This window comes from Oppia nitens, unplaced genomic scaffold, assembly GCF_028296485.1.
Source record: "Oppia nitens isolate AA-2021 unplaced genomic scaffold, nextdenovo-longstitch-racon4-pilon3 scaffold17_pilon_pilon_pilon, whole genome shotgun sequence".
Classification (NCBI taxonomy): domain Eukaryota; kingdom Metazoa; phylum Arthropoda; class Arachnida; order Sarcoptiformes; family Oppiidae; genus Oppia; species Oppia nitens.
In genome coordinates this window covers 367,108-509,948 of record NW_026533196.1, presented here as the reverse complement: position 1 = coordinate 509,948, position 142,841 = coordinate 367,108, and the positions used below count along the sequence as shown (strand labels likewise).

At 26.5% G+C, this 142,841-nt stretch overlaps 24 protein-coding genes across 38 annotated transcripts in view; 13 read left to right on the top strand and 11 right to left on the bottom strand.

Annotated features, from left to right (window-relative positions):
- Positions 1-3,838, top strand: part of LOC128965396 (putative uncharacterized protein DDB_G0282133) — a 6,875-nt gene extending 3,037 nt beyond the window's left edge. For 2 of the 5 annotated variants that reach the window (XM_054312082.1, XM_054312087.1), the window contains 4 exons: positions 399-632; positions 692-1,413; positions 1,485-3,273; positions 3,348-3,838. In XM_054312082.1, coding sequence (XP_054168057.1) covers positions 399-632; positions 692-1,413; positions 1,485-3,273; positions 3,348-3,481 — 2,879 coding nt within the window. In that variant the 3' untranslated portion in view covers positions 3,482-3,838. The remainder of the gene's footprint in view (positions 1-398; positions 633-691; positions 1,414-1,484; positions 3,274-3,347) is intronic. The other 3 variants (XM_054312083.1, XM_054312084.1, XM_054312086.1) reach the window with 3 other exon arrangements.
- A 2,194-nt stretch (positions 3,839-6,032) lies between these two features.
- On the bottom strand, positions 6,033-10,266 carry LOC128965486 (tumor necrosis factor receptor superfamily member 5-like). The gene is made up of 5 exons (XM_054312193.1): positions 9,892-10,266; positions 8,615-8,740; positions 8,477-8,521; positions 6,115-6,386; positions 6,033-6,041 (listed from the first exon to the last, which is right to left on the bottom strand). Exons 1-5 carry the CDS (start codon positions 9,941-9,943, stop codon positions 6,033-6,035), a joined length of 504 nt encoding a protein of 167 aa, XP_054168168.1. The 5' UTR covers positions 9,944-10,266.
- Positions 10,267-12,656: 2,390 nt separating this feature from the next.
- LOC128965485 (threonylcarbamoyl-AMP synthase-like) lies at positions 12,657-13,711 on the bottom strand. Its single transcript, XM_054312192.1, has 2 exons — positions 13,001-13,711; positions 12,657-12,750 (listed from the first exon to the last, which is right to left on the bottom strand). Exons 1-2 carry the CDS (start codon positions 13,552-13,554, stop codon positions 12,657-12,659), a joined length of 648 nt encoding a protein of 215 aa, XP_054168167.1. The 5' UTR covers positions 13,555-13,711.
- Positions 13,712-13,865: 154 nt separating this feature from the next.
- Positions 13,866-15,460, top strand: LOC128965657 (E3 ubiquitin-protein ligase NRDP1-like). 2 transcript variants are annotated; one of them, XM_054312396.1, is made up of 6 exons: positions 13,866-14,108; positions 14,186-14,220; positions 14,286-14,371; positions 14,424-14,465; positions 14,539-14,796; positions 14,863-15,460. In XM_054312396.1, exons 2-6 carry the CDS (start codon positions 14,217-14,219, stop codon positions 15,400-15,402), a joined length of 930 nt encoding a protein of 309 aa, XP_054168371.1. In that variant the 5' UTR covers positions 13,866-14,108; positions 14,186-14,216; the 3' UTR covers positions 15,403-15,460. The 2 variants fall into 2 exon arrangements, with proteins under 2 accessions (XP_054168371.1, XP_054168372.1); XM_054312397.1 differs by having other exon boundaries at positions 13,866-14,220.
- A 2,985-nt stretch (positions 15,461-18,445) lies between these two features.
- Positions 18,446-22,795, top strand: LOC128965661 (probable serine/threonine-protein kinase ndrD). The gene is made up of 4 exons (XM_054312404.1): positions 18,446-18,765; positions 19,157-20,808; positions 20,882-21,011; positions 21,294-22,795. The coding sequence occupies exons 2-4, from the start codon at positions 19,157-19,159 to the stop codon at positions 22,440-22,442; spliced, it is 2,931 nt and encodes a 976-aa protein (XP_054168379.1). The 5' UTR covers positions 18,446-18,765; the 3' UTR covers positions 22,443-22,795.
- Positions 22,796-24,320: 1,525 nt separating this feature from the next.
- Positions 24,321-29,983, top strand: LOC128965363 (histone-lysine N-methyltransferase SETD2-like). Its single transcript, XM_054312039.1, has 10 exons — positions 24,321-24,736; positions 24,813-25,564; positions 25,626-25,754; positions 25,824-25,875; positions 25,951-26,027; positions 26,094-26,295; positions 26,371-26,468; positions 26,541-26,703; positions 27,064-29,610; positions 29,677-29,983. Exons 1-10 carry the CDS (start codon positions 24,512-24,514, stop codon positions 29,881-29,883), a joined length of 4,452 nt encoding a protein of 1,483 aa, XP_054168014.1. The 5' UTR covers positions 24,321-24,511; the 3' UTR covers positions 29,884-29,983.
- Positions 29,984-30,306: 323 nt separating this feature from the next.
- On the top strand, positions 30,307-38,773 carry LOC128965292 (dnaJ homolog subfamily C member 13-like). Its single transcript, XM_054311942.1, has 5 exons — positions 30,307-30,502; positions 30,566-32,015; positions 33,319-37,977; positions 38,044-38,608; positions 38,694-38,773. The coding sequence occupies exons 1-5, from the start codon at positions 30,420-30,422 to the stop codon at positions 38,771-38,773; spliced, it is 6,837 nt and encodes a 2,278-aa protein (XP_054167917.1). The 5' UTR covers positions 30,307-30,419.
- Positions 38,774-47,624: 8,851 nt separating this feature from the next.
- Positions 47,625-48,417, top strand: LOC128965659 (uncharacterized protein C16orf52 homolog A-like). The gene is made up of 3 exons (XM_054312401.1): positions 47,625-48,141; positions 48,207-48,250; positions 48,321-48,417. The coding sequence occupies exons 1-3, from the start codon at positions 47,731-47,733 to the stop codon at positions 48,367-48,369; spliced, it is 504 nt and encodes a 167-aa protein (XP_054168376.1). The 5' UTR covers positions 47,625-47,730; the 3' UTR covers positions 48,370-48,417.
- Positions 48,418-54,870: 6,453 nt separating this feature from the next.
- On the top strand, positions 54,871-70,610 carry LOC128965484 (dipeptidyl aminopeptidase-like protein 6). The gene is made up of 21 exons (XM_054312191.1): positions 54,871-54,933; positions 57,847-57,961; positions 59,770-59,868; positions 61,247-61,281; positions 61,455-61,512; positions 61,656-61,678; positions 61,763-61,792; positions 61,851-62,233; positions 62,309-62,435; positions 63,041-63,196; positions 63,276-63,543; positions 63,608-63,652; positions 63,770-63,865; positions 63,938-64,013; positions 68,663-68,726; positions 68,818-68,878; positions 68,957-69,075; positions 69,371-69,485; positions 69,554-69,685; positions 69,782-69,855; positions 70,445-70,610. Exons 1-21 carry the CDS (start codon positions 54,877-54,879, stop codon positions 70,589-70,591), a joined length of 2,280 nt encoding a protein of 759 aa, XP_054168166.1. The 5' UTR covers positions 54,871-54,876; the 3' UTR covers positions 70,592-70,610.
- A 1,606-nt stretch (positions 70,611-72,216) lies between these two features.
- On the top strand, positions 72,217-73,360 carry LOC128965644 (ATP synthase mitochondrial F1 complex assembly factor 2-like). The gene is made up of 2 exons (XM_054312382.1): positions 72,217-72,478; positions 72,559-73,360. Exons 1-2 carry the CDS (start codon positions 72,370-72,372, stop codon positions 73,326-73,328), a joined length of 879 nt encoding a protein of 292 aa, XP_054168357.1. The 5' UTR covers positions 72,217-72,369; the 3' UTR covers positions 73,329-73,360.
- Positions 73,361-73,529: 169 nt separating this feature from the next.
- Positions 73,530-75,071, bottom strand: LOC128965643 (cyclin-Y-like protein 1). The gene is made up of 6 exons (XM_054312381.1): positions 74,662-75,071; positions 74,570-74,592; positions 74,324-74,512; positions 73,975-74,255; positions 73,720-73,882; positions 73,530-73,653 (listed from the first exon to the last, which is right to left on the bottom strand). Exons 1-6 carry the CDS (start codon positions 75,044-75,046, stop codon positions 73,537-73,539), a joined length of 1,158 nt encoding a protein of 385 aa, XP_054168356.1. The 5' UTR covers positions 75,047-75,071; the 3' UTR covers positions 73,530-73,536.
- A 735-nt stretch (positions 75,072-75,806) lies between these two features.
- On the top strand, positions 75,807-76,974 carry LOC128965483 (distal membrane-arm assembly complex protein 2-like). Its single transcript, XM_054312190.1, has 4 exons — positions 75,807-76,266; positions 76,331-76,390; positions 76,443-76,529; positions 76,610-76,974. Exons 1-4 carry the CDS (start codon positions 75,807-75,809, stop codon positions 76,930-76,932), a joined length of 930 nt encoding a protein of 309 aa, XP_054168165.1. The 3' UTR covers positions 76,933-76,974.
- On the bottom strand, positions 76,973-78,248 carry LOC128965592 (uridine diphosphate glucose pyrophosphatase NUDT14-like). Of its 2 annotated transcripts, none has more exons than XM_054312306.1 (7): positions 78,032-78,248; positions 77,916-77,959; positions 77,656-77,855; positions 77,466-77,532; positions 77,311-77,391; positions 77,187-77,246; positions 76,973-77,114 (listed from the first exon to the last, which is right to left on the bottom strand). In XM_054312306.1, the coding sequence occupies exons 1-7, from the start codon at positions 78,134-78,136 to the stop codon at positions 76,988-76,990; spliced, it is 684 nt and encodes a 227-aa protein (XP_054168281.1). In that variant the 5' UTR covers positions 78,137-78,248; the 3' UTR covers positions 76,973-76,987. The 2 variants fall into 2 exon arrangements, with proteins under 2 accessions (XP_054168281.1, XP_054168280.1); XM_054312305.1 differs by having other exon boundaries at positions 77,638-77,855; positions 78,032-78,239.
- Positions 78,249-78,327: 79 nt separating this feature from the next.
- On the top strand, positions 78,328-79,557 carry LOC128965593 (uncharacterized). Its single transcript, XM_054312307.1, has 3 exons — positions 78,328-78,643; positions 78,713-78,989; positions 79,051-79,557. Exons 1-3 carry the CDS (start codon positions 78,447-78,449, stop codon positions 79,216-79,218), a joined length of 642 nt encoding a protein of 213 aa, XP_054168282.1. The 5' UTR covers positions 78,328-78,446; the 3' UTR covers positions 79,219-79,557.
- Positions 79,558-81,649: 2,092 nt separating this feature from the next.
- LOC128965611 (TGF-beta receptor type-1-like) lies at positions 81,650-90,068 on the bottom strand. Of its 2 annotated transcripts, XM_054312336.1 has the most exons (8): positions 89,366-90,066; positions 89,091-89,208; positions 88,233-88,390; positions 82,993-83,232; positions 82,697-82,927; positions 82,187-82,636; positions 81,984-82,114; positions 81,650-81,923 (listed from the first exon to the last, which is right to left on the bottom strand). In XM_054312336.1, the coding sequence occupies exons 1-8, from the start codon at positions 89,457-89,459 to the stop codon at positions 81,798-81,800; spliced, it is 1,548 nt and encodes a 515-aa protein (XP_054168311.1). In that variant the 5' UTR covers positions 89,460-90,066; the 3' UTR covers positions 81,650-81,797. The 2 variants fall into 2 exon arrangements, with proteins under 2 accessions (XP_054168311.1, XP_054168310.1); XM_054312335.1 differs by having other exon boundaries at positions 82,187-82,927; positions 89,366-90,068.
- A 1,378-nt stretch (positions 90,069-91,446) lies between these two features.
- Positions 91,447-94,324, bottom strand: LOC128965301 (WW domain-containing adapter protein with coiled-coil homolog). 2 transcript variants are annotated; one of them, XM_054311957.1, is made up of 5 exons: positions 94,126-94,324; positions 93,835-93,871; positions 91,989-93,578; positions 91,792-91,919; positions 91,447-91,724 (listed from the first exon to the last, which is right to left on the bottom strand). In XM_054311957.1, the coding sequence occupies exons 1-5, from the start codon at positions 94,191-94,193 to the stop codon at positions 91,643-91,645; spliced, it is 1,905 nt and encodes a 634-aa protein (XP_054167932.1). In that variant the 5' UTR covers positions 94,194-94,324; the 3' UTR covers positions 91,447-91,642. The 2 variants fall into 2 exon arrangements, with proteins under 2 accessions (XP_054167932.1, XP_054167933.1); XM_054311958.1 differs by lacking the exons at positions 93,835-93,871; positions 94,126-94,324 and adding an exon at positions 93,663-93,828.
- Positions 94,325-95,107: 783 nt separating this feature from the next.
- On the top strand, positions 95,108-97,278 carry LOC128965371 (MAGUK p55 subfamily member 7-like). The gene is made up of 3 exons (XM_054312051.1): positions 95,108-95,286; positions 95,345-95,472; positions 95,535-97,278. The coding sequence occupies exons 1-3, from the start codon at positions 95,244-95,246 to the stop codon at positions 97,137-97,139; spliced, it is 1,776 nt and encodes a 591-aa protein (XP_054168026.1). The 5' UTR covers positions 95,108-95,243; the 3' UTR covers positions 97,140-97,278.
- Positions 97,279-97,438: 160 nt separating this feature from the next.
- On the bottom strand, positions 97,439-103,108 carry LOC128965482 (vacuolar protein sorting-associated protein 8 homolog). The gene is made up of 14 exons (XM_054312188.1): positions 102,914-103,108; positions 102,778-102,849; positions 102,376-102,721; positions 102,095-102,297; positions 101,902-102,008; positions 101,657-101,825; positions 101,471-101,593; positions 100,092-101,410; positions 99,861-100,020; positions 99,650-99,786; positions 99,497-99,581; positions 98,988-99,434; positions 97,645-98,526; positions 97,439-97,569 (listed from the first exon to the last, which is right to left on the bottom strand). Exons 1-14 carry the CDS (start codon positions 102,947-102,949, stop codon positions 97,453-97,455), a joined length of 4,203 nt encoding a protein of 1,400 aa, XP_054168163.1. The 5' UTR covers positions 102,950-103,108; the 3' UTR covers positions 97,439-97,452.
- A 616-nt stretch (positions 103,109-103,724) lies between these two features.
- On the bottom strand, positions 103,725-105,421 carry LOC128965603 (probable Bax inhibitor 1). The gene is made up of 7 exons (XM_054312324.1): positions 105,183-105,421; positions 105,008-105,116; positions 104,826-104,946; positions 104,541-104,767; positions 104,091-104,191; positions 103,943-104,012; positions 103,725-103,875 (listed from the first exon to the last, which is right to left on the bottom strand). Exons 1-7 carry the CDS (start codon positions 105,224-105,226, stop codon positions 103,846-103,848), a joined length of 702 nt encoding a protein of 233 aa, XP_054168299.1. The 5' UTR covers positions 105,227-105,421; the 3' UTR covers positions 103,725-103,845.
- Positions 105,422-105,803: 382 nt separating this feature from the next.
- On the top strand, positions 105,804-108,108 carry LOC128965602 (2',5'-phosphodiesterase 12-like). Its single transcript, XM_054312323.1, has 4 exons — positions 105,804-106,299; positions 106,352-107,358; positions 107,426-107,546; positions 107,783-108,108. Exons 1-4 carry the CDS (start codon positions 105,993-105,995, stop codon positions 108,046-108,048), a joined length of 1,701 nt encoding a protein of 566 aa, XP_054168298.1. The 5' UTR covers positions 105,804-105,992; the 3' UTR covers positions 108,049-108,108.
- An 18-nt stretch (positions 108,109-108,126) lies between these two features.
- LOC128965481 (ribonuclease P protein subunit p20-like) lies at positions 108,127-108,635 on the bottom strand. Its single transcript, XM_054312187.1, has one exon. The coding sequence runs from the start codon at positions 108,544-108,546 to the stop codon at positions 108,127-108,129; it is 420 nt and encodes a 139-aa protein (XP_054168162.1). The 5' UTR covers positions 108,547-108,635.
- Positions 108,636-109,201: 566 nt separating this feature from the next.
- LOC128965600 (specificity protein transcription factor 3-like) lies at positions 109,202-113,500 on the bottom strand. Of its 7 annotated transcripts, XM_054312319.1 has the most exons (7): positions 113,337-113,500; positions 112,040-112,220; positions 110,635-111,510; positions 110,477-110,578; positions 110,267-110,408; positions 109,571-110,209; positions 109,202-109,506 (listed from the first exon to the last, which is right to left on the bottom strand). In XM_054312319.1, exons 2-7 carry the CDS (start codon positions 112,097-112,099, stop codon positions 109,277-109,279), a joined length of 2,049 nt encoding a protein of 682 aa, XP_054168294.1. In that variant the 5' UTR covers positions 112,100-112,220; positions 113,337-113,500; the 3' UTR covers positions 109,202-109,276. The 7 variants fall into 7 exon arrangements, with proteins under 7 accessions (XP_054168294.1, XP_054168291.1, XP_054168296.1 ...); XM_054312316.1 differs by having other exon boundaries at positions 109,571-110,408; XM_054312321.1 differs by having other exon boundaries at positions 109,571-110,408; positions 110,635-111,207.
- A 2,413-nt stretch (positions 113,501-115,913) lies between these two features.
- Positions 115,914-124,761, bottom strand: LOC128965380 (obg-like ATPase 1). Its single transcript, XM_054312064.1, has 12 exons — positions 124,482-124,761; positions 124,329-124,411; positions 123,298-123,358; positions 120,504-120,631; positions 119,105-119,277; positions 118,970-119,047; positions 118,808-118,905; positions 118,299-118,439; positions 116,496-116,544; positions 116,343-116,390; positions 116,160-116,282; positions 115,914-116,085 (listed from the first exon to the last, which is right to left on the bottom strand). The coding sequence occupies exons 1-12, from the start codon at positions 124,580-124,582 to the stop codon at positions 115,978-115,980; spliced, it is 1,191 nt and encodes a 396-aa protein (XP_054168039.1). The 5' UTR covers positions 124,583-124,761; the 3' UTR covers positions 115,914-115,977.
- Positions 124,762-140,654: 15,893 nt separating this feature from the next.
- LOC128965621 (transcription factor Sp9-like) overlaps positions 140,655-142,841 on the top strand; it is a 9,349-nt gene continuing 7,162 nt past the window's right edge. Inside the window, exon 1 of the mRNA XM_054312353.1 lies at positions 140,655-141,040. Within this exon, the coding sequence (XP_054168328.1) occupies positions 141,008-141,040 (33 nt within the window). The 5' untranslated portion in view covers positions 140,655-141,007. The remainder of the gene's footprint in view (positions 141,041-142,841) is intronic.

Below are 142,841 nucleotides of genomic sequence, written 5' to 3'. Positions count from 1 at the left end.
GAAATCAACACATAAATTAAGTTATTATTTAATATTAATTAATATTTTTTATGTAATTAATTCTATGATTAAATATAATATCCGGATATTAGATGGGCGTCGATGGCAACAGTAGTTTGCGTTGATATTATAAAATATGAGCAAATTATAGCATTTTTATAATTTTAAATTAATTGTTTTTAAAAAATAATATTAGTTTTGATAATTTATTTGAAAATATAATTATTAATAAATAATATTTTATGATTTGATATTACGTCATAAGTTGTTATTGTGTTTGTTATTGCATTGAATTATCATTTCATAGAAATTGATTGATTGTCACATAAAACATTTGATTTGATATTTGATTGCAATTGAGTTAACAACTGAATTGTTGTCTTTTATTTGTCAAACAGTAGATAATGTGTTGGAAAGTGAACTGAAGATCAGCAATAAAAAGGATAACATAAGCACTCATACTTCAGGCCAAAAATCGATGCCAATGTTAACCAATCGGTCGAATGAAGACAAGAATCCAGTGATGATCACAAACGTGACGAACAAAACCAATGAATGTTTGGCCAACAAGACTACCGATGAATCATCAGATAAGACCAAACCAGACAAATCTATTCGTAAGTTAATTAATGGTATAATCTTTTATATTCTGATATATTTTAATTATAGTAATTATTTTCTTTGTTCAAAGAAACTAATCCAATGTCGAAAAAATCTGAAGAAGACTTACGACGAGCACTTCAGCAGCAGTTGGAGTATTATTTTTCGCGAGAAAATCTTTCTCGAGACACATATTTGATATCACAGATGGATTCGGATCAATACGTCTCGATAGCAATTGTAGCCAACTTTGAACTAATCAAACGTTTGACTGATGACAAGCAATTAGTTGTCGATGTGTTAAGACAGTCGCCATCAGTACAAGTGGACGATTTGGGAGAGAAAGTGAGACCACTTCACAAAAGATGTGTACTTATTCTCAGGGAAATACCGGAGTTCACTGTAGCCAAAGATATCGAGAATTTATTTAATGGTGAGAATTGTCCGAAGTTTGTCTGCTGTGAGTTTGCACACAATCAGAGCTGGTATGTGACCTTCGAGAATGATGAAGACGCACAAAGAGCTTATCGATATATTCGTGAAGAAATTAAAGTATTTCCAAAGACAGGCAAACCAATTATGGCACGAATTAAAGCCAAACCCATAGTTCACTCGGTTTCAAATAACTTTAAACAGAATGGATTCCGCCCACCAATTGTCGGTCCAACTGTTAGTTCAGCAAATAATAGCATAAATAGCATATCAAATACAAATACAAATACCGAGACTTGTTTCACTCCAACCCCACAGCCAACTACCGGTATATCTCAGCCCAACTTTACTACTACTTATCAAAACGTGCCTACAGTCAGAGTATGTGTCCACTGAATTAATATACAATATATATAATTGTATTAATATTGTATTATTATTTAATTGAATAGCAGATATATCCCCCATTTTATCCACCATCAATGCTTCAGACATGGACTCCAAGTACACCATCTGCTTGTTATGATTTGAGTACAGTATTTGTGGCCAATGGTTTGGCTCCGCACACATACGGTCCCCACTCAACTGTCCATAACATTTACGCATCAAAGAACTCCATACGAAATAATCAAATCAAATCTCAAGCTAATAGTCGAAAGCATTTTCATATCAACACTAATAATAACAATAGTAATTCGGGTTTGACTAACATTACCGCTAATATCAATAGTATTATTAATAATATTAATAACAATAATCATTATGTGACAAATGGCAGTCCCGGTTCAGCTACAGCTGTAACCAATAGTTCAACCAAAGGATCAATTGTTGGCTCTGAAGTTATTGCAAATAATACACATTTTAATAATTACAAACACTACTATACAAAAACATTGCAACCAATGAGTTATAACGACAATTGCAACTCTTCAAGTGTTTCACCTAATGGTGCTGTCGATGGTATTGTGCTAACAAATACATTATCTCCAAAACATGAAGGATTAGCTCAAAATTGCAACTCTTGTTCTACAAAACCACAGATGAATTTAAATAATAATAATTATAATGAAAGTCGAGTTGACAATCGATGCAACTCACCGACGGTTAATAACTTGACGGCTCAGAAGAGTCGCGATAATAGAAATCGAGTGCGAAAAGTACGTAAAGAAGACAATGAAAATGCAAGTAATTCTAGTGATAGTTTAAGTGCTCCTAAACCTGATGTTACCACTAAAATAATGACCAATACTTCACACACCGAGCCTTTCGATCTAAAGGCCACTTCTTTTCCTCCTTTACCCAGTTCTGCAAATAACCGCTCAAACGATAATACTAATGACAATGAGGAGAGTGTAGGTAAGTGTTCCTCTTTGGCAGATGTGGTAAAGGGAACCATCAAACATAAGAGTGACAAAAATGACACGAATAACATCAAAATTGAGTCAAATGTGTCTAATAGCTCAATGAATGCAACAAATGCTGTAAATAATATAAGCAATGGATTGATTGGTCCAAAGTCACCAAAAGACATGAAAGCAAATAGTTGTGAATATGATGTTATTAGTAATGAAGACAACCTGAGCTGCAATAATGAAGAAGTGTCTCAAACCAGAAGAAATTCAAATTCGAGTCTTAATTCAAGTATATGTAGTAATGTGATCCAAACTAGTCATGACTTGGATCACAGCTATAGTAATATAATTCCTGCCAAAAGTCTAAATACTTGTACTTTAGAGTCGGATTTGGGATCTGATTTGATTTCATCTGAAGTGATTGAGGGGAATCAATCAAAAGATAAGTCATACCTTTCCTCTACGATGTCGACCCCAACTAAGTTCAACGGCACTAACGATTCGCTTTCCATAAACTCTGATTGTTTTGATGATAATAGAGTACATTCCAGTGCACAACACACTCAACCCAGTTCTCCAAATGGTTTCTCCAATAAGAGTTTGTGTGAAATAATTGAATGCAATGGAAATGATGATCAAATACATGACTACAACTCATTAAATGATAATAATAGCGATGATAACGGAGACTCACTTCATGTCTCTATTAAACGTCTCACTTATTCACAAATAGCTCAGCGCTCGGCAAAAGATAAACTCAATCAAAACGAAGAGCGAAATACATTATATGTTATTCCAAAGGATAAAGAATCGATTTCATCAATCAATTCATTGACTTCTTCGCGATCATCAATTCATATGACATCCAACTCAAGTCGCCCTAAACTCAGTTAGTTTTCATATATCTATATACTGTATAACTATTTATTTTATTGATATTTTAATTTATCCACATTTATATAGAGACTGGAATTGAATTAAAGGACAGCTTTCTAGAGAATGGCACCAATAGATTACTCCATCGAAACAAAGATATTCGTCACTCATTTGATGTCCACGAAAGAAATGACAGATCCATTGCTTCGAAAGTCAAATAAATGGTGTCTTTATTTGTTGAGTTGATTTGTCGACATTTGTTGAATTAGGTTTATTTTTATCTAAAACTTTTCATTATTAAAAGTATGAATTATTTGAAAAATTGACTGTTAAGGTCTGGTATTAAACTTTAAATTGAGCCAAACAAACATGTTTTCACTTAAATATACATATTATTGAACAAAATTATGGATTTGTTTGTGTTATTTTCACCCATAATTATAAACAAACATTCATTTAAATAAGTATAAGAGTCTAATAAACAACAAATTTACATATATTTAAATTAATGATCTAACTTATACTCTTAAAGTATTGTTTTTAATTATTTATTGGTTTTATTATTTATTTTATTTTTGGGGTGCAATTGGTTTTGAAACTTAGCTTTACTTAAATTTTTTTCTCTACAATTTAATATAATTATTATAATTAAAATGAAGTGTTAATAAACTAATAGATTTAGTGAATGTTTCAATCAATGCATTCGTGGCCTTTGAGTTTGCCTATGCCTAAAACCATTGTTATATTCGGTCTTTTTGGGTATAAATGATTGACATTTTGTGAAAAATACATCATATTATTAATTACTTTATCTGAAACTCATAAAACAAATATTTTCCAAACATTTAAATATTTATTATATATTATCTATATTCTCTAATATACAGAATTCTATATATATATATATATAAATATCATATATCATGATTATTAAGTTACTAAATTATGATATTATAAATTAATTAAAATTTAAGCAACAATTGTCTTTAAAATATCTTTTTGCTTGTTTTGACAATTATTTATAATTATTTTAAATATGCCATAAAATATTTTTTCTTTAATATTATTATTATGTAATTTATTTTTTAAAGAAATGTTAACATTTTTTGTTTGTTTAATTATAATAGTCTATTGACAAACACTGATATGGATAAGCCTTTAACATAAGTTAAATCCCAATAAAAACTTATGTTTTATTTTTAATTATTAAAAGATACATAAATAACACAAAAAAGTGAAATAATTTGTTTTTTACTAAAGGGTAACAAATTTTCCTAATTATAAATTCCTAAAAGGTTTATTTAATTGAAGTGTTTAATTGTTTGTAATATAGGCTAATATTTTTTAATTAATTGGTTTTCATATGATAATAGTGTTAATTTAGTAATCACTTCAACAACAATACATATATATATACTTTATTTATTGTTAAAAAAGTTGTTTAAAAATATATATTTAATTAAACTGAACTCTTGTTATCAGTTGTAAACATGAATTAACACTGAATTGTTATTTGGAAAATATTTTAATTTAAGATAATTTATATCTAAATATATAAATATCTATATCTCATGCATATATGAAACATCTATATATTATTATATAAGAGTGAATCATAATGTGATCAAAGATTATTACAATATATAAATATATAATTAAAGTATAAAATTTGTAAATTATGGTATAAATGGCAAACAAAGTTATTATTGTATTATTACTATTATTAAGATTATATTATGAAAATTAAACAAATGATTCAATATATTGTAATTTTTTTTATGTTTTACATGTATTGATTCGTTAACTACTGCTAAAGGAATATAAAACAAATATGTTATAATTTATAAATATTTATGATATAAAAGATAAAAATACAAAAATATTGTGATAAAAATAAATATTAAATGTGTTGTATTTTGAATGCGAAAAATTTTATGATTTAATTATAATTCAATTATAATTATATTCCATTCAATGATTGCATATATTCTTTATCGATATATTCACTAAAATACAAAAATTTATGGATATATGATATAAGAAAAATAAATAAATCATTTTTCAATCAAATTGTTGTCTTATTTTATTATTTATTTCAAACTATTGTACAAATAAAAAAATAGTATAAATCATTTTATTTACAATAAATACAAAATTCAATTGAATGTCAAAATGTTGCATACAATAGATGGATATACAGTATAATAATAATTAGATATTCATATATAAATCATATGTTCATTTAAATAATAAAAGTAATAAATGTATTAATGTATATAAGACTATCAATAATGTATGTAAAACAATGTAAACAATGTTAATGTCAACTAAATAACATTAATATCTAATAAGGACTGACCCTTAATGACGGATCAATTATAAGAATACAATCAATTCTTCCAATTTTATGAAGTGCTTTAAGTAATAAATTTATGGTTGAATTTTCACATTTACTCCACTCATTGAGGAAATACTGGACACAATTCATGCGTTGACGACCCATAGATTCAAACATTAATATACTTTCATCAGAATATCCTACAATAAAATTATATATTTGTATTAATTTTTGATATAATATTTATATAAATAATAGATATTTATATAAATACCTAATTGTTTGGCCAAACTCTTCCAACTCTGCGATTCTTTGTTGAGATTCTTTTCAAAAGCTCTTCTCGAAAATGTATTCAATTCATTATAACGTTTATCTGATAAAAACAATGTTTTTTTTGGTCATCAAAATACTGTCAGTGATAACAAATAAGTTAATTATAATACCTATAAGACATTTATTTGTTTTTTCATTTGAATATTTATTGTAATTACTAATTGTTTTATTTGTTTTGATTACTGGAATATAATTGTATTGTCTCTGTCTTTGAGAGTGAACTTCTTTATTATAATTGTTGTGATAATTGACCGGATATTTGAAGGTCTGTTGGCTATTAAAGTTTGACTCAGTCTTTACTATTGTTTTGAATCGCAATTGAAATATAATATATACGAATAAAACCAATACAATGGCAATCAAAAGTCCAAAATAAATATATAATGAATTTCCCGTATTTTCAATAAAGTCGTCATCTTTTATGGCATTCAATGAATATTTAAGTTTTCGTTTATCTGTTGAAAATTGGTATTTAATTTATTAATAATATTATTGTAAAAAATCGTTATAAAATTAATATTATAAACTATTATATTATAATTAGACATTTTAAGTATGTTTAAAATTAAATGCAATCTCAATTAGTAAATTTAATTTTATTAAGTTATGTAATAATATTTTTCTGATGAATAAACTACACATTATTATAATAAAGTTAAATAAATTAAAATTATTACAAGTTATAAATTTATCGCTTATAACTTTATAACTTTTAAAATTCAATTAATACTATAAAACTTAATTATAAACCCCTTAAGGATGAAAACCAAAAAGTTTTAAAAATATCGAAATAATTTAATCAAATGTTAAAACCAGAAATACTATAAAATTTATATATAATTTTAGTGATAATTAATAAATAAATTTACAATGATATTACTATGATGAACTTATAATTAAAAATTAAAAATATTCAAACTAATTAATTAATTAATTTTGTTAACTGAAAATACATTAAAACTAAATTTATAATTATAGTCTATTTAATTATGAAGTTTATATACTATATTGATTCAAGATAACCGTTTTATAATATAATCATATTTTATCTAAATAGGATATAAATATTTTTTAAACAATAATGTGTTACCTGGCTACTACTAGTAGTAGTACTGTATATACGGTATATAAGCAATATAAAACAATTTGTACAAATTATATATTATCTTCTCATTATTTATTATATTACTGTATTTATATATTTAATATTTTTAAACAATAAGCTAATTTAAAATGCTAATTAATAAAACAAAAATATAAAATAAATGTAGTTATATTAAAATTGAAATACAGTAAAACTTAATTAATTATAGATTAAGTATAAAAATATGAAATAATAAAAATGATTTTTTAGCCGAAATAGTGAATAGTGTTTTGAAAGTCGGCTTATTTTGCATTAATTGTCAGTAATAATAGTGTTTTTGGCTTAGAGTAAGAGTGAGGTTCAGTTGGATTACACCTATCATTATAATGAAAGCTTAAAATAAGTCTCYTCTCTCTCTCTCTCTCTCTCTCTCTCTCTCTCTCTCTCTCTCTCTCTTTCAATGTATTCCCACTCGACTCTGACAATGCATTCATACAATGTATTGAATGTATATTTCAATGTAAACCTGCTGTGAATTTAAGCATTTTTTAATTCAAGCATTTTCTCCGCCCGTTTCGCACCTCTCAGTCTATCTCTCACTGGATGGGCGTTAGGGATGAGTCGACCAAAAGAGCAAATCTATGACTTGTAACCCATAATTACAGGACTGACTTGACTTTATTCCACTATTTTTTTTATTTAATATACATTACTATTAGTGAGAAAAATAGAGGGAATACAGTGTTGAGGCAAACATTTTTTGAGATACACTCGACTCAGATCAGACTGAAACGCACCGGCAATGCATGCCTTACACTCTTATTATAAGTTATTCTAACACCTGAACTGCCGGTGCGATTGCAAGTGATTGCAAATTACAGTCTGTAATTTGGTGTCGGTTCTGACTTTGCCATTAACTCAATGCCCTGCAGGCGACTCATATACCGACCGGTGCTCAACGTGTATTCACTTCTATCATAATAAGCTCTCTCTCTCTCTCTCTCTCTCTCCAAATGTTTCCTTTTCTTACGGTTTAACTTCTATTCAATGCAATCATAACTTTTTATGACTAAAAATGTTTTCTTTCTTTTTTTAAATTTTAGTTTTTGTTTTTCCAAAAATCTATATAACAAAACATTTCTTGTTATAACAAAATAGTTGATATAGTATTTGGCATTTCATTGATTTTTTTGTTATTACAATATATTAATAATAAATATGTTTGCATTTGGATTTAATTTGGATTTAAAAAATAGCAAAATGCTGTATATTTATTGAGAATACAATTTAACACACTATATATACCGGTATACTGTATATATATAATACTGTATATATATAATACTGTATATATATAATACTGTATATATATACTATATAAATATATGGTATAAAAAATATAATCTAATATTTTTGAGAGAAGTACATGTATTGTAGTAAATGTATGTATATATGACTTACCGATACAAATAGAGTCGTGAACTCCCGAGCATTCTTCAAGCATTACTATTAATATTAAATATAAAAGCATTTAATTAAAGCATTCAATTGTAAACATGTTTTTGATATATTGAAAAACTTATGGCAATTAAGCTATACCTTCATCTGAATTACATTTCGTGCATAAAATACAGCCCAAAGTACCGGTTTGGACACCAGAAAAGGTGCCGGGAGGACACTTTCGGCACACCGTGTTTCGAGCACCCCTACAACTACGCCAAATACCTGTCCATTTAAAACATTAATTAAGAAAAAAGCAAAAAACATAAATTATTTTTACAGCAAATAAATATAAAATTTAGTTTCGCATCTTATTTAAAGACATAAATGTCTATTTGATAGACTAAACGACTATAAACTATCCGATTGTATTGCTATTAAATGAGACATTAATTATAAATTGTAATAATTATAACATAACGCTATATTAGTTGGTCATTAACACTGTTGATAATTAATTTTTGTGATTATTATTTCTTAAATATTCAATTTAACTAAATATTATATAACTTTGAACTTATTTTTTTATAGACAACAATATAAAGTTTATAAATAATATTATTCATACGGCATAATATAATACTATAGTAAAGAATTGTAATATACATTATTGTATGTAAAAATAATATATTATACAGTATTATGTCAATAATAATAATAAAATTCATTATATTTATAAAGAAAATAAATTGTTTAGCACTTGAATGTGATAGCGAGGGCTCAATAAATAGCAGGTGTAGTGTAGTGTTAGCTGAGATATAACATGTAAGCACTATTGCTATCAATAGACAGGCAGTGTGTGACAGGGGATACCTGTAATTAAAGGGAAGTCAGAGAGTGTCGGATGACTTAAACGTTTTATTATTTTGAAAAGATTTGTGCAAAAGTTTATGGTTTTCATTCACAGTGTTATGATATTAGAGGGTCACATGAATTCCTCGAATAGCACATTGAGAGCACTGTTAGGTTAGGGCAGTGCCTGACAGTGACCCTTTGGGACACACTTTCGTTTATTGGACACTAATTTCATATATAGTTGTTTTTATTGGACACCAATTAAACGATTGTCGTGTTTGTTATCACAAAACAAAAACGTTTCCGACAAACAATTAAATTATTAATTTTCACAATAAAACTCTTCAATAAATGACTTATTCGGCGCCAAAACAAATCTAAATATTTGTTTTCATAGCACTGCTAAAAGCTATTAAAAAGTTTGCAATTGCCATAAAATTTCTATATTTAACTATAGTTTAGCATTTCTTTACAACATTATAATTAATATACGGATCTAATTCAGTATTGTAGTATTAAATTTATATATATATTAAAATATTAAATCTCATATATATTTGCTGTAAATATATTATATTTACCCCATCCTGGATCACATGTTGAGCACTGTTTGCACGTGAAATCACTGGCCATAAAATATCCCGAATTACAAACACATTGAGTGTCATGAGTTTCGTTACATTTTTGATCAACTTTTGAGTTTACGGGACAGTTATGCGTGCAGTCAATACATTGATGTCGTCTAATATCCAAATATGACTGACCGAAAGTACAATTTCTTTCAAATGTCAAGTTTTTGGTTTCACTAATTGTTTGAATAAATATTTGACTGGCATTTGAAAAAAGTCTGTTTCGACTTATAATACATTTGAGATCATTGAATGAACAGTTGGTTTGCCGTAAATTTATATCAGAGTTGACATCAGAGTCAAGATTTGATGCGATATTGTCTTCAATACAAATAACACTTTTTATCTAAAAATAAATATATAAAATAATAAGATATTCTTATAATATATTAATATTGGACTTACCATAAAAATACTTAAATATAAATATATTGTTTTTACAAACATTTTAAAAATTAACTTTTATAAATTATTTTATAAATCAAAATTTTCAGTTAGAAATAAATATTTAATTTATATTAAAAATCATGACAAACACATAATACAATAAAAATAAACTTAGATCTCATAAATATAGTAATGAAGTGATCAAATAAATGACATTTTCTTAACTAAATTAGTTATCAAATGTTTTACAAAAATCCCAAATGATTTTATCAGAAAAAAAACTTTTTGCACTCATTTATCTTCAAAGTTATGCTAAAACTCTTAATAAGTAGTGGACTGATGTTTGGTTCAGATGTTTGCCGTTTGTTATTAGTTGTGAATCACAACCTCATATGAGTCTCTCAACTAATGAAAACTGGATTTTGAACCCAACTGTGCTCTCTCTCTCTCTCTTTTCTTTGGTGTAAATACCGGGCGGTAACCACCACTTGCAAAGTTATGCCTACTTTTTACAACTTAAGCTAAACTTTTTTGATGCACCGAAACAACACATGAAAGTGAATCTTATTTGTGATTCAAACGGCAAAAACATAAATGTAATGATAAACGACTGCTTTAAGCAATATTTTAATAGTCAGACAAATATAACACTTTATATCGAAAATATTTTTATGCCTTATCGCTAGTTATTGTTAATTTATTATTTTTATTATGATTTAGTTTATATGAAAGACAATTTTGCCGATATATTTTTACATATTTGTGAATTAACATTTTACCAATAGTTTAAATTAAATTATTAAAAATTGTAATTTTATCGATTGCAATAATACTAAAATTTAGTAGATTTAATAATTTTTAAGATATAATAAATAGATAGTAAGTTAGATTATTCTTGTAATATTGTTTTATTGTATATATACTGCAAAATTTTTTGAATATTTATTATAACATTATTAACATAATTTTTACATTTAAAATAATTAAAAACAATAGTAATTTATTGAATAGGCATATATTATTATTAACTATGTCATTGATGTTTATACTTTATAATGTATTATAAATTACTGTATTATATTAATAATATACTGAATTTCATATTAATTTCTCATTTCTCATTATACTGTACTGTAATATTGATACAGTATATAAAACTAGATACAAAACTATATTATTAACAAAATTAAAATATTATAAATTAATAAATAAAAATCATCTGAAATTTTTTGAAATTTACTTAATTACAAATTAGTAGTCTGATTACCGGTAATACTGTAATTATTATTGATTTTTAGCTAAATGTTTGTTAAAAATAAAGTCATTATAAACTATGATATACAACGGTATATACTGTACAGTAGTGTATTAAATGTTTATAAAATATTAATTTATTAAAATCAATTATGTATACCAGGGTACAAATGTTTGCTAATATCAATCATAAAAATGGGTAATTATTAATGCAAACATAAGTATGAGAATATTTTTTGTGAAATTTTTATTCTACAGTATAATAAAATTACTATAATAATTATACAATTATTGTAGTGAATTATAAAAATATTTTTTTAGTTAATAGTTTAGTTAGCTCTCAAAAAATAATAATCTTATCAACAAATTAAACATCAAATATATAAACAATTATTTATTATATAACACAATGTCTGATACATAGCTATTTATCATTGAAGTGTAAATTTATGATTAGTAATCATAGATTGGAATAATATTTTGAGTAAACAAATTATATTGCGATTAATTAATTATATTTATTGTAAAATTAATTATATTTATTGTAAAATTAATAATAATTATGAATAAATTGATTGAATTTATATTTTTAATAATTATTCTAAACTATTGTCAAAATGATAGCTCAACGATGAAGTATACGATAAGCAGATTATGGGATAACCGAACCATTGCTAGCAATGAGACAATTGATGTTAGTTTTGAATATGTGATCACAGATAACAATAAGCCGAAAGACTTGAAGATTACAATTGAAGCGCCCTTTTATGACAACCCGAAAATACCTGATAATACCTCTGTTGGCTCTATGGATAAGCTTTGGGAGTACGAAGTGGTCGAAGCATTTCTATTGGGATCCGATGATCACTATTTAGAGATCGAGTTTGGTCCGAGAGGACAGTATTTATTGCTTCAATTGCATGGATATCGAAATGTTACTAAATATCCGCTACCATTAAATCATTATTTGGCTACAATTGACGGCAATCAGTGGACAGGTGTCGGAATTATTCCTAACGATTATTTACCGCCCAATTTGTCCAAATTTAACGCCTATGCCATCCACGGAACAGATCCTAACCGCCAATATTTAGCATTATTTCCGACTCCTTTTGGCAAATATCAAGACCCAGACTTTCATCGATTAGAGTATTTCCAAAAGTTTGATCTCTAATAACAAGAATTTATAATTTTATTTAAATTAATTTCATTCAATAAATGTTTTTTTTAGAAAATGATATCAATTATAAATATCATTTGATAATACATTTATAAATAAAATTATTTGAATATAAAATTTCATATTTGTTTGAAATGATATTTATTTTCAAGAATAGAAAGCGTCGATTTGAGAGCACATCCATTGCGGATGATTTTGAAACAGTCTTTGACTGATAAGTCAACAATAGTTGAGCCCAACCTCATGGGGTCAGACTTGGCAAGAGTTCCGTCGTCGAAGATTAATGACAACTTTGGCCACAAATGCAAAAACTCTTTGACATTCAGACAACTCGGTTCTGAACTGAGGTTAGCACTCGTCAGACCCAATGGACCGCAAAGTCGACATAAATCACGAATGAACTTATGGTCGGGAATACGGATACCAATTAAGTCATGCATTGGGTTTAGAGTGGAATTGAGTTCTTTAGATCTCTTAAACAGAACAGTGACCGGACCGGGCAATAGATCGTCCAATACTTCTCTTTTAATGGTTAAATCACACCATTTGGCCATTTGGTCGATATCTGAAACACAGATGACTATGGCTTTTGTTATATCTCTTGCTTTCAATTCGTAGAGTTGTTTGATGGCCACGTCGTTAAATACCGAAATGGCCAAACCATAAATGGTATCCGTCGGTAAAGAAATAATTTGTCCCTTAAAGAGGGCATCCCTTGCCATCAATAAATTTGTGTCATTAGTCTTGCCATTCAATGAACTCAAACGAATCAGTTTAGACATAATAGCTTGCATTTGATGGTTTGATCCCTTTTTCAGTCACTTATAAAGTTATAAATCATATATATCTTCACATCACTTAAATATTGACCACATGTGCGGACATTACATCACTTGTCAAATGATTTAAATTCATCGTCAATAATGTTGTCCTCACTAGAGGTCAGTCATCACTTACAAGACATTTGACATTAGTTTTTGAATGATTTATTGTTTTAAATGTTATTAAATTAAATTGATTTATTTTACACCGAGTTTTGTTGCAATCGATATAATCACAACTAAATACCGATTGAGTGGTCAATCTGTCAGTAATGAAATGACAGTCTTTGTGGTCAATAGTGTCGCCACATATGAGTCGACAAAGAAATGATAGTCTGTTTGAGATAACAATCAACTCTTTATTGATGTCTTCGTTGAGTTTCAGCTGTTTTTCAGACAAAGTTGTTGACATCTGTCGCAACTCTTGAACCGTATTTGACTTATATTTGATACACATTTTGATAACTATAGGATATGTCGGATGTATTGGTGAAACAAATGAAGACAACAACCAATTGATGACAACTGTAATTACTGTCCAATAATTGTCATTATTTTGTCAATTAATTTGATAACCAATTGAATGCATATCTATTTCCATCAGTAAAGACAACTATCGAGTGAAGACTGAAACAATGGGTAAACAAATAGTTTAATGAATTAATTAAGTGATTAATTGAAGATTTGATTGAATTTGCAAATAGGTTACGACACGTCGCGATTTGATTGCTCTGTCGATGAAGAGCTCATTTGTCCCATTTGTTCGGGAGTTCTGGAGGACGCACTTCAGGTATCGATGACATAGTATTTATGATCACTAAATGATTTATAATTTTCTTTAGGCGCCGGTCTGTGAACACGCCTTCTGCAGCTCTTGTATTAAAGTGAGGATTAGTTAGGATATGATTGCAGTGAAAGATAATTAATAAATACATTTGATTTATTAATAATCAATAGGAATGGTTGAGCCGCCAAAACACGTGTCCCGTTGACAGACAACCGGTCACTTCATCTCAACTGAAGTGTGCGCCAAGAATTTTACGAAACCTATTGTCCAGACTTAACATAGAGTGCGATAATGCGGTCTACGGCTGCAAAATGATTGTTAAATTAGATTATCTTCAAAATCATTGCAATGAATGTGATTTTAATCCTAAGAAACCCGTTCCCTGTGATTCTGGTTGTGGTTTAATTGTACCCAAAGATGAGCTAAAGGTTTTACAAATATCTTATATAACGGTTAATACAGAAAAATTAATATAAATTATTAATCAATATTAGGATCACAATTGTGTCCGCGATTTGCGATCATATGTTGAGAAACAAAGCGAACAAATATCAAAACTACAGCAACACTACAACGATATGAAACGTGAGGTCAATATGTTGAAGGACTGCGTGCGTGCCATACGAGCGGCAAATCCTAATGGTATCCCAGCTATAGTCGAAAGCTTTGAACACGACGAAGTTGACAGATGGACAAACAGTCTTCAGAGGGCACGCGTTACGCGCTGGGGAGGAATGATTAGCACTCCTGATGTTTCATTACAGGAATCGGTGAGGAAAGCATTGATTGATTCATCGGCTCCTTTGCATATAATAACCGAATTAATGGAGAATTCTCACGAACGTCGGTGGCCGCCGGGGTTAAGCACTCTTGAAATAAGACAAATGAATAGAAGACTTTATGATAATTATGTCTGCAGAAGAATTCCTGGCAGACAAGCTGTTGTTGTTATGTCTTCTGATAATCAACACATGAATGAAGATATGCTTCTCGAGCCGGGACTCGTCATGATCTTTGCTCACGGAATTGAATGATATCTTACAGTATCACCAAAAAAACATCTCTTTATTTATATTTATTTTTGTCATAAGTACTATAAATTTAATTATTAAATAAAATTATTAATCTAATGTATTTAAATAATCTAATATTTATTTTTTAATCATTTAAATTAGCGGTTTAGAAAATTATTATTAAATGCTTAAAATTTATAATTGATCTCTAAGTTTAAGTTTTATTTTAAAAGACATTTTAAATTGTATAAATTTTATTATTAATTAATTATATTAATATTTCTTTAATTGAAGTGAAAAATAAATGGATAAGTATTTTTTAATATAAGATTTTATTTATCGATTTAACTATACTTTTATTAAAACTATCCAAATTTCAACAATCCTACTATTAGTTTGAAATAAAAATGAATTTACTATTGGCTAATGTAAAGCATTAGATATTATTTGATGCTATTTTTAGATGAGTTTGTCGATCGATAAACGGCACGAATATATAGTAGTAATAATAATATAGTATTTAATTTTCATTTAATAATGATTTATTTTTCGTCAATTTTTACTAAAAAAATAGTTTTTAATTAAGTTATTCAAACAAACTAATAGTTAATAATTATTAAATAATAGATGAAATTAGATAAATAAATAAATTATTATAGGAATAAAAAACTTAAATTAACAAAAGTATTATCAAAATGAATGTATTTTCCAAAACATTGCACTGTTTGTGGTTCTCTGAGTTTCAGTAAATCATTTCATATATTCTATATATTCTTATATATAGAAAATAAAACAAATATAGTGTTTGTTTTACAAAAAAATAAGTCTATTATGAATATGTGCTATAAATGAATGAAAATTATCGAAATATATATAATTAATATAAATAATTTTAAAAATTATCATTTTCTACACTTATTTTAACGATAATTAATCAAATAAAAAAATAATATAAAACGACTCTACAATACTACTATTTAAGTCTAGAAATCAATAAATAATTATTAATGCGATCAATACTTTAAATATACAGTACATAATAACTACAGTATTGTAGAGAATCATTGTTCACATATGAATACTACCCATAATTTAAATTATATAAAATACATACAAATATTATTAAAGTTGTTTATAATATCTAATTTAGTAATTATCTAATTTGGGTTAACTTAACATTTAGTCACAAACTTAGATCCTTTACATCATTATAAAAAGTCCATCGTTTTTGCAGTTATTCTCATAAATAGATCTCTCCCTACAGTATAATACCTGTAGTCTCAAAATATTATACTTTTTAGAGTTTGGTTAAACTTAAGACGGGAAGTTTCCACATGAATTCCCTACAATATATTATACAAGAAAACTATAAAATAATAAATTAATAAATTACACCATTTGGTTAATTGTGCATTCACAATTTAATTATATTTATCTAATTAATTTTTACGTAAAATTTATTGACAATACTTTAAATACAGTAAATCATTGATAAAATGAATTGTCAATAATTATGAGTTTTGCTAAAAAATAATATAATAAATCAGATTTGTTTGGGCAAATGTAGTCATAATTTTATTTATTAATTTATAACTTTTTATGTTTTTTTAAATATACTATTGATATACATTATAGTACTAATTAAAAACGAATATAAACTCAAAAAAATGTTATTTCGGTTAAATTTTTATATATTACTATTGTATTTCAATTGTTAATTGACAATCAAAATTATAATCTAACTTTACATTTAATATTAATATAATTAAAAGCTATTGAATATAATTTGTTGAAAATTTTATGATAGATATTTGATAGAAACATCGATATATATGATAGATGTATTTTAGCTAATTTTTTATATAACTTGATTGAATAGTTTAGAAGATATTAACGATTTAGTGTATATTTTTACAATAAAATGCAAAATTGATATTTTCTCATTCAATAACATTGCTGTAATATTCCGGGCAAACAAAAAAAAACTCTATATTAACCCTAAACGCTAACCTTTAAACTACTGTACTGTACTATCAGTCTATATTTAGAAGTTATAATTGCAATTAAATATAAAATTAATAGCATTTTAATAATAAATTTTAGAGCAATTAAAGTATACATGGACAATTTGTATTTTCGCAATGTTAATCATCAATATTTAAATATAATAATAATAGTATTTGTTTATGAAAACGTATTAACAAAATGTACAAAAATATGTATAATGTTTGTTATATAAATTATATAATAATATAATACATTTATAGTAAGCTAATTACTGAAATGATGAACAACTAAAAAAATATTTTTAAAAATTTTTTTAAATATGTTTTAAATTAATATAAAAAACTAATATATAAACAAAACAGTTATATATATATATATATATATATATATATATATATATATATATATATATATATATATATACATCTATCTATCTATCTGTAAAAATAATAAATACAGTAAATATAGTAAAGTTTTGTATAAACTTCATGTACACTATAGCATAGATTAGACGTGTTATATTGGGTCCCAATCTTGTAATACCATAAAGAATCACGATTTTAGTTATCTTATCTAAGTTATCTAATTATTATGAATATATAAAATTATATATAATTGTATTATATATATTTGTATATATCATACAATATATTTAATTGTAATCAAAATTTTATAAATAATTTCAAATTACTTAGCTATGCTAAATATAAATTTAGATATGTATTACTAAATATTACTATATTTTAAGTAATGATAATTATTAAATATTTTATTTTAGATATTTATATAATATATTTTTAATCAAATTATTAAGAATTGATTATAAATATATAGAAAAATGGTTTTTAATTATTATAATGAATATAATGTTAAATTATAAATATTTTAGACATAATTTATATAGAAAAACATAGTAATGATAAAAATGTTGAAAGTCTAGTATAAATCTATAGTATTGCAAACATATATAATACTAATACTTGGTTTGTATGAATGTGAGTGTATATGCTATATGTCTGTACTGTATAGCTATTGCTTGTATTAATGAGTCTATAGTACAGTATATGTTGTGTACTGTAGTGTTGGCCAAAGTGTTCGTCACTTTTCTCTCCAAAAAAGCGCTTTCAATATGGAGTCACATATTGTGTGACAATATTAGTGAATGTATTGAATGACTGTTTATGTTATGTTATGTTATGTTATGTTGTTATATAAGTTGTGATGAATTTCAAGTGAATATAAATAATTATATTTTGATTTCAATTACAAACTTATCGTTTAATTAAACATCATTTAAATGATAACCAGATTTGTTGATTGAGTGGACACGAGTGACAAACCATACAATTGTCTCAACAATTAATAAATGATTTGAAGGTAAGTAACAAATGTTTACAATGACTGTCATCGATGTGTGCCTTATATATAGGTTAACATTAATTAGTTATTAATTAGTTTATAATTACATTTAATTTAAGTCTGTTTTTATTAATTAAATTATATAAAAGTAAAATCGTTTATATAATTGTCAGACAAAGAGATTAAAAGAAATATAATTATTATTATAAGATATAAAAATGATTTTAACAGTTACTTAATGGCAGACATAACAGTAATATTCAACTATTAATTGATTTTAAGTGTTATTATATTGAATGACATTTTAATATATTATTTAATTGAATTGAATTGAATATAAAAGTATTGAAATAATTAGCAAAAGACGTGATAATTAAATGAATGCTTTTTTGTGTAACGACTGAATCAGATGTCTAAACGCAAATGGGATGAGTTGTGTGAATCAAATGAAAATTTAAGACCCGATTCTAGTGATACCAGAGATAATGAGAGACAAGTGAACAACAATGAGGTTATTGATGACAATTATGAAACATATGAACAAAATGATGTCAACGAAGACATCGATTCAAGTGATGAACCGATACATAAAATGGCGCGAAATGAGTGTGACGTTCAACAGATACAAGAGTGCAGTCATTCAGATGATGTCTGCCATTCAATGCCTACTATTGATAACAATCTACAGTATAATAATGTCAACGATGTTATCGATTCAAACAACAGTGAGATTAGTAGTTCTGGAATCAGTAGTTCCAGTAATGTTGATGTCATGGCATCGACTAATCATTTGGATGACACTTGTTGTGAGGTAGTGGTGGCCACCACTGTTGCTGATGTCTCCACTTCTATTGATGAAGATTTGGGCTTAGATTCGGACAATAATGTGATTGAAAGTGATTGCAATGATAGTGCCGACAATAAAGTGAGCTGTAGTTCAGAGACTACTGCCAATGGACAACCATTTTGTCAGTTAGAAGATATAAACAGAAGTGAAGTATATGTTGAACTACCCATTAGTGACAATGAAGTTTACGAACCACAACAATCACAACTTGTCGACGAAAGCCAACAACAAATTGTGGCCGAAGAGGTTGTAATCAGTAACAGCACTAATGATGATATAAACTATGAGTTGAATAATAGTCCCGTTTATGGCGATGAAAATGAATGTCCTATTAGTGTTCCCGAAGAAAATGAGCACTCGTTAAGTGATAATTCAAATTCTGATTATAACTACGAAGCTGTTCATCAAAACGAAGAAATAGTTACTCAAGAAAGTGAGTGTCAGACTATTGAAATTGAGACCAACGAGTGTTCCAATGAGATAAGTGTTGGAACTGATCCAATTGTAGAAGTTGGAGATAATGTAACGATTGAGTCTACTTATGATGGCAGCAACTCAAGTGTTGGCGCAAGTTTTGTAAGCAATGGAAGTGCTGACGCTCCGACTACTTCTTCATCAATAGGCGGACAATCAAGTGTTGATTCATCAGAAGTTGATATTGAATATAAGTCACTTCTCAAGACTCCGGGAAAGTCTAAAACGAAGAAAACAGTTATCTTCGATGGTGTAACTGTTTACTACTTTCCGCGCTCTCAGGGCTTTACATGTGTGCCATCACAGGGCGGGTCTACTCTTGGAATGGATATACAACACATAGATTTTAAGACATTTTCAATGGAAGGACACGCAGAAGAACGTAAAAGAGTCCACAGAGAGATATTGATGAGACAAAGAAGGTTCGCAAAAATGCAGGAAAAACGATACGTAAATCTGACCTCATCTTCAGAGTCTGAAGAGGAATTATACGACGATTTAAGCGACATATCGGACTCGGAATTGGAAACTGACAGTTGCTATTTCCTTCAACCGGTTCCCATACGACAGCGCAGAGCTTTGTTGAGGGCTTCCGGTGTTAGAAAGATTGAAACACAAGAAAAGGAAGAATGTCGAGACATTAGAGTCTCCAGAGAATACTGCGGCTGTGAATGTCGTATATATTGTGATCCCGAGACATGTAGCTGCAGTTTAGCCGGCATTAAATGTCAAGTGGACAGGTATCATATGCTTTGTTTTACTATATTTTATTGACGTGACTTCAATTAAATGATTTATCATATCCTATTATAGGATAAGCTTTCCGTGCGGTTGTACTCGAGATGGCTGTGCCAACACTAATGGTAGGATAGAGTTTAACCCGTTGCGAGTGAGGACTCATTTTATCCATACATTGATGCGCATCGAACTCGAGAAGAAACAGGTTTGCCAATCATATGAACCAACCGTTTCTAACACTTCCTCTCTAACCACTCAAATCTTTTTGATTGTTTTTATTTTTATTTATTATAACATTTATTTATTTGTTTGATTTCTGTATTTGTTTTTTTAAATGTTTTTTTATCATTATTAATATTTTATTAATCTTATAATAATTTTATTACTTTTTATTATGTCTATTGTTATGTCTATTTTTTAATAAATATAGTGTTGAGTAATGTATTTATATATTTACTAATATTTTTTATATATATGTATTTATTAGTCACGAGACCAGGAGTTGAATGGACGGCCACAGCAATGCCAATCAGCTGACAATTATGTCAGTTCCAGTAGTTATTCAAATAATCATCAAATGATACCAACAATGAGTTGTGCCAATTCTCAGAGTATTAATAATAATTTTATGCCATCAGTCAGTCATAACTCAAATGCAACCATTAATATGAGTCCAGAGCCAACCACTAATTCAAATTCATTGGATGTATATAATAGTTCCCCCTTTAGTCCCGATGATAGCTCTTATTCAGAGAACTCAGATTATACCAGTGATGATTATGATTCAGATACTCCCAATAACAACAATTACAATAAGTTTACCACACAATCACTACAACCTATGGAAAGCAGTTCAGCACCAACTGCTTCTACAAGTGCTATAACATCATCAACCGCTTCATTGCCTCCATTTCCAACAATAAGTGCGACCACAGCTATCAACGCTGTTAATAGTCATAGCAATTCATTTATAGCATTTGCTCAAAATGGACAGTTCGCTGCAAATCAGTTGTCCTCTCATACCATTAATGCACAATCTTTTGCCCCCCAATATGTAATTCATCCGCAAATTTATAATTACTCTGATTTATATCAACGACATTACGTATTAACAAATGCAAGCGCATCAAACATCAACGCTCAACAATGTCCAACAAATACCACTTCACAACTCTTGATTGAAAACAACAACAATTTGCAAACAAATAATAACAATCACAACAACAATAATAATAATTGTGAAGTTATTCCCGTAATCAACTCTAATGAAGACGTACAACAATATACAGACCTTAGTCTATCAATTGCTTCTTCATCAGCTCACGAAAGCCTCAATGGCCTGTTGTCTGCGGCCACAGCCAGTAGTTGTAAAGATAATCGTTTAACTCCTGTCCTTCTAAATGATACACTCAATGGTGAGTCATTGACTGAAGATGAGACCAATGACTTGTCATTGAGTAAAGAAAATAGTGAGTCACAAGAGTCCTCTTCATTTATATCGTCTGATTGTTCTGAAGGTGACAATAATCTCGACAATAATGAAATTCTATTGAAAACAGATGAAGTCTGTAACGATAATTGCGATAATTTTGGCGAAATAATTAAGAAGACAATTGTCGAAACTGTGAGCGCATGATATTAATCATTGTTTTAGTTGTCACCAATTGCTCACATTTATCGGTGCTTTAATTAATAATAATAATAATAGTTTGGTATTATTTTTATTGTTATATCACTACATAAATATGGTTACAAATCAACTTACCATCAATATTATCTCCAATCCATTTGATTTTGTGTAAATGTGACAAAAATTGTCTTTAATATACAATTTATGCCAATATCTTGTATTAAATGACATTTGATTTAAATTTTATCTAAATCCGACTAAACTGTCAAACGGATTAATTAAATTAATTATTGAACCTCATATAAAGTATATAGTTATTAAATTAACTATAATTAACTTATAAATGTTAATATTAGGTGTCGGTTCCTTTTGTTTAAATTTTAATTTACATATGTTTTAAATTTTTATTAATATTTAATGTTATCAGTGTTGACCTTTTTTTTTAATTTATAGTATAATATAATCAATTAATTGTAATATACTTGAAATTACTACCAAAACTCATTTCATCAAAGCAGATGTCATTAATTTAATGATATTCATAATACCGGTATATATATATATATATATATACAGTATATAAATAAATATATATATATACACTTTATAATCCACATATATTTAAAATATAGTCGAAATATATATTCATTTAACAAATAATAACATATGAAAATATATATAGATTTGTAAGTTTTACAAACAATTGAATTTAATATTATTATTAAATAATATAAACAATTAGATTATTGTTTTGTGACAATAATTGTTATAAATTTTTAGATCTTAATTGCAATTAAATAAAAAATACTTGTATTAAAATCACAATTTTATGTATTTTAAAAATATTGTGCAAATTTTGTTTCATTTATATAATCATTTGTATAATTTTGCTTAAAAATTAACAAATTTATTAGATTTATAAAATCAATTTATTTAAATAAAAATTACAATTGTTTTTCTATTTATTTATTTAATATACAATATATTTCTATACTTTATATTATTAATACATACAATATATCTGTGATGTCTATTGCAAACTATAAGAACAGTAATACAGATAATGCCAATTAAAAGTTTAAATTTGAGTTATATAGTGTACAGTTAACTTTACGCTAAGCAAGGTAACTTGATATACAGTTAACTAATATTAGGTAAGTTATATAAAGTACCCTGGCTAAAGTATTATATAATATTACTATTATTAGTATTAAGATTTTTATTTTTAGATATGTTTTGCTTTCTATAAATATATTCCCATATTTTTGTATATTCCCGGGAACTATAAGTATATTTACAATAGACACATATTACAGTATTATTATTAATTGATACATATTGTGTATTACCTATAGGTCATAGAACATATAGTTTATAAATTATAATACTGTATAATAACATGATTTATAAATGACTAACATTTAAATATTGCAAAAATAATTTAATTAAACTCTGATTATAGGATTGTTTCTAACAATCAAATTGAATGAAATAGAAATACAATAATATTTTTGCTATTTTTCTCAAACAATAATTTTTAATCAATTTTCTGTACTCATAGTACAGTAATTAGATTACCGAACTCTAGCGGTTTGGTTCGGTTCCTGTTTACCAAATCTTATGATCTATTGGTCTAAATTGCATATAAATTTAAAAACATTACTTTTAACGAATAAATTATTAATTATAAATAAATAAAACAATTAAATGACATTTATTAAGCCAATGTTCACTACAACGGTGTAGTCTTGTATTTCTCACATTTATTGATTTATTAATAAACTACTGTACTGTAAATACTGTATATTAATATAACATACAGTTTAGTATCGCTATATTGTAACAGTGAATACAGTTATGCCTCATAATAGTGAACATAGTATCAGCACATGTAATGTATTGCAGTATATATTCATTATGTGTTTGAATGGCTTTTGTGTTGCAAATGGCGTTCAATAGCAGTGAGTGAGTCCTCACAGGAGTTGATGTGTTTGTCACTCATTGTGGACAACAATCACATGACAAGAGTGGACATCAATACATGATTTGTGACCAAATTGTCTATACATTACATTATGTTAACCATCACTACAGACATCACCACAGAAGTGACGACAAACAATGATGACAACAAAGTGATGAACAATGGCGTCAACTACACGATCGGCATTATTGCCAATAATGAAGAAAATGATAGACCATTGATGACAGAGACAACAACCACAACATCATTGACCGCTATATCACTTCCCGATGCTCTTCAGGCCAGTTGTTGTATATCACAAGTGACCAACATATCGGTAATGACAATAATATGATATAATGTGTGATATGTGTTGTAAATGATGCTTAAATTGCCATTTGATTTGATGACAGAGTTCACCGACGACGGAAGTGGCCACTAATGAAACGGTTAAAAAAGAAAAAAGTAGTTCTCAATCGTCAACACCCACTCATAATGATGATGAAGACGATGGAAACAGTCGAAGAAGAAGTAGTCGTTTGAAGACATTAGAAGCCCGTAAAGAACAAGAAAGGACTTTATTTTCTAAACATAAAGATAGCGATGAAAACAGTGGTGACTCTTGTATTGCCAGCAATGAAATCATTGAATCAAAACACACTTTGATTGAATCTCCAAATAATATTAGTGGTAAACAAAAGAAAAAAAAGGCAAAAAAAGAGAAAAATAAAAGTAAAGACAAAAATAAAGACAAAGATCGTGACAGCGAAGGAAAGAAGAAACGAAAGAAAAAACATTCAAACGATAAAATTAATTCATATAGTGATCAAAATTATGATAAATTTAAGACACAAGACATGCATAAAAACTCAAATCCGGAGTGCTTTACAGCTCCACTTCCGCCATCACATTACGCTAACATTAAAAATAATCATTCATTAACTTCACCATCAAATAAATGTACGGATAGTGACGAGTCATCGCCGAGACCTGAGAAAGTCAAGACCAGATGGAGACGAAACAGTGAACTCGAGTTTACTCGAGAACACGGAGTCATTGTCGACCACAAACAAAATGCACAAATGCTTCCCATTTCTATAACTAAAGAAACAGAAATCCCACCGGAATTTGATGTGATTGATGAAAATATTTACTTATTTGAAAGGTTTTTAACATTTTATTAAATTGTATTAATTTTAATAAAAATATTTTCTTTTTTAAATTAGACGAAAATCTAAGAGTAAGAAAGAGACGCGAAGAATGGTTTGCGACTGTATTTTAACAAAAGAAGAGAGAATGAAGGGTTTAATTGGTTGTGGAGACGATTGTCTTAATAGGATGCTTATGATTGAATGGTATTATTATTATAATTATTATTTTTAATTTTGTTATCAATGTTTTCAATTGATTTTATTTTAATTAAGTGGTTCGCGATGTGCTTTGGGAGATCATTGTGCAAATAAACGGTTTCAAAAAGTATTTAAAATTATTATTTTTTTTAACGAATTATAGTTAATTTATTTTATTTTTGTTGCTATTTGTCTACATTAGAGACAATGTGCGAAAGTTGAACCCTTTAGGACCGCTAATAAAGGGTGGGGTTTAAGGGCTTTGGAACCGTTGCAATCGTAAGAAGCGATATTATACTAATAGTAATCTTATATTATAATTACAATAATTGATTATTATCTTAGAAATTCATTTATTATGGAATACATCGGCGAAGTGATAGATCCGCTGGATTTTCACAACAGAACTCAAAAGTATTCAAAAGAGAAGAGAGAGCACCACTTCTTTATGGCACTTAAAAGCGATGAAATAATTGACGCCACTGTTAAAGGCAATATCACCCGATTTATTAACCATAGCTGTGATCCAAATAGCGAAACTCAAAAAGTGAGTTTAAATTACATTATGTTTGATTTTATTTTGTTGTTATTGACTCTAATTTGTTTAAATAACTACTTATAGTGGACTATAAATGGAGAGCTTAGGATCGGGTTTTTTACTCAGAGATGTGTTCAGGCGGGAGAAGAGATCACTTTTGATTATCAGTTTCAGCGCTACGGGTATTCAATATTTTAATTGTATTTTTATATATATTTATTTTACACAATTTTAATTTAATTTCTGTTAAATAGAAAAGAGGCTCAAAAATGTTTTTGCGAGTCATTCAACTGTAGGGGTTATATCGGGGCCACAGAAGGTGCAAATATTCTGACTGATGGCTCAAGAATTACAAATAAACAAAAAGAAGAATTGGATGAATCAGTAGATGACGAGGAATTTCTCGAGGATCTCGCTGTAAGTATTTTTCGTATTATTTATTAATATTATGAAAAAAATATTTAGCAAAAAAAGCAGTCGTTTGTCTCAAAATTAGTCTTTAAAATTCCAAATAATTTTTTTCACAGTTGACTTCTGTCTTGTTTTTAAATAAACGATTTTTGGATATTATTATCTCTTTTGGAAACTATTACAAGAAATTAAATGCAAATAAAAGATTTGAAGGAATTTCAGCATTAATTACATAATTATTATATATATTTATACAGTACTATATTTTATATACATTACCGTCTATTGTTTAACGACTGCTTTGCTGCTAAATTGGTTTTTTAAAATTAAATTAAAATAAATATTTTGTAATAAATTGTTTGACAGCTTGAAGAAGAAATTGCCAAACTTTCTGAAGGAGAAGGTCTTAGAAATAGACAACAAGTACTTACAATGGCTCGGCTTATGGTTAGAGCTGAAGACACGGCCTCTCGAATAAAGCTAATCGATATAATAAAAGGAACGATAGAAATGACTTATCTAAGACTTTTGTTAGATTATCACGGCTTGCAATTACTGTGGAGTTGGATGGTTGAAGTAGAAGATAATGAACTTAAATCATCAATATTAGAACTTCTTGAAATTCTACCGATTCCTAACAAAACTATGTTAACTGATAGTAAAGTATACGCAGTGGTTGAGCGATGGGCTCAACAAACGGATGAGCCATTCGTTAAGAGCGATACTATTCCATCTCAATCTGAATTGCCAACCGAATGCGCTAATACAACTCAAGAGGATGTATTAGATTCTAAAGATAATATGGAGGTCGATGTAACTGAACAACTAAAGGAGGGTGTAGTCTGTGACAGCAGTGAAAACTCTGTTAACTCTGACGCCAACACTGTAAGTACTGAACAGTCAAAATCTGAAGAAACTACTGAACTATCAAAACCTGAAGAAAGTACTGAACTGTCAAAATCTGAAGAAAGTACTGAACTGTCAAAATCTGAAGAAAGTACCGAACTGTCAAAACCTGAAGAAAGTACTAAACTGTCAAAACTTGAAGAGTCAACAATAGAAGAAAATGAAACAATTGCTGAGACTTTAAATACAGAAATATGTTCGACAACACCACAAGAAATTGTAGAGGAATTAAAAGAAGAAGAAAAATCTCAAAACGAAATAGAGATGTCCTCTACTAATACAAAATCTAGTCCTCGTATAGAATTCAAAAGTTCTTCATTTACTTTAGTAATCAAACCGCGGTCTCAGCTAATTGTTGACAAATCAGATGTTTCTCAATCTCAGACTATAATTAAATCGAAGCCAAGCATAGCAGCAATGGCTCAAAAACTTTTACTTAATTGGAAAGACCTTAAAGAAGTGTTTAGAATTCCACGACTTGAAAGACAAAAACGACACGAAGACGAGAAAGAGGCGGACAGGAAGACATTAGAAGTCGAAGAGAGACGAGCGAAAGGTTTACCACTTAATTTCGATAAAAGAAATGTTGACGACAGAGACTATACTATTGCTGGCATTCTTGGCACTAAACGGAAGGGAATTAAAAGACTTTTCGAAATGAAAGATTTGTCAAACAAACGGACAGCAAATGTTTTGACACCGAATCAGATGTTAGCCTCAAATTGGAATAAAGTGAGTAAAGAAGAGCACCGGAAGATGTTTGAGATGGAAGTGGCGCAGAAGGACTATCAGGAAGCGCTGAAAAGGTATCACCAACAACTTGCTTATTATAACGCTGTTTATGGACAACATATTCAGGCACAACAACAACAACAATACTATCTACAGGAACAGTATGTTAGCACTTATGGACCCTATGATCAACAATATTATCCAAACGACCAAAACCTTTATCAACAATCTGCAGAACTTTCTGCTACTTCCGAAAGTTATGACTATAATAATGTAGAAAATGAATCAATGAATGAATTTAATCAACAGATTGCTAATTATGATGACAACAACGATGACTATTCCTTATTAAGTATTGAGACGACACCTACTTTAATACCTTTAGCTAACTTTGATAGCGAAACATATTTTGAAAGTGAGTCAACTCTAGCAATTGATAACCTGCCACACAATTGGATCACTTATAATGATATTAGTAAACCAGATAATGATAAGAAGTCATCAATTTTTGATCCCATATATCCACCTCCAGGTGTTTTTTATGAGACTATTGAAGGCAAAAAGTATTTCACTCCATTACCTATTGATAGACACAATAAAGCAGTTAATATGGTATTTGATAACAATATAACTATTCCTTTTGCGCACAATTGGACCAAATTATTAAATGATAATTTAGCTAAAAATTGGAAACACAAACTCAACCAAAATGGAGATATTTATTATTACAATAAAACTAAACACAAAAGTCAATGGATTGCACCCAAAGGTGACGAAACTGATACCGATATTTCAAATCATGAAATTTCTACTTTAGATAATGACACTAAATTCAGTGATAATGAAGACTTAGTTTTAGCATCTGATTTGACAACTGATAAAATATCACCCAAATTGAACTCAAACTTAGAACAAACAATATTTAAGTCTTTGTCAATAGAAGCCGACAGTGCAGATCCTGTTCCCGATAATGATAATGCAGTTAATTCTACTCATAGTTCACCTAATTTATTACAATCCATACTTGCATTAGAAGCTGATCCACGAAAACGACGACAAATGCTTAATTCTGTAATGCCGTCAACAACAACAGCTGCTGCAGACACCTCCTCTTCATCTAAGCCGAAGAAGTATTTATCGACGCGTCAAATCCAAGAAAACTTTCGCAACAAAATGTCTGAATATGTGGTCCATTGTCTTAATCAATACAGAAGAACTGATTGTAAAAAAGGAAGGATTGTTAATAATAATGATTTTAAATACTTGGCTCGAAAAGTATTAATTTATTTATTTTTAAAAAATGTTTTATTTTTAAATTTAAAAATTTTATTTTAATTACAGTTAACGCATACAATAATGGGTAAAGAGATTAAACAATGCAAATCATTGGAGCACTTGTCGTGTAGCGATGCCGTCAAACATAAAACTAAAGATTACGTCAAGAAATATATGGCACGATTTGGTCCATACTATAAGACAGACAATAGTAATATCGATAAAACAATGGTTAACTCACCTAAAGATGTTTTGTCACAAACAAATGATTGATTAAATTAATTGAAATATTTAGTTATTTTCAAATTGATTTGCTTGTAAATATCATAATAATTTCATTGAATTTTTATATAAATTATTTTATGTTATATATATATATATGAAATATACACACAAATAATTGTAATAATAATTATTATAAATAAGACCCTCAAAGACATGACATAAACATCACATAAAGCATGAATTAAAATTAATGTAAATTATTTTAATCAATATTTTCTCATTTCTTTATTGAATTAGATTTATGAAAATATTTTTAGCATATACTGTATAATTGTTTTATATAATAAAAGATAATTTTGTCATTAAATTAATAAATTGAAGTATATTTTAAAGTTAGCGCCGATTGACTTAAGGTTTATATTGTATTTCAATGAATGCAATGAAATGTAATGTTTTGGGCGTTTTGTTATTAATAGTCAATGTATTGAATGTGTGATACGTTTACAAGTGATGTCTAACTTGAAGTTGAATTCAATGAAAGCAATATATGTTTGAATCGATTGTCACTTGAATTGTGATCAACAATGAACTCATCCGACAAAATGACACTCAAAGACAACTCAGAGATCACCAGTTTCTTTGTCACCAAACACTCGTGGAAAGGAAAGTATGACTCAATTTGTTGTCAAAACACAACCAATAGATTTGACTGACATATCGTTGTCTTAAGGTATAAGAGAGTGCTGACCATCGGGTCTTCTGGTATATCGACGCATAATATATCATCGATGGAGTGCACCAATTCATGGCCATATCAAGAAGTGGTTAATGTGACGCCAATTATTCCCAAGACTCAGCTGTCACCGTCTGGCGCCGGTCCCACTCTGGTCACGGGTGGTAACGAATTGTTTCAATTGACTTTCAAAAAGGGCCGAAAAGTTGATTCAATGAAATTTTCGTCTGAATACAGAAGTGATATCATAACGGCTGCCCTTCATTATCGCCACAAGTTCTCTGATCCTAATTATCCCATCACTGGTTCAAACAATGAGCCGATGAAATACAGCTGTTATAAACATCACTGGTCTGATCGTAAAATTCCTGTCTTTTTAGAGATCGGAGTCTCCGGTATCAACCAATTAGATGCCATTAAACAAACTATTATTACAAGTTATCATTACAAAGATATCGATAATTTAATTATTGTATCCGATTTGTTGGGAGGTTTTGTTATATCTTATGGTGGATTCAATAGATATCATTTATTCAATTGTGATCAAAGAGATGATCTCTTAAAGAGAATATGTGAGAGTGCCTGGAATAATGTGGGAGTTGTCGTTAGGATTAAAAAAGAGACGATTACTTCGGAACACTTCCAGAGTAATCGATTTGGAAGATATAGTGATGACGATTCTGTGACTTCTTTGTTTGAGTTTAATGTCCACAAAATTAGTGCCCGACATAATTCAGAACCAATTAAAAGGATATTGTGTTTGACAGACACTTGTCTTGTCGAAAGAGATCCAAATTCCTATTTAATTGCAACATTAAGACCACTAAGTGATGTCTTTGCATTAATTAGACACACAAACAATCAGCAAATGTTTTCAATTGAGTACATTAGGGGTGAGATTAGGAGCTATACGTCCACTGATAGGGACGCCTTCTTAGCGTCGATAATGGATGGCGTCCGGGCTTCCGGTAATATTGATGTACACGTGAAGATGAGTCACAGTCAAAGAGCTCATCGTATGGCACCATACTATGCTCGAGTAGATGAAGAAGTCGAGAGCCAACATTTGAAGTTTTTACAGACACCACCAAACAATTGGACCTTCAATGACGCCATTAGAAGATTTAACGCTAACTGTGCCTACAGTGGACTCGAACATAGTGTCACTCAAGACGGACTGTTCGCTGAAAATAAAGAGAAAATGATTTTTAGTTCTTTGGCCTCATTTGCAGACAGAGATGGCGATCATATTGAGACATCAGATGAACATTTAGAACAACACTTTCAAGCCCTCAGAAGACTTGTGGCTTCTAAGGCAGGCTTTTCTTCATTTACAGCTAACCCAAGATTTAGAGAGTCTTTAGGTCTTAAAGTTGTCAGAAGTCTTAAACGAAACAACGATAATGTGATTCACTCGGCTATCGATATGTTGTGCGCTTTGATGCAGGTTTGCACTCATTTTCATCTCAAACTTATAATTAATATTCAATATTACCGCTACTTATTTTGACTGTTATTTTATAAATATTTCAAATATTTCGCATTGCATTATAAATAAATGACTTAAATATTATTGATTTTAAAAAATACATTTCTCATATAACGCTTAATATGTTTATTCTAATTATCAATTTTAGTGCATTTATTATAATAGATTTAATTAATTTTTTAAAAATTAATTACAGAATAATGATAGTAAAGTAAAAATGTCAATAAATGAAATTCAAGGGGCGTTTTGTTATTTATTTAATTAAATATTATATTTACTTTAGGAAATCTGAACTTTATTTTTGCTATATTTTAAAAATAAACAATCAGTTAAATGTCAATCTTTGCATTAAATGACTGCTTAAATAAAGTTTTTTGTTAAAAGCAGAATAAAAACTATATAATGATTTTAATATTATATTATATTACGACTGCAAATCTTATTTATCTTTATTTATTAAATTAATGAATTAAGTAATTGATTTTATGATGTTTTCAAAGTATATAATTTTTTATTTAAAAATTACAATTAAAGATCTTTTTTTAAGAGGAAATGTATATTCTGTCTCTAACTCTGGCCATTATTAACGCTAGTCTTATACATATTTACAGACAGTAACAGTAATATAAGTTTTTAGTTTTATTTAAAACATTTGATGGATGAGAGAGAGAGACTCATATTATATTACAATTAAAAATAGAGTATATTATAAATTATGAATTTATATTCAACAAACTTTGAAAATCTGTTACTCAACAATATATGTCTGTCTAATAGACAGTGTCTATTCATCTATGAATTGTATTTGTTTTTTTTATGAATAATATAAATAATTCATAGAAAACAATTAAATTTACATATACTAATATATACAGTATATATATATAAGTTAATTTTGGCAATGCTATCTAATATTTTAGCTCGTTTATAATATTTAAATTAATTTTTATATCTGAGATAATATAAATTTAAAACAAAACAATTATATTTTGTATGAATGTATTGTTTAAATATAATTTTAGCAAAATTTAATTAATTCTCCACAACTATATATATTGGCGTTTATATTGTTCTCAGATTGAGATCGAAAACACTGTCTTTAACTATAGATTTTTAAATGAATGTTATTTTAGACGATTTAATTTATAAGAGATCACATTRAATGTGTGACTAAAATAAATATTAGTTTTAGTTTATATAAACAATAGTAAAATATACAAAATAGAAATAATGAATTATTAACGACTAATCTAATTGACAGCCAATGCATGACGACTATGACCTCCGACAGGAACAGCTAAATAAAAGTTCATTGCTCTCTTCAAAAGCATTCCTCGAGAGTTTGTTGGATGTGTTGAAACTTCATGTTGACAGAGGCACCGGCGCTCTTGTGGTTTCATCAATGCTCGACTTTTTGACATTTTCATTGTGTGCTCCCTATAGTGAGACCACAGATGGTGGACACTTCGATACATTGTTGGAAATGGTGGCTACATATGGTCGACCAATATTCCGACTCTTTCAACATCCATCACTAGCTATCGTTAAGGGTGCAGGTCTTGTAATGAAAGCCATTATAGAAGAAGGAACACCTGATATATCGTCAAAAATGCAAGAATTAGCTCTGGCAGAGGGGGCTTTGCTCAGACATATACACATCGCTTTATTCTCATTTTCATCTGATGGAAGGTTCCTTCCCGTACAGCACTTGTCCCGACAATTGGTCAGTTTGTGGACCACTGATAATGGAATTGCCTCTACTTTACTCAAAAGGATTATTCCAATCGGTCTTTTAAATTACTTGGATTCCGATGAAAAGCCGCCTAAAGAGGCGATTCATAGTTTGTTAGTTAGAGATAACTTAAAGTTAGCACAAAATCATTCGCTAAAAAATACGAGTCGTTTGGATATTATTCGTGATATCCATCCATCGGTTCGCGTCATTGAAAGACATTTGGATAATGTTTTTCAACATTGGAGACAAAGAATTGGAATTCAGAAAAAAGACGATCCAAAGCTTATGCAGAGACCGGTTGTCTTAAGAAAGAGAAGGGAAAGAGTAAAATCTACTGATAATTGGAATCTATTATATTACCAATTCTGGAGGGATCACTCAAAACCTGATCTTATCTGGAATTTTAAGACAAGAGAAGAATTGCGGGACGCGTTAGTCAATGAAATGAGAATTTTTTTGTCTGACAAAGAGTTGTGTGGAAATCAAATAATTAGTTGGAATCACACAGAGTTTGAAGTGCAATACCAATCACTTAATGAAGAAATTAAAATTGGATTTTATTATTTGAGACTTCTTTTAGAAGAAGACACGGCCGGTGAATCAAATCTTACGGATAGACTTCTTATAAAAGATCCCAAAGAATTTTTTAATGATCTCTACCACCGATTTTTGTTGAATTCCAAGTCACCAATGAAGGCATCTTGTCTTCAGGCGATGTCTATTGTTTATAGTGTTTATCACGAAGATATTGGTGCCTTCAATGACACTAAGTTTATAGTATCGATGTTAGAGAGGACTTCAGATAAAACAGAAAGAGATCGACTTATTATTTTTATATCAAAACTTATTGTCAATAAACACAACGCTAAAGAGTTTATTGACTCGGGAGGTGTCCGAGTTTTAGTTGATTTAATAACATTAGCACATCTTCATGTAAATAGAGCTACTGTTCCCACACAAACTAATGTAATAGAAGCTTCTCCAGAGATAATGGCTATGGGATCTTCAGAAAAGGAATGGTATATCGGAGACGCAGAGAAGGAAAGGAAGGGTCCCTTCAGTTTTGCTGAGATCAAAGAGTTTTGGTCAAAGAATACTTTAAGTCCGAAAACAAAATGCTGGGCTCAGGGACTTGAAAGTTGGAAACCATTGATTCATGTGCCACAACTTAAATGGACTTTAATTGCTTCAAATAATCCACTTTTAAATGAAAGTGAACTTTCAGTTCTAATTTTGAATATATTGATAAAAATATCTGAATTATATCCAAACCGTGACTCTGATAACGCTATTATTAGACCACTACCTAAAGTTAAGCGCATTCTATCCGATTCATTAGTTTTACCGCATATCGTCCAACTGTTACTGACATTTGATCCAACAATTGTCGAGAGAGTGGCCACTCTGTTAGCTCTTGTAATGCAAGACAATCCAGGATTACCACGACTTTATCAAACCGGTCTCTTTTATTTTATATTAATGTATACCGGATCTAATTTATTACCAATTGGACGACTTCTTTCTATTAGTCACGGAAATCAAGCGTTTAGATCTGAAGATAATTCAAATTTATCGATTCTTCAAAGAAGTGTTTTGGGACAGTTATTACCAGAAGCTATGATATGTTATTTGGAAAACTATGGACCGGAAAAGTTTGCGCAAACATTTTTGGGTGAATTTGATACTCCAGAAGCCATTTGGAGTACTGAAATGAGACGACTAATGATTGAAAAGATTGCTTCACATATCGCAGACTTTAGTCCACGACTTCGCTCTAATACCAGAGCATTATATCAATACTGTCCGATACCTCCCATACAATATCCTCAGTTAGAATTTGAATTGTTTGGTAATATTTATTATTTAAAGAATTTATGTGATATTAACCGATTCCCTGATTGGGAAATCAAAGATCCGGTTCAGTTCTTGCGTGATCTTCTCGAACTATGGAAAGTGGAAATCGAAAAGAAGCCAAACTCCATGTCCATCGAAGATGCCTACAATGTATTAGGTTTAGGGAGAGATTTTAGTGAAGGCCGAGAATTAGATGAAAATAAAGTACGAAAAGCATACTTCAAATTCGCTCAACAGTTCCATCCGGACAAGAATCCAGAGGGAAGAGATCGCTTTGAAGAAGTGAACAAAGCGTATGAATTTTTGTGTTCAAAGAATGTCCGAAATAAGTGCAACGGACCCGACCCGCAAAATATAACTCTTATACTTCGGGCTCAAAGTATACTCTTTAACCGCTATTCAGAACCATTACATCCATACAAATATTCCGGATATCCGATGCTTATAAAGACATTACAATTAGAGACAGACGACGACCAGCTGTTCTCTAAACCTTATCCTTTGTTACCGTCTGCTTGTGAAACGGCATTTTATACCGTCAAGTGCTCTGCTCTTAACGCTGAAGAATTGCGTCGCGAAGGAGGACTTGAGATATTATGCAAGGCTTTCAACCGATGTGTGTCTGTATTGTCTGCTTCTTCTAAAGTGACCGATGTTTCTGTTGAAGTCTGTACTCATATTGTCCGGTGTTTTACAGTTAGTGCTTCTTTCACCGCTTGTCGACATAAAATCTCTGAAATGACATCAATATCTCGAGATATTTGTCGAGTTTTATATTTCAAACATTTGCCTAAATTATGTATAGTAGCCGTTGAATGTGTGGCTGCTTTTGCAGCCGATCCTAATCTACAACTTCAACTTTTCAAATCCGGTGCACTTTTTAGTTTATTATTGTTTTTATTCAAATATGATTACACTCTCGAGGAAGGAGGCGTTGAATCAAGCGAAGAATCTAATCAACAACAAGTGGCCAATCAATTGGCAAAGTCAAGTCTCATAGCTGTGGCCCGAATCGCCCAAAACTTATCTTCTAAATCGGATACACTTGACTCTCAATTTTATCCATTGATACGTCAATCAACAATAGCATTATTGACACCATATTTGGCCAAACAGTTAGAAACGACCAGTACTTCAGATATATTAAAAACATTAAATAGTAATATAGAGAATCCATACCTTATTTGGGATAACTCTACTAGAGCTGAGCTCACAGATTATTTAGAGACTCAACAGAGAGAAAATATGAGAAGTGGTGAGTGTCCGGACACAACATATGGCTCGACATTTGAATTTTCGAGCCATAAGGAAGAACTTATTGTCGGCGACATATTTGTTCGCATATATAACGATCAACCAATGTTTCCTTTAGAAACCCCCAAGAGATTTACTATAGATTTACTTGACTACTTGGGATCACAGGCACAGTATCTGCAATCGGCACTCAATTTAGTCTCGACATCAACCGGTAGTTTAAATACAAATCGATTAAATAACATAAAAGTGTGTTTAAACGCTTTAAATTGTGTTATAATTCATAATAATGGAGTCGAGATGCAATGTATCGGTCATTTCAAACTACTATTCAGTTTACTTCGTTTGGACCAAATGTCAGATTTACAGACATTGGCGGTCAATGTGATCGCTAGTGTTTCGGGCAATAAAGACTGTGTACAAGATATTGCTTCATCTGAAGTATTGGTTTACTTATTAATGGTTTTACATCCAACTAAACAAACAGATGACTATACAAAACAATTGGTTGTTTTGACAGCTCTGACACCACTCATGTTTAACACAAAGTTAATCAAAGAAGCCTTAACTAAGGGTGCGATTCTTTATTTGCTCACTCTTTACGCCAAATCCAATAATTTTGAAGTTCGCGAAAAAGCGGCCGAACTGTTGTCCAAAATGACGAGCGATAAGCTGAATGGTCCGCGAATTAAGTTAATTTTGCATAAGTTTGTGCCGTCACTCTTCATTGACGCCATGAAAGATTCGCCACAAACTGCTGTCCACTTGTTTGACGGAACACAAGAAAATCCCGAACTTATTTGGAATGAATCGGCGAGACGTTGTGTTTGCGATACACTAATAAAAATGTGTGAAGAGTTATATACCGAACAAATGAATAACCCGTCGAGTGTTTGGAAATTAGACAATGACTTTGAAATTAAATTACCCGTTGGTTTTGGCGAGTTTGTCATCGCCGGTGTTTACCTCCGGCTATACGTACAGAACCCGAGTTGGGTCGTTAGGAAACCTAAAGAATTTCTTACAGAATTACTCGACACCGCAAAGTTGTTGATGGAGAAAGAAGAGGCCACTCAGGTCTGCCATTGAATTACATTTAATATTAATTTTTCTTCGGGTCTTAATTAGTGAATTGTCTTTTAGGTCGAGAAACTAGAATTAGTGACTAACGCCTTGACATGCCTTTTACAAACACAGTCGGCACTCTTGGATTCAGTTCCAGCCATGGGTCACATCCAAGCATTTGTTAATAATTTATCGAACAGAAGGCATGAATCAATTCCCAAGAGTTGTCTACAAATATTGCGTCAAATGAGCGAAAACAAGACGTGTATTGAGTCAATGATTAGTTGTAAATATTTATTGACACAAATATATTTTGTTATTAAAACGTACGAAACATTAACGTGTATATCATGTGAGACGTTAAGTAAACTCTTTGAAATCGATTCAATCGATGAGTTGGTTAGTCAGGCCATCAAAATTGAATTAATTCATTATTTACTTAAACTCTTGGATACGAAACAATCGCAACACAATAGCTCAACCAAAGCACAAATCGTCCAAATTTTGAAATCTATGCTTAAAAGTAATGCTTTCGGACAACAAGTCAATGATTTATTAGACAAATCAGTCGTTTGGTCCGAATATAGGGATCAAAAGCACGACTTATTTATTACAAACACACAAATCTCTGGTTATTTAACCGGTAAACAAACAATTAATTAATTAAATATCTAATATTTCGCAATTATTTTATCAAATTTTATTATAACATTATTTTATAATTATAGGATCGACTGTACAAACAGCCGGTTATCTAACTCAGGGCACTTCAGTTAACTCAATGCCATCATCTCCTCCACCCCTTTGAATCCTTATTGAGAACGCAATACTATTTATAAAAATATATATTTTTATCTTCAATGAAGACTATAAGCATTGTATTTTATCCTTAAATTTATATATAAAAAATTGTATCAAATGTTATTACGAGAAAATTGATTTATACTTTAATATATTTATAAATTTGTTATAAATTAAAATTTTTGATGCTATTCTCTGAATCATATTTTCTTATTTATATTGCTGTGATTTAGAGCTCTTTATTTAGTTTTTATGTAAAATAAAAAATATCTTTGCTCTAAAAAATATGTCAATTCATTGATACTATAGTATATACGATATGTCATTATAATACATTATATATATATATATAAATATAGATTTTTATTTACAGAGCTCTTGTGGTACAAAATCGATGCCATTTACAGGAATCTGATAATTATTTATCTCGAGATTGCATCACATAATAGATTACAAAAGTGGTTAAAGTATTGAATTCATGCGTAAAGGTTTTCAATTTGTATCATTTAATTGCAACAAACGATTATTTAATGATTGCATTTATCGGACGATAAATAACGAAATATACCGTAACTTATAAACTCTTTGATCTGAATTCAGTTTTAAAGAGTTAACTAAATGTCTAATGTCTTGTGTCCACACAAATCAAATTATATATAATATAATAAATTAAAAGCTATACCGCTATACGATATGCTGTTTATATGATATACTGTATATAATATTATATATACTGTAGTACTGTAAATGCGAATCAATGGTTAGGCGCACACTATTAAGCAGACTCTGTATGAACTGTAGGCATAACTTTCACCAAAACTATGGAATCGTTTTCTATATAAAACAACCAAAAGTTGTCCTAAAATTGATGATCACTGTCTGGACAAACAATTTTTATTTTATAAAACTTTGTTTACAACATATATGATATATAAATATGTAGACATAGAGTACATAAAATATAACTTATATTACAAATTTGATATAATGTGCTAAAACTTAGTCGAGCCATGAATTATAGCGGAACCACATCTTCTTGTGAACCGAAGACTTCAAAACTAAAGAAAAAAGATTTAAATTATCTCAAAGACGACCCATTCCTGGTATGTCTTACTTTTATCTGACATTTATGTTAATCTTAAAACGTTTCATAAAATATAATCTATTGAAATAATATATTAATAAAGTATTATATAATCACATATTGTATTATTAATATTAACTCTAAATATCATTTATCATAAGTTATGTGATTTATAAAAATTTACATTAAATACTGTATATTATAAATGGTGTTATGTATAATGTAAATCACAATTTAAATTAATCTTTTAGTAGATTATTTTTTTATAGTTATTTAATTATAATATTAATAAATATAATTTGCATTATTTATTGCAATAACATACAGTATATACAGTATTTTAATTGATGAGAGATATCGAAAGTAGAATAAATACATTAAAGATTATTTTACAAAATTATTAAAATATTGTTACATACGGTATATATGTATTAATATATAATTTAAATTATATCAAAAATTTTTAGTCTAATTCTAAGTCCAACTTTAATATTCTTATAAAAGATTGTATTCGTCATAATCTTATATAATTAAACTAATAATTAAAAATTTATTTAATAATTTTGATAAAAAAGATAACTCAAATTGTTCATAACTTTGTAATAAATAATAATATCATTAATTGGTTATATTTGATAAAGTATTTATATAATTAAAAATTATATTTTGGAATTTTATGTTTAAATATAAAAAATATATTTTCTAACATTTAATTTTCCTAAATAACCATGGTAGCTTATTATTACATTATATCTTTTCATATAAAATGTTATCGAATGACAATTACTGTATTTTATGGTATTTTTTATTTCATTGCAAACGTGATTTGAAAATAGGGTGCATTTATTTTATGGGAAATATTTTGTTATTTATAATCAACTAAATAATCAAATAATAGATGATATATTATAGCTTTGTTTCAACTAATGTTTATATTATATAAAATTTATTGTAAGTTATATGCAATAAATAGAAAATATATTTATAAAAAGTAACGTATTTTAGTATGATTTTTAATGTGATTATTTAATGAAATAAATTTACAAAAGCTAAAAACATTTTAAATTTTCAAAAATATAATTAGTGTCTATACATAAATTTATAGATAGTCTATTTTGTATATACTGTATAATATAATAATTATTGTAATATTTTTTTATATGTTATTTTCTTAATTTACTTATAAATAGTAGTTTAAATATTGTATATATTTATTTATATTATTTATAATCTTTAATAAATTTATCATATTAAATAAGTATTTAAAATAATAGATTTATAAATTATTTAAATGTATTATTAAAGTGATAAAGTTAATGTCCAAAATTTATATTTACTGTATATGTAATACAGTATATAGTATATGAATTGATGACATAACTTTATATATACTATTGATAAAGTATAAAATTGATACTGTATTTTATGATATAATGTATAATAATATTATTTATAATGTGATATAATATATTATAATACGTTTTTGCTACAAATCAATAATGTAATATGTTTTTGAATTATTAACAAACTTATTAAAAAAACTTTTAACAAATCAAGATATAGTGTAATAGAGTTGTGAACTCGTGTATCAAAATCAACAAATATTTATTGAACGAAACTATTGAATAGAAATTATATATTAAATATTTATGTTATAAATTTTTATCAATTACTAATCAAACGTTTGTTTTAGACCTTTAGATATTACATGTATAAAACAATTAATCATTTTTAATTTTTAATATTCTTTAAACTTTTATTCTCTAATAAAATTAATAATATTATATCTTTATTATTATTTAATTCAAAAATATTTAACACATTTCATTGTTTTAATAACATGAGAGCATCAATATTAAACTTCAGGTTTAATATAAATGAGAATTTTGTTTACAACTTAATTATGTCATTGACTTAAACTTCTTTATTATGAATTAACTTTTGTTTATTAATTCTAAATAATTTTTTTTCTAAAATTAAATTTATTTATTAAACTTTATATATTGTATCTATTATTAAAGTTTAGCATTTTTAACAATTAATCAATTAAATGCTTGTCGTTAGACATCAAATACTGTACATATTATATTATATACTAATATATTACACATTCAAAAGTCTGCAGTATATATTTGTTGTTAATAACTTAATATTGTTAATATATGTTTTATAAATTTTATTAAATATCATTTAACTTATTTCAATATTATCAAATTTTGTATCGATATGATAACATTAGACATTTGATATGTAGACATAAAAATTAATTTAAATTATCTGTAGATACAAATTTTAGTTTAGTTGTTTATTTGAAATAACATTGACAAATGAGTTTTTTAAATAGCAAATTTTTCAAATATTTTTACATTTTATTTAAATCATAAATAGATATATATTATATTGTATATATTACCGTAATACATTTTTAATTTTTTAAAAATTTACATAAAAAATATTTTGTAAAATCGAAGAAATTGTCTATTAATTAAGTGATTAGAAAATTATAACAATTATTTGATAAAATTAGCATTAAATATACAATAATAACATATTTGCAACATTATAGATTTGTTGTATAGATGTTTGATTATTGTAGATTTTAATTAAATTTTAATTTTTAGTTGATTTTTTACATTTGAAAATGAAATTTTAAAAATTAATTGCATTACAAATGCATTGTTATCCTTAAACAAGTTTTAAATATATCAGTCAAACAAATATATAGTTTATAATAATGTATACGAGGTTTAATAGTGCATATGGTATTGATTTTTTACACTTTTTACTATTTTTAGTAATATAAGTTAAGCTATATTTTAATGTAAGTATATTTACTTTTCAATAATTTAAATAAACACTATAATATTATAATTTATATTGTTTTTAACACATTTTTAAAACTTTCAATTGTTGTGTAGTAGTGTGACAAACAGTACACTTAAATTTGTAATAAGTATAGAAATTAGAAATTGATAAATTTAAATATAAATCAAATATTATATATTTAAATTTGAATAAAATAGCTAAATTAGTTTATATAATATACTGTAATTTAATTATTGTACTATTATTTACGTTATGTATACTTATACAAAAAAAACTCTTTGATTATTACTTGAATACAACTATTTGGTAAATGAAATTATATTGAAATGATAAATTACTATTAATAATTATACAGAATATTACCAAAAATGATAAATAATTAAAACGTATGATTTATTAAATAGTAATGAATAATAGTCAACAAGACTTTAGGTGGCAAATCAAATCGTTATACAAAATCAAAACTACAGTATATTTAGTCGAAAACAAACTTAATGTAAATGTATATAAAGTCCTAAAATTCAAAGGCTTATCGATTGATAGCCGACTCACATATAAAATGATTTTTATTTTCAATTCAATTCATATGTTTAATACAACTTTGCTTTGAGTTTATCAAAATTACCCATCGCTTTGATATTTATCTGTAATGTATCAAAACTATAAAATATTTTGTTGTTTTTTGACATACATTTAATATTTTAGTATAAACATTCTGCACAACAATTGTATATATTATTATAAAACATTAATAAAAAATAATTACTTTTTCTATAAACTAAGTTAATTATATTTAAAAGTCTAATAACATTTAGTATATAATTGCAACTATTTTTTCATATGTTTGATGTGTTTCATATATAATATTACAAATCATCTTACATTAGATGCTATAAATTCTCTATTGGTTTCAAATCATTCATCATTTTTATTGAAATTATTGTTTTTTATATTAAATATTTTTAGTTTTGAAATTACATTCACAGAATATTTATAAATTATAAAAATGTATTAATGTATTGATATTATATACAGTAGATTACCAATGTATGTAAATAATTTACGAATATTGCATTTTATAAATTTAATAACTTAGTATTTAATGTATTATACAGTATTAATTTGTCATTAATTTTTTTACTTCATTATATTATTTGATTTATATATATATTTGAAGTGTCTGTTTTTATATAATAAAAATATAGATGATTTTTATTTAGTTTAAAATATTGAATATTATATTGTCTCAAATAAATATTATTATTAACATATGTAAATTATTTATAAATATATATATCATATATATTATATTTATTACGATTATGAGTGTACTATAAAATATAATTTGTGTAATTTGTTTAATGATAGTAATAATCTCAATATTATAATTCTCATTTGCTATTAAAGCACCAATTTGTTAATTAAATTTTTGTTTAATATAATAATTATAGTAATATTAATAAAACAGTTGCAGTTATTTATAGACTAAAATCATAACATTTACTGTATGTAATAATCACTTGACATAATTATTCATTTGATTTTATACATTAATTTTAATAATTTTTACAAAATTTTTTTTGCTATATTAAATAATAATTAAATATATATATATATATATATATACTACATAGTGAAACATTTAACATAATTTTAATATATATTATTATGTTTCTAAAAGATATATTTTTAAATAAAAGTATTAGATATAATTTGCCCGAACCCTAAATATAAGATATATATATATATATAAACAAAATATTAAGTTAAGGTTTGTACTGTAAGTCTAAACTTGTCATAAATGTATAAATAATAAAAAGCATAATATTTTTACTTATATTAATGTTATGTCCTTCAAGATTATAACTGATTCGTGACTAAAACATAATGGTTGGCTAAAATCTATTTTATTATCTACAAACCAAAATTACCAATCATTATATTTTTGTTGTTGAATTGTAAACTTTTTTTGCTAGTCTTTATAACAAAAATTTATATGAAATCATTAATCAATAAAAATATAATATATTCTTATAAAAGTTCACATTTAAAAAATTATTTCAAACTCTTTAAATTTAATAAATATTTTTGAAATTTTGTATTTAAGATAATATTATTAAAGTAAATATTACTATTTATTTAACTTCAATATAATGCCATACAATGATACAAACATATATAAGAAAATTTTCAATACATAAATTAATTAAGCACAAGAATGAAAATTATAATTTGTATTTTTATATTAATCAATAGGCTGTTTAGCGTTAATTATTAATTAATAAAAATTATAATTTTATGTTTTATTCAAAGGTCAGTAAATAAAAATTATTAAAAAATTTATGATAATTTAAATATATTTTCTACTAAGAATTTTTTTAACTATTTTATTAGAAATTAATAATTTTGATTAGAAATTTATGATATAAACATTTTTAAATATTTGAAAATAAATAATATTGGATAAGCACTTCAATGAAGTCTTTATTTTTAAATAAATTAACGTTTGAATGAAACGAAATATTTACAAAAATTATTTGTTTACTTTAGTTTCAATTAATTTATATTTTTTATATAATATTTGTACATTTAGTATTGTAATTGTTTTGTTGTAAATATGCATTGATTATATTTTAAACTTTTTTTTATATAAAATAACATTTTATAAATACAATAAAATTTAGTTTTTCATTTAGTTCATATAGTATTGTAGTTTTATATTTACATAATTATAAAATATTGCAATTAACAAACATTTTTATATTTTATTTATAGTTTTAATAAAATACGAAATAGCAAGTTTAGTTATTTCAAATTATTTTAATATGAAAATTATAGTAATTATATCAATTGATAAATATTTGCTAATTATATTGGCAATAATTACTTTTAATTATGCAAAACTACTAGATTTATGATAAATTAAAATTAAAAATTCTTTATATTATATTAAACATCAATTAGATTAATTGATGTTAGATTTTTAGCAATTTGTTTTCATATATAAATTAGTAAAAACAATGATTGTATAATACAGTATTATATACAATGTATATAATCAATAAAAATGATTACATGTCTTATGCAGATCACGAATGTTAGGCAATTAAACTCTAATAGCAACACAATGTCAACTCATTTTGTATTAATTTTCAAAGTTTATAATTATTACTCAAAACAAATATGTAGTGTATATCAGATACAATAAGTGATACATTATTTTATTAAACTATAAATTGCTTTCTATTATATAATGCAAATTCTTGTATAGCATTGAAAACATTTTTTATTGCATTCATTATATTACATTACATTTTTATGATACATATATAGTATATTATGAGATACCATATCTTAGATCTTATATACGTTTTTCAGCGGTTAAGTTATTTGTTGGAAAGCATACTACTGTATAAAAAACAACAAAATCTTACATTTTCTATATTTAATATATAATTACATACAAACAAAATGTTGATTTTTTGAGTTATAAATAAAGTGTAGCTTATTAATTATTAAACAATAAGTTAAGTAAATTAAAATTTTACACATAATTAATTTTTATGAAAATAAATTTGCAAACATTTCTGTTTTGTTATATTATACTATATATATATATATATATAATATTACGATTTCAATTAAATTACATGAAATACAACGAAATACAATATATTTTATTTATTGTTTATTTGAATTTAAATTATTTTTATATCTTTATTTAATTTAAATTATATAAGTAAAAATATATGATATGATTATTATATATATAAATTTCCATTAATTTTAAATTGTATTTTTATTTTATTGTATAGATATAATAAGATTTTAAAATATTTATCAGTCTTACAAAATTATAACATCTATTATATATTTTTATTTTTAAGTTGAAATATTTATATTAGAGAAGAAATTGTTATGAAGAAACTAAAATACTAAATGTTATATAAATAGTATATTATTCAATAGATATTAGTTTAAAATTTTGTGAATAAATAGTAGAACTTAAAAGACTATTTCAGAATAAATATTAACTTAATTTAATTGAACAATAAATACATGACTTATTTAAAAAAATAAAATTATTTTTATAATTTTTCTAATGTTAGAATAATAAAGTTCTTCTTTCGATTTGTAAAAAATGATTAAAATAAATGTCATTTAATTAATAATTTATATCTACATATGTGATCCAAATTGCAGATCAATCGGATTTAAAACAAAAAAGTTATTCAATTAAATCAAATTTACTTATAATGTGATGTATAGAGAAAAATGCTAACTTTGATCTCCGAAAAACTCGTCCCTGCAATCAATTGTCACCAAATTTTTTGGTGATATTATATTTAGATGTTTTTGACAAAATATGAAAATGTTAATAAAAAAACTTAAATTTATAAAATAATATTAATCATATAAAAGTTATTTTTAATATACAAATAAATTTAAATTTAAATTTTAAGTATTTGTTTAATTGTATATAAATGTGATTTATTTGTTGTTAATTTTAGATAAGTAATACTAAAAATTAATTTTATATACAGTATTATATAAAAATATAATATAATATTTTGATTAAACTTTATAAACACAAAAGCATTAAATTATTTTTATAGAAGTTTTCATTATTTTTGAAAATACAATGAAATTCATTAATCATTAGTTAGTTTTGATTGCAATGCAAACACAAAAATGTTTTTTWAGAATATATTAATATAGACTGTAATCAAGTCTTAGAATACTTTAAATTCTATATAAACGACAAAAACTAAGAATTGGATTATTTATTAACCATTCCTTACAATAGATGTCACTATAAGTGCCGTTCATTTCAATACATTTAAAACATTTGTATGAATGAAGTGAATGTTGTGTTTGAATCTAATAATAATATAATAATAATAATAATAATAATAATAATAATAATAATAATAATAATAACGATATAAATGAATGAATAAATAAAACAATATTTGTATTGAATTTGAAAACACAATACAAACAGAGTGTCAGTTAATCTATGGATCAATTCAAGTGATCGTACAGTGAAAGTGATGGACAAACTGACACTCATATCGTGGACTCTATTTTTGGCGGCCGATCTGTTGGCCATTATATCGTTAATACTTCCCGATTGGATTGTGTCGGACGTCGGCGGAGAGACCCGATTGGGACTCTTGAGGTCATGCGTTGCTATATATGGCCGAAACACGTATTGCTTTCCGCCGCGACTGCAGACAGAATGGACTCTGACATTGATATCAATAATCGGTGGATGTGTTTGTGTGACGACAACTGTAATACTCTTCATAGTCTCCAATTGGAACCATTCGGTGATATCGTCTGCCCGTTGGTTCGGCTTTGCAGCGATGGTTCAGTTCTGTTTGGCCGCAGTTATCTTTCCCATGGGTTTCACTGTTGAGTCGATCGGTGGTCAACCCTATCAATTGCCGAGTTCTCATCAGGTCTGACCGTATCATCATTTGATGTATACATCAAATTAAAAGTTGATTTGTTTTGTCACCAATAGGTCGGCATTTCTTACATATTCTTTGTACTTTCGCTTTGGATTACGTGAGTCCCGACACATGTTTGTCCACTAAATAATTTAATGCAAAATCTGTTTTTATGAAAATTTTTATAGAGTTATATCTGAATTATTTGCCGGCAAAGTCTGTATGCCTCACCTCTAACATCGGTTACAACAAGTGATTGACATTTATGTTAAATCACTATATTATGGAAATATCATTAATACTAATACTTTTAATTGAACACAAAGTTGTGTCATATATTGCATTGATTTGTCTCCAAACAACTCATCTTAATTGGGTTTACAATTGTTTTGTAGATTTATTAATCAATTTAAATGATAATTCATAGATTTGTTGCCACACTTTAAGTATACTCTATAATTGAAAAAATAAATGGTTTAATATAATACCTTAATTGATAATTAAATTAGTAAATTATATAATTATTGATAATAACAATAATATTTATAATTATTTTTGTAAATAAAAATGTAAATATGCAATAAAAATATTTTATTTGTGATTAAGGATGTGACAAATTAATGATTTTGTAAATAAAATATTTAAAATTAGACAGTTATATTAAAACAATTAAATATTTCAATTTATTAAAATTCTCAATTTTTTTTGTTACATAACTTCAAGTTACATGAAATTATTTTTATTATTAAATAATATATTAATAATTCGAGGTATTGTTTATTTTATAAACATGGCTAATAAAATTTACATTTTAAATTATCTCAAAAATATATTGTAGACACATATTATTTTGTATAAAAATCAATATAAAATTTTTTAAATCTATGGATCGTATTGTCTCACGTTTTAATGAGTAAATTATATTTTCACATATTTATAACAAAATTAAAATATTTAATCTTAGAAAAATTGATTTAATAAGTTTTGATTTTCAGATATAATAGATAAATATAAATATATATAATGTTAATGATATAGCGGTATAATTAATACGTTAATATAATATATATATATATWTATGTTTATTTAAAAATGGTGTCAATTTTATTAATTTCAATAACATTTATACAGAATTATATTTTGATACTATTTTTTATACATTTGACAACTAAGTTATTGAGTTAAATGTGATTTTAGATTTTAAAATTGCAGTTTAATATATATATATATATTGAATTCTCTGTAGATTTTATATTTTGGTTTTAAAACACAAGTCATACAATATTTTGATTTTTTCATCTTTTTTTATCAATTCATTCATTTAATGTCAATAACTATACACATCGATAGCTTTGAAATCGTAAAATATAACTACGTTTTTATATATTAAAAATGTTTGCATAATACTGTATGATATTATTGATATAAAACAGTATAAAGTATTAAATAAATTTAAAGTCAAACTTGTATTAAACAAAATTTGAAAAAATGATTTCTTTAATATGTTATATAAGTGAATAATGCAAATACTGTATAATAAACATATTAATAGATTTATAATAAATAGCAGTTAGTTATAATGTGGTTAATAATATTAAATTATAGTTAAACATGTTATACACATTATTATTGTGTTTGATGTTTTAGGTCTTTAACTGTCTTTAATGCTATGATTCAAAAATTATCAAAATTATTTTTTTACCCAATTATATTAATTAATTAATTATTGACTATATATTCTTTTACATTTAATTGTGAAAATTTTCTTTCGTTACCAAAATTAAGATTAAATTTATATACAGTTTATACCATTACTGTGTACTGAAAATAAATTGACAATATATCTGTATGTTTACAGTAAATTGATTTAAATTGAAAAGATTAAAAATTTTTTAATTAATTTATTATTAATTTTTGTTTTTATAATATGAATAAAAAGATTTGTCATAAAAATGTAATTTTATATGTTATAAAATTTATTGTTTCTTAGAGTAATTCAAAATAAAAACTTTAAAAAAATTATATAAGAATTTTCTTTCTGGGATTCTTATAATAAATGTTTTATTTATTTGTTAATTTATAATATAATGCAAAATGATAATTAATAATAATAATTATTATTTATTTTTAAGGATATAAATAATTTTTATTACAAAATTATTTTTTGAATTTAAATTGGGATTTAATAGTATAATAATAATAATAAAAATTTTATAGAAAATTATTTCTAAGAAAAATGTTGTGAAGAAATGATAAATTGATTAAAAATACAATTCGTATATAAATTTAAATAAATTGTGATCACAGGTGTCATACACAGACACACTATAACTATATTTAACTGTTTTCTTATCCCATCATTACTTACTTACTCACTCACAGTCTTATCATTATTTTAATTTAATATAATTTTTGATAATAAATATAGTTATTAATTGATTTGATTGTGTAGTTGATTGTCTCTATTAATCTAACTTTGATTACAAAATAAATAACTTTTTGTATTCATAAGTTTGATAAAATTCTTTTATTATGTCAAGTCTTACTATTAATTAATTAATGATTATATAAAATATTAAATAATATTCTAATGTTAAACGTATAAATAATTAATAAAAATTTGTATTAACATGTTTTTATATAATTAGTATTAAACTAACTTTTTTCAATTATAAAAGTTTTTTATATTATATTACTATCGAATATATCAAATGTAATAATTATAAGAAAAGTTCATTACTTATTGGTTTTATGTAAATTTATATAAATTTTAACAAATTAAAAAAACTTATTATTAATTGTATATAAATTAATACTACAAATAAACAATAAATATAATAGAGATTTAAAAAATTTTATCATTCAAAAATTAAGTTATTTTGATTTTAATTATTTAGGAAACTAAAATTAATGAATCAATTATATAATATACAGTATTGATTTAACGTTACTACTATTGACCATGTACAATTGAAAACTTATTTGTATAATAATATTAAATTTGTATTTTTTATTCTTTTAATCAAATTATCAAAATATTATAGTTATTTTAAATACAATGTGTTTTCTTATTAATTATTAATAATCAAATAACGCAATGTTTTGCATGTGATAAGAGATTTTTATAAAAACATTTATTTATTCGTTAATAAATTTACAAATTGTCCATGGTACTTTAACATTGTATAGTAATATTAATTGATAGATTACTATTAAAATTACTATCAAATTATGAATGAATTAATGTTTAGGTGAATGAATTATTGTAAATAATTAGATTTATTTATGAGCCGTTTGTTTATATATATATATATATATATATATTTATTTATTTATATTAAAAGTGAAAAGTTAAAAAAAGATGACTTAAAACGTGAAATTATAAATATTAGAAAAACTATTTAAAAATATTAATAACTAATATTTAAAAGAAGTTCAGCGCATTAGGAGTAGGAATATCCCTATTATAGGTTAAAATAAAATGTAACTTTTGCTTAATATATAATATTGAAAATCGTCATTTAGTTAGTTTTATAATTAAAGTACAACTTTATTTGTTAACAATTGATGATAACAACAAATAATTATTTTTACTATTAGTATTTCATAAATATTTACATAAATTGAACAAAATTAAAATAGTGATTTTTATTAATAAAAATAAAAGTTAAAATTTTGTCTAATTGTATGTAAAAATTATTTTTAGCCCAATAGAGGTTAACACATCCGCATTCGCACACAGTATATACTCAGTTATTATTTAAACATTTAAAAATCTGTTAAATAAAGGTATTGTTTGTTTTTATTGTGTTTAGTTTATGTGTTAAATTTCTATTCAAACCTTCAATGGGAACATTCATATACCTTAAAGCAATGGATTTCTTTATTTAAAATATTTTTAAAGTAATCTCATCTGAGTTGGCAATCGTACTAATGACCAGAGGGTTGTGAGTTCGATTCAGCCTTAGGATAGAATTTATTGGTTCATTAAAATTAAATGTTATATTTATCTAGAATACAAACAATCCATTTATTGTTAAAATAACTTATGTTAAAATACTGTTAAAATTTAATATATATATTAAAATCGAATTAAATTAGTTTAGTTTATTAATACAGTAAATGTGAATGTTTTGTATACCCCTTAACTAAAACTATAATTAATTATTTTTAGTATATATTTGTTTCACAAAATTCATTCAAAATTAGCTATAATTTACTAAATTAATAATTTTTATATTTTAATTGCTAACATTTTTACTATCAATTTTATTTTTTATGAATTCATGATTTATAGTATATTGTATAATTTTTTAAGATGTTAATTATTTGTTTATTTAATTTAATTGTTTTTATTGTATAAAAACATAACACAATTATACAAATTTAATAATATATTACACACAAGWAGTGATGTAATGATTACAAAATGCGCAATTGCATTGCTCGGAAATTGCGTGAAATTGTAAAAAGCTTGCAATTGTAACATAATTTATAATTTTTTAAAAACTAACAAAAATTTAAATGGTAAAGCAATATAAATAAAAACATAAATTAATTATATAAAATTTAATTATTTTATCATAAAATGTTGCCATCTAATAACTATGTAAAAATAATAATAAATTAGCAAATTTTCTTAATCTATAGTAAACCAAATTTTTAACGTTGTAAAAGTTAATTTTTATACATTCCCTCATGCGCGCAATTTCACGCAATTGCGGCAATTGAAAATTGAATTGCTCAAAATTACCAACACTACACACAAGTATTAGAAAAGAGTTTCTAATTTTGATATATTATATAAATTTAAAATAATAGTATATCTACAGTAGTTAAAGTATTTTTTAGAATTTTTAATAATCAAAAAATATATTAACTTTATATGAAATATATTAAGAAAATACTTAATTCATGAATACATCAGTATTTTAAAATATAAAAGAAAATTTAGTTTTATATTTTAAATAAATACATAATTTAAAATTTTATAAAAATTTAATTAATTTTTGACACTTTAATAAGCAAAATACAATCTAAGTAATGATTATTTATGACATAATTTTTTCAAAAAAATGAATTTTTAATTTCTATGTATAGTTTAGAATAAATAGAAACTCAATTTCTATAGAAAACAATTCATTTTATTTATAAATTTTATACAAAAAAGACACAAAAATATAAAGATTTTTTTCTACAATTTTTATGAATGAATGCACTTTTGTATTAAAAACCATTTGATTTGTAGTATATAATAGATTATACAAAACCACAGTATAGGCAAACATTAATAAATTTTTATTATAAATTAATAAATAGACATAATATTATTTATAAATTAAATAATATATAATAATTTAAACATATCATATAATTGAATGCTAGAATACAAATGATTGAGTGAACATTATTTAAGTAAAAGTTAATGTTTTTATATGTAATTCACTTCAGTATAATTTTTTTCCATACGTTGAATAAAAAATAAAGAGAATTGTAATGCATTTGAGAGAAACTTATAATTTAATAAATGATGGATTTCTTTGAGAAAAATATATGTTATTACGTGAGAAAAAAGAGGCAAAACTTAATGCTATTTTCAATTCACTGTTTATGTCTGTATTTTAGTATAATATTTATGGTTTAAAAAGTGTTTCTATTCGTTGCATAAAATACTAGTGAAATAGGAGAGTATATAATGGGCTAAATGTTGATCGATATTTTGGGTCATTTTTTCCATTATTCATGTCTTCAAAACACTAATAAAACCTAAATTTGGTTTACATTTGATTTTTATTTACAATTGTTATATACACTGAACAAGGAGTTTATGAACTGAGAACTACTATTTAATTGGCTATCAATCGATTGACCGAAACTCTAGACGAGTAAAGACATCGAAAAACATGCGAACCCTTTGATGGTTGTGTTGAGCGCACAGACAGCCCATGGATGTGATGTTCACAACACTTACAGCACCGGAACATTGGATACTCAATGTATTGATGTCTCAGTCTATCTGTTATGAGCGCAACTCTAAGCGCACATCAGTTTTGTGTGTTTCTCTCAAACAGTGAGCCCTTAGAGCACAGACCTACACATCCACTACACATACCAGTGATCGCAACAATTCAAACATTTTTTTAATACCATTTCTATGTTTCTCTAAAACTAATACACTTTACTTCAATTGTCTCTTAAGTCACTATTTCTTTTGTAATGTCTTAACTCATCCTTAATTTACGTGATTTCTCTTCATTATTGATAAGTTTTTAAAAATTTAAATTAACACAACTTTTTGATTATTTTTGTTTCTGATTTATGCATTAATATTTTTTCGTTATTTTAAATGCCATAATTTATAATTAAAAACACATGTCATACTGTATTTAATGCAAAATGTTTATTAGAAAAATATTTGATAACTACAGTATAGACGTATAATGTTATTGATATTCAAAAGTAAAGTCAAGAAACATATGAGTTTGTGTAAAGAAATAGCAATTAATGTTAATTTGAATTAATAAAAACATGTATCAAATATTGTGTCCACACTTACAATAGATTTCTCTTTATATTATTATATATTTACTATAAATTCATTGAATCGCAAATAAAAGCATAGCTTTGGTGTAATCATTGATGTCATTCAAAGTAGAGAGAAAACTGAAAGAAATTGTTACCATTTATTTGGTGATCATTTTGAGTGCAATTTATAACATAAACTAATAAATTGGTTTCAAAGTCATGACAGCAGATACTAAACAGTCCGTTGCCAACAATCCTCAAGAGTTTGTCGATGAAGTAAGTGTTGACTCATATAGTTTTAATTAACTACTATTTCACATCCCTTTACAATATAACAAAATAACATTTCATGCCTTTTATGTGATATTTAGACATCAATTAAATATATTTACTTTTTTGGCATCTTATAATATATATTTGTATTTTAATTAATCAGATAATTAAATTGTAAATTGTCATTTTGTATATTTTTAATGTATATTAACTTTAAAAAATTAAATTAATGGTTTCAATTATTATTTAAAATTTAAATATTTTTGCATTATATTCAGACTTATTTTAGTAAATGCATTATTTACTTAAATTATTATAAGCAAAAAATTATTTAAAATTATTGTGTAAAACTGTGTGTTATTTATAGTAATAATCTTTTAGAAAAAAATATTTTCATGCAATACAAACATTAAGTGCAATGAAGTGTATTATCAAACAACTATTGTTTTTGGCTTTTGATTACAGATTTAAACTAATCTATAAATTATGGTTTTTGTTATCAAATATTTTACAGATATTTTAACACATGCTAAACATAATCACTCTTTTTTAGTTAACTTTCCCATTAAATGACTTTTATTATGACAATGAATACTAACATTAATGAATTTGTAATATGAAATTGACTTATGTTTAGACACATAAAAATTGAGTGCTTTAAAGACAAAATAAAGACTACATATAGTTATTGATTTGTTTGCGAGACTAAGGATATCAACCAAAATGTTAGTGTCTGTTGTTATCTGAAAAATATTGTTTGAATCTAAAAATAAGAGTTTAGTGTTCGTTACTATCAAACCATTTATCATATATTTCTATAGAAATTGAGAAAAATGAGCGAAAGAGTGAGTGAGTGAGTGAGTGAGTGAGTGAGTGAGTGAGTGAGWGAGAGAGAGAGAGAGAGAGAGAGAGAGAGAGAGAGAGAGAGAGAGAGAGAGAGAGAGAGAGAGAGAGAGAGAGAGAGAGAGATTATTGTTTTATGAGAGTGCATAGATAGTAATTACATCAATTATTGAGATGATAATGTTTTTTTATTAATGTAAGATTAATATAAATCAAAATTAATAGAAATATTTTTTTTAATTCTAAATAATTCCAATGAATTCAGTAAATTATTTTTAATAACATATATTCGATTAATTAAAATAATGAAAATACAAAATATACTTTAAAAAATAAATATTTTAATACTTTAAAAATAATTCACGTATATAATATGTATTTAATTAATAAAATTTTTATCACTACCAAATCCTATGATATAACAAAATTGATTAAACGTATACTTGTATACACTATAGAGGGGACACTAACTGTAATTTTTAATATCTTTGCACTGATAGTCATTAAGATGACAATCAGCTATAATACTAATGAATACTTGGTATTTGAGTCAAACAAATGATTTGATATTATAATAAACATTTATATGAGATATAAGTGATTTTTTATAAACTTTTAAATATACGAGTTTTAGATTTTATTTATAATTTATAATAGTATGGATAAAAATCTTACATTTTTCACAATAATCATAAACTGCATATATGTTAATATTTATTTTGTTTATTTGTATTTAAAATAAATTATACTATGATTTAAAATAGAAATTAAGCCAAAATTGTCTCATTTTTAACACAAATTTGAATTACATGACATTCTCAAATTGTTTTAATATTAATTATTAATAATATTATTTAATAAAGAAATAAAATATTTACATTTTTATGTTAAAACCATTTGTATGTGTTTTTGACAAAAATGTTAATAGAATTCAAAGAATTTATTTAATTAAAGACATAAAAGAAGACAATGAAAGCAATGATTGTGTCCAAAGAAATGGGATCTCATTGAGTGATATCGACTTTCCTCATCATCTCATTTGTGCTAATATTATGTTATTGTTTAATATATAGTTTGTTATTTCAATCGATTTTCATTAATAACATAAAGCATATTATAATTTATATTATAGTTTATTAGTTATGACTTTATAATCTATTGGTTAATGAATTTGATTTATTACTCAAATAAATATTAGACATCATATGTATAATATATTAAATTATTTTTTAAACAAATAATAAACTATTTGTGTTTTACTTATACTTAAGAGTAGTAAATAAAAGACAAATATTGTTATTTTTTATTATCAACGTCTTTATATAAATATTATATTTAATTATTAAATATATTTTATGCTCTAATAAGCATAACAAAGGTTTTATTTATGTATTAATTTAAATTAATTATGTAAAGAATATATTATAATAGTTTATGCTTTTAAACAATAATTACATGCATTAAATTTTATACTAATCAATAATTTTCATAAATCAATTGTGACTTAATCTAAGTTTGAATGAGTTTCACAAATTGTTTCAAATATATTGTAAATTTATACAGTATTGTAATATCATATACACTATATGTCTAAAAATAATAATTATAATTGATCATTTTTAATCTATGTATAGTATTAATCTTTTTAAAAATAATAATTTAATAACTAAAATAACGAAAAAATGTTCTAAAAATAACAAAATAAAATTTTAAAAAATAATATACAGTTTTTTTTATTTGCGTTTAAATTTACTATTTTACTATTGTTATTATTTTGATTTAATTTTTGATAAACAATTTTTTAACGGTTGGTTTATTTTTAAACGTTTTTATACATTTATTGATTATTGTAGAAAAAACCATTAAAACATTATATTTATTTAACAAAATGATTAATATAGCAAAATATATTATATCAATTCCTACTAATTAGAAGTTTTATAATATTTTTATTAAAGAATTGCATTTTTACAAAGTCAATAAAAGAGACACAATTTATTATTTTAATGTGTTTTTATAAATTTATATTTTAATTTAATATAATTATTAACAGAATATTCTTGATTTTTATAGGACATTGTCGCGTCTAATGAGGAAGAAAAGAATTATAAGGGAATATGTATTGCTATTTGTGTTATCGCTTGTATTTGCTCTTTGATTATCACTTCAATCATACTATTAACACCCGGTTTGTATTTATTTATAAATATTTTTTGTAATACAAATAAAAATTTACATATTTTCCATTTAAATATTTATTGATAATTAGACATAATATAGCATTTTAAGATACATAAACATTTATTTATCATTATAAGATTAAATCATGTATGTTATCATTATAAATGAATATTTAAAAAATATTTTTAAAATAAAAATAATAAATGAAATTGAAAAATACAAATGTTTATTAATTTTGTAAATTATACTTATTACACAGAATTATAATATATATATAGTTATCTTAAAACATGTGATGCATTTAATATGATTTAAGGATTAAGTACATGTTATGTAAATGTTAAAAATATATCTAAATTTTTAAAGTAAATCTATATTCAAATCTAATTATCAACTTTAATAGTGTATATACTGTAGTATTAATGTTTTTGAATGTATCTGAATAATACTATATATGAAAAATTATAGAACTATTTGATAAAAGTATATATAATATTAAAATATATTATAATTTAGTAAATCAAAATTTTAGTTAAATTAAGTTTAATGCTAATAAATTTAATTTTAATAAAAACAAATCAAAGAATATATGTTTATAAAATTTTAATAATTATTAAACAATAAACTCTAATGTCTAATACATATGTTTTTAATCATACAACAGAAGCATTTGAATAATTATGAATGAATGAGTTAAAGTTGAAATCAAATAAAATAATATATTAAATAATAGCTGTTAAGCCGAAATAAACCCACAAACTTTATATTAAATTAWATTATTAAATAAAAATTTGTATTATTATATTTGTATAATATAATTTATTAATAAACTTATTTATTATTTTTAACTTATTTATGATATTATTTTTTATTATATATTATCATTATTTTTTAATGGTCTCATTATCTAAAGCGATAAAATAGTTGCCTCACAATATTATTATCAACATTAAAATGCTTCTGTTGTATGTTTTTAATAATACTTTGTTTTCTGTACAATAGTATATGACTGTACAGTAAATTGCAAATAATATATTATATAAGGCAAAAAATGTTTGATATCTACATAAGTATATGCTTATAGATTTTTAATTTCACATTTGATTACAATTATTTGCAACAAAAATTTGCTTTAAAATAGATATTTATATTTTTGAGAAAATTTCTAATGTATAGTAACCAGGGTTTTAAAAATGGCAGGCATAAAYAATAAATATCAATTTTGCCAAATGTTTTGAAAATATTTTCAGGTGGTGACACCTATTATTTTAATTTTATATTATTAATTAATTTATAATATATTTGCGTATTTTTGTTTTGTATACTTTTAATTAAAAGGTAATATCATTATAAATAAGTAAATTAATTGTAAATTTAATTATCACGCTAAAACACTAAATTACATTATTTTTATAAATACAGTTGCTTTTTAGCAATTAAATTGGCAAATAAAATAGATGCCCAAAGTGCCAGTCATTTATGGCATTTATTTTCTTAAAACTCTGATAGTAACTCAACATTTTTGTTATTTGATCGCATTGTTAAATGATTCATTGCTAAAAATAATGTCTTCAAATAATATTACATAATGTATATTGTGATATAAATTAAAGCATAAAAGGATTTATTTAGGTWTATCTAAACTTTTATTTTAGATAATAAATTGAAAGTTACGATATAGTTATATATATTTATTTTTTGAATTGTTTCCACTTTATGGTTATTTTTGTGTCAATTGATTGATTTGTTGTAAAACTAAGACTATTTGTAAAATATTGATTTTTGTTGTAATGAAAGTTTAATAACTTTTTTTAGACGATGATCTCAAACGTGTTAAATATCCGCGACTTAAGATCGAGGAAATTGTTGCAAATGTTTTTCAACCAAAAGATTTTGATGGCATTTGGATATCTGGTGATACTATTTAATGATTGAATTATTAATGATTTTTATATTTTTAGTTTTTATACTAAATAATATGTTAATATAAAATTTTAGAWATTTTATATTTTAAGTTTTTATTTAAACCATAATTTGTTGTGACATTGTTTATAAAGTTAAATATTGATTTTATATTAAGTGAATTGCAAATAAGAGAATTTGTTGAATAATTTGAAAAAATTGATAAAATTAAATTTTGTAAAAATTTAAACTTATATTTTATATTAGATTTAAATTCAATTTTAAATTTTTTGCGTAAATTCAATAATTGCAAAACAATTCAACTTAAAATACAATTGTTTTATAATTGTATTATAAAAATTTTATTTAAATCTCTTTTTTATTTTTATATATTATTTTGCAAAATTATCATCAAATTTAGTAATACTTGTTTTTTGTTATATTTAAAACTAATTTACATTAATTAGTAAAGCGTTTCAGACAATTATATTAAATTATTTGTATAAATTTATTTATATCTATAAAATTTTTAATATTATTATATATAATTATGTGAATATACCGGTAATATTTTTACAAATTTACATAAAATTTAAATTTAAATTTTTCAGTTAATATTATAGTCAATTATAAGATAATTTTTGTATTATTTATTGTATTTAAAAATATTATATAATAAATATTTATAAAATATTTTTTATTGTTTATTTTAATAATTTAAAGTTTTAGTTTTTAACTATAAATTTATAAAATATAATTTTATTAATTTTTGTTAATTTTTAATATAAGAGATTTGTTTTTGAAAATTCTAAAATAAAAATATATAGGAAATATAAAATAGATGAAATGCATGAGCTTGCTTAATTATATTTTTATTAAAAATTTACAACTAATTTATTATACTAAGTAAAAGATAATTAAACACGTGTTTTAACGTTGCTTATAAAAATACTTAGTTTTATCTAAAATGAATTCATTAAAATATTGGACATACAGTACACTGTTTTGATATTATAATATAATTATAAATTATTTAAAAAAACAAATTTTATTTATGATAATATTTAATTTTGATACTCTGGATAACTAATATTAGATGAACTTTAAATTGAAGTAAAAGTTGTATTGAAATAATAATAAATCAAAACCTCTTTAAATAAATCAAACAATAATAAAGAAAATCATTAGTTTGTGTTAAATAAATAATGCAATCCTTGAGAGTAATCGTTGCTTTTAAAAAACTACTTATGTTTTGAGGATTTTATTTAATAATAATATTAAACTTTGATTTCTAATCGACTAAAAGCTATTTAGTGAACACTTTTCATAATTTTTTGGTATTTTGATTTAAACAACACAAATGTCTAAATTATTGGTTTGTTATTTACAGATAACGAGTTTGTATATACTGATGAAAATTCAATAGTATTATATAATTTAGCTAATAATTCGTCAAATATATTTGTACCAAATAATATAATTGTAAGTTATATTTATTTTTTTAATACTGTTTTATATGCATTCATATAATTGTTTACTTAAATCATATATTAATATATTTATTTTAATTAAATTAGAGACAATTTAATGTTAAAAAGTTTTCCGTATCAGCCGATAAACAATTTGTTTTATTGACTCATGACATTCAAAAAGTTAGTATTAGTTTTTAATTATATTTATTTATTTTTATTAATTAATATTCTTTATTTTTATTATTTAGACAACTTATTATTCATATAAAGCAAAATTTAAAATATATAATATTAGTAATGAGCACATAATAACCTTAAAAAGTTTAGGGGGTAATCTTGATCTCGATTTTGTAAGTTTACTTTTATTATGTTTTCTGTTAATTTAATTAAATAAATTATAATTTAACTGATTTTTTATTTTCACTAAATTTAAGGCTGAGTTCGGCCCAAAAGGCAACCAAATAGTAAGTGAAGGCTTATATAGGGTTAGATGTGAAGCTTATATGTGTTGTTATATATTAGGTTTATATTTATCAAAACAATATATATTATAAACGTTCAGTTAGTGATAATGGGAACGCCATCATAAAAACTGGTCAGCCGGGGATTGTATATAATGGAGTACCCGATTGGTTGTATGGCGAGCGCATCTGGAAAAGCAATCGCGCCCTTTGGTGGAACCCATTGGGCACCGGATTATCCTTCGCTTCATTTGATGACAGTCTCGTCGATTCAATTACTTATCTTAAATATGGTTCATATGAAAGCAATAATAATCTGATGCCTGAGATTACAAGTCTTAAGTATCCAAAGCCGGGAACAATCAATCCTTCTGTTTCCTTATGGACTGTCGACTTAACAACACTGTCGTCACCTCAAAGACTAATGCAAACAGATATGATTGGGTTTGTCTAACAATTTTAATTAAAATCCTTTTAAAACTGATTATTGATGACATCTATCAACTAATAATAATTTAGTGATCATTATCTGACATCTGTTTCGTGGATCGACAACAATGTTTTGGCCACAGTTTGGATGAACAGACAACAGAACTGTTCGCTAATCAATATTTGCAGTCAAACTCCAAACTGGATGTGCCGTAAGGTTTGATAACATTTTATTTTTATATTCACAATACTAGTGATGTACTGTATATATAATATGCTATTACTATAATGTATATAACTATCATTTTTATACCATCACATTATCCTTAATGTATAACCAATGTTACGAAAACTATTATGGTTTGTCTATATTTTCCTTCAAATAAATTTTTCACTTTTTTCACAGATATCAACATTTTATGCATCAAATGATAACAATTCTTAATATTATATTATATATTAAATAGTTAAAAGTTATAACATTACTGTAAGATAACTGTATTCATATACTTTCTATAATTATTTGTGATATTCAAATATTTAATTTGTTATAAATAATAACTTTAAAAATATATTAACAAATATTAAAACAAATTAAAATAAAAGTTTGGTTTTTGTGTAAATATAAGTTCATGTTTATGCAATAAATAAATATGTACTTTAATTTTTTATATTAAAGGAAAATATGGGAATAAATTTTGTTTTCTATAAATATCTAAACTCTAGTATATATTTAATGTAATAGCGTATTGCAATGTAGTGTATAATTTAAGTTTTCAAACATTAAACAAATGTTTAATAAATAAATGTTAAAATTTACAGAATTTTGAACAATGTATTGGAGAGAGATCTAAGACATGGAGTGAACTTTTTGATAAGCCTTTGGTAACATCCGATAAAAAAAATTATTTGATTGGTTTGCCCGTAAAAAATATTAAATCACACAAAACAAGACAAATATCCTTAATATCAATAGCGGTTAGTTATATTGTCTTAATCATTATTTATTGGCTAATTTGTGAACACATTAATTCAATAATTTTTCTACATATTATAGACAGGGATTCAAAAGTCAATTACTATTGAAGATAATGATGTGACACAAGTATTAGCTTATAGTGAGACAAATCAAACAGTTTTTTATGAGGCATCGCTTGCAAGAAATCCCTCACAAAAGCATATATTTAGTAAATCAAGAATTTTTGCTAACGAAGCAAAAAATGCCATTTGTTTGACATGCGATCAAATAGATCGCAACTGCACTTATCAAACGGCTATTTTCAGTCCAAATACTAAGTATTTTATGTTAATATGTCTGGGAATGGGTAAGTCGTTTCATATTTACTAAACATTTACATATTATCTCAAAAAATTAATTTTATTGCACAGGTATTCCGTGGGTTGAAATTAGATCAGTAGCAGAAAATAAGATATGTAAGCAATTAAATTACCTAAATATCATACGACTATTTATATTGATATATCAAACTATAATATAATAATAGTATAGGTGTTAAAAGTAAATGTTTGTTTAATCAAATTGTTTGATAGTATTAAATTTGGGATCAGAGGAGAAGCTCAGGAATTTAACGGAATTCCGTGCGTTTCCACAGTTAAGGGTTTTTCAGGCATCGGTCGACAACTTGCGTAAGCAATCACTTGTGTTTCAATAGATTTTTTGTGAAAAATTTGCTTAAAATTAAACAAATGTTTTATTAGTCGCAAACATTAAATTAATACTTCCTCCCGGTCTTCGAGAAAATGAAGAAATCAAATTTCCATTAGTCGTCCAAATGTGAGTCAATTTTGTTATCATTATATTATATGTCTATTTTATTATACACTTTTTTAATCGATAGATAACTTATATTATTAATACAGTATTTGTATTCTTAGGATTTTTTAAATAAATACATTAACTAAAGAGTTTATGCTATAAAGTCATATAAAGTTATACATTAAGATAAATATGTATAAAATATATTAAAAGACTTTTTAAGAATTAACTTATATTGTGATGAATTAAAAATATAAATACGATATATTTGATTATTTGTCGAAATCATAACTAAATTTATTATAAATGATTATATAAAAAATTATTGATATAAAAATTTCCACTTTATTATCTCAATCATCATTAAGAACTACATAAAAATCATATATAATATTATATAAAAATAAATAACAATTAACTAAATTATAAACAATCTGATAATAAAACCTAAATTTTTTATTTAATTTGTAATATTAATTAGTGTTACAGTAAAAATGCATAAAAACATATTAATCATATGTTTACAACATGAATATCAATATTTATTCATTAGCTTTGAGTAACTAAATGTTTTTTTTAATAATTATTATTTTTATTAGTCTCTATTTTTTACATAAGTTAAAATATAAAATAATAAAATGACAAAATAATAATTAACTTTAAAATCAAATGTGCGAACTTCAATATTTTACATTAATATAGTACTGTCTAATCAGTCTAATAGTATAGTATAATAAATCTATCAATAAGTCTAAAAGTTGACAAATTTTTACATATAAGATGATTATATTATCCAATTTTGTAATTTTCTGATTCAATACAATATAATATTTAACACAAATGAATGCTATTTTATATTAGTAAAGGTTTTATGACTAATGTCTGCAAACATACCTTAAGTTATGATTGCTTAAAATTTTCATAAATATGTTTAAGAATCAATAGATTATATTATATGATAATTTTAAACATAAATAAAACAGTCTTATGAATTGTGATTATTTTAAAATTTACTATAAATCATATCATAGGCTCAAGTTTTACGGAAATCCGTATATTTTGGTTATTTTAAACGCACTGAAAATAAATTTTCTTTGTGTTTTACTGCTATAATATTATATATAAAATATGTTTTATATTTTATCTAAATGGAAGTCTATATATTGAATTATATCTAAAATAACTGTATATTAATAGTGATTCTCTAGAATATATAACATTTTAATAGACATTTTATAAAAAATATTAATATAAAATAAAAATTAGATAACATTCTTAAAATGAAACTATCTTAAGAATTTGCAATTAACTAAACATTTTGTATTTTTTAATTAGCATAATCTATAATATATATTTCTGTAATGTATTTTAAATCTAACTTAAGGTAAATAAACTATAATTTTTTCATATAAACACAAATATTAAATTACAATATATTAAACATTTATTAAATATATAAATTTTGTGATAAACATAATATTTTAATAATGTCAATTTATATTCAACTTTTATATTCAATATACAGTATTTTTATTTTATTTTAAAATAGCTAAAAGTTTCCGAAGAGTAAGATATTAGTCAAAATCAGACAAAATTGTTTTGACATAAAATTATTATAAAATTTAAATTATTATAATATTTTTATGCATTGCTGTCGAGTTATATAAAAAGTTATATTGAGAATAATTTTATAGTATTTTATTATTAATTTTTAAAACTTCCAGTATTAATAAATGAATTGTTTTTGTAATTTAACAAACAAAATAAAACAAAAAAATAAGTTTTAATTTTTTTTAATTTAAAAAATATATAAATATCTTAAAAAAGTTATAAACACACACACATAACATATATATACTGTATATATATTAATTTTTAAGTATTTTTATGCAAATCTAAAAAATGTTTTTTTTGTTTTTATAAAAATGATATAATAAATAAATTCAAATTTTTATCATATTATTTTTGTTAATATTAATTATAAATTTTTTTATTGACATATGTTTAATGATAAATGTTTATATGTTTAATAAACGTTTATGAGTCTAACATAGATTTTTTTGGTATTTAAATTATAATTATATATATATACTGCATAAACATAGATTCATAAATTTGCTAAAATTTTATTTTATCTAAAACTCATTTTTGTGTAGTTGTCAATTATTTTTTAAATAAATAATTATATACTTATAACTTATATATTTTAATAATGTAATATTTATCTCTAAATTTAATATGATATACTTTTTTGTTTTATAATTTGTTTTAAACAAATATTTCAGTTGTAAACATTTTTTTAGACAGAAACAATTTTGTTTTTGAAAATATATTATCATTCAAATGCAATAATTTAAAACATATGACACTATAATCTTTAGATATATATATTTGTTTTAAAATATCATAAAAAGAAAAATTTTATGAAAACTCATTTTTATCTTAAGACTATCGTTATATGACTGGAATAATATTTTTTTAAATATTAACTTTAAAGTATAAAAATTAATATAAAGTTTATATATTCATGAAATAGTAAGGCATATAAAAACTACTTATTGGGATATAAATAAAGATGATTCATAATTATTATATTTAATTAAAACCTATTTAGTTGTATACGACATTACATGTAAACTATATTATATAAATTATAAATAAAATTAATTATTTAAGAAAAGTAATACTTTAATATCAATAGCAATAACAATGTTTTTAATATATATTATTATATTTATTTTATAAGTAAATATCAATGAATGAACAGTAAGAGATAAACAGACAGACAGACAGACAGACAGACAGACAGAAAGAGTAATACATTGTTTAAATAGAGTTTATCATAAAAATAATATTCTTAAAAAAATCTAAGTTTAAGTCTTTAATTCTGTTAAAATCCAAAATGTTATATATATTCCCAGATTATTATTATTGCAATTCATAATAAATAAAATTGTATAATTTTGTGAATGTGTAATATTTTTAAATTAACTGTAAATATTATTTTTTTTTATCTTTTTAAATATTTATTATCTCTTTTTTTGATAATATAATTTACAATAAAAAATATATTTGATTAATTAAGTTTATAAAGTGTATAATAGATTTATTACATTTATGCATAATATGATTTTGTTTATTATATTTTATTATTACTTCAATTCTAATACAATTTTATTATTCATAAACTAAATTATGAGACACTTGTGACTAGAAATGGGCAAATAGAAAGTTTCTAATAAATTTCCCTGAGAATATAGAAATTTCTATAGAAATTTAACTTTATTGTTATACTATGGGATCCCCATATCTATAGCTATTGTAATAATATATAAATAATGAGACACTACTACTCATATAACATTATACTATACACTACTATAAAAATGGGATACCTATATGTAAAATAATTATAATTATTTAATAATAATCAGTTTTTTAAAATTTTAATAATCATTTTATTATATATATAAGAATTTAAGATAATTAAATAAATTAATTGTTACTTTAATTAATAATTAATATATTAATACTAAAATTTAATTATTACTTGTAAAAACAATGTATTGTTACATAATAACATATATCGAGAAAAACAAAATTAACATGGGGATATCATAGATAGAAATTTCTTTTAGAAACTTTCTAGAAATTTCTCTATTATTTTATAAATTTCTCTTTTTTGCCAACACTACTTGTGACTAGGGTTAGATCAGATTCCCTCCCTCGTCTTATTTTCCATAAGTTCCTTATATTCCCTGTTCCCTGGGAATTCCCTGGGAAGACATTTCCTTGTGGTACCACCTATCGTACCCTAACTCACTTTACATAATGTTTAATTAAAAACACGTTTGTATAGTAAATGTCTACAAAATGTATTTAATGTTTTTACTAAATGTTTAATATTATTTGAATCACAATTTGATTGTGTTATTACTAACATAATAATCCTAATTGAAACACATAGTCATTGAGATTAGGTACTTTTTAATGTATGACAAATTATATTTTCCCTTTCTAACGATCAAGGGAGGGAATATAATATATTTTCCATATTTTCCGGGAAAATTGGAGGGATTTTATTTGGGAACTTCCCTCCCTGGGAATCTCAATCTAACCCTACTTGTGACATAAAATATAATTTTTTATTGATTATGTTTTCATAAGTTTCGACATTTTTATGACTATTGTATGTTAGGATTTAATCTTATATTAATGTATTATACTATAAATGAATATAATATATTTATGTTTTAACTTTTTTTATATAACTTATATACTTTATGATATATCTAACACATTTTTTTTAACATTTGTCAATAGTATAATTCATAAAATTAAAGCAATGAATGCTTATAATTATATAAAAATTAAAGTATTATCTCTATATCAGTGTTTGTGAAATTCAATTAATTTTTGGGACAAATCTAAATAAAAACTGATTGGAATTAAACAAAATTCTATTGGTTTTAATGTATTAATCCATCAATTTTTGCTGTCAACACATTATATATAACTTTTTTACACAAAATGTTAATTATTATTATCATATTAATAATATTAACGTATAATAGAAAATATGATACTGTATTTTCTACAGTATTATTATGTAGATATAATTTAGGATATTATTTAATATATAAATATTTATATTAAATTAATACCAGAGGTTCAGAGCCTGAAGATCAGGACGTAAAGCATAACTTTCACGTTGATTGGGGAACTTATTTGGTTTGATTATTATTATTATTATTATTATTATTATTATTATTATTATTATTATTATTATTATTATTAACAAAATTTAATTATAATTTTAAAGGCGAGTTCACGTGATTTCATATACGCTTATATTGATGTCAGAGTCAGAGATCGAGGAATCGGTAGGTTTGATAAAAATGATTTGTTTTGAACAATGAATTTATTATTTGTGTCTTAAAATGCATTTATTACTAAATAAGGCGATACCTTATTACACGATACGTGGCATCGCATTGGAGATATTGAAGTCAATGATTACATGAAAATCATTGAATATCTGAAGCTTAGCTACAAATACATCGATCCCTCACGTATTGCTGTAATGTCTATACATATTAATTATATTATTTCTTTATAAATTTAATTTATTACTGAAAATTTATTATTTAAGAAATAATAAACTTTTAAAGTTTATCAAAAGCATTTATAAGTGTAACGAAAATAATAATTATTATTAACAGTAGACTTACAATAAACGTATAATAATTCATAGCATATAAGAGTACATTAGGATTTTGCAGTTAATTAAAATGTGAAATTGTAATTATATTTGATATTATATTATGTTATTTGAATAAATCTATATTAATGTATGCAATAATTTATTGAAACAGATCTGGGGCTGGGCTTATGGGGGATATATAGCAGCTATGAGTCTAATTGAAGCAAATCAGCAAACATTCAATTGTAGTTTAGCGGTGGCACCGATCACTAACTGGCTTTATTGGGGTTTGTATTTGATTAACATTTGACTGATGACAACATTTATTAATACAATAATTAACTATAATTTTTAGATTCATTTACATCTGAGCGCTATTTTGGTTCACCAGACATACATAGAGTTAGCTATGAGAGAGCAAATCTCATACAAAAAGCCGACAAATTTAAACAAAAAAGATTTTTTATACTTCACGGCACTGCCGATGGTTTGATTAATTAAATTAAATTAAATTATATACTTATATATCATATAATAATAATAATAATAATATATTGAATACATTAATTGTATGTATATATAGATGCCGTTCATTTGGAACATTCTTTCAAATTAATGAAAGCTCTAAACAGAGCCGGAGTTCTCTATAGATCTCAAGTATTCAAACTTTAATGACTTTTATTTTTGTTTAATTTATATTTAATATTATGTAAAGACATAGATTAATGTTATTTATTTTAAAATAATATATTTTTATTAATATTGATTTTACTATAATTAGATTAAATTTGAATTAAATAAATTAAAATTTTGCAGAAATTATTTTATAAAACATAAATCTAAATAATTTTGTTGCAATAATGATAATAGATTATCTCTTTATATTTATAATTAAAAAAACATTTCATAAAAATGTTTATTAAGAAATAAAAAGGAGTTAATATATATATATATAACACATAATGGAGTTAATACTTAAACCGAAAAAATTGGTAACATTTGTCAGTTACAGGCCTTTGTCTACAATGTATATGAGTATTACAATATAGACGATCGATATTTAGACCACATTTTCACATAATATTCAAGTCATACACATTTGTACTGCTTTTTTATTTCAATAATATATTACCCGAAATACACGAATATATATTTTCTAGTTTTTCAAGTTTTACATAATGTTAATATAATTTTTATAATATGTTAAATAAGCAAAAAATTGATTTGATTTGTTGTAAAAATACAGATATATCCGGACTCTAATCATTATTTAGAAGACGTCAGACTTCATGTCTACCGATCACTTGAAACCTATTTAGACGAATGCTTTGGACTCGAAGACAGACTCATTGAGGAATCGCATCACAAAAAGAAATCCGAAGAGAAATCCTAATCAAGTGGTTATCATATTCTGGTGCTCTATATATATATATATATATATATATATATATATATATATATATACATAAAATATAAATTTATAACAATATACAGTATTGTATAGTATATACAATATACAGCATATAAACAGTATATCTATACAGAATATACAGTATATATGCAGTTTATAAAAAAAATATATCGATGACATCCATTACAGACAAAGCTAATATCATTTGTAGTCATTTATTTATTATCTACAAAATCGATATATCTAATGAAAGTTAATCAATTTAATTAATTATCTAATAATTATATTGTTATTTTGTTATTTATTATTTGTTGTTTGGGAATATCTTATATATAATTTATTATAATAGAATCAAATAATATTAATAATTTCTAATTATATATAAGTACAAAAAACAATACAAATAATTAAATATATATTATTAAAATTGTTATAATTGTTATAAGAATGATACAAATATTACAAAAAACAGATAATTTCAAAGCAATCAAAACATTGCACTCATTAAACACTGCAATTACATTGATATCAATCAATCACTCTTTACTATGCATTTATCATATTTCTGGCAAACAATTCTATGATATATATATATATATAACAAATTGTTTTGCAATCAATTATTAGCCTTTAATTGATTATCTGATTAAACGCCTCTTCAATTAACACACAATATGTAGTGTTTATATTTCATATTTCATATAACTTATAACATATTGATATATTAAGATTATTATTATATCAATTAATATAATAAATAGAATTAATTTTAATAAATCAATAATACTAAATGCAAATTGTTTTAAATAAATAATTAACTAAATAATTGACTTTAATATAATTATTAACATATATTTAATAAATATAAAATTATTCTAATATTACATAAAAAGTAATTTATAAAATGTTAAATATAATATAAATAGAATTTCTATTATTTATAAATAATGTAATATTTGCACTAAAATTATAATCAATATTATTAAGTTATAATTAATAATTATATTGTCTTCCATTTAAATATTAAAATTAAATAAATTCATTTTATTTAAAAATTTTAATCTAAATTTGTTATTTTGTTGTTACAATTAATTTGAATGAAATATAATAAATAAAAATTATGAATCAATATTTTTATATTATTACTTTCATTTATTTGTGTTATATATAATACACGGCTTATGATCTACCGAAAACTCGGGCCCTTTTTATGTATATTACATATGTTTTTTGTGTAACTATATCTCTATTAAATAATTATATAATTACATAAATGATGTCGCATTTTTTTAAACAACTCATGACAATATGGTATCTTTTATAATTACCAAATGTAGCACAAAAAACATAAGTAACATAAATAAAAAAGTACCGAGTTTGTTCTGAAAATGTTTAGTGTATATTTAAATTTATTTCAAATAACATTATTCTGATGTATAGAATATACAATAATAATTGTTTTCAATTATAAATAGAAATAAATAGTTTATAAATATATGTGAAAAATAATAATTTTATTGTTTTTTAAAAATTATTAATTAATTTTATTTAATAAAAACAATAAAATTGTTTGAATAGACAAATATTTATTTGACATAAATGTTGTGTATATTAATGTGAGTTAACAGGGATTCACAAATGTATTGATTTGTATGGAAAGCATTGTTCACATGTCGTGACAAACATTCAAAACAAATGTAAACATAAAGTAATGTTATTTAACACGAGTTAAGACATGTTATGATAATATTGATCACCAAATGGCATATCTATTGACACAAATGATGAATATTACTACAAAAGTAAACAATTGTCTCATTTATAAGTCATTGACAAGACATACAAAATGTCAAATAAGATGTTTAACGGGTATGTCTTGATTTTGCCACTGAAAGTGACTTTAGTTTGGATTTTGTTTATTAATATTTTATTATTTAACCAAATGATAGGTTTGAATGAAAAAAAGAGATTTTACAAGAATGTAACCATCACTCAAAATGATAACAAATTTGGTATTAATTTGGATGGAAAGCAACTAAAGACACCAATTGGTAATGTCTTTTACACTCATAGCCATTGTTTGGCATTAATGATAGCAAATGAATGGTTATCACAGCAAAAGACAATAAGACTGTCATCAATGCATTTGACACAACTGTGTAACACTGCTATCGATAATCCGACAAACGATTTCAATGAAACCATTGCCCAAAAGATAATGGATTTTATCGATTCTGACACTCTTTGCTTTCACGTTAATCAACCAAAAGAGTTATCTGATTTACAGAAAAAATCGTGGAATCCAATCATTGAATGGTTCCAAAAGACTTATAATTGTCAAATACCTATCACTCAAACTGTTTATTTAAATCCAATCAGTGAGACGTCCAGAAACTTAATTTATCGACACTTGTGTTCATATAATATGTGGTCACTAATAGGTCTTAAGTTTGCCACAGAAAATCTAAAATCATTAATACTATCGCTAGCGTTGACCCAAAAGGTAATATCTGTCGATAAATGTGTTGATTTGTCGCGTCTTGAGGAGGACTTCGAGATTGAAAAATGGGGTCGAATTGAATGGTCTCATGACCTCGAGTTACATGCATTGAGGGCCAGAGTGTCAGCCGCTCTACTCTTTTATTTAACTAATTGTGAAACCGGACAGTTGTCACAAACAGGGCATACTTATGCCCGAAGTATTGAATACAATATTTAAGCGTTAAGTTATTAGTTTAATATTTTCAATAAAATTTATTAAAATTCTTGATTCTTATTTATATATAATGTAAAACTTTAGAGTATATAATAATTAATTGAAAGAATGGTAATTATATTTAAATTCTATAATCAAGTGTGAAATGAGCTCAAAAACGATGCTTTGTTTAATGTATTGACCAAAATATTTGATCATAAAGTGACTTAAATCACGATAAAATGGCAGCACTTTTACGTGTTAGTGGTATACTGTCCAGACTCGACCACTTCTTGAAACCGTTTCGATTGATTTCACTTAATTTCTCATCACATAAACGAGACATTGCCTGCAATAACATATAAATAATGTAATTAATATTACGGTAAGCGTTATGTTGTTAATTGATATCTACCTCAAGACGTTGTGCTCTGTCTTCATTCAGCGGTTCCATTGGGAATGTGATATCATTTTGATCGGCGAGTGTTCGCAAATCAAAGTAATACTTGGCGTAAACACTTGACGGGACATTGATGTTGAACTGCAACAACTCGAGAAAACGTCGCTCCAATTCATTCCTATTATTTAATTATTAATTTATGACAATTTAAAGTACAATTTGAAACAATCTTTTAATAAAATTTGGATAATTGTTGAAATAATGTCTTACATGTCCTCAACAGAAATGTCTCTAAGTATTTGGCAATAGTCGACATTCCAGACCGCCTGATCGTCCCATACTTTAGAAGCCAATAGAATGGCTCCCAAAACAATCCGTTTCCAAGTCTGGGGAACGATATCTAACTCGGCATAAGTCAGAAGTCGCTCCAAATATACAAGAGTTATGATCGCACACTCGGGTGATAATTGGGCGGCACTGAACAATGTCCTCATAAATCGGTATATTGTTCGGTGATCGGGATCTCGAATCTCATTTGGCACTCCTTCCTTCTGTAGTGGTATTTGTTATAATTAGTAAATGAATTTAAGTTTGACATTAAAAATGAATACAATATTACAGATAAAGGATGTAGTCTTTCATCGAAAATATCAAGAATACGATCTGAATGTCGGTTTCTGATGTGATAATAGATCCCTAGTGTAACACATTTTATGGTATTCTTCAGATTGGGATGACTAACGGTGCTGTCATCCAAATAGATGGTCGAACAGGAACTGTGCTTCTTGAGCGGTCGCGTCTCTAATAACTATTATAATAATTATTAATTAAAACATTAATTTAAATTATTTGTCAAAATGCTTACATTAATTTGACTTTTTCTGTGGCCTATCAATTATAATAAAATTAATCATTAATTAAATCATTGTAAGAATCATATCATTGATTATGTCATACATCTGATATCACTTCGAGATCTTTGCATAAAAAGAGGTCCAGCGGTCGGATGAGAGGATGGGTCGGTCTCGTTGTCGTCGGGTTCGCGTTCACTGATGTGTTGCAGATTAGGTCCGATTCTATCGTTGATGTGGTCGTCAATAATCTCGTGGATCTCGGGTTTCTTGCGATGTCTTTGAGGAGTATTTGCTTTACAACACGAGATCTTATTTCCCATAATTAAAGTAATTGTTATTTCAATACTAATATTCACATCAATTAATGCCTTAATAAATGCTATCAAATGATTGCTAATTATATTAAATGTGATTTTAAACACTTCTCTCGCAATTAAAATAATTTCTGTATCAAAACTATTAAATCGTTTAATACCTTTAGAAAACATAAGCTAACAATTTAATTGTCATTTATTTTATAAAAATTATTTTTAATTAATTAATTAAAAAAAAAACAAAATTGACGACAAAAATGGCATAAAATAGATTTAAAACTCAGATAATAACTAAACGACTAATTAATAATAAATCATATAATATATTGAATTGTTTGGAACCAATTGGTGACACTTTTTGACGTGTCCTCACCGGCGACTCTCAAATCAATAAAAACAATATTAAAAATAACTGAAAATTTATAAAAATAAAACTCAATTCAAAATCAATAGTTAATTAAATGTCAATAAAACACACATTTTTCACATAAAACAGTTGTCAACACTTGTGAGTCATATTATGGTTCAAATGTTTACACAGTTATTGTCAAATCATATCAAGACATTCAAGACATTGATGACTATTGTTTAACCAATTAATTAATTACTTGTTATACATATAATTAGTGATAATTAATATAATATAATATAATAATAATAATAATAACGAGTCAACTGATGCACTGATTAATCAAATGAATTGTATTTTTCAACAGTTATTCACATATTATTTGCAATATTTGTCTACAAATGCATAACAAACACAAAACCGGTATTTATTTGAGAAAACGTTTCCTTCATTCAGACCTCTAATATGTATTGACTTTATTATACAATGCCTTCAAATAACATATGATTTTCAATTCAAAACAAACTATTTTTTTTAAATTATTAACAAATTATTGAAATATTATTAAATTTAATGATTGATAACATGTTTAGACATTCAATTAATTCATTTATTTATAGATCACTTTTAACACCTAATTGTTGTTATTTTAGTTCACAAATCGCCAAAACAAATGTTAATTTAGTTAAAAGTGATTTTAAACAACAACAACAACAAGAATTATCAGTGAAGACAGAGACCAATGAGTTGACCACAACTCAAGAAACCAATGTTTTGTCTGAAGAAGACAAACGGGCGCTCGCGATGGTTATCAAAAGTCCGGTAGATTTGGACACATATTGGGAAATGGCTTTAAAAGAGAAGAAGTTTGTTAAGAAACAGACGATTCTCGACAAAAAGGGTGGTATTTCTACCGATTTATTGAAATTTCTTCACCACAAATATGATATATCGATTCCCGGTATTAAACGAAGACTTCGTTATTATATTGAGTTCAGAGAGATATATAATCAAAGATATATTAATAGAAGACATACTATTATTGGTTCGTGTGATTAAAAAAATGTATTACCGGTAATAATCGGATATTTTATTTTTATGATAATTAGGTCCCGAATTAGCGACGGCACACCTTGTGGTATACCGAGGAGGAAGAGTTCAATTCAGACGTAAGACCAAACTATACTTTTTATAGTAAATTATATTTATATTGTTTTTCAGACGCACCCAATGTTTGGTACACTAAATGCAAACAATTTCCAAACATTTATGACGAAAGATATCGATTGACAGTTGTGGACGCCTCGAGTTAGTCAAAGAAATATTATTATTATTTTTTAATTACTATTTTTTTATAAAAAATACTATTACCGTAATTACAAATTTAGATATAAAGTTAAGATACGAAGCGTTGGATAACTTTATTTTACTAAATTCACTACAAGAACTAAATCTATCGAAAAACAAACATTTGGATGACTTTGCGTGCGATAAAATTGCGCGACTCTTCAGAAATTCAAAGAATTTAACAACTCTTGACTTATCTGACAACCCATTGATAACAAGTCGTGGTATCGAAACATTGCATAGAATTAGATCATTAAAAAAGTTGATAATATCGAGAACTAAAGCTGCAAACTATCCATTCATTGATTTATTGATTATTTTATTCACTGATGTGAATCCAAATTGTGAAATAATTATTAAATGATTTTTAATAAAAATATACTTTAACTAAATTAAAATTACAAATACTAATATAAGATTTAACTAAGAGTTGGTAAATGTTGATATAGGAACCAACTGAGACCAAACAGCAGACCAGCCGGTCTCGACATCATTGCCTCCGAGTCCCCACAATAGAGCAACTTCTTTGCCTCGTCTATGGTTAGTCTAAATTAAAAAGTTAAATTTGTATACCAAAGATATTTAACAAATATTATACAAATATAACAAAATACTCACTCAAGCACTTCGATCTGTTCCCCGTCTACTCCCCCTCCCTTTCCTTTAGGTGTTTCACATCTACAGTAGTAATAATTAATAAAAAATAGCTGACATATCATTAAATTATATAATTTATAATTACGTGACTTCACAGTAATACAAGTGCTGTAAAGATCCAGATATTCCAACTCCACTTCGGAATGAAGAAATAAATTGCAAACAACTTAATAAACAATACAATTATTGTAATCAATTAAACTTTTTTTTTGATAAATAATTTTAAAAATAAAGTCATACTTAGTGTCGACCAAATATCCGGTTTCTTCTTCGACTTCTTCTTTCGCAATTTCTTTAATAGTTTTTCCTAATAAATAGATTTTTTTTGTTAATATTAAACTTAATATTAAAATAATAATCATTTGGTAACTCTATATATATATACATATACTGTATTAATAAATTAGAAAACCTTGTTTATCAACAATACCGGCACAAAGTTCAATAGTAAAACCAAGATTTTTGTTTTTCACCAACAATTCATTAAATTGATTGATATTGTCTTTGGAAAACATATTCAAATCTATTGAATCAACACTTTTGCAGACAAAGGCAAAGAAGACCGCCGGACGAAATTGACGGACAAATATTAGCCGATTTGTCGACCGGTTATACAAAACTATTGATACGCTGTTATATATAAATGTTTTAATATTTAATTATATATTGATTGATAGCAAACAATCTCACCTGTCGTGTACTTTCATCAGATCCCATATCAATGGTCTGCCATTCTGTTTATAATTCAATTAATTAATCCATAATTATTGACAATTTATTAACAGATATGATATATAGATATTTACGAGTTTGTAGTGAAGTCGATGTGGTTTAAGATATTGTGATTGATTTGCTTCAAGTACTTCAATGCTTTCCAATTCAATCACATCCTTGTTATCGTTAGTTGCCATCAGTGGTCATCAAATGGTTACTTAATAATCATATAATCATCACTTGAGTGATCACTCATTGATCGCAAAATTATTTGTTTATAAAAAGTATTGAAAACACAAATCATATGTTTATGTGATTCATATATAACGTAATGAATGAATGAATGAATGAAATTCAAGTTATCGTACATTAAGTGTATATTAAGAGTAATATTAGTTGTATTAGACGTCAGTGTAATTTGAGGTACAAATCATAGCACACGTGGACTTGAATTGTATTGATTAAGTGATTGTCATCAGTAAAGACATCAACTAATAGATCCACAAAATGAGATTCGCTATCAATATTTGCATAGTTGTTATTTGGTGTCATTTGAATGTCATCAGTGGTGATGAAGCACTTCCTGAACTCAAAATGCAAGTATTGTCCAAACCGGAGGAATGCAGTCGCAAATCAGCCAAAGGAGATATGCTTACAATGCATTACAAGGGAACTCTTGAAGACGGATCAGAGTTTGACTCGAGGTTTGTATTATTTGATGATTAATACAAAGAAAACATATTTAAATCAAAATTGTCTTTTCATGAATTTAGTTACACCCGTAACGAACCGTTTAAGTTTCAATTAGGTATCGGACAAGTGATCAAAGGTTGGGATCAGGGATTGCTTGATATGTGTCCGACAGAGAAGAGAAAGCTTACGATTCCGTCACACTTGGGTTACGGCGATAGCGGTGCCGGCGATCGCATTCCTCCCAAAGCGACACTTATTTTTGAAGTCGAGTGCATTGCTGTCGGTGATGGACCAACTCCTGTCAATGTGTTTAAAGAAATTGATGCCAACGATGATAATCTTCTTTCACGAGAAGAGGTTTACTATATTTTTATATAATTTATAAGACTTACCGATAAATCTAATACTCTTACCGTAGGTGAGCTCATATCTGAAGAAACAAATGCCCGAAGCGGCCAAAGCAGGTATTAAGGATTTGCCCGAACAGGACAAACTCGTCGAAGAAATTTTTCAACACGAAGACCAAGACAAGAATGGATTCATTTCACATGAAGAGTTCAGTGGACCAAAACATGACGAGTTATAATTGAATGGATTTAGTTTTATGTAGATTTAGTTATAAAATATTTGTGATATTCAATAATTAATGGGATGTGAAGTGCCTTTAATACGACTGTCTTTTTAAAAAGCATTTGTTAGTAATTTATATTTTGTTTATTGGTCTCAGTTTCAAAAATAACAATTTTGGGTTTTTTCTTACCTGTAGATATTTATATGTGTGTCGATATTTTAGCAGCATTACCTTGATAATTTATATTTCATCAAAATTTTAACTTAATTTGTGTAATTATTATAATTTGATTAAATCAGATTACGGTAATAGTTAAATATAATATTTTATTATTAATTAATTAAACTACCGGTAATATAATTTATTTAAATATTTTTGAAAACATCTTTATCTACATAATAATAATAATAATAATAATATTTATTATCGTTAATCTTTTATTAAACTTTTATACGGCAATCATTAAAATTAATTGTACTGTTAATAATAAAAAACTTAAAATTGAAATATTAAAATATCAGTGTTAATCATTTTTACTAATATAAATGGTGAAACAGTATACAAGTTACATTTTGTTTTTATAATTAGTTTATACTGTGTATACGATATATGAAAAATGTATTTTATTATATGTTTGAAATAATTTGTAAATTACAGTATTTATTTAAATCAACATTTACTATAATAATCATAATATAACAAAAAATATCTTATTCAAAAAAATATAACTAATGGTATAATTAAATTTAAATAAATTGAATAATAAATGTTTTGTATTTATCTGTTGTTATAATAAATGATTCAATTTTCTTGTCTTTCATTTAATTATCCAAAAGTTCGCAATTTTCTCCTTAAGAGAGAATCTATTTCTAAGTTCTATCGACTATTGAATTCTAAAAATATATATTAATAACAAAATTTATATTAAACTATATTTAGTGGTATTGTTAAATAGTATGACTAAATTTTATTCAATTCAAATTTATTTTTATATATATATCAATAAATCTTTATGTAAAATAATTTAGTTTTTATAATATTTATTATAATAATATAAAATATTTTTTCCTTTTTTAACGATGAAGGGATGGATAATAACATATGTCCCTATTATCCGAAAAAATTTTGAAAAAATTGATAAACACGTCAACTTAAAATAAATCTATAATTTTCTATCAAATTCTGGGAAATTTTTAATTTTTATAAATCACAATACATTTTACAATTACTACTATAAAACTTTAAAGTTTATCTAAATTAAAAAATATTAATATAAGTAAAAATGCCTGATTTGAAGAAAAAATTGAATATGTTATTCAACCACAAAATTAATGTAATTATTTGCAAATATTTAAAAATAAATAAATAAAAACTATATGAAAATAACTACTCGGCTTTATTTAGTAACTACTGTATTATAACAACTATTTAATATTTTAAATAATTATTAAATATGTCAATAATTTATATATTACTATGTAATACTCGACATACAAACAAATGTAAAATAAATATTAATATATTTTGATAAATATTTTATATACAGTACAATAAAAATACTTTCATTTATAAATTATAATCATTTTAAAAAATAACGAATTTGTATTAAAATAATTATTTTGTTTGTTTACCAAACATATGATGAAATGACAATTTAGATGCTGTCACTGTTGTCATTGAAATAATAAATACATTATGATATTTCAAATATCTATATATCTTTAAATTATAAATCAATTAATTAATTTTAATTAATTTTTTAGTAAAATTGCTGAAAAATTGATAGTTTCTATCAATAAAACATATTTGTATTTCTGTATAAAAAGTTCAACTTTTCACAATATTCTCTTATTTTCATTGTATAGTTATTTATTGATTACATGTTTTTAAAAATACAGTGTAAACACAATTTACTAACAATTTATAGAAAAATATATACTGTATATTAAAATAAAATACAACTTTAATTAAATTTTATAAATATAATAAATTAATATTTGTTGTTGTTGTTGATGTAAACGAATATTGAAATAAATATAAATGTATTTTTAAACCAACAATAAGTAAAATGACTATATCTTTATTTTATAAGTTTATATGAGATTTTTTTTATTATTTAAAATTACACATAATTCAATTCATACAGTAATTTACAGTACATTAGGATTTTTCGCATTAAATTATTTGATAAGCCATAAAAATGACCAAAAAATTATAATTATATCACTTTTTATTTTAGAAACAAAAAAATGGTGCAAAAACTAAAACTTTGAACTTTAAAAATAATTATTATGTTATTTATGCGATTATAACTACTAGAGGGTTGACCTTAAATAATGGCTAAAAATTGTCGCTAAACTTTTTTTTATATCTAATGATAATTTATATATAAATATGTAAATATATATATATATATATATATATATATTAATATAAAAATGTCTTGACGTATATATGAAATGATGGTTTATCGACAATATATAACTTTAAAAGTTATGAATGAATGAGTGTTTATAGATTTAAAAACAAAATCAATTAAAAATTGTTTCATTTAAAATGAAAATATTTATCTATTATTTATAAATTATGTCTATTTATAACTTTAAGTCCTCCAGAGCTCCTAAATTCGCAATCGTTTTCTTGATTCTGAGCGCAGTTAGTCTTGCGGCCGCATTATGATACCAACATTCCTTCATTATTTTGGACATTATTCGCAATGCCTTTAATAATAATAATAATAATATTATATAATGACTAAAATGAAGGACAACACGACATACTTCACAAGATTGCCATCTATTCGGTATCTGAGGTCTTTGTCTGTCAGTACAGACAACTTTACGCATTTCTTCAATGGTTGGATCAGATGGGACCATATCATAGTATGGTAATTGATATTCTTCGTGAATACCTAAGAAAAGAAGACAATTTGTTAACAATTATTGTATTATTTATTAAATGTGAAAAATAAATCGTTGAATACCTCCAACATTACATCGTCGAGCAATTTCCCAAATGCATAAACCAAATGAATAAATGTCAGCTCTTTTGAATGAATCGAAATGAATTAAATTAATTGTTTCGTCTAAGACTTCTGGTGCTAAATATCGTTTTGTTCCAACTCTGGGATTGGGAGGAATGTCCACAGAGTTAGTCGATGAGTCATAACGAACAGCTAGTCCAAGATCAGCTATAGCACAGGTGCCGTTAGACTTGACCAGAATATTTTTTGACTTTAAATCTCTGTGAGCTATTGCAGGCTTTCCCTGTGTACCACATATCTCCATATGCAAGTGTGCCAACCCATTGGCTATGGATGCGGCCATTTTACACATACCTGCAGTATCAACAGTCATTTTGCTCAAGTAGTCAAAAAGAGACCCGTTTTCATGAAAATCAGTAATTAACCAAAGCTGAGTCCACGTGCCGTTATCTGATGTCAATAGTAGTGTTAACAAATCATATGTAATTTTTTTTATCAATTTTATCAAACCTTTATTGTCTGCAGCAATAAATCCAAGAATATTCTCATTTCTTAACATAACTGTTTGATAAATCTCCACTTCCCTAAACCAGGACCGCTCATCACGAGATGAAAATATTTTAACGGCTACCGATTCCCCCCTCCACCTGCCTTTCCATACTTCACCAAAACGTCCTTTTCCTATGATCTCAATTAATTGTATTTGACGGGCAATACTCCTTTGAACCAGAAGTGGTAGACCTAATGGTAAAATATAATAATCAATAATAATAATTTTAACGTAATTCACTTTAAAGTCATCAAACCTGATCCCGATCCTGAAGTTGTGTTATCTAAAAGATCTTTAAGTGTTTGTCCGGCTAAATGTGGCGGTAATAACGGATCTCTACTGGTGACACTTCCTTCAACATCAATAGGAAATGGTTGCCTAAGTTGTCTTCTTTGCCAAATAGTAAATCCAATTAATATTATTAAACATAAGAGACATACAGGCGTTGCAATCATAAGTGCCTTTTCTATTGCACTCCTGTCGCGGTCAGACTCGACTAAACAAATAAATTATTATTTTTTTATTACTTCATTATACAACATCGTTAAGCTTAATGTTATTGAAATAAACTAATAACTATAAAATTATTATTATTGTTTTCAAACTATTGATTAAATGATATGATATGAAATGAATTAATTATTAACAAAATACAGTACTAAGATATAAACAATTATTTTATGTTTAAATTAAAGCATATGATTTATCGATAATATATTCAACAAAAAAGCACATAAAATGATATGAATTAAAAAATTTATGAAAAGAGCAACAATTAAGATGATGTCAGTCAAGAAACTCATATAAAATGATGCGATACCTGAACTCCAACAACACATCAGACCCTCCGATATCCCCTTTTGGCGAAATTCATTCAAATCTTCACTTTCAACACATAAACTTCAATTTGTTATTTCAAAAAACTAATGATACTATCATTTTTTTATTGTATTTATATTACAAACATTGCCTTCAATTGTTTCAGTTTCAATAAATACTATGTAATTGTAGTTTTTGAGAGTTGCGTGTTATTAATAGCTGTTATTAAAACTTATATATATTTAGTAATCATTCAAAAGCAATGACTTCTAATCTAATAATAAAATTATATATTTTGTTGTGGTGTGGTATTGTTTAGTTCCAGAGGAATGTCTATTTAGACAATTGATGTCCAAATAGACCGGTCGTACTTAGCGTGGGTCGGTATGAGACCTGTACTTCCGTCTAATCAATACCAAACACTAGTAGATATGTGTCGGTATGAGACAGATATCCACTATAAGATCACCAGTAAGTCGTTGTGAGACCAACAGGTGATATGAGATCCGATCTGCAGTTGTGGTCCAAAGGCTAGGCTTAGGAGTGATCCTAATCTCCGATGTCTTCTCCTACAGTGAGTGGTTGGCCAGCGAACGGTATGTCTGTAGATATCAGTGGACTGAATGGTCAGACCGATCACTGATATGTATGAATGATATGAAGACACGATTGATAACAAATAACAAGTTTATTGTAAAACAATGGATCAAATGGTGATACAAATGGTAAGTATTTAAGAGGACACGTGGAGTGTATGTGTGAGACAGGTATAGGTGCTGAGGCTTGGCTCAGGTATTAGTAGCAGTAATGACTGGCAGCGATGTGCACAGTAAGGGAGTATGAGAAGCACTGACTGAGAGGCAGTAAAACACTGGAGTGTATGTACAGTGGATAGGGTTTATATAGAGAGGTATGTATGGCGGGAGATACAGGTATTGGTTGGTTTGTATAGTAGATAATCCCTTACCAGGATACTGACCGGTCATTGAGGAGCCACTGGATGTGGTCAATGACAGGCAGTTCCAGGAAAGGTAGGTATTGAAAGGTCAATGATAATGATATGTGTAAATATAAGACAATAAAATGTACTAAAAATAAGATACAGTATAAAATAAATAACAAAAAGATTATAAAATTAAAGATAATAGACATTGATGTCTATGTGTGCAACATTCCCCGGCGCTTTAAGACTGGTCGCGGAGGATAGATGTGGCCACAGATGTCCGACGCGGACCAGGAGATCGGGTTCGACGGTGCGATGATTGCGTCGATCGGTCCGGTATTGAATTAGGCGGCTGTTTGTTGAACATCTGTTTGTAGGTACGGTTGGAGTGGTTGTCCGGAGTAGAGTTGACGGTAGGTTGTCGTGTGGTAGGTCTGGATTTGCGGATATTATCGAACATCTCTTTGAAAGTTGAAGAAGGCTTTAGACGGGTGACAGCTGGAGGAGTAGGGATCGGTCCAGAGTCCGATGGTTGAGATGTTTGGATGGCTGGAGGTTCACATAGGAATTGGTCGGCGGTAGTCATACGACAAGCGGCATTTGTATCGGCTTTAGAGTTTACCAAAGTTACCGGTACAGCGGTAGTACTCACGCTTACCTGTGTGAGAGCACTGGGCGTCTCAATAACTCGGCTGGCTTGTGGCGCCTGTTGATGTGACTGACGATACTGACGGTGTCGTGTTGGCTGATTGGCGGCCAATCCTATGCGGGGCGAAGTAGTAGAAATGGTGGACTGTTGATTATTTTGATTCAATGGGCTGACCGGTCGCCGGTTTGGATGAATAGGTAGGCGACTGCTAATGGCTTGGCATTGCTGACCGGTCAGCGGTTGTGATGATCTGAATATTGCTTTAGTATTTTTGGTGTCGATAAGGATGTCGTAGAGTCCAAGAGAGCGGAGGGATAGGAGTAGAGTGTACTGAAAGCCAGGCAGTACTTGTGCTGTTACGGTGCGCGGCATCCTATTCATGGTGAGCGTAAAGGTAACCTCACCTAAAGTGTGGACAGATCCACGGGCCAATGAGATGGTCATCGACTTGCATGTGTCGATGCGGAGACGGAGGTGCTTTGCTACATGTAGTGGCATCAAGTCGACGGTGGAACCGGGATCTGCGAGAGCGGATAATTCGAAGCGTCCGATGCGCCCAGGAATCAGTATCATGTCTTGCGCTACGACATGAGTAGCCATTGCTTGCGGACGGATGAAATGGTTTGTAGGACCGGTCACTTCGGAGGTGTGACCGTTGTTGTCATTGTTGGGCTGTCTGTCATATGAAGAGTCGGATGATTTGTGTGGACAGTCTTTGTGATAATGCCATGAAGTAAGTCCTTTGTCGCGGCATATACGACATGAATATGGCGGACGTTTGTCTGAGCGGTTGTTGTTGTCCTGATTTGGTTTGCTATGCTTTTTGTTGGACCGGTCGCCTCTGTTGTCGGATGTGTAGTGAGACGATCCTTGCGGCCGGTGCTGTCTGTTATGTCGTTGTTTGTCTGCTTCAATATCTTGAGCCATCTCGAGCCATAAGCTCGGAGTCTGGAAGCGGCGGCCATAGAAGTATTCACGGTATTCGGGAAGTAGGCCTTCTGTAAGTAGGTTAGCGCGTTGGCTGTCCGTATAGTTGGTTAGGCGGCGGAGGATTTCCATTTTGCCATCGAAGTAGGTGCGGATGGTTTCAGTTCTTTGTTGACGTCGTCGAGTTGCGGCTACTTCTGGAGGTATATCTGAATGGGTGTATCGACCGGTCAAGAGGTCCTTGACTTCGGTCCAAGTGATGGATAGATTGGTGAGTATATCTGATCCATAGTAGTTGGCGACGTCTCCTTCGAGGAATTCAACGATTTTAATAAGTTTGTTGTCGTCGGATAGATGAGTGAATACACGCTCGAAGATCTGGAGGAATGCTTCTATACGGAGTGGTGTGTCTTTAGAGCCATTATACTTCGGTATCTTTACAGTAATGAGTTGCGGAGCTGTTGTGCCATTGGAAGTGCTGAGAGCGGTTGGACCGGTCAGGTCAGCATTGTTTGTGTTGTCTCCGCATTGAGACATTTCTTCGGACTCAGTGGTTGTCTCGTCAGATATGTTGTCTTGAAGTAGATATGATGTCCCGTGTCTTGTTAAGCCAGAGATAATAGGAGTGGACATCAATACGCGTAGATAGGGATCTATTGTTGATCGGTGCCGACTGCGCCAATTTGTTGTGGTGTGGTATTGTTTAGTTCCAGAGGAATGTCTATTTAGACAATTGATGTCCAAATAGACCGGTCGTACTTAGCGTGGGTCGGTATGAGACCTGTACTTCCGTCTAATCAATACCAAACACTAGTAGATATGTGTCGGTATGAGACAGATATCCACTATAAGATCACCAGTAAGTCGTTGTGAGACCAACAGGTGATATGAGATCCGATCTGCAGTTGTGGTCCAAAGGCTAGGCTTAGGAGTGATCCTAATCTCCGATGTCTTCTCCTACAGTGAGTGGTTGGCCAGCGAACGGTATGTCTGTAGATATCAGTGGACTGAATGGTCAGACCGATCACTGATATGTATGAATGATATGAAGACACGATTGATAACAAATAACAAGTTTATTGTAAAACAATGGATCAAATGGTGATACAAATGGTAAGTATTTAAGAGGACACGTGGAGTGTATGTGTGAGACAGGTATAGGTGCTGAGGCTTGGCTCAGGTATTAGTAGCAGTAATGACTGGCAGCGATGTGCACAGTAAGGGAGTATGAGAAGCACTGACTGAGAGGCAGTAAAACACTGGAGTGTATGTACAGTGGATAGGGTTTATATAGAGAGGTATGTATGGCGGGAGATACAGGTATTGGTTGGTTTGTATAGTAGATAATCCCTTACCAGGATACTGACCGGTCATTGAGGAGCCACTGGATGTGGTCAATGACAGGCAGTTCCAGGAAAGGTAGGTATTGAAAGGTCAATGATAATGATATGTGTAAATATAAGACAATAAAATGTACTAAAAATAAGATACAGTATAAAATAAATAACAAAAAGATTATAAAATTAAAGATAATAGACATTGATGTCTATGTGTGCAACAATTTATTTATTGTGATCTCTTAGATACCTAATAAATATTTATCATTTGGTAGGCATCGGGAAAACATACATTAGAAAAGTATTATGCAATGCTATTAACAGTATATTAATGTAATGTGCTATTCAATCAATTATAAAATATATGCAAATATCAATTCAATAGATTTTTAATTTTATATATTATTTCATAAGAAATCTCAGCTTTAAGTAAAGTATTTATAATTTGTAGGATATTTTATATAAAGTATAAAATAGTGCTTTTAGTCATTAACTTAATTTAATTGTCAACAAAGTTAAGTCAAATTAATACCTAAAGCTTTGAGTATCAGTCAAATATAAATCAATCAATAAATTATATACAGTATTATTGATACACTATGTAAGTAAAGCAAAGTAAAGTATTAATTTATTAATAAGTATGTGTTAGTAATGGTAATGCTTTACTATAAACATCATTTCAACAAACAGTCGTGCAATGAATGGAAACAAATAACAGATTAGTAAAGAGTTAGGACAGACATCACACATGAATCGATGGCCAATGTTTGCAAATCATATGATATTTCAGGTGTTGTAGTGTATGTATGAATGAGACCCACCTGAGGGAGGTTGAGTGACTGGTGGTAGAGTCGGACGAAGATATTTATTACAGAAATCTCTGTGTTGACAGCAATGGTGAACTGATTTAGGAAAATATATTTCTGATTTACACCATAAGGGGTTTTCGGGGGGAAAGATCTTGTCTTTGTCCAGACATCTGTCATTCATGTGTCATATCATGTGTTTTTATATCGTGTTTGTGTGCAATCAATTCAATGGTTCATTGATTGGTTGTTTCAAATGTCAGCAAAATAAGAGAAGAAAAGAGTGGTATTAATAAATGTAATTAAAATCCTTACCACTTGTGGGTGGCGTTAGAGTTGGTCTGAGGCCTGCATTACAGTAATCGCCTTCAGAACAGCATTTGATGACAAACTTATAGTTTAACGGTTCTGAATGTTGACATATAATCGGGTTCTCGAGTGGATATAATTCACTTTTTTGTACACACCTATCGATATCACCAATTGATATACACATCACAGGTCCCACTCATTAATCATTTTTATTAAAATCAATGTTTCACTTCATATCATATAATAATTTATATGATATACAGTATAACATATTCTATATAATAGTCATATCATATAATAGGGTATTTACCGACTTATTGTTTAATTAACATATTTTTATCTATTCATACATTTAATTCATTAAATTATTTTTGAATAAATCAATATTTAATTACATAATAGTCATCAAAACTAAGTAACTATTTTACATTAAATTAGTTATATTGGGTTTACTTTAGGGAAAAATAATAGTAGATTAAAGGGTTGTCATTAAAATACTTAGCAATTAAACAATAGGATCGGTAATTATGACGATTTGTCGATATAATAATCCGTCAATACCTGTATGAGTGTGATATGACTCCCTTATCATCAATGGATGTCGAGGCGAAACACAGACCGTCCGTATCGCACGTGTGGTTTGACTCCGGAGGACAGATATCGCAGTGACATTTCAAACCTGAAACACATCCATTCAAATCATTTATTTATTTATTATATGATATCTTTTAAATTACATTTTTATTTTATAAAAATACAGTACATATGATACAGTATATGATATCAATATATTATAATTTAATTTAAATATTAGTGAAAAATATTATAAGACATACCATTAGCTAAATGTTTGGTCAAACAAATAGAGAGTAATAATAATAAAACAATTGATTTGTTAAACAAAATAGATTTCATTTGTGTATAAAACATGGCTTTTGTCTAAATTGTATAAACAATGAGTGATTCAAACAATCAATTTTCAAATCATTAGTTCATTAGACAACTCAAGTGATCAACACTTTTACGTTAATTGCAATCATTGTGTTAATAGTGTCACCAATGGATCAGTTGTTGAGACACAAGACATATAATTGAGTGGTAAGTGATGTCATGTTGTGTTAGAAACAACTCATGAAAATCAAAAAGACATCAATTGTTGTCTCAAACAGACAGAGAATGGCTGACCATTTCAGACGAGACAACACATCAATAGAGACCATAATATCAGTCATCAATTGGTCCCTAAAAGTCATACAATAGTCAATACACACTGAGTTAACCCACATTTACCCCACATTTACCCCACATTTACCCCACTATATGATTAGCACATCATTGATGGACAGTTGTGTCTATGCTATCCATCGTTGTCTCGAAAATCAGACATCACGTGATCTCCAGAACTGGATGTCTAACTCAAGTGTCGCACAGTTAGACATACAGTAAATCCTGTTTATTGTGACCTCATTTAAGTAATTGCTTTAAATAATTGAATCAATTGTTGTTTGACTTGATTTTTGTTTATCTATTTTTGTGTGATATTACAAGTGAATCATATTTAAGACATTAATGGCACAAATGTTATGCAAATATATATATATATTAACATCAATAGTGTGTCATAGTATCGATATATATATATATATATATATATATTATATACAGTATATTAGTATTGAATAAAGTTTTTATGTATCAGACGGTAGTGTTTAGTGTTGTGTCTGTCAATAGACTCAGTGGAAGCCCAGGTATGTCTAGGGGTTGGCCTAAACACACACTCATATCATATTAATAGACAATTATTGTCTGCAATAGACTACCAAACATGAGTTCCTCATTTGGGACACTCAGTACTGACCACAACTTACTATAGTTTTTTAGTTTAATATTAAAACTTTCAAATCAACAGTTAATTAAAGTTTTGTTGCAAATCATTCAACTTTTTTTGTTTACTTACAATAATGTCTAATGTTTTGTCAATATTAGCCAAATATTACAATCTATATAATTATATAGTCATATGTATAGCCAATAATTTAGTGTATTTTTATAATAACTATTGATTTTATTGTCACCTAAAATGACAATTAAATTGAAGTGTTTTATTGTTGTTTATTATTGTCATTGGGATATATATATATACTGTAATGTTGACCAAGGTAATGATACTGTAAATATAAATTAATTACATTGGTTTGTATGGTTAATTAAATAACAGTTAATTTGTATACACAAAAAATGATATAATTTATAATAATCATTTACAAACATTGATTATAAGTTAAAACAACAATTTATCAAATAATATATTTATTTCAATGACTTTACCGTATTTTCTGATCTTAAGTGACGCACATTTTTGTATTTTGAAATAAAAAAAATTGTAAAACATATAATTAGTGTCAGTTTAATAAAACAAATACTATTTACTGTATGTCTATTGTAAAGTCCATCAGTGACTAGCAGTGGTCGGAACCGAACCGTTAATTTAAATTAAGTTTATATCGATTTTTAGAAAATCAATTCAACCGAAACCTATGAACTAAAGATAAAATCACTTTTTTGTTCCGGTTTTAAGTCAATCATATTTGGTTACATACACTCACACATATAAGAAATAATTAAATCAAATATTATTTCATTATTAAATATTTTTTTATTTCTTTTTTTTTATTTAAAAGTAATGAATTATTTGTACAAATGATTTTGAAAACATTTTATTAACAATAAATTTCTATAGAAATAATGAGACATTTAATTTAAACTTAATTAAACTGCAAAACGCTTTATTAAACGAAATAAATTAGAGTAAACTCCTTATCCTTTATGAGACCCGTTATGAGGTGAAGGGAAATGGATTTTACAATTAAATTAGTGAATAATTTGTAAAATAAAATAACAACTTATGAAAAACAATGGGACTACCAGTTGTTTCATTAAAAAGCTACTTATTTTTTAATTAAATATACAATTTTCGATCGAAAAAATATTAAACATTTTCATGTAAACATAAAATAATTTCTTTAAATATACAATAGTATTATATAATTGATTTGATCGCAATTATTAACCACTAGTTATAATTATGATATATAAAAAACAAATTGCAAATACTAGGAGTGATATGAAGTTTGGGATGAATTCTGTCCCTTCCATTCCTCCACATTCTTAATCTGTTGTCTCGCAAATATTATCCTTTTGTATTATTTAAGAAAACAATCAATAAATATAAAGCATATACTCGTCTAAATAGTGGACAAACCTCTGTTCCTGAAGAGTAGACTGTATTTCGGTGAGTCTGACCAGAGAGCGCGCCATTTTGAGTTCGGCAGACACTCGAGTGCACTGAAGACTTCCGATGTCATGTGATTGCATTGAATACATTTTTGCCTAATATATAAACACCAATAAACACCATAACATAAAATCAGTTACAAAATAGTAGATGTAATAAAATACCTGTTTCTCCGCGTGTTCCGCCTGCCAACCGGTCACATGAGTTACTAAATCGTCGCGGAAATAGTTGGCTAAAGAAGGTGTTAGTGCGGGAACTGAAGGCACTGATGGCTTAAGCGATGCAGAACTAATAGCAGTCGAAATGTTGGTAACACTGGAAGGTGGACTGTCGTGTCTGGTCGAGGATATCGCACTCTTTTCAGAATTGGGTGACTTATTAATGTGCGATCGACTTATTAAAAGATCCAATTCTTGTCGGATACCGTCTGCACTCTGGTGTTGAAGTTGGTTATAATGGGAGTGATGTTGATTGTGATGGTGTTGGTTATGATGATGATGTCGATGGTGATGGTGGCTTAAATGTCTCTCTGATGTCGAAACGGGTGATTCACTATTGAGGCTAACAGTCGATGCATTTCTTGGCGAACTTTTATCGTTCCTATGTCTCGACAATTGACTGTTTTGACTCTTACTGTCAGTGGCCTTAACGGTCAGTTGTAAGGCCTGTTGAATAGCTCTTAAAGCCTCTTCAGAGATATTACGCGACAACTCAGCCAAACTTGGATTCGATAAAATTAATTTCTGTAGATTTTGTGTTTGTGTCGGAGATAACGGTTGAGATATTTGATTTAACAGTTGTTGAGCACTTCCAGAGTTATTATTGTAATTATTGGTGCAACTGATCCCTTGAGTCCTATTTATATCATTTGTTTGATTATTAGAATTCGTTTTATTATTATTTAAAACAGTATTTGAAGATTCATATGGAGAGTGAAGTGGTTCACGCTTTACACAATTCAAGACATTATTTTTAGTATCATTTAATTGAACGCGTTTAGAGTCAATGCTTGTGATGCGTTCAGATGATGGCCTAAACTCATCATCACGTCGTGAATGAGATCTAATACTACTACTCGAGTTGCTGTTACTACTGGTACTATCAGTTCCAGCAGTTCCACTATACTTACTTCTGGAACTGTCTTTTTCAGTTTTATCTCTTTGAGTGGATAATTCATTTGAATGTGATTTATGGTTTTTATCACTTCTGTCACGTAGAGAATGTCTACTAGATTTGGAGGAATGTCTCCTCTCATATTCCATCCATTCCTGTGGTTTTTCCCACTGGGATATACTTCTTCTTGAGTTATAATAATATATTTTTCCGGTAGAACTCTTCTGTTCTCTCCAACCGCGAAAACTAGTTATACTATTATTATTGTTGTTACGATTGGAACTACTTTTGTGATCATTGTTTAAGTCATGACTTGAATGGTTATTAACACTCTTACTGTACTCATGTTTAGACTCAACCGGTGACCGACTTCTTGATGTTCGCGAGTTTACAATTTTCTTCCGGTTTTCATAATACTTGTCTCTTTCGCGATCTCTATCTCTGTCCCGATCTTTACTTCGCGTATATGATTTGTTGCCGTAAACACTGCGATTTGGACTCCAATTATCTGGAGATACACTTCGGGACCGACTGTTAGAGCCATTGGTTGGCGAGTATGTCCTCCGATGCTTTCCATGCGAAGAGTCGTTACAAATGGGAAAACTATTGAAACTTTTCGACGAATATTTACTCATTGAGTCCTAAATTGAGACAATTATTTAATTATATTAAATATCTATAATTTTAATGCAATTAATTAACTAATTGTTTTTAATTGTAATTACAATTTTAATCAATCATTTCAATTATTAATCACTTAATGACTATTATTATCTCAATGTTAGATTAACCCATTTAGTCAATACTACACTCAATGGATCAAATTATCTCAAGAGATGGTCGAGTATTTGTTATGTTTGCAAATTACAAGTCATTCATCACATGTAATGCTTATACCTCTAAGTGATGATGAGATGACTTCTTATCCATATACCTGTCATGACATACAAAATAATACATTAATTATCAATACATTCAATGGTCAAAGTGTTGGATGTGCTGACAGTGACTACAATCATACAATAGATATCAACTGAGATCAAGTGGTAATGCAATGCTTGGATTGTCATAAATGGCGTCTCTATCTGTCTATTGTGTGATATTGTGAGCAAAAATATCAGTCATTTTGTGGCCATAAATGTTGGTCACTGTCATCACATCCATTGTCATCGATGACTATGACATTACCCATCATTAAGTCGAAAGCATTTTCTCGATTGCATACCATTAATGACATTAACGGCCAAAACAATCATCAAATTGATGTCAATTCACATAACTATCACTTTATATGTTTGCATACATTCACTGCCATTCCTACCATTGACTCAAACACTAACATAATATACAATACAATCATTAATACTATATATGCTATAAGTTATAGTACTGTAGTATAAAGTACTGTATTTTACTCTACAGTATATACACATAGAGTTGAGTCAATCCAATCAATGGACTCGTCTATAGGCAACTCATTTAGGGATCATCTCATAACTTACAAAACCATCAATACATTCAATGCATTCATACAACTATTGTATGAATTACTAAATTTATTTAATAAGTAATATATATTTTTATATATTTTTATAAATCTTTATTAATTTTAAATGTTATACATTTTTATCAATTTATTTAATAGATTTCTAATTAATCCTTAAATATATACATTATATATATATTTAACAATAAATTCACAACAAATGTGACCCAAAAAAGTGTTTGACATAAACGCCATTAAAGTTATTGTAATTGCATTTAAAAAGGGAATACAAATACATTGTAACGCTATTTGTGAACAAAATTGTAATATAATTATAGACTCAAAAAACATAACATTTAATACTTTTCTTGAATTACATAATGTTTACAAAAAATTGATAACAATTTGTATGAAATATATTTTAATATTATGTTTGCAAACAATTTAACAATCGATTAGTTTTGTCGCTTAATATGCGATAAACAAAATGTTAACTAAAAAGATGACAATTAATGTCAATTATGTGATGATATTTACAGTCATTGATGACATGATATCACACCCATTGGTGACAATTAGGTCTCAATGAAGAAGACAAACAAATTATGTAAACAATGTTTTTGATGTTATTTTTAGTTTTATTTTATGATATATTTATATAACTCTTATGACATATATTTGTGTTTTTAATGTTTTTACTTATAATGAAAGTATTATTTATTAATTTATTTGTCATAAAATTAATTTTTGTCTAAAATTAAGTTTTCAATTGATTGTTGAATTAGTTTTTTATTTGATTTAAAATTATATATCATTTACAATGACTATTGATTATACAAACGATTTATATTTTGCTGAAACAGGTATTAATTGATTGAAATAATGTTTTTAATGGTTTGGTTTTAAAAGTTTGTTGAATAGGATTTCAACGACTGTTGCGATGGTTGGCCACCGAAAGCCGCGACCGACTCGATGGCCAATCGACTCAATTAAGTGCCAAATGTTTGCTTAATTTGTTGGAAAATCGTTGCATTCAATCATTTATATATGTAATCATTGATTAAAAATAATATTATTGCCATAACTTTCAATACATTGTTTATTTAAACAGATTTTTGAGAAAATGTCCAAATTTGACAAAAATAGTAATCAATTCAAGCCTTTAGAGTCAAACTCTAGTAATTTAATGACACAAATATATAATGCATTGAAAAATGAATGGATATCTGAATGTCAAGATTTGTGTCAAATCATTTCAAACCCTCATATGAGAGCCATATTGTTTGCGGCCGATTGTGTGGCCCGTAGTGACTATTCACCTCTTTTGCCATCCAATGAATACACTGAAGATTACATCAATTATGATATCGATGCCAACACTGAGGTCTATAAAATAGTAAGGATTGTTAAGAATGACGAACCTCTTGGCGCTACCGTTAAAATCGATGAGAAAACGGGCGCTGTTTTATTGGCCAGAGTTCTGGTTGGAGGAGCAGCACATAGAAGTGGTCTCATTCATGTCGGCGATCAGATCATTGAGGTAAACGGCATATCAGTTCGCGGCCGATCACCTGTAGATATAATCACTTTACTTGAACGCAACTGTAAGGAAGGTGTCATATGTTTTAAATTGTTGGCCGATAATTGCAATTCACATTATGTTAGCAACAGTTTCATTACCGTTCGCGCACTCTTTGATTACGATCCATCCAAAGATACATTACTACCGTGTAATGAGATTGGCTTACCATTCAAAAAGGGAAATATACTGAATGTTGTAAATAGAGAAGACCCCAATTGGTGGCAGGCCTGCAAATTTGCAGAACAACCGGAAAAATGTTGTCAAACATTTGCCGGACTTATTCCGGGACAACAGCTTCAAGAAAGACGTATTGTTGCAATGCGTGATTTTAAAAGCCATTTTGACAAAAATCGTTACATTGAGATAATTCCCGGCTTTAAGAGTCCGTTCCGTAAATCAGTTTGGAGTTCACGCAAAGTTAAAAAAATGATGTACGATGTGAGGCATAGTATGGTCTTCGATAGGGAACAAATTGCCACATATGAGCCAGTGGTCAGATATTTTCCTCGACCAAACAGGTATAGGCCTATTGTAATGATTGGGCCTAAAGGCGTCGGTAGGAAAACATTGATTAAATTATTATTTGATGAGAAACCCAATCACTTTAGACAAGCCATCGCTCATACGACACGATTCAAGCAATTTGACGAATCAGATGGAATCGATTACTATTTTGTTAGTGAAAATTGGATGCAAAAAGAGATACGAAAAAATAATTTTATTGAATTGTGTTTCTTTGATGGCGATTATTATGGTCTCCATAAAGATAGCATAGAAAAGCTCATTAATGCCGGGTTTGTATGTTTACTAAACCTAAGCGCTGAGGGACTCAAACGCATGTATTCACCTGAGTTTAAACCGTATGTAATCTTCGTGCGTCCATCTTATGACTTAAAACGTCTAATTGCATTGCGAAGAGAAGCATATAATAAGAGTCCATCACATGAATCACTTGAAGACTATTTTGATAAAATGATTTTTAGTGCCCATAAACTCTATAATTTGTATTCAAAATATTTTGACGTAACGCTAATTAATGATGAATTCAGTACAACATTTGGACAACTCTTACAAATTATCCACTCATTAGAAATTGAGCCAAAATGGGTGCCAACTGGTTGGGCTCATGGCTAATAAAATTAGCCCAATTGATAGTCAACTTATTTAGTCAAAGCTTTATTATAAATTTTATATTTTGCCAAATAATTATATTTATATTGTATCTAATAGCTAGTCATTTGTAACCCAAATACTCAACCCATACCTAAATTTAATACCTAAGTAGTCTTAACATTAGTTCCATTATTTATTGTCCATAAATCAAAGTTTTATATAAAAATATATGACATTTTAAAACATACAGCTTTTTAATATAAAACAGAGAAATTTTATATAATTCAAAAAATTAATATTTATATAATAAATATATTAAAAAATTAAAATTTACTTAACAATTATTTAATTTTCTCCATTGAGGCGCAAGATTTAGTTTAAACATATCACTGATTTTATCGCTTGAATTCAAAATTATTCTTGTGTTCGGTAATTGATTCAAAATGTTTGCCTAAATATTAATATAAATTTAAGCGTTAATTAATTGATAAAAATACTGTATATTTAAAGATTTTTGTTAACAAACTCGTGAATCAATTAGTTGATCACTTTTAATGTATCGCAAAGCATTCAATTGACTTATGTTTAGATTTTGTTGTTTTCGGTTTAGATTTTGTTGTTTTCGGTTTATATTTTGTTGATTTTGTTGGCAATTGTCGTCTTTTGAAAACAAATGATTAGACGATTGAAATTTGTTATCATTACTACATATGTAACAAATGGTGTCTTTATTGTTAATAGAAAGACATTTCTCATGGAAACAATGTTTGCAATGAAATAAAATAATATCTTCTTCTATGAGATGTTTTGAACAAATATAGCAAATCTTTTGACGACAAGTATTAGCTCTATTGGTCTCTTTCTTCAGTTGACTCAACTGATTGTGTAATTCTCTTAAAATCAAATTAATAGTCGTTTGCAAAAGTGTTTCTTCGTATTTATAATTTTCACAAACTTTTATTAATAATTCCCTAATAGTAAGCAATTGTCCGCCACTTCTTTCAGCGTCTGATAAGTTGTTTATAATAGTCTCGACAACAGTCGTCATGTTTATAGATTGAGTCATATTATTAATAAAGCGATTCATTAATTGATTTAATTTATCCAAATATTCTTTGGATGAGTTCTTAATCAATTGATTTATTGTTAACATAGACTCCAATAACTTAAGCCAAAGATTTTCTTTTTGCTTCGTGTCAACCATTTTAACTGAACAACGGTTACAAAAGTCAACCAAAAATATCATTTTATTTTCAATTTGGTCCCAAAATTTGCTAACATTTGAATTGTCAAAACAGTTGATAATATCATTGATTTCATTGTATAATATACTAAACGCTTCTTCAAATTGCAGACTTTTTTCGAGCAAATAAGCTGTCGCTTCGTTTATGACATACTTTTTAGTAAACTATTAAAATTTAATATACAGTCAAATAATTATTGAAATGATTTTTACATTAGTTTTAATTTACAATAAATTAAGTAACTATTGGAAAAATTGTGTGAAATACTTAATGCATTGGCATATATATTATATGGAAATTTTTAAATAAATATTCTCAAAAAAAAAATTCTATAAAGTTTCTGGGATAAGACAATTATATATGTGATAATAAACAATATTTAAAATAAATATTTATTCTATAATTAACAACTTTTAAAATGTATAGATATTAGTTTAAACATAAAATTTGAAATCAATGCATTTATAATCTAATGAATTAAATTATAGAGAAAATAATTTTGAGAAACAAAATTAACATGGACATCTCATAAATTCAAAATTTCATTTAGAAACTTTCTAGAAATTTACTTTTTTATAAAATTTAGAAAATAGTATATAAATAGAGTATATAATGCTTTACATACCACTAACATATTGTCCACATCATAGTCTTGGAGAACATTCAAAGCATTGAATACAGAATTTGGTTCAAAAGTTGACATCAATTCTAATAGTTTTTCCTGAATTCTGTTGTCTGTTAATAACATTTGTTTTCTTTGCTCTTTCAATGAAAGCAACTCTAAATCTAAACTTCCGGTCGAAAGATCTCTTTTATGACTTTTATTCGTTGGATTTAATAATAAACCGTTTAATAGTTTGTATAAAACAATAGGTTTTGATTCCAATGAAGTAAATATTTTATGACATTTTTCTATGTCTAAGATATCAATCAAAAGTTTAGCTGTTTTTTGATAATTAATTTCAATAATACTCTCAATATTAGAGTAAATACTATCAATAAAAGCCTCTTTCTCTTCATTTGTTACATTAGTCGACAATATTATTTGATTTATGTAATCAATTATATGACTCTAAAATTAAAAAAATAATAAATTGTATTTAAAATAATAAATTTATTAAAAAAACAACAAACCTGTCGATTAACATCTCTAATATATGTAAATAAGTTTTGCCCCCAATTTCTATTCTTTATGTAAATAAATTCACAAATTCTAAAACTGTGTCAAGAATTAAATGATTAATTATTTTTAAAAAATGATTTTAACAAAAATTATAGACAACTAACAAATTGCCGTTTTGTGCCATTTCTAAGATACGATTTTCATCGTAAACGAAACCAATGTCCGACTGAATCAATTCCAACAGTAGTTGTTGTCTTTCATCAAATGATATCATTTCTCCAACAAATAAATAGTCAATTATCTATTATTTTTTTAATCAATATTCTATAAATGTTATATTAAATTATATATAATTTTACATTAAATAAATTAAACCTCTTCGAGATGTGTTCTTTTGATGGAAACATTGTTTCGTTTATTAGATAATAGTTTTGCAATAAACTTATAAAGACAACAGATTTCCTGTTCATTAAAGCCCGTGTTGTCGATCATTATTTGCATTAATATATCAACTATTTTTTGCTGTTGAGCGTCACTTAATTAAACCCAACAAAAAATATATTAAATCAAATGTTTAAATGTAAAAACAGTATTAAATAGACTTACAATGAGTATTCATTATATTCTGTATCAAAACTTTCAAATGCTTTAAATAAAACTTTAAAAAATTTATCGGAATTGAAATGTAAAACAACTCTTAGATTAGGAAAGCTTTTGTCATCAAATGGATTATTATAACGACTTTTGGTATCAATAGGTTTTGTTAATTGCAAAAGCATTTCTTTGATTAACAATAATTTCTTTTCATCGTTTATAATATGATTGGCAACAAAACATTTGCCCCGCAATATGCAACTCAAATAATTAAGTAGTTTATCACCCAATTTGTTCATTTCTGGATCTAATAGCTGTCCGGTACAGACCCTGATCTCTAGTTCTCTAATCATTTCATCAAAAGGAGTCATAAAGTCATCAAAAGCATTGTTATAGATATAAATAATGGCATTATAAAGATAATGTGTGCGACAAACGGTCATTATATGATGGATGTCTAATGAGCTGATCTCAAGATGAGCTACAATGGACTCCAAGGCATCAAATGATTCATTTTCTTCCAAATAAACAATCAATTCTTTAGCAACAAAAGGACTCAGATTTTTAAACTTTTTATTTAAGATTTGTGTTTTCAATGAATCCAAAAATATATTTTTTGTAATCGAGTCGTTTGCAAATCTTTCAAATAAATCATTTAACGCTTGATTATCCTCAATGGATACACAATATTTGATAGCTATTAATATTACATATCTATAATTATCGACTAGAATATCACTGTTAGTGTTATCACTATTAATGGGATTCAGCATATGATCGACAAATTTGTTAATAATTTCAATCATCTTTTTGCTAACAATTTCTCGATTTTTAGGTTTCTTAACCGTTAAGCCTATCATAGCTTTAGCTCTATTTTCGTAAAACTCTAAGCATAGGTCTAATGATTTAATAAATTTGTTTTCTTCAACTAACACATCCACTCTATCGGACCAATTTCTTATAGAAAACATGTGGATTGACTCCAATCCTAAAATTAATAAATTGGCTGAACTGGTGCCAGAAATGCCAACATTGAACAAAACAATTGAGTGCTGACAAGCCCTACGCGCGGCCGCAAACATTTGTGGGCTCACGTTTTGGCCGTTTTCTAATGACTTAAAGTGAGCGCTTCCGTAAACCATCTTAATATTATTAATGTCTATAATGTCGAGTATCTCTTGAGACTTTACATCCATAACATACATCTCATTTGATTCATTAATTGCTGCAATGGTTCGTGGATTTAGCCAAATAACAGCATGTAATGTATAATCAAGGTTTATATTCATCAGTGGTGTAAATAATATTTTGCTACTACTTTTATAACTGGCCTAAAAATCAAATTAAAAAATACAATTACAATAAAATCAATTAAAATGTTTGGCAAAAACCTGATAAAAATAAACACTGGTGTCTCTCGCAAATAGCAATACAGGATCTATGACTCTGTTATCTTCTGCCACCTGAACCGTAACAAATTGCCAACTAATTAAAGGTAAAGTATCTGTTTTGCCCTATAATTGTTATTAAATATTTTAATATGAAATGAAATTAATTACCAGTAAATATTAGCTAACCTTAAGAACTTGTGTAAAGTGCACACAAATGGTTGGTCTTAAAGTAATAGCAATAACTTTGGTCACCGTTGCCATCGATAGCAAACAAATGTTATTAAAATGTTGCAAATCATCAATATTTATATTCAATGGCAATAAAAGTGGTTCAATGACTAAAACTTCTCCTCGACTAAGAAATTATTTTTAAAAATATTAAATTGTCTTAAATTAGTTAAATATCATTATTTTATATAATACTAACAAACCTTCCGGAGAATATGCACTCAGAGATTATATCTTTTCTTCTAAACTCAAGCATAAAAACAGATCCACTGCTGTCACTGAGTGCACCAAAATTATTATCAGACATATACTAGAATACAATAAAACAATTTGTTTATAATTAACATTTTTATAAACAAAAATTTTGTTAATTTTTAAAAGTTATTTGTAAATCACTTTAATATAAAGCACTGATGTCTGTGGTGTATGTAATTCATTGAAGACTTTAATCAATTCTCCAGACTGTAGGTTCCAAAGAGTAACACTTCCGCGACTATAACCACATACAAGTCGAGAGTTATCTTTCTTTATAGACATTGCAGAAACTGATCCAAAGTTATCACTAGTGCGAAGACATAGTTTCATGATTTGACGCAAATCTAATTTATTAATAGATTAATAATATTTTTCATTAATTTTTAAAAACAAGTTTAAAAATTTTTCGCAATATTACGGACCAAATAAAAGGATAAATCCGTGAGAAGTGCCGACAGCGATATAAATACTAGAAATGGTGACAACAGTAGGTCTGCCACTGTTTATCCGTTCACTGTTTGCTGACTTGATTTGAGCCGATATTTGCTGTAACTCTGAACATCTCATAACAGATCCAATACAGACATCTTTTTTAGTTTTAGAGTCCAAAGAGTTGAGTGTTGTTATGGATTTCTTAAGACTTTTCGATCCAAAGCTACTAATCGAAGAATTGTCAATTGAATCAATCACTTCATTCAAAGTTTTGTTAATTTTGTATGACTTGAGATCAGACGGCACATCACTGCCAATTGAATCGCTGTCGTTGTCCTGTTTGTCCATTAATTCAATTAATATATAATTATAATAAATGTATGAAATAAGACCTCATTTATAATGCTTTCAATTGTCGGTATCGGGTCTTCAGGCAAAGGTATGCCGTATTCTTCCTCATCGACCTAACCATCAAATGACAGCAAATAATTTTAGTAAAAACAGATTGTGTCGATATATAGGATATACATCAAAGTCGATATCTTCGATAATAGACGACATCATGTACTTCAGTGATAATACTCTGTCCTAAACTCGTGTTTCATCATAATATCGATGTAAAACACGTGCAAATTGTCATACTTTGAGATCATCTGACAATACATTCACTAATAATTTGACGGCTTATGAGGTGTTTGTATACAAAGTATTATTACAAACAAAACAATCAATGTTTCAATGCTTTCAATGTTTTAAATGCACTAAAAGTCAGCAAAATATTAATAAATAAAACAAAATATTTTTATCTAAAATTGTTTTCTTTTAATACATTATATGTAATATTCAACTAATTTTATTGAAACAATTTACAAAATTTTTACATAATTTAATTAAATATATTTTTGAATATTAATTTTATTTTCAAACTTGATATAAATACAAAAAATATACATTATAATAGTGTACAGTACATTTTAACATTTAATTAACACAATTAATACTATACCGGTAATGTATAATTAATAATCAAAATATAATTTCAATTATTGTTTTATTATCTAACATTTTGTGACCAATTATTATACATTTATCAATATTGTTGTTAATGTTTATGCATTAGACTATAGTATATTTTGATTCAAATTATATTTTTAAATAAATGAAATACTATTTTCTAAAATATTTTTTATTTAACACTCATTTAAAAATAATCAATATTCACGATTGATTGTACAATATTTCAATTACCAGTATATTGCAACTTAAATTAGTATACATTTCACAAATATTTGTAGTAAATATTAATTTTAATAAAAGAAAAACTTTTTAAAAATTATATCCAAATTAATAAAATCAAATAATATAATCATTACATCACATCAATATTAGAGGAAATACACAAAATAATTATAATTCACAACAAATAACTACATATACAGTACAATACAATATGCAATAATTCACTTATTTTTCCTCTGTTTTCTCTCCTCCTGTAATTAAAAAAAATGTCATAAATTAATAAATGCTATGAAAATGATAATGCATTTAATTACAGACCTTTTGAGTTAAAATAATCAAAAGATATCGGAAAACGTCGACAAAGTCAATGAATAACATCACTGAATGACTGCACATATAAAAAATGAAATTTAATGTAAAAATAATTAAAATAATATTTTATTAATAATTATAATTTATAACTTACGCGATGTAATCAGTGTCGCCATGTCTTCTCTTTTCAATTATCAAAGTTGTGTCAAACATTATGAAACCGCAGACCACGAAAAATGCCAAATACAGGTGGATCTGATTAAATGATTCATTCAGACATTTTTTATTGAGATCAATGATTAATGAAATATGTAATATAAAAATTTATAATTTTAAATGTATGCACTTTTGATTAAATATTAAATATATTACATAAACTGATATATATATATTCATTTTTATTGAAAACATTTACATAACAGATGTTTAATAATAAATAAATCGATAATATTGTAATAGACTTTTACTTAAATTAAAGTTAAATAAAATCAATTTATGACTTTAGCAATAAAAATAATATCATATAACAAGACATCAAAAAATGTTAGTAGTATTACGTAAACAGTTTATAGTTATTAAAAAATTTCGCAAAATTAATAAATACCTGATATAAGAGTTTGGATCCAATGAAGAGATTAATGATTGACATCATTAACAGTAGAGATAAGAAAGACATGAGAGTTCCGCCCAAATACAACCATCTTCTCTGATCACTAAACATTGCACTCAATGAAAAACATCCAAAGATAACACAAGTGGACAAAAACGCTGTGGGAATGAGTGTCGGGTTTACAATAATCGCGTACTCCATCAGTGGTCCCAAACCAAGACCTAACAAATTATTTATTTATTTATTTCCAATTCAATCACACACTGTATGTCTTCAAACCTGAAGCGAAAGCAAATCCAATCAAATACCAGAGTCTTGTCGACCGATTTTTTCCGTTATCTGGAGTCGAGTAAAGAGCGATCACAAAACCCATGGCCACCAGTGTTGACAACAGACCACCCTTTAAAACAAATCAATTAATTATTTAATACTATTATTCATTTAATATAACTATTAATTACTTGTAATATATTAGTAAACAAATGAACATATCCTCCGATGGCTGCCGACAGCAATGCAATAGACATCGAGGAATAGACATCTTTGAGATGAGTCTGTACTTGTGGTTCACTAAAAGACACAATCAATTCATAAGACAATTCAGTATTTATTTATTTTTAAATCATTTTTCCATACATTTTACGATTCAATGACGAGAAGAAAGAATCAATTCTTTCCATTGTTTTATAGTATTGTCGATAACTTTGGGAACAAATTTGTGGTTAAAATAAATCTTATTTTTCAATCGTTTGTCAATTGACTGAATCAACAGTTTTTAAGACACAAATCAAATGAAAACCAATGAATGCAATGAATGGACTCTCAGTTCAGTTCAATTCAATTGAATGATTCACTCAATTGAGGGATCGTTCAGTAATTAACAACATTCGAGTCCATTCCAGAAGTTTAGAGTCATTCAAAATCGTTGAATATATTATAGTCTTTTTATTCTATAATTTATGTATTAATTAACATTAATTCAATATATTTATAAAAGACACAAATTTTTATATTAATAATATAAAAGTATAGCATTTCTTATAAAACGTATGACTGATGTGACGGCAATCAAAAGCAGTCATTAAAAAAGGACGTCCGATATAAACACATTGCTATTGATAGCAATAATAGATTGATTTAATTAATTTATTGATTTAATAGTTAACATAAAATAGATTTATTAATTTAAATGCTTTCATATTATTATTAAATACAATTAAATTGAAAACAAACTAAAAGTAATCTCAAAGTGGACGTCCTTTTGTATTATGTTATCTGTAAATGTGTTAAAGCAATGAATGTATTGTCAAATGATATACAATAGTGACGTCTGTTTTGTTGTCAGTCACTAATTGGTTGTTCATTAAGACAACAAATCTCAACATTAATAACACATTTATTTCATCACTTGATTACAACTTTTGTCACTTATAACCGACGGTCCAAATGGCGGCCAACAATCGGTGTGATGTGCGGTGTGTGGACAGCGACCAAACCATTGATATTGCATTCACTTATAGTTTTGACACAAGTTTTAAACGAAATTTTCATTTTAAAAGAGATAAAAACGAGACTTTAAAACAAACATTTCAAAGGATTTCTTTGAATGTCATTAAATGTATGAAAAATGGTAACAAAAAACAAAAGCAAACGACTCGTGACAAGACTGAGACCAATGATTTAACCATTGAGTTGATCGCCGACGACATTACAGTTAGCAACGACTCGTTTAATAGGGATGTCTGGAAATCAGGTCTCGATTTTAAACTAATAAAAACTGATTAAATAATTTGATCCAATTTTAGGTGATATACTTAAAGTAGGAGACAATATATTTGATGTATATCTTAACGCACCGTCAGTTAAATCTATAAGACTGGCAAAAGTGATAATGTCTTCATTCAAAGTTTACCCAATAGTTTCACTTGAATTCTGTACGTTAAGCGACTGTAAGTTTGAATGGTTGAGACAATTAACTAAAAAATCGGAAAATGTAACCAAAAAAAGTTGCGAAGAGTGGGAAACTGTTGGCGAAGAAGGGTTTTGTTATACAGTAAGAAGTGATGACATCGGATATAAACTAAAAGTGGTTTGCAGTCCAACGTCTGGAAGACAATATGAAGCCATTAGTGAGAATACAATCGATGCTAATCCTGGTTTGTGTCCATTTCAAGAAAGACATGTGTTTTGTCAGACAGACGTCTCATACAATTGTTTTCGGATACTTTCATACAATATATTGGCCGACATTTATGCCGACTCTGACTATTCCCGAACTGTTCTCTATCCCTATTGTCCGCCCTATGCTTTAGCTATTGATTATAGGAAACAATTACTTTTAAATGAAATCATTGGTTATAATGCAGACATTTGTTGTCTACAAGAAGTGGATAAATATGTGTTTAATAATGATTTAAAACCAATACTTTCTTCACTGAAAGACAAAAAATTTCGTTCATTTTTTAGTGAAAAGGGAAATACTGGCGAAGGTTTGGCTACTTTTGTCAATGAAAATAGATTTGAAGTGATTAACACTGAAAAAGTCAATATTTCTAATGAACTCAAAACAAATCCTATTTTTGATAACTTATTACACAATATTAGTGCCAATGAAAAACTTTTTGACCGATTAATGGCTAGAAAATCAATAATTCAAGTGATTCTCGTTAGAGACTTACAAGTAAATGATAAGACTTTACTTATAGGTAATACTCATCTCTATTTCCATCCCGACTCCGATCATATCCGTCTCATTCAATCATATATTTATGTTAAATATATTGAAAATTTGATTAAAGTATTGTCAGAAAAGGTAAAACTATTACTTAATTAATACTATTTCATTCAAACTTTTCATACAATTTATTTATCAATAACAGAGACCCGAATTAAATGTTTCTCCAATTCTTTGCGGAGATTATAATAGTTGTCCAGAATTTGGTGTTTTCCAACTCATGACAAACGGTTTTGTAGGAAAAGACAGTCAAGATTTTAGAAGCAGTTAGTTGTTGTCATAAAACAGATCTCAAGTGTTGATACAGAGATGAGACCGAAGGTCTTATAGTTGTCTAATAATAATAATAATAACTATAAATTTAATACTAAAGTACTGTATTATACAGACTTTAAAACTTTGGTCTGATTTCTGAATCAATTTTGATGAATGTTTTTGTAAATTTTCACTACATATTGGAATTGATTAACAATTATATATTTTATTCAATTTATATATCAAGACTCGGATGAAACTATTGATGGTTTGGATTTGAGTCATAGTTTAAGTTTTGGAAGTGCTTGTGATGAACCAATTTATACCAATTACACTCCATTCTTCAGTGGTTGTCTCGATTATATATTTTACGACAAAAACAATTTAATGGTATCAGAAATAATACCACTTCCCGATCACCAACAGGTCTCGGCTAACACAGCACTGCCAAGTATTGTCTTCCCATCCGATCATTTGGCAATCATTTGTGTTCTTCAATGGAAACCCAGTTGAACCGCATTTTAATTATAAATTCAATTTTATATATCAAATGATAACATATTTGGTATTAAATAAAAATTTAATTTAAAATCATTTATTTAGTTGTGATTTGCGATAAAGTTTGATATGAATTGCGGAAACAGTTCTCTTTTGAGTGAAGGACTCATTAATATCACGATTGTGTCCAATGGGCTCAAAGTCATCCATCATATCCACCGATGATGTCGTACACGATATCTCCAAGTGGTTGGATTGTTGTAGTTGAAGAGCCATATTAATGGCCCGATTGACGGCTTTGGCCAATCCATGTATGACAATGTGGTCACAGTTGGTGTCCAGTGTTTGTTGACATCGTTTCAATTGAACTCCAAAATTGGTTTTCATATTAACATTGAAATGATTCAATTGTTTCGGCAAATGTGTGGCCAATCTCTTCCGTAAAACATATTCTTCTTTATCGACTCGCAAACTCTTTGCCATATCTTTATTGTCTTTCGAAGTCTTATCCATTTCTGTTAATTATCACAACTATTACCACAAGTGATGTCAACAATGCTTTTGAATGAAACAAACATCACATGCAATGCATTCAACAAATTCAATACAAAAGGGGTTTTTAAATAATTGTGAAATGAATTTTCTAAACAAATAAAATCATTAAATTTGTTTAATTTAATAAATCAATAATAAACTAAAATTATAACAAAAAAAATATCGACAATTATTATCTTAAAAATTAATAATATATTCTCTAAAAATTTAGTTTTCAATTTAATCGTAAAAAACTTGTTTTAACAATTTAGATCATTAAATAATAATATTAAATAATAATTTTATCAATAGATATATTTGTTATTTAAAATTTATATTATTAATAGTATATAATAATTACTCGATTTAAAAATGAGATGTAATAATAATAATAATAATAAAATATGAAATGACATTCAAATGGAATACAATTGATTTTAACGCCAATTATTTAGTGAAAAAATATGTATTTTGTGTTTTATGAATAAATGATTGAAAATGTGATAAAATGTAAAAAAATTAATTTAAAATTTTTTATAAATGAATAAATATTTACTAATAATAATAATAATGATTTCTAGTGTGTATTTATAATTATTAATAAAATATATACTCTTTAATATATATATTTATAAATATATATATAATTTAATAAACTTCAAGTCTCTATAAAATAACTAAAATTAGTCAACAATAAGATCACTCAAAGCTATTGTGATGTCAGTGTCTCAGAGTTAGCATCACTTGCGTTCTCATTAATAGCCAAATCTGTTTGTTCCGAATCAATGGTTAGATTATCATTATTGGTAACCGTAAGTGAATTGTCTTCACTTTGTTGTTGATTAACTTTCTTTGCCTGATGTGTCTTCAAATGTTTAGATAAGTGATCGCTTCTCATAAAACGCTTCAGACATTCAGCGCATTGAAACCGTTTTTCGCCTAAATATAAAACAACAGTAATTATAAATATTTTTTTACCTAATAATCATTTAACACAACAAACCGGTATGTGTTCGCCGATGTCTTTGTAATTCATCAGAACGGGTGAACCGTTTGCCACAGAAAAGCCAATTGCAAACAAAAGGTCGTTCTCCTGTATGCCACCTGAGATGTGCCCTCAAATGAGATGTCTTTCCATAAACTTTATTACAGCCGGGAATATGACAGATGTGTTGTTTCTTTTTTGTTTCGCTATTTCTTCCCTCGCCATCCCTACAGTTAGGACAAGTACAGGCCACTCGTCTCATTTTACGTCCGGTTCCCGGTTCACTGCCTGGCGTAGCTGTTCCATCAGTAGTAGGAGTGGCGGTAAAAGAGCCCTGAATAGCATTCTGAACGGCAACATTGGGTGTGGAGACGAGTTGCCATTTAGTCGGATCATTTGGGTCCTGTTGTATTTGTTGGGTAACAAACTGTCCTGCATTTGCAATTTGAATGGCTTGTACTGGACTTAATGGTCCAACTTGTTGACCAGTACTGGTCGGAACATTGGCCACGATGTTACCCGAGGGAGTAATACTTAAGCTTTGAAGTTGCGCTGGAGTAGCGGTAATCATCTGCTGTTGACCCCCGCCTTGCAATTGAATTGTTTGAAGACCTCCGACCCCTTGCACTTGAATCACATTTTGAGCTGTTCTTAAACCTATCAGTAATTTAATCATATAATCATTTATATAAATAAAATCATTAAATATAATACCTCCTAATCCCTGAATATTCAACGAATTTGTCGGCCAAACGGGTGCTGATATAAGTTGACCGATTTGACCGTTAGGTAACTGTACATTTGCCAGTACTGTTTGGCCGGCGTTATTGGACGTAACAGTCGAAGCGTTATTACTCTTTAATTTAATAATTATATTATAATCATATTTAAAAATAAATACAACTTTATATATGATATCATTACTTGATTTGTTTGATTATTTGTGTTGTTTTCAGTTCCCGGTTCTTGTTTGATGGCTGTTTGTGTATTGTTTGCTTGTGATACTTGAATCGGTGCCATTTGCACCTGTATTTAACAAATATTAATAATCATATTACAAGATCTATATCATATTTGAATACCTGTTGCATTTGAGGAACTACTTGTGCTGTCAATTGCTGGATATTAGAGGCGTTGAGAGATTGAAGCGCTTGAATCGGTAAATGAATTGTTTGTAGAATAGTTTGTCCATTTTGTGTAGAAATTGCCTGAACGGGAATCGTTTGTTGGACAGGCAATTGATATGTCTGTACAACATTTCCCTGTCTTACGGCAACAGTTTGACCGGGAGATGCATACTGTCCTAGCGATACATTTCCAATTCCGGGTATAAAAACTGTTTGTTGTGCCGCTTGTTGTTGTTGTTGTTGCTGTGCATTCTGTTGTCTTACAACTGTTTGATTGGGTGACGACAACAACTGATTGCCAGATAATTGGATGGCCTGTTGAGCTCCAGGAATAAAGATGGCTTCCTGACCATCGATCTGAAGTTGCTGCGGCTGAAGAATGCTATAAATGCCAGCATTGGTGGCAGCCGTTTGCGAGAATAGCTGAGTAGCATTGGATAAGGCATTTGTATTATGATTGGTGGCCACTGAAGTTATCGCTTTGGTTAGTGTTCCCACATTACCAGCACTGCTTACGGCCGACACAACCTGTGGATTGAGTTGAGTGACAGTTCCGTCAGGATTTAGTACTCCAAGCGTTTGTCCGGAGTGGACAGGGATTAAGTGCGCAAAGTCTGAAGCCTGAATCACTTGATTCTGGCCGACAAGCTTTACAGTAGTGGTGGCCGCGTTAGGTTGACCGCTGCCCTCAGCCGACAGTTCACTAGGAGAACCTATTTTACTACAAGTGGCCGCTAATAGAGCTAAAGGTGACGGTTGTTGTTGTTGATGATTACCCGATGATTGACTCTGTTGTTGGGTTTGACTCTGACTTTGGCTTTGCGAAGAGTCCTATCATTTAGAGGTTAGAGTAAAGGCGGGGTTAGATCATAGTCTTGTTGGGAGGGGTCGTACACTTGGATACAGTGCTGGGAGGGGTAGGCACTCCCAACACACCGTCGGGTCAGACAAGAGCACAGCAGTACAACACCAACACTGCCTAAGAGGTGGAGAACCGCACATATCATCAAAACATAACTTTATATCTACCACTGCTATACCATTACAAGTGCCTCAGCATTGCTATCGATTAAACAATTGCTTTACTATTACATAGCATAGCACTGGCAGCTCATTAGTCTTGTTAGAGATGCTAGCGATTGGCTACCAGTCCTCTCATCCCTAATCATACTTTGCATTCACACAACTCTTTACCGTTAACTTTGATACCATCCTTACAGATGACATATCACATAATCATATGTTTATCACTACCACTACCCATAAGGTCTAACCCTAACTCATGTCTCAATCAACGGCAAAACACATGTCTCTCATATGACCAGAAAAAAAGACAATTCAATGTCCAAGAAGTCAATACCTGATTATCATTGACGACAAATTCGTCCACCGATTGGTTGCCATTAGTCGTTGAACTCATCACTTGTCAACTCATATATAAACAACTTTTTTTTGTATAACTATTAATAGTTAATATAATACAGGTATGGCTTTGTTAGGGCTTTCCACTCAACACAACAACAATGCTATTCATAACTAATCTATTAATTAATAAGTTATCAAAATTATAATAACAATTAATATAATAATAATTAGTATATAATTAATATAAATATTTAATAAATAAATAGTAAATCAAAATAAGTTGTAATAAGTATTGAATGAGAGTTGAAATGTTGTATTATTTAGGCGTTGGGTTAGTTTGAGTGTATGTGTGCTCCACCTGAACGTTGGGTATGGCTTTCAATAGGACTTACTATGGATTGTATGTATGAATGTATGTATGGGTTGTATATATGGGTTGACTATTCAACCAAAAGGCACCACAAAGAGGACGAACACCACTTCACTCCGTCGCACCCAATATTCATACACCAAAACATATAGTCCTTACATGACTTACCATTATTTACATCCATATCATTGATACTAACTGTCCAAACACTGTCCATAGTGTCAGTGATGGACACTAATTGTTATCAAATCATTGATTGCATAGAAAATCAATTGATAATCAATTAAATACAATTGCAATACAATGAGTGCGTAATAATACATGTAGTCATGCAATGAGTGTATGGATTGCCATATATTAAGCATTCAATCACTACTACAGAGTGTCTCAAAATTTAGGCTTAAATTTGATAAATATTTTCAATTATTTTATTATTATTTCATTGATTTTAATAATCAATTAAACATTATTTGCATTTTATTAGCCATACATTAGAGTCCAAAACAATTGATAAATGCATTTGTTATACAAATAAATATAATAAATATTAAATAAAAATGAGAAATGAGTTCAATATATGTGAGACGTGGCGGTCAGTCATAGCTATACAAGTGCTGTATATATACAGTATGTCTTATAGAGCACTGGTATGTATGGAAGGGAACAACCATTGGGAACGACCTCAAGTATGCGGAGGCGTTCACAGCGCTTATTATAATATGCCATTCAATTGTCGGGACTGTTGTGGCCTAACCCGACTCGTGTGGCCACACGTGTGACACACCCTTCCCATTGACTGACACTCCAAGCAATACAAAGTGTACATCACTTACACTCATAACACACACACAGACACACCAAACAATTGTCACAATCGTTATAATCACTACAATCAATGCAAATGTATATTAATTTTGCTTACCTTAAGATCAGTTGACATAATTATGACGATTCAAGTGATTAATAAACAGTTTAAGCATTGAATGATCAATAGGTTAGACCAGTTGTCATACATTTGGGCCAACACTCAGATATACAGACAAACAGTCAGACATTGAATACATTATTACATAACATATTATACGACATATTATATTATATATTGATTCATATCATTGACTCAATTCATTCATTCATATATCCATTGCATACACACATTCATACAACAAGTTTATAACAATCATTGCTTTTATTTTTACAAATTATATTCAATTTTACAAAATTATCAAAATTGTCGAAAAGATTTCTTAATATAATATTAATTTAGTAGTACTTTAGTACTGTATTTCAAATGTATTCCCTTATAAATTAGGAAAATATTTAAAACAATTGTTTAAATAAAAATTCAAATATTTATAATATAATAATATTTTTCTATAAAAATTTTGATACACTTATAGTACCTGGATAATATATTGTATTTATCATATGTTTAGTCAATCAGTAGATAATAATCAATTAACCAATAAATCAAATGAAAATTAATGTATTTGAAACAAACTAACGAAAAATAAATAATTAGTTTTTCATTTATTAGTCATTTATAGTTTATTTAGAAACTATAATTTAATCAGTTAATTAAATTATCTAATTGTATTGATTTATTATTTTATTAATTGATTAAAAGTTATAATGATTTTATGATAATTGCATTTTAAGTTAATTTTCAATATAAAATAGTTTTCATGTCAAATCTAATATAACTTTATTATTAAAATTAATTAAAATTATATAAATATAATATTTGCTTTTTAAATAATTTAAGTTATTATATAAACTAATCGGGAATTTATTCAAATGAAGGTAAATATATAATAAGCAGATATTAACTTAAAATTTTAATATTAATACTAAATATTTGTATGTAAATTATATAATAAGATAATATCACTAATTTATATACTAATTGCAATATAAGTTGATTTATTGGTTTATAAATGATTAGTTGATATTTTAATATTTATTTTTAATTTATTTGTCAAACATTTTTAAAAATATAATCTAATAATTATCATTGGGTTATGTAATCATTAGTGTCTTGATTTCCAACTAAAAAAATTATTTTGTCGGTTCAACGCTTATAACTGGGACTTAGTATGTCCACCGAAGTTGACCAGTGGACGCTATTTCCGAAATTTTATTATAACTATAAATAACTATTTGTTGGGTTAGAAACTATAAAAACTTATAAATAATTATTTCATTGATTTTGAAAAATATAAGCATTAATTTGTAAAATATTGCACAAATATATGTAAAAACAAAAAGTAATAGTTATATAAATTATATAAAATCTGTAAACTGTTATCAACTCATATTACTTTTTTAACAATAGAAATAATTAGTTTATTTATATAAATATAGAGAAGGTTTGTTTGTAACGTTTAGTACTAAATATTATAGCAATACATTTCAATCACATGTTTAGCACTAAATATAGCCAATAAATACGTAAAACAATAAAGCAATGATTGAAAGTTTATTTTATTGTCTATAAAAGCGCGCAAATTTAGGGTATAGTTATTTGAATACATTTTTTATGGACACTATAATAGCATTACAAAAAAACCTTTGCAAACAAACCTTCTCTATATTAAACCATTTTTGTAAATATGCTGAAAACAAGTGAATTATATATCTGTTGAAATATTTATAAGATAATAAATAACTATTTCAATAACTATTTGGCTTTTTTGGCAATTATATACAACTATTTAATACAGTTTAAATAACTATTTTAACAACTATTTGACTTTTTTTAGTAACTATTATAACAACTATTTAATAGAGTATAAAAAATTATTAATCAATACACTAGTAATCATTCAATATATTGTTTAAATGTTTATCCATGAGATGTCACACTATGTATTGAACTCTATTTTATCAACAATTTTAGTCAATAAACTATTTGACTGTTCAGTCAACAGATACCACTATATTTGACAATAACTATAAAACTTTGTATTAGTTTTTTATACAGTATTTTAATGGTTTTATAAATACTATTTTAATTTGATATATAATAAAATTCTTTAATTTAAAATTAATTTCAATATTTAAAAAATACAAATAATATAAACAATTTGCACATATCTTGGGTGTCATTAAAACTCCGACCGAACCTATCATATAGTTTACAGCACTGTTGGTCTCAATAACTACAAGACTATGAGTATTAGTGATGTGATGTGTGCTGAGAGCCACCGAAACCATATCGATATCGTACAGCACTTCACTATATTTGTGATTTTAAGTGTATTTAATTAAAGTATTTTTTACTTAAATTATTTAATATGTGTGAAACAACTGCAAAAACACCAGAAAAATAATAATAATTATTATTATTATATTATTATTGCATTACAGGTAATTGTAGAGAAAGTAATTTATATCATATAAATTTAATCATATATTTGTATAAAAAATTGAATTCAAAATAAAATATAATAAATGACATTTAGTATGCTTTATAAAAACAATTTATTGTTGAAATGCAAAACTTGTTGCAATTAATTTCAGTGACAATTTAAAAATTTAATTAAATTAAATCTAATAAAATGTTATTTCTTTTTTGCTTGAAGTCCGGCGCCGGCGTTAAACTTAAACAAAATGATGTCTCCGTCCTCTACCACATAATTTCTTCCCTGTTGTCTGTATTTGCCGGCGCTCTGCAAACAAATCAATTGATAAATGAAATCCAAAAGCGAAACAAAAAAAAAGTGGTATATATTGAGTGCCTTACTTTACAGGCAGCCTCTGATCCTTCTTCCTTGAAGTCATCAAACTTCATGACTTCAGCCATAATGAAACCCTTTTCAAAGTCGGTGTGAATACGACCGGCCGCTTGTGGAGCTTTAGTCTCTTTCTATAGACAGGTAATCATTGTTTTATTTGCAATATCACATACAATACAAATGATAAATACCTGTATAGTCCAGGCTTTAACCTCATCCTTACCAGAAGTAAAGAAGTACTAGAAATCAAAATACAATTAAATAATTAATGTAATATAGATGTCATAAACAGTGTAAACTAACATTTATTAGTTATTATATTATCAATAAAAAATAGTAATCACCTGAAGTTGAAGTGCTTTATAACCGGTTGTTATAATTTTGTCCAAAGCACTGAAATATACACAAATGTTAACGAATAGCAAATATTTGATTAAATATGAAAATAACAAACAACTAAATTGAATTTAAACAAAATTATGTGAAAATATCAATATTTAAGAAACTTATATTATGTTAGTGTTTGCTATAATGATATACTTTAAAGTAAGATAATTATAGATTGGTTTGAATGTGAAACTTAAAATATAAGTTTTATGTTTTAAAATTGAATAAATTTTATAATCAATTGAGAAATATTAATGATAGCAATAAGAAAAACAGTAAAAACTGCGCTAAAATAGACTATCTTTCAATAAAACGTCGATTTTTTCAAAGAAAACGCTAAATAAATGAAATTAAATAAAGCGATAAATAAATTACTTATTTTAGATCACGTATTTGGCCCTACGTTTACATTGGGAATCAATGAGTAAATGTAAAGTTAGGAAAAAAGTTAAAATGCATTTATGTTCACAAAAACTATTGGAAACTCCGACTGAAGTGAGCCTTAATTATAGGGTAAAGCATGTAATCAGCAGTAAATCACTGGTCTTTCAGTGCCGTCATTGGCGTCATTCGCGGAAAGAGCGCATCCATTGAGTCCATCCAAACAGTCAGTCACTACTACTATAAGCCATTGAAACTCTTTCTTTGAGAACAAACACCACTTATAAGAGATTTCACATCTGAAAGAACAACAATTCTTCTAATATTTTGTTCTTTAATTACTTCAAACAATGAACACTATGAGCGGTCAAGAGGTGATGATTATAGAGTTAATCGTAAAAAAGCAGTTCCGCTATAATTATCGATAAAACCTATTCTTTTATTGCGAAGGATGTCATCAAATATATACTGACATAAGTTTACACTAACAGTACCTCAACTCTCATCAAAAAAAAAAAAAAAAAATTCACTAACAATTCATTGACATCTCATTAGATTCAACACAAATCCACTAAATTCTCTATTCTTTTCATTTTGACTTAAATTTTTGTCGTCGATAACAATGGAAAGTCGGTGTCATTGATAGCCCATTCAAATATCGTCTGACAGAAGATTAAATCTAAACAACATTTTCAGATGACATCTAAGTTAGAAGTATTTGGTTTTTAATACAATTATTGATAACATTGAATGACAAGCGTTTCTAATGGAGTTATGTTTTGAATAATAGACAGATTAGTAGGACTTCTCGTCAGTCACTAATCTCTCGGACTAACAGTGTGTCCGATCAAACAGTTTTCAATGAGTTGTATCATTTGAGTCAACTATAGTCACTGAAAGCTTAGATTATAATTTATAAATCATTACTTTTATAAAACTTTTTTTCAGTAGACATTATGCTAACATTTTTGTACTTAACTTTCATATGAATGGCATTTTTGTGAATTACAGTCAAAAAAATATGAATGATGTAAAACATGAAATAAATGGTTTCAAATCAATAATTTGAGCAAAAATTATAAAAATATATAACACATGTTATGTAAATAAGTGTTGAGGGAACAGGGCTTAAAGTTTCCTATATTATTATATACAATACATACAGTATTGGGAGTCAATTGAAATCCGCACAAACCCTGAGAGTAACCCTAATGTATAGCAGTGTAATATACGGTACAGTATATATTATATACCACTAAATATAATATTAATATATCAATTCAAAAGCAAATGCAGAAAAAATCTTAATATATATATAAAGTGTATTTAAGAGTTAATCAAATGCGAAATGTCATGAAATATTAATAAATGTGTTAAACCTTTGTGTCTTATTTTCATCTAAAAATCGTTGTTTATCTTCAGCACTCATTGAGACCAGTTTGGTCTCGACAATACCACTGAATAGTATGACAGCAGCTCCGGAATCATTAGTATCGATCCATTCCTTCATTTTGATGAGCCTATAGTATATAATATAACATTAATAAATCAAATCATATTGTTTCATATGAGTCATTGTTGGACACAATGACCTGAACTGAGGGCACGGGAGTGACACTCATTAGAGTCATTAGAAAGTTATTATTTGAAAACACGGTTCACATTGCAATCATATGGCAAACAATATATGGTTTCAAATGACTAAAAGGTTTGCTTTCATATACCCGATGGACTTCTCAAATGACTGCAATACTCACTCATTCATTAGTATTAAAGCAATCAATGAACAGATGTTCACATATAATCTTATGGTATATTCATAACATATTAGCCTTAAAGGGGTTAATGTAATAATAGTCTAAACATAATAAATAACTAAATAACTGACCACTTGTTCTTCTTGCGGATGAAATCTTTCTCCGATAAGTTTATCAAATAAATCATTGGTTTTGATGTTAAAAACAAGTATTTGTTTAGGATTTCAATCTAATAAATATATATATGATTAGTGATATCATTAACAATCAATTGTCAATCAATCAATGGTTACATCGTTGCCATTCCATTCACCATATCTGATGTGTTTCTTCTCATCCACTAATAGTTGCTTTATTTTCATTAGGATATCCTAACAAATATAAATTTTTAGTCAATATAAACAAATTTAAATAATAATATCACTAACATATTCAGCTTTGTCTTTTTTATCACCCCTGAGCACAGTTTTACCCAATTTGTCGATGGATGCCATCAACTGTTCTTCATCTTTAAGTCTAAGTTCTTCGTTGATTATCTCAATATCTCGAACAGGATTGACATCTCCCTCGACATGAATTACATTGTCGTCTTCAAAGGCTCCTAAACCATAATAATACTATTGTTTATTCAATTCTCAACTCATTTACTAAACTAACTTTTTTTAATTAATAAATAAACTCAAAGGTATTAATATTTAAAAAAAATATATATATTTAAAAAAATAAATAGAAACTAAAAAAATTATAATTAGTAGCAAACATGTCAAAAATAACATCAATGTAAGGGAACACCATATTTAGATCCTCAAAAACAATAACTAGAGTTCAATACAATGTTTCATATAAATCAATACACCCTCTGATGCCTACCAGTCCTTTTTGACACAACCTATAATTTGGTGAACAAGACCTAAGAGATGGATCACATTTGAGTTACAATGCATCACATCATAACAAAAATTAACTACAATATAGAGTGGAGTGCTATTTGCTATAATAAATAACCAAATAATAAAATAAATGTTTCATATAATAAGTAATGCTCTAATATATTGGTCGGCCATTCAAACGATACATTTATAACTGACTTAAGGCTAAACGTATATTAAAGAAAATGCTATACTTTTACGTTTCATTTATTTTATGATCAATTTCTTAAGTGTGTTTAGAGTTAACTATTATGTGTAAAGACCTCAATATCCAACCAAGTTATATATGATGCGCCTCCACAAGAGTCCACTCCACCCAATATTAGCATATTTTCATTTAAAAAAATTGAGAATCAGGTGCTGGTGGTCAACAGTGATTGACTACAAATTGATGTTAACATCGATGAAAGCATTTCAATGTAATAAAACAACAATGTGTTGCACAGTTGTATTCGCTACTGAGATATTGTTAAATTCAGGGACACTCATACTAAACACAAGGTTTTAAGAATATACGGTACAATAGTATAGAATATATATATATATGTATATATCGGGTAATTATAAAATAAATCTCTTAAGCTGTCGAACCCCCAGAGCGAGAGGTGTTTCAGTTCGTCCCAAACTCTAATATCAATGATATTTTGCAGATTATTTCAGTCAATATTGACTGTTATAGCGTTACCTTTAGCTAAACATAGAGAAAACTAATATTTAAGTCAACACTTTGTTTAATAATAATGGCATAAAGTGGCACTCAATCGTAACACAAATAAATATTAATATTATTATATATTTAGTGCTTTAATGTTATTTTAAATATTGTCTAAAGTTTATAATTATTATATATTTTATTATTTAACTAATAATATCAATATATAACTAATAGAAAACTCACTGCAGAGATGAAAGATCGCATCACAGGCTTTAATGTGTGAAAGGAAGGCATTTCCGAGTCCCTGTCCTTCACTCGCACCCTTTACCAGACCAGCGATATCGACCACATTAAGAAAGGCCGGGACTTTGCTGTTAATAATAAATAATATAAAAATAATTGTTATAATTGTTATTTATATTATATAAATAAAAAACTATTAATGTGGCAAACAATCTGTAGAGAGGGAGGGTATTACTCGCCTCTCAGTTCAAGTCAGACAAACTATAGTTATTGTGAAATAACTAGAAATAGCCGTTTTAAGAGAAGAAGTCAGTCTTATTATAAAATGTAATTTAAGTCAAACGTGTCTATCATTTATTAAACGCCAAAGAATTTTAAACGTTTTGTTGGGTCTGAAAAACAAAGTATTTTTAAGAGCCGATCCCTAAACAGACAGTACTTTAAGAGATTCTCATATACTGTACTGTAATGTAATAAATAATGATTTGACACTTTGCTGTTCAACAGACATGTAATGCAATTTGAAACCAGATTTGTTTCATTATAATTAAAGTATACTATTTCTGACACCATTTAAACAATTAGTCGATGTTTTCAAAAGTAATCATCGATAACAAAATCTAACAATAATTAATCAAATCATTTCTGACATCTAATCAAAAGTAAATTAACTATATATACAATATATGTTTTGATAGAAACTATTTTCCATTTCTATTGTATTCCTTTTATAAAGAAATTATATATTTTAAAAAACAAAATTATAGACTGTTTTAATTAAACATATTTTAATAATAATAATAATATATAAGCACTTTATATACAGTATATTTAGTTTCGTATTATAATTATTGGATACAAGAATATGGAAACACGATTCTGGCACAAACTGGTCTCGTCTTAAGGGTGACCAGTCTTTCATCGCTAAACACAAATTATATTACTTTTGTATCAATTATACCACCAATTGCTAAAAAATAATAGTTATCATCAATAATAACAACTATAAGATCTTATTTTCACACTATTCACGCATTTATTTAATATTATGTTCATTACAATCAAATAAAAATAAAATTTAATAAATTTTCGTAAAATCAGTTTAAATATAACTTTGTTAAAACAAACAAAAACCTTTTTAAAAATTAATTAGCAATAATTTTCTAGTAATAAATTTCATGTAAAATACATAAATGTGTAAATGTTAGCTCTGCATTGACTTTACATAAGTTATACAAAAATATTTAACAAATTGTAGTTTTTGCTAATAAAATGCACTTTTTTAATGAGATTTTATTTATGTAGTATATATATAACGCCATATAATAGTTTGAATGATGTATTGCAGTGTTTTTGGTAGATCTCAATGTCTGATATCTACAAAGTTTTTCTCTTATAAAAAACAAAAGTCAATGTTATCCGTCATCGAAGTCATGATTTATTATTCATACAAAAACTATTGATCAATATTTCAAACAATTTTTCGTATCAAATATTGTTATCATTTTTTCGTTACTAATGTTTGACAAAATACAACAAACTTATTACAACTTATTAGTCATACTTTTATAAATATTAGTACAAAACAATAATCAATTGTCAAAATGAGATTGAATGGCAATATTTTTAAATAATAAAAATCAGTTAATGACTAAATAATTAAATATTAATTTAAAAATAATTGTAGTTATTTAATATAATAGTAGTTCATTATAAGTAATTATGAAAACTTTAAGCTTAATTAAAGTAATTGTATGTTATTTTGATTGAAATAAATTCATCGATGCATTGGTGCCCATCCGTTGTCGTAATAATTAATTTAAATTCAAAAGTATTCATTGCTTTCATTACATAACAAACAACAAAGTTTATAATTAATGTTTATGTTTATAAATTATAATCTAAATTATTAAACATTATATTTCTTATTTAGTGTTTTTAACTTATGAATCATAACATCAATTTCATTGCCATAAAAATATGTGAAAAATGTCAAAATAGCTGTTTTTGAAATATAATTTGAAGCAAAATGAAAATGTTTTTATGGAGGCATTCATCAATGTCTACAACAAATTACTGATAAATTCAGTTAAAACTATAGGTGACAGCCTTTAATTACAAGGATATAAACTATGAGTTAAATATTTGCAATTAATTTCAAAATACATCAAACTATAAGATATTTTCTCCAAATTTGCAGACTTGGCTTAACTATCAATGTTTTACAGTATGTACAGTATATATGGCTTTCGAGAGGCCGACTGCCGACTGACTACATGAGAAGCCATAGACTGTAGACACGATCACAACCAACAGCTTATAAATCATTTGGATTTCAAGTCTTTTGTTTTAATTGCAAACACTTATAGACAGTCAAGACTAGAGTCACGACTCAAGAAAGTGAATCACGACTACAAACAGCTGCTATTGACTGCTATCACTGCTTTCATATCGTTTATACCATTGTCTCAATTATCGCATTTTACACTATTGTCCACATTATTCAATATTTTTGCTTTCATATCATCTTCAAATAAATTGCAATTTTTTCAATTATATTCATATTATATTAAATTCATTAATTTAACCATTCATATAGTCATACATTAATATAACAAATTTATGTTTCATAAATTATAGTACACTTTATTATATAATTGACTATTTGGTTAAATATAAAGAACATTAACACCAACAGTAATATAATAAACATGATTATCAAAAAATTACATTTAATATTAAATTCAAATAACTTCTAATAATATAATATATATATAAATTTATCATTACATACCTGTGAGGTTCAAAGTATTGGCACAAGAAGTCAAACCTATGATCAGGTACTGGAACCCGACGTACCTAAACATTGACAATAAATCTATTAAATCTCATGTTATAAATATATTGTGTAAATAAATAATTTTTAATCTATTGTTTAACTTTAAAAATAATCAATAATTTTTTTAAATAGATTCTCTAAGATTAGTTTCCTGATAATGCAGTTATTAGTTTTGTTACTATAAAAATATTTAAATTATCAACAAATTATGTTAAAAATAACAATAGTATGACAATTAAATTAAAATTTTAAAACGTTGTAATATATATTTTTTATTTAATAATTTCATAACTTTTCAATTAGAGTATTGTGTTATTTTTGGCAATTAGTTATAAAATAATTACTAGTAAATGTGTTTCAATAAAAAAGTTTATTATTAACAAACTGTATATCAGTGTTATTATATAAATTAGCATAAAATTAAAGTGTAATCTCAAGGAAATCAACTTCATTTTGCTAACAATTACTTCATTTGAGTTCATAGTAAGACATTTTTTGCTATGAAATAATTAAACGAAAAAATTATCTCAAATAACGACTGCAATAGTTCTGTCTTATAATTGAGAGAAAGAGAGAAACACATCTCAAGAGCTGACGTTAAGAATTCAATCGAAGGTCAGACCAATTATGGCATCTCTTTTTAAAACTATTTTTTCTTCAGAAATACAACTTATGTCTTGAAAGCTAAAAATATTTGCCAATTATTTCGTCGATATTAAAATCATTTCATAAAACATAACATGTCTTTCAATGTAATAAATCAAATATTTTTTTTGCTATAAATTTTATCAAATTGTTAGTTGTTTTGCTTTTAATCGTTGACTTATATGAAATGTATTTCAAAATTGGCGCACAATTTGTCTGATAAATAGTAAACATGTGTTGTATTGAATTGGGTTGACGTGTATTACAAACTGAAATGTCTTAAAATGGTAATCACTGGTTGGAAGTGATCATAATATAAGATATTTATAAAAAATACTTATTTTCATTCGGATCTATTGTACAAAACGGAAAATTTTCAGCCGCGGCCTCACTTTTGGTTAAGACATTGAAAAATGTAGATTTTCTGTATAATAGATGATAAAGACATTATTTAAGACATGCGATCAACTAATTGGTCACTCAAGTGATAATACCCGACATTAGGGACGCCAACAATGCCGACCTTAAGATTAGTGGACAGTCGGCCTAAAAGTATAGTCTTCGGCGTATCTTTCGATTCCTTCTTTGGCGGCATATCTTTGATTTGCTAATCAATTTAGTTGTGAATTAAGTAAACAATTGATTGATGTCTTGAACACCAAATGACACAAAATATATGATAAAAACCGATTGAAAGACACTTTGTTTTGATTAGTTGTCGGCAAATATGGCGGTTATTGCACAACACGAGGACTGTCTGATTGAGCGCATGCGTCATATAATGTGCTTAAGTATACAATTTGTATACAATATAACAGAAATATTGCAATATTTGTCACTAAATTTATTATTGAACACTTTCTATACAAATAACATTACAGTAAATTTAATACAACTTTTTTTCCTATTTGAATGTCCTATCATTGTTAGCACAGTTAGGAGTCCTAACTTATGACAGTATCGTGTGTTTGATTTGGTTTAATATGTACTGTATATGAAAAGTTTATCCATTATTATATTCATACAAATGACATACAATTTATAAATGTATTCACAAATTGATTCTGTATTTCATACAACAAAACAAATTTAAAATGATTTCAATATTTTAGAAATAATTTATATTATTTAAAAAGTTTTATTAACATTTGAATTAGTATTAGTTTAAGACAATAATTAGCTATAATATTATGGTAATTGAAGTGTAATTTTGGAAATTTGATAAAAAATTGTTGAAAATCGATAGATAAACTTAAGTAAATTGGTTGGCTATAAATTTGTTATATAAATTTATCTATATGTTTGCTAATTAGACAAATAAATATTAAGCAAAAAGTTATAACAAAAAAATTTATCAAAATTTGATCGCAAATGAGATCATAGACCTGAAGAGCTAAATAAAGCTTAAGATGTGATCAGAGGTGCGACCGCTTGTTTGGTGCGGATAATTGCAAATGTCTTTAATCGTTATAATGTTTATAATGAAGATAAATATATCTTTAGGCAAAATGATTTGCATTGTATTGAATTCATCACAAGAGTACCATTGGTTGAAATGCCAGTGAAATCAGCCTTTAATTTGAGATAAACTATACACTAGTTTTGGAGTTTTCTTCTATATATTGTGTGTTTGTCTACCTTTACATATAATATATAAGATTACATATGATATATATGTTGGATAACATAATAAGATAAATGTTTTGGTTTATAATATTGAAGTCACTGTTCGTAATGCAGGTGTTCTTCATATTCCTCAATGGGTCGGACCATCATATAGTAGAAAGTAGTCACTTATGAATGCTGTCATCCGGAAAACGGGTGGGACTTGGAGTCTATCAGCTCTGGTATACTGTATGTATGGGATTGTGAAGAGCACCTAAATGTGTGCGCATTTCAAACATTGTTTCAATTGATGTTTAGCTAAGAAAACATTATAACATTGTTTTCATTCATCTATTTTTTACAAATTTATTTAATATAATACTGTATAATGTGTGCCATTCATCGCAATGATTTAATCTAATTTATTTTAATGTCTTGTTCTCTAATTTATCAAAGTGTTATTATTTAAATTATAATATAAATTTAGTATTATATTGTCTTCTTTATTAAATTATTATAAAAGTTATTATTTGTTAGAAATATAAAAAACTGAATCTAGTTTTCAGACAACTTAATTAAACATAAGAAAACATAAAATTTTAAAAATCTATTAATGTTTATAATTATTACTCTTAATGAGACAATTAAAGCATTTATAAAATTAAAATCTTGTCATAAAATGAGACAGTTATGAGTTTTGTGAAAAAAACAATAATAATAAATAATAATAACAATTATTCAATACAAGAAATAGCAAATCGTCATTATATAACGGAAGTCATATTAAAGTCAACTTAAATCTAATTAAACCATTTGTTTAAAGTATTTTTAAAGTTATTATTATTTGATAATATATTTAATAAATTTTAAACAATTTATTCACGCAAACACATTGTGTGTGATTTTTTATGCATTTAAATAACTATTGGATTCAAAACAGTGTTGTTTGTGTTCAATACTGTCTTTAAAGACAATTAATAATTTAATAGCCGTTTAAAACGTTACGAATCAATTGTTTTGAAATGCAGGTAAGCAAACATCATATTTGATTATTTTTACAATAATTTATACATAGTTTAAGTACTCATCAATTATTTAAATCAAATTAATATACGTGTGTTCACAGAATTAATACTTCGTTTATTTTTCTATCTATTGTTTTATGTTAAACCAATTATATAAATCTCTGACTTAGTAAATAGCAAATCATTTAAGTATTTAACTTATAATAATATGCAGTACTCGTAATGCTATTTCTAATTTATATTTAAAAAAATTGATTAATATATTCAATGGCAATGATTCAAGATTTAATTATAAACTCGATGCAAATTAATGTGACAATAACTATTATAACTATTATAATTTATTTTATCTTAATATATAGTACTATACTTTTTTTTATTAATGATAAAATGCATATATGAGATTAAACTTAACAAATAATAATATATAATTTGTTTTAACGACTCATTTAAGCCAAATAATTAATTACTTGTTTATTAAATTCTTGTGATTATTACTATTATTATTCAATAAATTCACACGAAATTTCTTATTAAAATTTTAACACTAATGTTAAAGCAAAAAATTGTTTTGTTTTTTGTGAATAATTATAGTTTAAATAGTAAGAGAAGTAAAAGCGTTTAAAATCTCATTTGTAATCAAAAACTAATCAAATTAAGAAAAATAATTTGATTTTTATGAGAATTTTTCTCATATTTATCTTTTAAATGAAATTAAGTGGGCTTTCAATTGAATGCCTAACAAATCGATTCATTCACAGCATTAGTATTGGATGAATGCCTTAAACTTCATGTGCTTTACTTACACATTGGTTGTCACTGTTTCACACAATATCACTATATTCTCACATTTCTACTATAGTTCACACATTTATTGTCAATGCATAACATTAAATACTGTGATTTTTTTTATTTACACTAATAAAATTAAATTATATAAATCATACTGTAATTTTATATTGTCAGATAATTAATTAAAAATATGTCAGTATATATTATATTAACATATCTAAAATGTAATAATTAATTTGAATATTGTGTTGACTAAAATGATATAATGTTGTGGTAATAAATCTAAAATATCAATACAATATTTAAAAATATTCAACAAAACTGGTGTTATGCCTATTATTATTATTATTATGGATCAATTAAATTGATTTCTAATGCAAAGTGTGATTAATACTGAATCAAATATTGATTTCATAAAATATTATTACAATAGTGTTACTAATATTAAAGAGGGTTTAAATTCAAATCATATCACATATAGATTTAGCAATTTGTTATCATTAAATATTTAGTGCTTAACTTTTATATAAAGCTTTTTTTCATTTTTTTTATTTTTTTAAAATTGATAAATTATTTAAATACATGTTTATTGATGTTTTAAATAAAATCTCATAAATGACAATTATTTTGATAATTATTTTTTAGTTAAGCAAAACAAGCTAAATGTATGTAAGCTAAACAAATGACTTAAATAATAGTTGCATTTTAAAAATAATATATTATCTAAAACAAAATTGATATATATATTTAATTTTATTTCAAAACAAAAAATATTTTTAAGCAATTAGTCTATAAAACTCGGTATATGATTAGCAGATATTTTGACATTATTTAGTTTAAGGAAAACAACAAAAAGACAATCAAAACTTACCCAAACTCTTATTAATCATTACAATGTATGTATTATACAATATATATAGTTCACACCCTTATTTCGATATATAAATATATATTAAATACACAAAACCTATGCTATAATTTGTAAGTTTACTAACGTTGTAATTAAGAACCGGATAAAACTATAATAAATTACTAAAAATTTATATTTAATATTTCTATAATCTTATTTCAAAAGTACTTTTACTAAAATATTTGACATAATTTTTTTTACTATAGTTTATATTGATTTACTACTAAATATAATTACTTTTAAATTTAACAATATTCACTATGAATTAGATAAAATGTTTCAAAAATAAATTGAACATAAAATTTTTGGATAACAAAAAATTTGTTAAATAACATGAGTTAAACTGATGATTAAGTAAATGATATTTTACATGGTTGATCATAGGGAAAACAGTTTGCAAAAAAGTCAATTTATACACTATATGTCAAAATGAATTTTAATATATCATTCAATCTTTAAGTGAAACACAATATAAGATTCAAGTTTTAGGTGTTTTAATGAAATATTATAAAATGATTGACAGATACATCAAAAATAAATAACCTGTAGATTTCACTTTAGTATATAAAGCTTAGATTATTTTTATAGTTAAAGTTTTTAATAATATGATTTTGAAAGCTAAATTACCAAAATCTTATAGATATTATAAATACAATTCAATAAAATTTTGTTTTCCATGACATCTAAAATCTTTAAATAACTATTTTAAACATAGTATAATACTTTACTTTATATATATTATATAATATATTGTTATATTAATGTATGTATTATAAAATTAGCTTAGACTCTGTATAAATAGTATATCATTTATGTCCAAATAAGGAAAATAAAAATTATCATTATATATATGTAATTTATTATATTAAATGTCATTAAAAATAAAAATTTAGATAAAAATTACAAATTATATTAAGATAAAAAATTTGTTTTGGTATTAATAAATAAACACTACTTTGAAGTTTACTTAAAATTGCATCAGTTATTTAAGTTTGTGTTGATAATGAAAATTATGATAGTATATGTGGCAATCACTTTAATTACATTTAAATTATAATGTTTTTATATAAAATTATTGAAATTAAAAGCACATTGCAATTGCATAAAATGTGAAATAAATTGAGCCATTATTTTATTAAATTAATTTAAGTGCTATATTTCCTGTTTTTTGTATTATAATGATATTAGTATAAATTTTAACTATTTTTATTAAACCAATTTAAATTATAATTTATTTTTAGTTATTTTTGTTTCTTAAGATAATCTATTATTATTGTTGTTAATTATATTTTATTTTACATATTAATTACACGACACAGTAGTTTGTCATAAATGTTATGTAAATTGGTTAGACATGATTTGGCTCATCTCTGTATTTTATTCAATAGATTTGAGATTCAAAAAGCTTTAACAAACCGAAACCATTTATTTGATTAAAATAGAGAATAACATTTTGTTTATAAAATAATAATTATATTTATTTTTATGTAAAAATCATAAGCAAATATTAAAATCATATTATTCGTTACGTTATTCGATGATAACTTATTAAATTATATATTTATTTCAATTATAACAATATAAATACCAAACTGAACCAAAATTATTTTAATGCGCTATCGGTTTATTTTAACGGTTAATCTTTAAACCCGAGTACGGTTTTGAACTTTATTTTACATAAATTATAATTAACTTATTTATTTTGATTAACTTTTTTATAACATCTTTCAAAAGTTTAATCTAATTTTAATAACTATATTTTTATTAATATTGTCATCACAACTATTAAACTTATATTTAGTATGTATATATATTTATAGTTTATATTTAAAATATAATTATTATAATATAATATGTGGCACATGGTCTGTTAATTTTAAGCAATTGATATTTAATGATTGTTAATATATTAATAATAAACTATTAATTCCTGTAAGCAATGCTATTAGATATTTTTGTTTTGTTTTAAATAGTAGTTTACAATCAATGAATTGAATATATAAAAAAATGATGAATGAGTTGTAAAACTAAACAAATTTTTAACTTTTATTGCCTATTAAATCAATTAATACATTTTTACGTTATAATTTTAATTTTTTTAATTTAACAATTGTATAAATGAAATAATAGAATAAATTAATAAAAATTGTTTTAACACTAAATAACAATTAATTAATATTATATAAACTAATTGTATTAAAAATATGATATGTGAAAGAGATTTTAATCTCTTACTTATAATATTTGTTTTAAATCATTGAATGTGTTAAATCTAAGACTTTTTAAATTATATATAATAAAAGCTTTTATACAAAACACTGTTATTATACAAAACCAAATTATGAGCTATAATTGCATATAATATTAGAATTTATAATTTATTAAAATAAGATGAAAAGATTTGATCACAAAAACATACATATATTTATATAACATAGTGTAGAGGTTTTTAGAAATTAGTTGAAAATAATCACGAAAATAGCGTCCATTATATTATCTATTATTATAATCCGGATTTTGTTTAGTGAAAGTAACGCCGATTTTTGCATTGTATTATATAACAGCATTTCGTTGTAATAAAGACTGATTTTCGCTTTTAGTTGTTATTTTAAAAAGTTTCTCTCCTTCTCTCTCTCTCTCTCTCTCTCTCTCTCTCTCTCTCTCTCTCTCTCTCTCTCTCATTCCTTGAGGCAATGATTTTGTTATAAACAATGAGTCGATCGCCGCGTTTTGAAAACTTTTTATATTTAATAGTGTTTTAGCTTTAAATGAATCGTCTGATGTTTCTGTTGTGCACAATATCTTGATTTGATTTTATTGCAAATATTATATACAAACCATATTTAACTTTTAAAATATGGGCGGATTATTATGCTTTTGGCCAATAATTACTCCAAACACACCCTTATATATATAAAAAATGATTTATAAAAAAGATCGCTTGCTTTAAATCAAATGATCAAATACTTCCTCACATTCAATAAATTGTATTTTTAAAAACAATTTTATTTGCCTTAAGTGTAAATATTTATTAAAATAATAATTGTAACCATTATTTAAAAACCCGCATATTATATACACACAGAGTATATGACAGCAAATAAGTGAAAAAATTATCATTAGCTGTATTGATGTTAATTTTAATTCATATAATATTTTATGATTTTATAAATATGAGTTATTTTTATTTGCATAGTAATAATAATAATAAGTTATTATTATGACTTTACTTAAAACTATCAAAGTAACACAATTGTCTAGTTTGTCATAAAAATTATAAATAAATAAAATTAAATATAATAATGTATAATATAGTAAATTTAATATGGTTTTGTATTATTTTTTGTTTATTATAGTGTCAATAAAGTCAATATGATATATTTAATTTTTTGACACTTTTGTTTATATTATCCTATACCAAGTTATGATAGATATTAAATAAAATTAATTGATTTGTTTGTTTATTATTTGTTTCCAAATATTTATTCAATATATCAATAATTTAATAATGTTAATTTATTGTATTTATTTATAAAATTCAGATACAATAATATAATATCTTTGATATCAATAATAATTATATTTATATTGTATATTATAACGTTATATTTGATGTAAAATGACATTTTGCTATTAAAAATTGATTTTTGCTACAATAGATAATTTAGTTTTCATATCAATAGTATAACTTGTATCCAATCCTATTGTATAATTTAGTTATTTGCTAATCTTTCTCTCTCAAACTCATACATACATAGTATTACATACACTTACACTCACTCACTCACTCACTCACTCACTCACTCACTCACTCACTCACTCACTCACTCACTCACTCACTCACTCACTCACTCACTCACTCACTCACTCACTCACTCACTCACTCACTCACTCACTCACTCACTCACTCACTCACTCACTCATCAATATTCAAACTTTCTTTTCTCTCATTTGTCTTTCCTCTTATTCAGTGATTTAATGTTATGGATGTGTTGTTGAGTTGTAGTCTATCAGAGACTATATATGAATCACCAGTCGTTTTTGATGGCAGTGGTAGTCATAATGGGTGCTGAAAACAGACTACAAAAGAGCGGACGCATAAAATGAGAGATAATTATGAAAATGGTTTGCAAAAGACTTTGCGCATCACAAGTGCTATCAAATGGATTTGGTTTGCAAATGAAAGCATTCATAGCATTTGATAGCATATCATGAGGTCATGAATTAGACCCAAAACCGCACCATTTCTTCCCCACTGTTCGTATTCATCGAGAGAACTGCTATTTTGATGTTTATTCAATTGAATGCCAAATATTTCATAATTTAATATGTTTTTTGTGATCTCACCACCAGTACAGACACACTGACACTTCCGCTCATTTGTTTTATTTGTAAACATTTATAAACCTATTGTTTGCAAAAACAACATACACTCGTGTCTTGTGTTTAAAATGTTGTCGATTTGTATCTCACATATCAAATAGTTTTTTATATTTTAAAGTAATTATTTTGCATTTGTATTAATTTACATTTAATTGTCGGTTCCTAAGTGTGATAGTTGTTGTGCTGAGAAATAGTGTATCGCTAACTAAACACAATGTTAGCTTAAATTTGTTATATAGTTTAAGTTAATTAACTTAAACGCAATGAAGTTATAGCCCAAAGCAAATCATGTAAAAAGTGTCACATTATTAAAGATACCTAAAAAAGCCGTGACTTAACATCGATTAGAAACTAACATACGATTGCATTATAGCCGCTATATATATAGTATTCTTTAAGTTTTATATTTATAAAATTGATATCAAATCAATGGCTAAATATAATCAATCATGTCTTGTGATGAAAGCAATCTCATGTAAATTAATAGCCAAAAAATATTTTCGTTTAAAACATGTAAATCGTGGACAACGTTTAAAAAACAACTCTTAGATCTTAAAAAAGAGGACTCATATTGGAAAACAAGACTTGAGTTTGTAATACTAAGATAATTAACACAAAGTTATAGTTATGAGTATAGATAGAGAACAGGGAGAATAGGGAGAACAGTTGGGGCAGTAATTAATGTCAAGAAACCAATGGGTGGGGCTCTTTGGTCCCTCTTTTAATGCATTGCTTTGTATGTCGATTATAAATAGCACGCAATCATTATTTTTATGCTTAGCTTTTGTAATAGTATTGTAGTGTATATACAGAGTCAATACATACAGAGATTGTATACTCAGGTAAACGTCGGGCGGAGTTGGAGTCGGATATTCAGTGCCGATGTCTATGTCTGTCTGGTTGTGCATCGCATCAGCAGTTTTTAAATTATATAAAAATATAAATCAATTAACTAATGCTTATGACTGTTATTATGAAAAAACCAACTCATTCTTTAACATACTCTCTCTCTCTCTCTCTCTCTCTCTCTCTCTCTCTCTCTCTCTCTCTCAACCTTTCAATTAAAATCAATTTTAATGCAAAACAAATGTATGTTTTTCTTTTGCTTGCTATATATAATAATATTCATTATTAATACAACCAAATAATTATTAAATAAATAATTATAACTATAGACATTATAATCATTACATTAATTTTAATTACTTAATAATGTAAATTTAACTTGATCTTAATGCTTTGTAAAATATTGTGTTAATAAATTTAGATTAGTTATAGTTACCCATTAAAATCATTTTATAGATATTAATATAATACGATTACAAAATGTAAAAATATTTTTTATATAATTAACACCTAATAAATTGTTTCTTATAAATTAAGAGGACAACAAATATAATGAAAAAATCAATTATATATTTATTTTTGTATGCAATTTAAAGTATAATATTTATATATAATATTTAACTAGATTATGTTAAACGTAAATGGTTAATTATATTTTTAGATTTTATTTTGAAAATGTTTTTGACTTACTAATACACACTTTGCATTTTACATACATTTAAATTATTATTACATTGTTATATAATAGTATTTAATTTATATTTTGATTTTTTAAAAGCCTAGAATAACTATAATAATTATTTTAAGAGTTTTATAAAATACAATTTTAATGCATATTTACTACTGATTTTAAGTTAATATTCATATAGAATATAAGTTATATTGTATAGTAAGCACAGTTTTTAATTATTAATAATTAAATGATATTAATTCTGTACATTGATGTAAAATTACTGTATATATTAATTATAAAGATTTTTGGATTTGTTGTTGATTTAAAAAAGGATGTATTTAAGAGTAAAAAATAAAATTAGTATAAAATAAAGTCAATTGAAATGTTGGAGTTATTGCAATAAAATAGTGTTTAAAACAGTTATTTGAAGCCAATTCTGTAAATCAATGGGTTGTAAATGTCGTTTCACTGGTAGATGAGGCCAAAGTAGGTCTTTATATTTGAAGATAATATATATGGTATATATTGCATGATATTTGCTTCTGAATGCAATTTCCCGGTAGAGTCGAGACACGCCTTTACGAAATTGTAGAGACTTTCCATTAGAAGACATCAAGAAATGATGGTTTGATACTATGCTATGACTCTTCAATATATGCCATCATATGAACGCTTCTGTAGTTTATGAAGCTTTACTATCAATGGATTCTTTTATCTAAAAGGGAGGAAAGGGAGGAAAAGTGGAGAAAATGGTATAAAAATCTATATAAAGTGGGATGAAGTGAACAGAAATGATGAGATGATGAGCACTACAACTATACCAATAATAAATAGACAGCAAATATTGAACATTAGTTTTGTATAAAATTTCGTTATCCTAATGCCTTAACAATACTATACTTTATATACTATTGTATACTATTGTTACCAAATCTGTACTATTTTTATCGATTATTTCTGTTTTTGTCAATAATATCTTTCTCTTTATGTTTGTGAACAAACATTTGGTCCAAACTTTTATCATTTCATATATAGATCTAATTTTATGCTAAATCTACAGTAAAATCACTATATTTTTGTCTTTTATATACTTTTGATACAATCAATACACAATAATATGATATATTTTAGTGAAAAAATGTAATTCATGTTATTTACTGAATTGTTTAAAACAATATGTTTGCATTAATGTGATTTTAGTCGTTCATAGTTGGTTCAAATATGAAATAATAATAAATTAGATATTTTAAATTATATATTAACTAATATTACTTAGCGTTACACTTGAAATATTTACAAAAGAAAATTTGTTTGTATGAAACAAATAAATAATATACAGTTTTTTTTATTTCCATACATTTCTCACGATATTTGTTTAGTCCATTTTTGATATATTTAATGAACGTTTTATTATAATATGAAATAACTTATGAAACATTAGTTTAATAGATTTTAAGTACCAAATATTCCCTCCTCTCTCCACCTTTACTTATATTTTAATATAAATAAAAGTTACAAAATATTAATCAAATTGTTTTATTATATGCGTTGCGCTCACAGTTGGATATCAGTCAATATTACAGACATAAGCAGTCAGTCTCTGTTATAGACGATCGCAACGGCAATGCTCTTCACAAATGAATTTTATGGACAGAGATGTGGTGTTTGAACCAAATAGTGATAAAGTGATCGAAAGTACATCGAAAAGGAGGAGTTTCCCTAATTATCTTTCATTAGTTTTACTCTTTTTTTTAACATTATTATATAAGAGACCCATCTATTATAAGCATAATTAGAGTCATTCACTATATAATTATTATTTATTAAATGTATAACTCTTAAGTCAACTAATAGTATATTTTAATAACCATAAAATAAAATAATCTATATGTTTTTTATTGTTTAGTTAACTTATATTATTTTATTACTTATTATGTTTAATAATACTTAAAGTTTGCATTAATTCAATGATTAATTAAATCCAAAAACTATAATATTGTTAAAAATGTTGTAAAATACTAATTTTTCATGAATTGCTAAAATCAAGTCCATAGTGAATGTATTTGAATGAATGTATTGAAAATTTGAAGCATATATATGAATAAAACTATATTAAATAGGACTGTCATTGCTCTCAATGCTCTCCATCCGGACATTTAACTCGTGTCTGATATCATTTGAATGGCATCAATGGGGGGTCGCATTGATTTGAGTTGACATTTCATATGATTTTCAATTGATAGCATATTTTGTATAAATACTGTCGATTGCAATGTTTGCTGCAAATGTAAAAACCATACAACGACTGATTGGTTCCGTTTGAAAGCGTGGTCTCGACTGTGAATCTGACAAATTAGCGACAATTTAACGGCACATTCACTGCTTTTCTCGTTGCTATCCATTGTTAAGCTTGTCTTCAATAAAATGTACATCAAATGCATTACAAGACCACCACTTTAATCAATTGCCTGCATTTGCATTCATCCAGTGATCAATAAAAACCACAATATAATGTTGCAAAATATAATGCTTTTTATATCAATAACTTTGACTCTATTGATCAAATACAGTATATTTTTGTACAGTATGAATGTATTGATATAAATAAAGTAATATAACATTGCATATAATTATTATCTAAAGTTTCTAAAAATTATAAAAAACATTAACATTTGATAAGCGATTTATATAAGAAAAAAATAATATATCACTTAAACAATTTATAAAAACCATTTAAGAGGACGCCAACAATTTTAATTATTTTCTATGGCTCCGGGCTATAATGTGCACGATTTTAGCGGTGTTAATAGTTAAACAAACTCAATCATTGACCAGTTTGTAGCTCACGGCTCCAATCTTCAACCCACCCCTAACTATACAACATCTCTTCGGCTCTCAAACCCTTAGATTCCCATATAAAGAGAATACCGAAAAATTATAGTAAAGTAAAGCTAAAACTTTTTAAGTTTAAACATATATTAGTATATTTATGTATTGTATAAATAGTCCAAAGGCCACACCTTATATGATGGTGTTTTGTGCCATCAATTTTCTACTGTCAGTGTATTGATTGTTCTCCAATATTACTTTCCTCCTAAATATTAAATCATTTACTAAACAAACGTTTTCTCTAGTATTACAGCTAAATATTATACCTATTCAATAGTTTGACTCAAAAAACAAATAAATGAATTGAAATACTCAACTAATGCTATAACTATAACAATAACTATATAAGAAAACACATAAAGGATTTTTAACAAAAATAATTTTTTATTTTTGTTTAAATAGCAGTTATCTCTAGCAATACTAACTCTATTATATACTGTATTTATAGTGAATTGTAATAGTAAAATAGTAATCGAAAGTTGAATTGATATTTTGAAATAACCAAAAAAGCAAATGTTTAGTGGTTTAGGACTTTAATTGTAGTCGAGATTTATATCTATATAATTATATAGAAAGAGTGTACAGAAGATAAAGAGCCATAAATATAGTGTATTTTGATGGCAAAACTGACATTAATGTCACAAAATCATGCCTTAATATGTCTACCTGTCTGTCAATTCAAACGTTGCAAAATTTCAACACAAACATTGTTTTGGGCCAAACATCAAACTACAGGTATAAATATATAAAAATAAAAATTTAATACTTGTGCAATTGCACCGGTATGTGTTAAATGTCTGACACTAACCGATATTTCGGATGTTTCACTTGTAAATAACCAAATCGTGTGTTTTGCTAAAATTTCAGATATTTGCTGACAATTTTTATATAACTTATAAAAAAATATTTATATATACAGTATACTATATATACTGTATATATATAATATATTTATTATATTACTACAGTATTTATATTGTATTATTTATTGCGTGTGTTGTGGTGCCGGTGCTGTGCTTTCGTGCCAATAATAGTCTCTCAGCAGATAATCACAAGAGTTGTCTGTTGTTTTTTTTCTCTCTCTCTCTCTTTCTTTCTCTCTCTCTCTCTCTCTCTCTCTCTCTCTCTCTTTGATGAAGACTTGCCAGACATATACATCCCTTTTATCAACACTTGTCTGCATTAACGGTCAAACCATCAATGATTGCGTGCTTTACACTAAACCTTATTTGTATAACTCATATAATCTTATGAGTACTTATAAAATAATGCTTATAATTTGATAACTGCGGCCACTTTTTATAGACATAATTAGATTATTTACAAAACCCGATTAATGCAATTATATATATATAATCATATTTTTTAATTTTATTTTTTACCTCAATATTATGTTTGTTTATATGCATTGATATAAAAAATATAAAAATGTTATTACATCCAATTATAAGCATAAAAAATAATGATTATAAATCTTTATTTATAACTTATAAGCTTTTAAATTATAAATATACTAATTTACTGTATTTGACATAATATTTAAACTTAATTTCTATTATTATTATCAATGCATAAATTATCGATTATTTATATGAATTTGTTTATTGAAAAGATTTGATGATTAGTCTCGTGAACAGATTGTATCGTTAATGAAATTTTTATTGAAAGGCACTTAATTTTAGACAAACCGATTGAACCATTTATTAATTATTTAGAAAATTATATAATAAGTTTGATTATCACTTTATGATTCAATCCATTATGAATTTGAACATATTTTTTAACTGTCAATCTTAAACTATTGAAAATCATAACATCAAATACTATTCACGCGTGCAATGTATTGAAATTTATATTGAATTGCTTGTAATATAAGTGAAATATTTTGTATAATAACTTTGTTTGCTTTTTGCTAACCATTGAATAATATGTTTTGAATGAACTGTATGTCTATATGTTTAGTAAACTGAAAATTAGTGAATCAAATATAAATTACTTTATAAGGCAAATAACAGAAGCGTGTGGTCTATGTGTTAGTTATGTGTTATTATTGTTGATATAACATCGGGTGTACAACAAATGCAAGACATGACACTTGCAATACAATCATTATAATCATTATATAATATAATATAATTTTTTCGATTTTACATTTCTCTCCATATTTTTTGATTGCGTGCCAAACAAACTGTTGTGTTTTCGTGATAGTCGTCTTAATAAACATTAAATGAACAAAACATATGGAAAGAGGGAGAGATAGAGAGATTGCACTGTAAGGCACTGTATGGGACTGTATGTAACACAGTCTGTAAGGACTGGTAGGGATAGAGAGAGAGAGAGAGAGAGAGAGAGAGAGAGAGAGAGAGAGAGAGAGAGAGAGAGAGAGAGAGAGAGAGAGAGAGAGAGAGAGAGAGAAGTGGTCGACACCACAAAAGAGAATTTAAATTTTGCTGTCAATTAAATCTGTGGTTGTGTTCGTCATAATTGAAGTAAATGGCATTTTGCTGATCCATACACCAGTCATTTGCCACTCATTTCCAGTCTTATACCTTTCCTCTATGTCTCGTGCTATTCATGTGCGGCATTCATAAAGTCTGTATAAGTCAGTAAAAAGTTAGTTGAAACTAGTGTTCAGTAGGATTACCATATCTTAACAAAAACAATCCAACACTTTTAATCAAGTATTTCGGAGACGACTCGCAATTATTTTTGTTATAATAATTTTTCTATTGTTATTAAATAAATTATAATGTTATCATATTATTTATTTATTTATTGTATAATTAATTTATGTGCAATTTATATGCAAATATAAAATATTAATTTACAATTTGGTTTATTTAGTAAGATCTAAGTACACTATGAATTATATATGAAAGTAATTATATTATGTATTGAAAACTAAAAATCTAGAATTTATATAATATATTTGGTAACTCTATTAGAAAGCTACTCCAATTTGGCTCATCTACTTGAGTCCTGTCAAAAACAGGTCTAACTTTGTAATGCTGTCATACATGCCATACAACTACCACAACAACAACAATAATAAGTTTAGTCCACATTTGCTTACATTACTATATATTCTCTACTCTTCATTTTTATCAATACTTAATATTACCACAAAAAAAACAATTATTATCTATTTATTGATTTACAAAAAGTAATTTTTTAAGTTAAAAATTAGTTAATTGTCAATAAACCAAAAATTTTAATTTATTGAGTTAATAATACTGAATAATATGTGAATGAGAAAGAAAGAAAGAGAGAGAGAGAGAGAGAGAGAGAGAGAGAGATGTCCTTGATTTTGATTTAGTGAATATATATATAAAAAACAAGAAATTATGATATGCTTTGAAAGCTATATAAAGTGAGCAAAAAAGTGAATGTTATATACATATCATAGATTCATAGACAGTATAATACTGTATAATAAAGTTTTGTTGAATGTATGTATAAATAGTTGGAGTATTGGGTGTTTAGGTTTACTTCATGGATGTGTTTGTCCCCTATTGTGTTAGCTGTGATAGTGAGACACGCATGCATTGCAATGGGATGTTTGGGGCGTTTTAGGGCTGGTTTTGGGCAGAACCTGACGTTTGTGTTGTGGCATCAATTGTAAAAGGGATGGACTGATCCCTCAATATATCGTATGAGTCGTAGTGTGTGTTGTTTCAAGTGTTGGGTAGTGTTGGCCACGCGTTGACTGCCGATCACTGTTTTACAGTGTTTACAATGTTTTCAGGGCTGACGATCAGCTTTTGATATCTAAGTTTTGTTTGATAACAACTTCGGGTCCGATAACTGTATTTCAATCTCGACTATCATCTCAACATTGACCTCCATCTCTGTATTTCGGAGCCGTCCTTCCCGGGCGACGACACCAACCTGACCGGAATGGCCAGTATGACCAGTGCTATCGTTCAAATGGTAAGCACCATTATCATCAATATTACCATTATATCAATCCACCTTGCTTATTTCCATTATATACTATCATTATCAGCTCATTGCTCATAAAGTGGGTGTTATATCATTGCTAAACAATTATTTATATCATATAATTACATAAATTTATTTTAATATCGGATAAACAATTCAATCATTTATTAACAAATATTCATTTTATCCTTTCTTAAAGCAAATACTATTTTTTAAATTTTTATTATTTATAATTGAATTAAAATTACTTTATTTTTAATGAGTTAAATAACTAGTGACTCAATTAGAAACTATTTTTTAATTAATCATAAATTTTCAATACAATTATGCAATTATAATAAACATCTACTTGTTTTCAATTAATTTTTCATTATTTATTACAAAAATATTAATCTTATGTTTTACATAGTATCTTTTTTTGTTATTTGATTTATATATTAACACTGTATTGCTATATATTTATTATTAAATAATATGCATTAAATTACTATAATTAAAACTAAATTAATGTAAATGCGAGAAATATAAATTTATTTTGTAGGTGTACTTAGAAAAAATAAATATTACAGTATAATTAATTTTTATTTAATATTATATATAATTTTATATTAATGATTTTCATGTCTATAGAATTATATATATTCTATAATTTAATATTATTAATTATTATTAAATGTTGACAAAATATAAATATATTATTATTATAAAATTGTTTTTATTAAATTTGCAAGTTTATTAAATAATAGTATACTTAGCATAGAATTATATAATTTTACTTATTTTTTTTTGCTTTAAAAATTTACTAATATGTTTGATAAAATATATAAATATTATTATAATTTAATAAAAATTTAAATATTAGTTTTTTATGTTAAACTCATGAATTATAAATTAACAGACATTACATTACATAAATTACACAAACACACACATATATACAGTATATATATATATAAATTTATAGTAATATACAGTACTGTATGTTAATATTGAAGTAATTTAAAATTGAAAGTTAACAAATTTATTTAAAATAGTTTTGTAAGATTTATCGAAACTTTATAATTGATGATTAAAGATGACTTTTGGTTATTGATTTGGGTAACGCTCAGGTAGTTTTAGGACTGGACTTATTATATTATTAAAGTCGTGTTCACATTAAAATTGCAAACCGTTTTAGAAGCGGGTTTTGATTATCATTAAATTATAATTTTTATGATTTTATGATCACTACTAATATAGTGAATGACTTTTGACTTATTTAAGCTATACTTTCGCCTTAAGACGTCTGTAAAGAAGTTGTAAATAAATAAATAATAGGAAAGTGTCGCTAAATACTAAATAAATTAGAAGTACTTCTTATTTAATAGATTTCAATTTAATATTTAATTTAATCATTTAATGATTATTATTATTATTTTGTTTGTTTTTCTTTTCAATTAAAAATTAAATAATTTTAACTAATGAACTAAACAAATGCAATAAACAAAATAGTAGATACATTAAGTTATATGTATTAACTAATAATAACAGTTTATTAGGTGTATGTTTGTTGAGAGTATCGGGTGCTGTGAGAAGTGGTGTTCAAAAGAAATATTATCCTTAAAGAAGTAATGATTTCATCACTACCTTAGCGTTTGTCAAAACATCCTTTTAGTCAAATTACAAACGGCTTCTCAAAAGCCCTGTTATAAGGACGTGTCGGTAGTGACATACAGTTGTTTGAATCACTATAAGCTTTACTATGGCTTTACTATAATCTGAATTGCAAACAAAGTATTTGCCGGCAATT

Bases quoted from the DNA above. Each gene is read 5' to 3' on its own strand.
- LOC128965644 (XM_054312382.1), top strand. From the start codon at position 72,370: ATGGCATATCTATTGACACAAATGATGAATATTACTACAAAAGTAAAC. The intron at 72,479-72,558 runs GTATGTCTTGAT...ACCAAATGATAG, and splicing joins TCAAATAAGATGTTTAACGG to GTTTGAATGAAAAAAAGAGA.
- LOC128965481 (XM_054312187.1), bottom strand. From the start codon at position 108,546: ATGGATAAGACTTCGAAAGACAATAAAGATATGGCAAAGAGTTTGCGA.
- LOC128965602 (XM_054312323.1), top strand. From the start codon at position 105,993: ATGGCGGCCAACAATCGGTGTGATGTGCGGTGTGTGGACAGCGACCAA. The intron at 107,359-107,425 runs GTAAAACTATTA...TATCAATAACAG, and splicing joins TTAAAGTATTGTCAGAAAAG to AGACCCGAATTAAATGTTTC. The intron at 107,547-107,782 runs GTTAGTTGTTGT...TTATATATCAAG, and splicing joins CAGTCAAGATTTTAGAAGCA to ACTCGGATGAAACTATTGAT.
- LOC128965380 (XM_054312064.1), bottom strand. From the start codon at position 124,582: ATGCCGCCAAAGAAGGAATCGAAAGATACGCCGAAGACTATACTTTTA. The intron at 124,412-124,481 runs GTATTATCACTT...TCTATTATACAG, and splicing joins GTTGGCGTCCCTAATGTCGG to AAAATCTACATTTTTCAATG. The intron at 119,278-120,503 runs GTGAGTTTTCTA...ATTATGGTTTAG, and splicing joins TGCGATCTTTCATCTCTGCA to GAGCCTTTGAAGACGACAAT.
- LOC128965363 (XM_054312039.1), top strand. From the start codon at position 24,512: ATGTTAACCATCACTACAGACATCACCACAGAAGTGACGACAAACAAT. The intron at 24,737-24,812 runs GTAATGACAATA...ATTTGATGACAG, and splicing joins CACAAGTGACCAACATATCG to AGTTCACCGACGACGGAAGT. The intron at 25,755-25,823 runs GTATTATTATTA...ATTTTAATTAAG, and splicing joins AGGATGCTTATGATTGAATG to TGGTTCGCGATGTGCTTTGG.
- LOC128965657 (XM_054312396.1), top strand. The intron at 14,466-14,538 runs GTGAGGATTAGT...AATAATCAATAG, and splicing joins TCTGCAGCTCTTGTATTAAA to GAATGGTTGAGCCGCCAAAA. The intron at 14,797-14,862 runs GTTTTACAAATA...AATCAATATTAG, and splicing joins TACCCAAAGATGAGCTAAAG to GATCACAATTGTGTCCGCGA.
- LOC128965661 (XM_054312404.1), top strand. From the start codon at position 19,157: ATGTCTAAACGCAAATGGGATGAGTTGTGTGAATCAAATGAAAATTTA. The intron at 20,809-20,881 runs GTATCATATGCT...ATCCTATTATAG, and splicing joins ATTAAATGTCAAGTGGACAG to GATAAGCTTTCCGTGCGGTT. The intron at 21,012-21,293 runs GTTTGCCAATCA...TGTATTTATTAG, and splicing joins TCGAACTCGAGAAGAAACAG to TCACGAGACCAGGAGTTGAA.
- LOC128965593 (XM_054312307.1), top strand. From the start codon at position 78,447: ATGAGATTCGCTATCAATATTTGCATAGTTGTTATTTGGTGTCATTTG. The intron at 78,644-78,712 runs GTTTGTATTATT...TCATGAATTTAG, and splicing joins GGATCAGAGTTTGACTCGAG to TTACACCCGTAACGAACCGT. The intron at 78,990-79,050 runs GTTTACTATATT...CTCTTACCGTAG, and splicing joins ATCTTCTTTCACGAGAAGAG to GTGAGCTCATATCTGAAGAA.
- LOC128965483 (XM_054312190.1), top strand. From the start codon at position 75,807: ATGTTTAGACATTCAATTAATTCATTTATTTATAGATCACTTTTAACA. The intron at 76,391-76,442 runs GTAAGACCAAAC...ATTGTTTTTCAG, and splicing joins AGGAAGAGTTCAATTCAGAC to ACGCACCCAATGTTTGGTAC. The intron at 76,530-76,609 runs GTTAGTCAAAGA...TTACAAATTTAG, and splicing joins GACAGTTGTGGACGCCTCGA to ATATAAAGTTAAGATACGAA.
- LOC128965643 (XM_054312381.1), bottom strand. From the start codon at position 75,046: ATGTTTTCTAAAGGTATTAAACGATTTAATAGTTTTGATACAGAAATT. The intron at 73,883-73,974 runs GTAAGACATTAT...ATTAAATAATAG, and splicing joins GACATTTCTGTTGAGGACAT to GAATGAATTGGAGCGACGTT. The intron at 73,654-73,719 runs GTAGATATCAAT...ATGTTATTGCAG, and splicing joins ACAGAGCACAACGTCTTGAG to GCAATGTCTCGTTTATGTGA.
- LOC128965592 (XM_054312305.1), bottom strand. From the start codon at position 78,136: ATGGCAACTAACGATAACAAGGATGTGATTGAATTGGAAAGCATTGAA. The intron at 77,856-77,915 runs GTGAGATTGTTT...TATATATAACAG, and splicing joins CTGATGAAAGTACACGACAG to CGTATCAATAGTTTTGTATA. The intron at 77,115-77,186 runs GTGAGTATTTTG...TTTTTAATTTAG, and splicing joins GAACAGATCGAAGTGCTTGA to ACTAACCATAGACGAGGCAA.
- LOC128965301 (XM_054311957.1), bottom strand. From the start codon at position 94,193: ATGATTGTTTTGGCCGTTAATGTCATTAATGGTATGCAATCGAGAAAA. The intron at 93,872-94,125 runs GTAATGTCATAG...ATGTCATGACAG, and splicing joins TGCTTTCGACTTAATGATGG to GTATATGGATAAGAAGTCAT. The intron at 93,579-93,834 runs GTATAAGCATTA...GTCTCAATTTAG, and splicing joins CATCTCATCATCACTTAGAG to GACTCAATGAGTAAATATTC.
- LOC128965292 (XM_054311942.1), top strand. From the start codon at position 30,420: ATGAACTCATCCGACAAAATGACACTCAAAGACAACTCAGAGATCACC. The intron at 37,978-38,043 runs GTCTGCCATTGA...ATTGTCTTTTAG, and splicing joins AGAAAGAAGAGGCCACTCAG to GTCGAGAAACTAGAATTAGT. The intron at 38,609-38,693 runs GTAAACAAACAA...TTATAATTATAG, and splicing joins AATCTCTGGTTATTTAACCG to GATCGACTGTACAAACAGCC.
- LOC128965603 (XM_054312324.1), bottom strand. From the start codon at position 105,226: ATGGAAAGAATTGATTCTTTCTTCTCGTCATTGAATCGTAAAAT. The intron at 104,947-105,007 runs GTAATTAATAGT...TTTGTTTTAAAG, and splicing joins TGTTTACTAATATATTACAA to GGTGGTCTGTTGTCAACACT. The intron at 104,768-104,825 runs GTTTGAAGACAT...ATAATTTGTTAG, and splicing joins TGGATTTGCTTTCGCTTCAG to GTCTTGGTTTGGGACCACTG.
- LOC128965659 (XM_054312401.1), top strand. From the start codon at position 47,731: ATGGACAAACTGACACTCATATCGTGGACTCTATTTTTGGCGGCCGAT. The intron at 48,142-48,206 runs GTCTGACCGTAT...TGTCACCAATAG, and splicing joins AATTGCCGAGTTCTCATCAG to GTCGGCATTTCTTACATATT. The intron at 48,251-48,320 runs GTGAGTCCCGAC...AAATTTTTATAG, and splicing joins GTACTTTCGCTTTGGATTAC to AGTTATATCTGAATTATTTG.
- LOC128965482 (XM_054312188.1), bottom strand. From the start codon at position 102,949: ATGATGTCGTCTATTATCGAAGATATCGACTTTGAT. The intron at 101,411-101,470 runs GTTTTTGCCAAA...TTTGATTTTTAG, and splicing joins CCAGTGTTTATTTTTATCAG to GCCAGTTATAAAAGTAGTAG. The intron at 100,021-100,091 runs GTAAGTCTATTT...GGTTTAATTAAG, and splicing joins GAATATAATGAATACTCATT to TGACGCTCAACAGCAAAAAA.
- LOC128965486 (XM_054312193.1), bottom strand. From the start codon at position 9,943: ATGGCCAGTGATTTCACGTGCAAACAGTGCTCAACATGTGATCCAGGA. The intron at 8,741-9,891 runs GTAAATATAATA...TTAAATGGACAG, and splicing joins AACATGTGATCCAGGATGGG to GTATTTGGCGTAGTTGTAGG. The intron at 6,387-8,476 runs GTAAGTCATATA...AATTTTCAACAG, and splicing joins TCACGACTCTATTTGTATCG to ATAAACGAAAACTTAAATAT.
- LOC128965600 (XM_054312316.1), bottom strand. From the start codon at position 112,099: ATGAGTTCAACGACTAATGGCAACCAATCGGTGGACGAATTTGTCGTC. The intron at 110,579-110,634 runs GTATTCAAATAT...TGTTAAATACAG, and splicing joins TAGTTCCTCAAATGCAACAG to GTGCAAATGGCACCGATTCA. The intron at 109,507-109,570 runs GTTTGTTGTGTT...TTTTATATTTAG, and splicing joins ACATCGGCGAACACATACCG to GCGAAAAACGGTTTCAATGC.
- LOC128965371 (XM_054312051.1), top strand. From the start codon at position 95,244: ATGACTATTGATTATACAAACGATTTATATTTTGCTGAAACAG. The intron at 95,287-95,344 runs GTATTAATTGAT...TTTGTTGAATAG, and splicing joins TTTATATTTTGCTGAAACAG to GATTTCAACGACTGTTGCGA. The intron at 95,473-95,534 runs GTAATCATTGAT...TTATTTAAACAG, and splicing joins GCATTCAATCATTTATATAT to ATTTTTGAGAAAATGTCCAA.
- LOC128965611 (XM_054312335.1), bottom strand. From the start codon at position 89,459: ATGTTTTATACACAAATGAAATCTATTTTGTTTAACAAATCAATTGTT. The intron at 82,115-82,186 runs GTATTCAACGAT...TTCTTTTCTTAG, and splicing joins TCGACGATGTAATGTTGGAG to GTATTCACGAAGAATATCAA. The intron at 81,924-81,983 runs GTATGTCGTGTT...TTATTATTAAAG, and splicing joins ATAGATGGCAATCTTGTGAA to GCATTGCGAATAATGTCCAA.
- LOC128965485 (XM_054312192.1), bottom strand. From the start codon at position 13,554: ATGCAAGCTATTATGTCTAAACTGATTCGTTTGAGTTCATTGAATGGC. The intron at 12,751-13,000 runs GTTGGGCTCAAC...TCTTGTTATTAG, and splicing joins GCCAAGTCTGACCCCATGAG to AGATCAAACTTTTGGAAATA.
- LOC128965484 (XM_054312191.1), top strand. From the start codon at position 54,877: ATGACAGCAGATACTAAACAGTCCGTTGCCAACAATCCTCAAGAGTTT. The intron at 63,653-63,769 runs GTAAGCAATTAA...ATTGTTTGATAG, and splicing joins AGTAGCAGAAAATAAGATAT to TATTAAATTTGGGATCAGAG. The intron at 68,727-68,817 runs GTTTGATTATTA...ATAATTTTAAAG, and splicing joins TTGATTGGGGAACTTATTTG to GCGAGTTCACGTGATTTCAT.